Here is a 141955-nt window from a genome sequence, read left to right on the forward strand (position 1 = left end):
GGATTCCAAAGATACTCAGGAGGTGGAGGCAGAATGAGCATGAATTTGAGAACAGTTTTGCAATATAGTAGTTTCAGACTATGAGATACAGTCTTAAGAAAAATAAGTTACTGTCATGATTAAAACATTAAAAATTCTAATGGAAAGAATTACATGCAACAACCCATAGGTGATCTAAGCAAAGAGCTGGAAACTAAAGGAAAGAACATTGTACTTCCCTTTTTATTCTTTTCAGGTGTTCAAGATACCAAAGTGAAGGACATGGTAGGTCCTCTGGTTGAAATCCTCTATTTCCCTGGGTCTTCCAGAATCAAAATCTATATATCATCTCTGTGAAGGAATCAAGGAATGGCTGAACAGAATTCCTGCTACTGGTGTGGATGACATGGTAATAGTCACAGTCAAGAAAGGCAACTGAATTCTCACCCAAAAAAGGCGGGCTGTTGCTGTATTTTGAAGATAATGAAGGGCCATAGAGAAATTAAGATGAGATAAAGCTTCCACCATCACAGAATCAGTTGCAAATGAGTGTGTAGACTTATGGCCCAGGATTACATCCAATGTAGCCTTACTACATGGCCTCTCAGTGTATTTGTAAAGTATAAGACCCATTAAAAAGTCCTTGTTTCAAAGAAACTTTCTATAAATCATAATCAGTAGGTAGATTTGAAGAGTTGACAGTAGAAACTTTCCTAACTCAAATACAAAGGGAAGAATGAAAAAATAAGAACATCTAAAAAATGTGGGTCAATTTTCAAAGAGGGAAGTGCTGTGGATATCACTCTGTACAAATAAAATGCTGTTTGGCCAGTGGCCAGGCAGGAAGTATAGGCGGGACAAGAGAGAAGAGAATTCTGGGAAGTAGAAGGCTGGGAAGAGACACCGCCAGCCGCCGCCATGAGAAGCAACATGTAAAGACACTGGTAAGCCACACGCCATGTGGCAAAGTATAGATTAACAGAAATGGGTTAATTTAAGATAAAAGAAGTAGATAACAAGCAGCCTGCCACGGCCATACAGTTTATAAGCAATATAAGTCTCTGTGTGCTTTCTTGGTTGGGTCTGAGCAACTGTGGGACTGGCGGGTAAGAGAGATTTGTCCTGACTGTGGGCCAGGCAGGAAAACTCAAGCTACAGGGAACATATACCTAATAAGAATAAAAGAGAAGAAACAAAAGAAATAATTGATGTAATAATGCCAAGAATGTTCCAAAATTAATGTTAGACACCAAACCGAAGATCCAGAAAGCTCAGAGAACATTGGTAAGATAAATCTACACTTAATCCTATCATACTCAAGAGAAGAAGAGTCATAGCTGATTATTAAAAATTATACAAAGGAAGAAAGTGGGATCAAATACTCACATATTAGCACTGTGGTAAATGATGAAAGGAAATGACATTATCTATAGCTAAGGAGTTAGAAAGCAGGGAGAGATGAAGAACCAAATTTAGAAAGTAAAAAAAAAAAAAAAAAAAAAAATCCTTCTACTTCCCAAAGTATAGTTTTTGTAGAAGCTGTGATTTCAAATTATTTTCTAAGCACACTGGTAAAATTTTAAGTATATATTTAGTGTGCATGATAGTTGCTTTTTATAGTGAAATGCAATCCTGTGGATGGATAGTCTCTTAACCTCTTTTATGAATATGGGTATTTGGCCTGCACATATGTCTTGTCCACCATGTGTGTTCAGAACCTGTGGAGTACAGAAGGTGGCATCAGATCTCCTGAGACTGAAGCTACTGCAGGTTCTAAGTCATCGTGTGGATCATGGGAATTGAACCCAAGTCCTCTGGAAGAGCAACCAGTATTCTTAATTGCTAAGCCATCTCTCTAGTCTCTTAATTTTTTTTTTTTTACTCAACAGTATCACTGTGGTCTTTAATGGCTATGAAAGTAGGTGAATGTAGCCTTCTCTCACTCTTTTCAATCACTTCATAGCATCATTCTACTGATGAAAATACAGAGTATTCATAATACTATAAATGTGCTGTCTGGATAGTTTTTTTTAAGATTTATTTATTTATTATGTACATAGAAGAGGGTGCCAGATCTCATTACAGATGGTTGTGAGCCACCATGTGGTTGCTGGGAATTGAACTCAGGACCTCTGGAAGAGCAGTTCGGTGCTCTTAACCTCTGAGCCATCTCTCCAGCCCTGGATAGTTTTTATGTGTAAGTATGTCCAATGATATTTGCCAGATGCTTTCCTGGATGTAGATTTGATAGATAAAAGATGTCCATATAAAACTTCCAGGCAAAAATGCTATATTATTTCACAGACTTGTCAACAACCTGCCTTTGTGGTCTTATATTCTCTAGCTCTATGTATAATGTAGATTTTCCTGGGAGCAAAGAATGTCTTTTAATGGATATTTTATTTGCAAGTCCTTCATACTATGGATGAATAAACACTTTTTTGAGGTGGTGATTTATCCAATATCCTTGGTAAATTATTCTCTGCTGGCTTGTTTGAAGGCACTGTCACTATAAGTGGCAATATCATTTTTTTTTATGCAAGTAGTACAAATTTTCCCTCATCGTAAGTATTTTCTGTGAGTGTCACAGCTTGCTCAACTACTCCTATTCTTGGCATTGTTTTTCAAAATCTCAAAATGTGGAAGGCTGCAGTCACTTCTTAGCAGCTTTCTCCCGAGCTGCCAAATCTGCCTCTTTCTAAGTAGCCAGAAACACCTCTTGTTCCTTCTGGTAAGCTGCCAGCTCTTCTGCATTGAGATTTTTATTTTATTTTATTTTTTTCACTACTCAAATACCCAGGTAATGGGAAAAGGCAGTGATAGAACAGATAACATACTGCAGGGCAAAAGTATCATCTTTAGTTTTTGACATAAGAAATCTCAGATATGTGCTTCAATGTTACCAGGCCTACAATCTCTTTCCTTATTTGCCAGGCCCCCTTCTAAATTCCAGCAGCTATCTTTTTTTAAATATATTTATTTATTAATTTTTTTTTCATTTAACATACCAACCCCAGTTCCCCCTCCCTCCCCTTCTCCTGCCTCCTCACCTCCTTCCCACTCTACCCCCATCCACTCCTCAGTGTGGGTAAGGCCTCCCATGGTAGTCAACAAAGTCTGGTATACCAAGTTGAAGGAGAGCCTAGCCCCTCCCCATTGTATCAAGGGTGAGCAAGGTATCCCACCACAGGGAATGGGCTCCAAAAAGTCAGTTCATGCACCTGGGAAAGGTCCTGGTCCTTCTGCCAGGGACCCCACAAACAGATCAAGCCACACAACTGTCACCCACATTCAGTGGGCCTAGTTAGCTTAAACATGATGCAGGGACTAACAGTCTTACTTTACCTCCCTAGCATATGTCTTTTAGACTTGCTTGTAATATATTTTGCTGCACTGGAATTTTGAACTCCTACGGAATTTAACCTGTAATGTTTTCCAAAACCAAATTCACACTCTTCATTCTACACATGTACAAACCAAGTCAGGCCATGTCACTTGCCAAGTTTACATTCCTACCTAGTGTTCTATCAAAATACAGTTGTTTCCACTTGATTATCTTGAACAACAAAATAGCAAAAATGATAAATGCAATTGATAATTTTAATATCATAGAAACCCAAATGTTGTATCAATTTTCATGTTATTAAAAAAATTCAGCTGGGTGGTTGTGGCACAGGCCTGTATTCACAGCACTTGGGAGGCAGAAGCAGGCAGATCTCTCTGAGTTTAAGTACAGCCTGGTCTACAGAGCAAGTTCCAAAATGGCCAGAACTACATGCACAGCAAAACCGTCTTGAAAAACAAAATAAACCCAAAACTCTAAAATGGAGTATGACATCTAAGGAAAGATCAAAGGGCTAGCCTGTCTGGAGATACAGGCTTGAAAAACAAATAAAATAAACCCAAAACTCTAAAATGGAGTATGACATCTAAGGAAAGATCAAAGGGCTAGCCTGTCTGAAGATACAGGCTAGCCCTTTGGTCTTTCTTTCATACAATGAGCATAAGGTAGAAGGGAAACAATAACAAAACCCAAGGGTGTTGCAAAGATAGTAGCAGCAATGGTAACAGTAAAGTCTAAGAAAATAATACTGGATGAAATATATTGTGAGAGCCCACAGAGGTTTCCTAGTGAGACCTGAGCTTGCTTTACACAACAGGGCTGCATTAGGGGGTGACTTAACCATGTGTATGGTTACCACGTGTTTGGAATGGTCTGCACTTGGCTGTGCTGTAGGGGAGGTCTTTTGCTCCACCTGTTGGCATTCCTTTAAAAGCCCTTTAGAAGAGACAGAAGGGGGTGGTGGGTTTTGACCCAGGCTCTCCCGAGGCTATTCTGTGTTTCTTTCTCTCTCCTCTATATTTCTATCTACATATGCCTCATTTCTTCCTGCTAAAGAGTACCCTGGGGGAAAAAGTGGGATCAAGCCCCCCCTAAAATCGATCAGATTGTAAAATAGAGGTGTGGCAATAGTGTTTAATTTTTCTAGCCTCTCATCACCTTACTTTTGTGAGCTGTTCTCTACCTCTCCCATCTCAAACACATAAATGTCTTTAATCCGATAGTTTTGAGCCCCCCCCCAGGTTAGTACATGCACCAAGCACAATATTTCAGTCCTTTATATGATTAGACTGCCAGACATCCTATAGAGGGTTGCTGTCCTTGTTTCTTGCCAAATAGAAGGTAGCGATCTGAGAAGGAAGAAATGACACTATTGTGTAGAGAGACAAGAAAGAGTAAGTGTCCTAGTGAGATGTGAATTACTAATTCCATTGTCCCCAAAGCTCAGTTATATGTTTAACCTTTTCTTGTCTATGAGACTATTCCCAGTAGCATCCAAAGAATCCAACTTTTCACATAAACTTGAAGTTAGTTTCCTGAAACAAAAACAAGTTGTGAGTACCACAGAGGTTTAAATGTAGCACGAATTTCTGCGTGAGGCTGAATTTGTTTCTATGTAAAACTTAAAGAAGAGTAAAAGAGACTCCTGTTCAGTGATTTTTGGAATTTTAGATCCATACATTTCATCTTGAGTATCTTCAAATCTGTCCTTCTCCATCCCAATGCTTGCTACTTTAATTTAGGGAGGGAGGGAGAGAGGGAGGGAGGAAGGGAGATAGAGAATGAACTAAATGTTATTGAAGCCTTGTTTTAGCTGGTAACTGTGTCCCTAAAGCATCCTTAGAGTCTATGTGTCACTCAATAAGTCAGATGGAGACCTACCAAAAAAAATCCAACTTTCACAGTTACATTTGGTCATTTGATTATGAGATCTCTTCAGCAAACTAACCCTTGCTGGCTATTTCATTAATTTCCTTTCTGCAAACTTCTTTTGCTTTACCTCAACTTTACATCCTTTAAGAACAGACAATGCTTACTCTAAATTTAAATGAGGGGAATATGTCTCCATTGGAAAACTGGACCAGCTTCATGCTATTTAAACAGAGACAATGACAGATAAAATTCTACCTCAAGGTATACTTGTAGTAAATTAGTTGCAACTCTGGGTTTGGACCCAGATTTTGGCACCAAAATATGAGTTTTGCAACTCTGGGGAAAGGTATCCTGACTACTTGGGGAGTCAGGCAACACCTTGTGCTGCTTAGGACAGCTCTGATGGCTGGAGCTGCAAAGGGACAGATGGATACCTGAACGATGAGGTATCCCGGACACTTTGAGCTGCTTGGGGGCAGCTCTGCCCTGGAGGTGTCCTGGACACCTGGAGCTGCTTAGGATAGCTCTGACAGCTGGAGCTGCAAAGGGACATCTCAGCCCTGGAAGGAAAGTTCTGACTGCTCGGGAGTGTCAGGCCTGGAACTGTTCAGCAGGAAAGGGTATCCTGTTTGGGAAAGTCAGGCCTGGAGCTGCCAGGAGCTCTGCAGGGAAGGGTATCCTGACTGTTTAGGAGAGTCAGGCTATACCTGGTGTGGTGGGAATGGTCTCCCTGCAGGATATAACAATCCTGCTCCTCTCCTGGAGAGCCACTACAGCTGAGCTTTGCTCAGCCTCCACTTAATGGAGCTTCCTAGCAGAGCTCTGCTTCTCCAGCCTAAGAAATTGCAGAAATGTAGCAATCTCCTCCAGCTCTGGAGAAAATTGTTACCTTTTCAGTATTTTCAGCTCTCCCTTGCTTTGTTCACTGAGGGACATCTGAGCAAGGATTTTCTGTTCAGCTCCTCCTTACTCTGTCCACTGAGGGACATCTGAGCCAGGATCTTCTCTATGCCAGTGAATGAAGATCTTCACACCCAAAACTCTTTTGAGAAAGAGATTATTTGGGAAGGAGTCCAGGAGAGTAGCTGCCTCTACCAGGGTGGAGAGAACAGCCCACAACTGACCAGGCAAGGTGGTTTATATAGGATGTCTTGGGGGCAGAGTCAACCAGTGGTTGGTTAGTTTTTTTCTGCCCAGGGATTAGCCAGTTTTGTGGGCTAGGGACAGAGATGACCCTGATTTCAGAGCCAAAGTGTGCTGCTTTCACTGTCCTTATCTGAACCATCTTTCCCTGGTTCTGAACTCCAGGGTCAGGGTGGGTTTCTTTAGCCAGCCTCCTTTTCCCTACAATACTAAAACTCTAGACTGACAGAATGTTATATGGTTTGGAAAGTGCTCAGGTTTTCAGAGTCCAGAGGAAGAAATATGTAGACTTTTAGCTTCTATGTGGCAAACAGCAAAAAAATAGGGGGGTGTCATGCCAATGCCACTGTAGCACCCTCACCATGATATGGGCTCAGCATTGTGAAGAAGCTGAGGGTAGAGAGTAACCAGCTATAGGGGCCACTCCCCATGGATCTGACTGATTAAAGAATGAATAGTCAAGCCAACCAGGAATTATGCTGTTGGTATACTGGTTAATTGGCTCTTCAAAAAATAAGCAAGCAAACAAAAATGTCCCAACTTGTAGATTTTCAATGTTCTGTAATAGGAATACTTCCATTAAATTGATTTCAAGATATAAGAAGACACCCCTAGTTTGACACAGAAGAGATACTAGCTTTGTTTCTGTCACACAAGTCATTGTGAGCCAGTCTGACATGTAGGAGCCAGTGTGAGTTTGAAGCAAAGATCTCAAAAGGCTTACAGGAGCAAGTAAGCAAAATGCTTGATGTAAAGAACTAAAGAGAAGCAGGATTTATTCTGCTCATGGTTTCAGAGACTCCAATTGCTTACAGCGGGAAAGGTGTATCAGAGAAGCACATATCATGAAAAGAAAACAGACAAAGAGGAAGGTTCTTGCTTGGTTAGCTTTCTCTTTCTTCTCCATTCATTCTATCCAAGCTCCTAACATATGGAATTCTGTGGCCTTCATTCAAGTGCAATCATCCCTTTAAATTAATCCTCCCTAGAAATAAAGACACACCCTGAAGTGTGACTCACCAATCCCCTTGTAATGTGTCTTTTTCTGTCCTGCCAGCCAGCTCCCAAATAATGACACAAAGACTTCTTACTAATTATGAAAGCTTAGGCTTGTTCCTAACTAGTTCTTATAACTTAAATTAACCCATTTATATTAATCTACATTCTATCATGTGGCATTACCTCTCTTCCATCTTGTACCTCCAATTTCCACTCCCTGTCTACTGGCATCTCCCCTTCTTCTTCCCAGAGTCTGCTCTGTCCTCATAAATCCCTCCTAATCACTTCCTACCTAGATATTGGCCATCCAGCTTTTTATCAAACCAATACGAAGGTACCTTAGCAAAGACACATCTTCACAGTGTAAACAAATATTCTGCAACATCCCCTAAATTATTTTAAATCTGGACAAATTGGCAATGAACATTAACTATGGCAAGTCCATCACTTGCCAACCTGACACACAAATGCATTACTTTAAATCATGATTTCTCACCACTGTCTCCCCAAAAGGCTAATTTGTATTTCTGTACAAACTTCACTAGCCCAGCCTAAAAGTCCCCATAGTTCCATCCAATGTTATTCAAAAGCCCAAGTTCAAAGTATATACTCAAGGTCAAGGCATTCTCTTACCTGTGAATACTTCCAAAATAAAAATGTTCTATATTTCTAGTATACAGTGGCTCAAAATAAATGTTCCTATCTTCGTAAATAATTTTTTTAACTTCATGTGTATGAGTGTTTTGGCTGCATGTCTGTACACTCATGTATGCAGTTTCCATAAAGGCCAGAAGAGGGCATCAGATTCCCCAGAACTGGAGTTACAGACTGTTGTGAACTACCATGTGGGTTCTGGGAATCAAACTCAGATTCTCTGAAAAAGCAATCAGTTCTCTTAACTGCTGAGTCATCTCTCTAGCCCTAATATTCCTATTCTTAAGAGAAGAATGGGGACACAGGAAGGAGGGATGGGACCAAAGAAAGATCTAATCTAGTAGGGAAAACATTAAATCCCATAACTTTCTTTCATACATCTGGAACACATGGTGACCTGATGTGAACTCTACCAAGTGAGGGCAGTCCCATCCCTATGGCTTTAATTTAGGCCTATATGGCTTCTCTTATGCTGGGTTCCCTTGCTGTTAATAGCTTTTCTTGGCAGACTTCCACATTCCTACTATGTCCAACATCCTAGAGTCTCCATTACAGCTTACAACCTCAGGGCTTCACACCCTGACCTCTCCTGGGCTCTTTACAAGGGAAACTGACACACTATCTGATTTCTAGACCTTCCTTAAAAACATAGATGCCTCCATGACTCTGTAATTTGTATCCTGCATGCCTGCAAGAGCATTATCACATGGATGATGCAATAGCTAGGCCCCATGGACTATGGTTGCAGTGGCCTTTGAGTGTATGGGTAGTTAAACCTAAGGAAAATTTTCCACTCTGTTGTTGTCTGATTGATATGATGGGATAAAAGGGTAGATTATTGAGTCTACTTTTAAAGAGCAACAACTTCTTTAAAATGTCTTATATTGCTCTGTATTTTAGTTTATTGATTAAAAAAATTTAATTTTGTTATACTGTTTATATATTTCCACTCTTGGTTAAGGTATTATGTTTATGCAACTCATTTTAAATTGTAATGTATAATTAAGAAATACAGATTAATAGTAATCTATGAAAATCAAACTTATAGTCATATTAATTAGGTTTTCTAGATATGCAGAGGTATATTTTAGATATACATGTTATCTTCAAACACTTCAAAGACCTACAGAATACAGCATTTAAAATGTTTTAAGAACTTAAGAGTTTTCTGGACAGTGAGACACGTCTGCTCTTGACAGCAACAATTACTTCAAAGAAGATGATGGGCATCAAAGAAACTCCATAGGAGCTTGCTGTGGATATCGCTCTGTGTAAATAAAGTTCTGATTGGCCAGTGGCCAGGCAGGAAGTATAGGCGGGACAAGAGAGAAGAGAATTCTGGGAAGTAGAAGGCTGGAGGGAGACACCGCCAGCCGCCGCCAGAAGAAGCAACATGTAAAGACACTGGTAAGCCACACGCCATGTGGCAAAGTATAGACTAACAGAAATGGGTTAATTTAAGATAGAAAAGGTAGATAACAAGCAGCCTGCCACGGCCATACAGTTTATAAGCAATATAAGTTTCTGTGTGCTTTCTTGGTTGGGTCTGAGCGACTGTGGGACTGGCGGGTAAGAGAGATTTGTCCTGACTGTGAGCCAGGCAGGAAAACTCTAACTACAGGAGTTTGCTTTCATTATGGCAAAAGTTAGCCATTTGGGCAAGAAACTGTTCTTGCCTGGACTGCTTGATAATACGTTGTATAGACTGGACATACAGGACAGGACCCATGGAAAAGTGATCACTAAATTTTGCCAAAACAAGGTGAGATGGTCCTTCAGGTTCCTGATTTACAGAGGAGACTGCCAGACATTCTGCAGGACACAGGGAGAAGCAACTGAGAGACTCTAGGCCTATTGGCTGAAGGTGGATGCCCCACCATTGCAGAGGAACTCTGGGTGATAGTCCGACAGCCAGCGGTCTCTGTCATTCTAGATTTTTGAAAGTTGCTTACTACAATACTCTTCCTGTTTACTGTAACAGGAATCTTAACAGGTCTGATTAATAAAATCAAACCTGAGGCCAGTTATTGGGGTGAATGCTGGAAAATCAGAGACACAGAACAAGCCACACTTTCCTCACCATGCCAGTTCCTCAGCTGGTCTTGTTTCCTCAGTCTGCAAGCCTCTGAGTCCTCATCCCAATGGCTCTCAGCTGAACTGCTGCTCGAAGGCCTGAATGCTTAACCAGCCAAATGCTTCTAGTTTCTGGTCTTCACGCCTTATATATCTTTCTATTTTCTGCCATCTCTCCCTGGGATTAAAGGCTCGCTTTCTGGGATTAAAGGCCAGTGTCACCCACCATTCCTGGCTGTTTCCAATGTGGCCTTGAACTCACAGAGATCTGCCTGGCTCTGCCTCCCAAGTGCTGGGATTAAAGGCGTGCACCACCACCGCCCAGCTTCTGCTATGGTTTGTTCTGACCTGTTTTCTAGCCACCATTTTTGGCTCTGTATCTAGTGGCTGTCTATTCTCTGACCCCAGGTAAATTTATTAGGATGCACAATATTTTGGGGGAATACAATACCACAGTTTACTTAGGTAATATTATATCTTTCTGGGGTCTTTGATGTAGCTGAAGACTAGATAGTTATAATTTCCCTTGGTTATGATAAAAGATAAATTAGATATGAAATTTTTGACTCACAAATATAGGACAGATGATAGAGTATTTTCTTTAATTTTGCCAAATACAAATGACTAGATATTATAACTGTAATTCTTGCTTGATAACTGCTCTATTATATGTAATTTTACTATGTTAAAGTTAAAATCTTCCTTTTTGATTAGACAGAAAAGGGGAAGTGCTGTGGGATGTCTTTCTGTACACTGTGAATATGTGTGCTCTGACTGGTTGATAAATAAAGCTCTTTGGCCAATGGTAAGGCAGAGTAAGGTGAGGCCATACATTTGAACTGGAGAGAGAAGAGAAGAAAAGTAGAGTGGGACAGATTCTGTGGGCCGCAGCCAGGAGAAGCAAGATATGAAGGTACCAGTAAGCCACAAAGTCACGTGACCATGCATAGATTAATAGAAATGGGTTGAGTTAAGTTATAAGAACTAGCTAGCAAGAAGTCCACCATAGGCCATACAGTTTGTAAATAATATTAAGCTTCTGAGTAAGATTATTTTATAAGCAACCACAGGACTGCAGGGCCAGGCGGGACCAGAGAAATGCAGGACTGTGGGACTAGATGGGACCTGAAAAAACTTTCAGCTACATTTGGCATTTACTGTTCACATTCCTACCTACATTCTAATATTCTGAGCTCCCACAAGAATCACTCATTATACTCTGCTTATAGCATTCAGGCCTCTCTAGCTTAAACTTCCAAACTTCACATTTCTTGTATGGCTTTTTAGAACAACCTTCTAACTGGATGCTCTGCATCAAGCATTAATATTCCTGAATTCTTTGTCTATACTGATTCTAGTATGATTTCCCAAAATATAAATCTAGTCTTGTTCTTTGTGAATAAAATCCTAACTACTTAATGTTTAGCAAAGTTCTTTATAATCTGGGTCCTACCAAACTTTCCAATTCTATCTCCTATTGATTCTTAGTTTGTAGTTTATGCTCCATCCACATGAAACAATCTGTCACTCTCGGAATACTGTACATATTCTTGGGCTTGGCATGTGTCTATTTTTGTTGCTATAACAAGGTATCCAAAGATGCACACGTATTAAGAAAAGTTTATTAACTAACAGTTAAAGAGGATGAAAGTCCAAGATCAAGTGATCCCATATGTTTGACCACAGGTGAAGGTTCCCTTAGCTGTACCACAACATAGTAGGGAAACACTATATGTAATAAAAGGTCAATAGTGAAGAGTAGCCTTACTTACATAACAATGCACTCCTATAAGAAGTGATAAGTGAGGTATCAAGAAAACTGTATTAACCCCATTCAAAGGCAATGCCCTAAATGGTATATAAATGGCCTATTTATCAATAGGGTTCCCTACTTCCCTTTTTTGGTGCTAGAAATTTAAATTAGGGCCTTGTGCATACTAGACAAGCTCTCTACTACTGAACTGCATCCCCAGTCACTGTCCCTCTTAAGAGGGACTAAGTTTTCAGCATATGAAGCTTTGGTATACAAATTCAAATCATATACAAATCATAGCAGTAGGCACTGATTTAAATTACTAGATGTGATGATATATGCCTATACTCCCACTCCCAGTTCTAAGAAGGCTGAGATAGGGTTGTAAGTTCAAGGCAAGCCTTGGCTACATAGGTTCTATGTCAGCCTTTTTGAGCCTGTCTCAAAAAATATACATACCATTCATTCATTCATTCATTCATTCATTCATTTACACATACATACGTAACTTCTATAAATGCTCCTAAAATATTCTTCTGTCTGAATATCATTTCTACCTTCTATCTCCTTGACCTACAAAGTTCATAAAGTCCTCATCTATTGTTTCCTCAATGCTATTCTTTCTTGGTATATAATTTTCATTGCATTCCATTTGCTTAATAAAGTTTGATTGATTTCAGGATTATCCAATTCATTTTCTTCTAAAAATACATATAGATAGGGGGTAGATAGGTAAAGATAATAAGGAGAATAAAGAGGAGAGCAGTTATTTTATGCCTGAAGATCCATGTTTTCACAAGAAGTAGGATATCATTTCACATTTTGGCAGAGTGGCATGTGACAAGTGAAGAAGTGTCAGGAGATTACAGTAAAATGACAGCGCTGAAGGAAATAAATTTTGCTAAATGTCTAAATTTATAAATATATTAACATTATTCCTCAGCCATCACTATTTACATACTGGAAATAAGTATTTTGTTGTTCTTATAGAGAGTGAAATGACAGATAATGTTATGGAATATTATTTTAAGATGGTTACATTCATTTATGATGTGAAATAGTTGTTTAATGATGCAAAGATGTGTTGAATTCTTTTATGTTGCATTTGTTTAACTCTGTGAAGCTGTGTTACTTTGCCTGTCTAAAGCACCTAATTGGTCTAGTAAAGACCTGAACAGCCAATAGCTAGGAAGGAGAGACGACAGGCAGGGCCAGCAGGCAGAAAGAATAAATAGGAGGAGAAATCTGGGAAGAGAGGAGTAAAGATGGAGGAGAGAGAAAAGAAGGGTCCAGCCACCCACCCAGGCACAGAATAAGAAGGAAATAAAAGATATAAAAAAAATAGAGAAAGGTAAAAGTCCAGAGGCAAAAGGTAGATAGGATAATTTAAGAAATGCTGGCCAGAAACAAGCCAAGCAAAGACCAGGCATTCATAAGAAAGAATAAGACTCCATGTGGTTCATTTGGAAGCTAGGTGGTGGGCCCCCCAAAGAGCAAAAGAGTAAAAAACAACCAACTACAGAATAAAGTAAATATCTTGGGGGAGGTGGACTTCTTTTATCTGTCACATTTTTACAGTTAAGAACAGTGAGATTCAAAAGGCTTAAATAATATTTGCCACCAAATTTTACAGTTTGGTGGAGTAGGATTCAACCAAATTCCATGTAATTCTAAAACAGTTACTTTTTAATATAGTATACTGTTCTTAAAATAATGAAGATAAAAATGAAACCAGTATTCTAAGCTAAATTTTTTAGTTTGAATACTAATATACTGATACCCCTGGACATTATTTCAGGGAACTGTTTCTTCATACTTTATATATTCTTTGGTTAATTTTCTTTTCTTTAAAATGAGTGATAGTATTTTTCAAAAGCAAAAAATACTGGATATACTAAAATACTTATCTAATACTTAATTGGACTATTAAAGAGTTTAAGGCTGTAAAGATGGCTCAGTGGCTAAGGCACTTGCCATCAAGCCTGATCAATCCCCAGGACCCACATGATAGAAAGAGACTTGTTTCCAACAAGTTGTCCTCTAACACACAACATATGTTTAAGTGTGGACATAGGAGATTTGAATAAAATACTATAGAATCATTGTCTCTCAAAATAACCATGAGTGACACATAGCCACTGAGCCCTTGAAGTATGGTTACTCCAAGCCAGGAGTGCAGTAAGTATAAAACTGCACAAGTCTAGCACACAGGCAGGTAAAACCCTCCTTAATCATTTCATATCCAGTGGCTGCAGAGATCATTCAGTTGTTAAGAGCACTAGGTTCAGTCCAATCACCCACATGGTGGCCCACAATTGTCTTTAACCCCAGTTCTAGGGGATCCAACACCATTTTCTGGCCTCCATAGGGACTGCACACACACATTACACTTACATGCTTATAAAACATTCACAAACATAAAAATAAATTTTAAAAATTAACTTCATAGATAAAAATAATATTTCAGATATATTGGGTTAAGTACAACCCACCTACTCGAGCATTTTCAATTACATATTGCCTTATATTTCTATTAAACAGCACTGATATATATATACACACACACACACACACACACACACCTTTATTACTTGAATTGATTTTCAACAAGCTTCTCTTCATTACTTGTAATCTTAATAATGCTGTGTTGATATTAATAATAAATAACAATTGTAAATTTGTAATACATTATAACATGAGAAATTATACTGTTAAGTTTTCTAATGAAATGACTTTATTATTGTAGTATTTGTAAGAAAGAAACACCTTTCATCTATTAACCACTAACAGGCACTTGAAACTTTCAGGCTTTCTATTGTGCTCATACTATAAACATGTATACGTGTATATACATATCCACCTGAATCCATACATATCCATATGGATACAAATATCCAGATGAACATTAATTTTGTAAACTTTGAGTAGCCATCAAAGTCATTGGGCAATACAAAAATAGTCTCTCACAACTGACACTCAAAGCTAGCATAAATTCTAATCCATCACCCTTGTAGAATTACAAGAAAGTGATGGACAATTTTCTGAGATCTCTATTCAGAATATTTAATTCTATGCCAATGTCAATCACACTTTTAAGTTCTATGTTAAATAAGATAAACACATAAAACTCTTAACAGCACTGAGTATGTTACAAAACATTAACTTTTCACCTTCCAAGTAGGACAGGAGTCTTTATTTATAGTCTGTATAGTTAGATGTTTTTCTTCCTATTCTTTTAATATAGTTCTTTTTTGTGAGGTATTGATAATTTTTTTTTTTTACAAATCAGAGAAAAAACAAAATGCATGTTTTTGCCTCATACAATTCCTCCTGGATGTCAAAATATTCATGTGAGAGATACAACTGGCTTGAACACATACAAATGATACAATCTAAATAAAGCTAAGTGCAGTTTGTGGTTTGCTTTCCTTTTCTTTTCTTTTTTTTTTTTTTAAATAAGATTTCACTATAAAGCATAGGCTGACTTCAAACCCAACATCTTCCTTTTATCAGCCTCTTTACTGCTGGGATTAAAGGCGTGTGCCACCATGCCTACCTTTGTGATTGGATGTTCATGGTCATGAACAGTCAAACATTTTCATGACTGCTTACCCATGTTCATTTATTATCTATGAAAATAAATTCAATCACAGAGAATACATTGAATATACACAACATTCTCCATTTCTTTTTGGTACAGGTATAGAATAGATACCCTAATTTGTTCATTAAAAAACCATGCTCAAATAATCTCTTTTTGACACATTTTTTTTTCATGGTAGGACTCTTAATGACACTTGTCTCTGCTAAACCTGGTTTTATGCGAAGAGGATTTCAGAGGGCACTGGAAGCCCCGGGTTTCCCTTCCATCCTCCAGTGTCTTTAGAAAGCAATTTCTAAACCTCCATTTCCACTACCCTTTTAATCTCTGCAAATTGTTGGTAAAAGCTATGTCAAGGCAATCTGCCAACAGCAGCTTAACCATATATGCATTATCACTGATTATTCTAAAGAAATATTGTCTTTAAGAGAATCCATGGTAGCATATATGCCTATCAGATTATAAAGACAAAACTTCAGACCTTTCAGCATATATCTTCACGTCTACAGTGATAAGCATACAAAACATAAAAATGCATTCTTAAACTGCCTCATGAATTACTTTATTATCCAAAGCATAGGGCTCGTGGGGGGGGGGGGGGTGAGTATTCGCATGTGTGTGCACGAGCACACACACACACATCCATTGTAGTTCAATGTTTGTTTATATTAGCTAAAAATTAACTTTATAAAAGTATCAATTCAATTGTTAAAAATTTCATCCTTACTACATAATTTGCCTTTACCCCCTGAAGCTCACCATTTTTATTGTTGAAGTAATGATGTGTTTAAAACTGATTCTACATATAGACTTTTCATTATGGAAAAGGTAATTTGCCATTTTTGCCTTTATTTGAGATTATTATACATTCTTAACAACATACTCATACCAACGATAAACTGTTTTCATTTAAACTAGTACAGAATTTCTGAAGCAATTCCTATTTCTATGGAATTATATTTTAAACTGAATTACAATGCCCTATGTTTTGTGATACTTTTGTGTTTTGTGAAATTCCTGTATTTTCAAAAGGAAAAAAAGCAAACAAGAAAAAATGGTTTTAATCAGCTTTCTCATATTATTGCTATATAATTTCCTATAGGGCAAATTTCATATGTAGTGTTAAACATTAGATTTGTTAAAAGGTCAGATCCCATTCTTAGATCACTTCACAAGCTAGGTACTTTAGGGCAACGATTTCCAAGTCCATTTGACAAACGTGTTATGGTTTGAGACTCTAACTTTTTACTGAGGGTATAGTTTACAGAACTTGGCCTTGAGGTTGATCCTCAGCACTGTAGAACTGAGACAGAATTAAAAACTCCACTGCTATTTATTTGTTTGTTTATTTATTGACGAAGTCTCCTCTTATTGCTCAAGGTGGCTTCACACTCACTATGACACACAGGCTAGCCTTGAACCCACAATTTTCATGCCTCAAGAAATTGAAATTACAAATGTGTCACTGTATTCAACTTGATTTTATTTATTTTTGAGATCATATGAAACAACTTTATCAATCAGTTTTTCCTGATGGTACTCACAATGAATAGAGTAATTAAACTATTTTGTATCAGGCTTTTTAAATGCAAATTACTGAGCTAATAATTGAGTTGGTTGAAATTTACCCAGTTTTATGAAGTAGGCACTATTTTATTGCTTTCTTGTATGCACAATTCTCAACCTAAAATTCAGACTTATATACATAAACAGCTGCTAAATAACATCTCAACATTAGCAATAGACAGAAAAAGAAAAAGTTAGAGAAATTATTCTCTAATTGAAATATTGCTCGAGTTATTCCTTCCAAAATGTACATAAACTTTAGTAAGAATGCAATAATCTAATAATCCACTCACCAAACATTTTTTGGAATTCTCCTTCAAGTAATGGCAATAAATAACCCAACTACCCAGCACAGATGTAAAAAAAGGACATCTTCTTTGATCATTGCAAGCTAATGTGTAAAGCTAAAGTGATACCATGTTAATATAATTTGCATTAAAATCACTTGACCACTTGATTGGGGAAACTGACTGCATATGAAAAAAGTTAGGAAAGTGTATATTTTAAAAAGCTATGTGTAAGTCATTCCTATTAAGAATGTATAGAGACAGAACATTTAAAATTTGCTCCCTGAACAAAATAATAAAATATTTTTTTCTTAAAATTCTAAGTATTCTTTTTTCTATAAGTGACATTCAATGACATTCTAAAATATGTGAAAGAAACAGTTAAGTGGAGATAAGAAAGTTTTAAAGTTTCTATGGTAGCAAGATATACAAGTAAACTTGTTATTCAGAAACAAAAATTATATTTCAATATTGTCAGTTTTCCTGTAGCATACATAACTTTACTCTAAACCATTATTTTTAAAACTACAGAAAAAAATGTAGATATCTAGTTCAAGTTTATATTCCTAAGGTAAGAAAACTGTAATGTAGTAGGTATATTTTTACTTCTTGTTATATATACCATGTTATTTTCGGCTGTGAGTTAAAAACTAAGATAACAGCTTTCCTATACTATTAGGAGAAGTACATTGTCTGGTTTGGGTTGTTTTATATTTCTTGTTTGTGGAGGTGTTTTTTGTTTCGTTTTTTTCTTTGTTTTTTCTTTGAAGGAATCATATTTAAAATTTACTATTAGGATTCAGCCAAAGATAATATTTCTGATATTTACCATTTGTTCTCATGCTATACTAATAGTTGTACTATTATTAACTGTACTAATTTAAAACAAACTCATTGGTTAGACTTACCATTGGTAAGAAAGCAAAAAACAATTTTCAATCTAAAAGTATATGAATCATAGAAAATGATCAGTCAAGAGTCTTTTTGCCAAGAGTTAAATTACAAGGATTTTTTATTTTGTAAAGAAAATATGAAAGGAGTACTGTGTATCAGAGAAAGTAATAAATATAGTAGTGAAATTAGCAAAAGAAATGTAAAATAATTTAAATAATCAATTAAAACTAAAAGTATTTAGGAAGACTGAAAACAAAAATGGGAACTAGGTTCCAAAAATTGATAAAATTAGCAAAAATTTAAAATAAATTTCATTTTGTCTCCTTAGCATGCTGTTGACATGATTCTTTATTCCTTTCCAAGTAAAAAGATCATAATTGTAATATTACAGCTACTTCTTCAACATGAGAATTAAACTAATCAAATTAGTTTACAACTATTTCAAACTAACCACAGTGCAGCAAATGTCTCATTTCTAAAATAGCTCTTATGTTCTTGATTAGCCAGCAGAGAGTAATATTTTCAAGAACAGTTCAAGTTGATGTAGAAATTCAGGAGCCATTGACAATCTATGTGCCACCACAGGAAGACAAAATCTCCCTCTTGGTTCTGGCTGGAGCTCTACTTCAAAGGGCTCTGTCACAAGGTTTCTCCCTCTTCCCCAGGCCCCACTGGTTGAGCTTCCTGACCACAGTAAATCCCAACTGCAGGGAAGGCTCTTCTGATTTTATTTTAGGGTTTTGTTTGTTTGTTTATTTGTTTTGCCAAGGTTTTTGTTTCTAAGGTTAACAAACATATTAGAGATTTTCAATAAAAGTCAATTTTTTTAAAGGCCAGGAGAACTTACTGAATCTTTTTGTCTTGCAAATTTTTCTCTATCTGCTATAGGCTATCTTAGTAAGTGTTCAGTGTTGTGTGATGTGTGAAACTATAAAAATATGAACTCTGGAAAAAAGTCAAGGTACCAAAAACCAAACACATACTGTGTGTAAAACATTATTGTGCTTAAAGATGTGGAGCCAATCCCAGCAGCAGAATAAGAATGTCAAGTGTTGTGAGAAAAGGAAACAGGAAATGAGACTAGAGAGGAGAAGAGGAATTATCTCTTTTCACTACTATATTCCCTCCAGAGTATTTGTCTCCTTCCCTCCCTCCCTCTCTTCCTTCCATCTTTCCTTCCTCTCTCCCTTCCTCCCTCCCTCCCTTCCTTTCTCCTTCCTTCTTTCCTTCCTCTCTCCCTTCCTTCCTTCCTTCTTTCCTTCCTCCTTTCCTTTCTCTTTCTTTCTTTCTTTCTTTCTTTCTTTCTTTCTTTCTTTCTTTCCGCTGAGTGACAACATGAGGTCACAGAATAAAAATAAAACATTCCTGAGAAATATATTTTCTGTGACAATTTCTGTGCCAAAAATAATTAACAATTTACTAACTATAAATTTCCATTCAGAATTTGGGAAGGAAATAATTGGATGAAATGAGTTTGATGGAAATTTTCAATAGAACACCAAACTATTTTGTCTTTAAATATACACGCATACATTCTCCAGATTCTATTAACAAATTCATCTGCACACACAAAAATAGCACTTTCATTTTAAAGGTATGAAATGTCTAGAGTAAGACACAAATAACTGATACAAGAAAACGTTGAAGATTTTAAAATATGTTTTCTTTCAGAACCGCTCATGTCCAGGAAGGGAACTCTACTTGGCTTATGATGTTCCTAAGCAGGCAGAAAGTGAATGCTGGCAGAGACTCTGTTTTGTTTTTCAAGATGGGAAAGTTCCACTTGTGAGTACACTGAAAAAGTAAGCAGCAAAATATATTATAGCTACTTATAAAACTGCCGCACTGAAGTTCTACAAATAAAATGTCACAAGATAAAATGTATAATTTGAAAACATAGTAACATTCATCTGAAAAAACTATAACCACTTTTCCCAGCTTGGACAACTCATAAACACGAAGTTTTTATGATAATGTTTTCATTTTTTAAATGTGTCTAAACTTGAAAAAGATAATGGTTTGCATGAGACCTTCATATTTAGATATTATGACAACTATATTTACTTACCTCATCTACCTCATCTTTGATTCAAGTTTAAGATTACTTCCTGTTTTTAAGCTAATAAGTAGTATGCAATACAATTTAAAGTAAAACAAAGTTTAAAACCCACATTTTAAGAGAATCCCAGCATTTGAGCAATCTCTCTCTCTCTCTCTAATATATATATATATATATATATATATATCCCTGGCTTCTTTGTATATCTTTAGTTTACGAAATATAAGTAGCAGTTCCAGTTCAAGCTCAAGTGTTTCAAGCTCAGGAAGGACCTGTAAAAGTAGCATCATGTCAGACTGTAGCAATATCAACAAATAACCGATGATTATAAACAACTGGTAGAACCTGGCATTTTGTCCCACCGCATGCATTGTAAAACAGTGACCACCCCTCTGGGTGTCACTTTCTTCCCTTGGGTTATCATATGGTCTTTTTTTCCCTACCAAGGGCAGATTCTTTGCAAAAGTGTGCTGAAATGAACACAATTGTTGATTAAAATAAAAGGACAAAACCACCAAGAACATTCAAACCACAGGACTGAACCCAAGAAAAAGATAATGCTGAACTGTTCAGATCTTCAAGACATGGGCATGTGCTGCCAGGTTAAACTTTGGTAGTTATCCTTTTGTTATTAGACACAAAAAAATCTTGCTTAAGAAACATGTTTCTTTCTTCTACTCCAGCTTCCAGGAAAACTTTAAAAATGTGCCTTTGTTTTCTTCTTATCCTCGTGTTTTCAAATTTTACCCATGCTTACACACTTCTTTGTCCTTTTTCTCATTCAGCATCTGGTGTAAGTTCGTAAGTGTAAGTTCTTTGTCATTCAGGCACATTTGTAAACCAAGAGATGACAATTTTTAAAAACCAGCTTACGGGTTTGCATTTTTTCAAGAGGAACTGCCATCTTCACCTGCTTTCTGCATCCACATCCATTTTCATAATCCTTAAACAGGTTATTTTTCCATTACCACCCAAAAGATCCTTTACAAACAAGTAAAAATACTTGAAATTTCTGAGATTCTCTCTCTCCCTCTCTCCTCTCTCTCTCTCTCCCTCCCTCTCTTCTCTCTCTTTTCTTCTTCTTTTTCTTCTTCTTCTTCTTCTTCTTCTTCTTCTTCTTCTTCTTCTTCTTCTTCTTCTTCTTCTCTCTCTCTCTCTCTCTCTCTCTCTCTCTCTCTCTCTCTCTCTCATCATCATCATCAGTGTAGTGACAGAAGAAGAAATCCTAAATCAGATTCTGGGGATGGGAACAAAGGACGACAGCAGCAATGGAGGTGCAAATTAAATATGAAACATTTTTAGTAAATACACTTTCTCTTCAATTTCCGTCCTGAGAGTAGGAACAGCATACTTACAAGCCAGCATCTCTGTTAGTCAGTATCTCTCTGTGTTGTCTCTCTTCTTTGGATTTGGATACTTTGAGCTAATTTGGAAGTGTCCGTTAGGTTGCCTACAAAATGATGCTTTAAAGGATCTAACGATGCATAAATTAGGGAGCCCTACAATGGCAGAAGACGGTCATTGTACCTCCTCTCTTTATGCGCTCTTATGGTGGGACCCAAGAGCCCTTCTTTCTTTCTTTCTTTTTCTTTTTCTTTTTTTAACACTTTAGATGATGGAGCCAGTGAGGGGCTGGTAGCTAGAAAGGAGGTGAGCCCTACAAACCACCCCCCTCCCTAACCTGACAGCTGGCTGTCCCCCACCACCACCCTCGACGTTACAGGGAACTTTGCTACAAAGTCACTTTAGGCAAACTCCCGGTCTGAATGAAACAAGAGTGGGGTCTTTCACCGGCCTCAGAGTTTCTATTTCCCGAGGGCGAAGGTAACCCAGACAGAAGTGTGAAGGATGAGGATGGCAAAGGGGGGTGATCTTTTCAAGAAACATCCAACTGGCCCTTTACCTTTTTTGCCTCCGTTATGGGGAAGGGGGGTGAGAGAAAAAGATGTCAATGACCATTGTTTGCTCGTTGGGGATGTTGCTCCGCCCCCCGAGTCTGTCGTAAACCTGGCGCTGGACTAAAATAAACCCGAGATTCTGCAGCTCGGGGGGCTCGCCGCGCCGCCGACCGCTCTCCGCTGGCGCTGCCGCCGGGCCGAGGTGGCGGCGACGAGCTGCCGCCGCGTCCCGCCCGCCCGCGCTCGCCCCGGGCCCCCCTACCTGGCCGCCCGCCGAGCCATGTCGTTGAGCCCCAAGCACACGACGCCCTTCTCCGTGTCCGACATCCTGAGCCCCATCGAGGAGACCTACAAGAAGTTCGGCGGCCTCATGGACGGCGCGCCGCCCGGCCTGGGGACGCCCCTGGGGGCCGCCGCCTACCGCGCGCCGCCGCCGGGCCCCTCCTCGCAGGCGGCGGCCGTGGCGGGCATGCAGCCGCCCCACGCCATGGCCGGACACAACGCGGCGGCGGCGGCGGCGGCGGCGGCAGCGGCGGCGGCGGCGGCCGCTACCTACCACATGCCGCCCGGCGTCTCGCAGTTCCCGCACGGCGCCATGGGCAGCTACTGTAACGGCGGCCTGGGCAACATGGGTGAGCTGCCCGCCTACACGGACGGCATGCGGGGCGGCGCGGCGGCCGCGGCCACCGGCTGGTACGGCGCCAACACGGACCCGCGCTACTCGTCAAGTGAGCGGGGCCAGGAGCGCGGGACTGAGGGCGAGCGGGCGGCGCGGGCTTTTCCCGCCACGGCTGGGGCGCGAGGGGGCTGGCGTTCCGGTCAGCGGCGCCCGAGGGCCGGCGCGCGGGGGGTCCTGGGACGCGGCCTAGGGTTCGTGAAGGGTTCTGGGTCACGGCTGGAGACGCACGGGGCGGCCCGGGACGCGCGGGCGTTCTTGGGAGCCCCCGGGGGCGCGCGGGGGTGGCCGGGCCCCTGGGCGCACGGAGGGAGCGGGGCGCGGGCCGCGGCGCTCCTGGGGGCTTGCGAGCCGGTCGAGGGGCCGGGGCCGGCACGGAAAGCGAGGGGGGCGACGGCGGGGGCGGTCCTCGTGGGCCCGGGGCTCACCGGCCGTCCTTCTTGGGCCCCCTCTCCAGTCTCCAGGTTCATGGGGCCGTCGGCGGGCGTGAACGTGGCCGGCATGGGTTCGCTGACCGGCATCGCGGACGCCGCCAAGTCGTTAGCGCCACTGCACGCGGCCGCGCCGCGAAGGAAGCGCCGGGTGCTCTTCTCGCAAGCGCAGGTCTACGAGCTGGAGCGGCGCTTCAAGCAGCAGAAGTACCTGTCGGCGCCCGAGCGCGAGCACCTGGCCAGCATGATCCACCTGACGCCCACGCAGGTCAAGATCTGGTTCCAGAACCATCGCTACAAGATGAAGCGACAGGCCAAGGACAAGGCGGCGCAGCAGCTGCAACAGGAGGGCGGCCTGGGACCCCCGCCGCCGCCGCCGCCGCCCTCGCCTCGCCGCGTCGCCGTACCCGTGCTAGTGAAGGACGGCAAGCCGTGCCAGAACGGCGCGGGCACCCCGACGCCTGGCCAGGGAGGCCAGCAGCCGCAGGCCTCGACGCCCGCGCAGGAGCTGGAGGAGCTGTCGCCCAGCCCGCCCGCGCTGCACGGTCCTGGGGGCGGTTTAGCGGCCCTGGACGCTGCCACCGGGGACTACGGCGGAGGGGTGCTCGGCGCCAACCTGCTCTATGGCAGGACGTGGTGATGAGCCCCGCCGGGGTCAGCCTGCGATTCGCAGGATCTGCCAAGAAACTGCAAGAACGGATGGGGAAAATGTACAGAAGCTGAGCTTTTAGTGCATGGAGATAACGAAATGAGTCTCGGAGAGGGTCAGGCTGCTTTGAACCTCTTTGCTGGGGGTGGGAGAAGGCTATGGCCCCGGACCGAATAATGTGACACCGCACTTTTGAGGTGGTGATTTCCCTTCTTTTCAGAAGTTCCTAAGTTATGCGAAGAACTGACGGGATCCACATTCACCACGTTCCTAACCAAAGCTCTCAGAGTTTTAGAAGTTAGAAACTTTGTTGGTGTTTGTATCTCTATAAATCAACCAGCTTTCACGATGAATCCTTGAAGTGGAATTTATTTTGGGAGATTAATTTGCAAAGCCCCTCCCCTAAGTGCAATTTCGTTAATGCTTGATTGAAAGTAAATTGAATTGTAGCCCAAAGTGGATCATATACACAGCAACATGATTGCCGAGGAATTACTGCCATTTGGGTAAAACAGAGCAATGGAATAAAAAGAATCGAAATCCTAATTATATGGATCGTTACTGTCTTTGCATTTAAATGCTGATTTTAAAATATCTTGTTCATTATTAGGCAAACAAGTAATTGTATATTATCCTAGAAGAGCACAATCCCCACCCCCAAGATGAAGCTCATCATAAGGAAGGGTTGTAAAATATTTTTATGTAGAATCTGGTCTTTCCAAATTAGCTGAGAAACATACCATTTCCTTCTATAAACATGGTATTTATTCTCGTTAAAGTATTTTTGCTTGAATTTGAACTCGACAAAGTACTAAAACAAGCAAGTAAAACTGTCAATATTACTACCAATCTATTTTAAAACATGTCAAGGTGATTTATTGAATTGTAATCAAGATATACATAAAATTAAGATAATTATACTTTTCCATCATATCAGAACTTAGGAGTTGCACCAATTTTTATTGTATAAATGTATTTACTCTTTGATATGCCAATTTATATTTCCAATATTTCAAATGGATATTTAAATATAACTTAAAAAACCTTAAGTACTTTTTTCTAAGAGTTAAGAGGTCATTTCTTTTTATTAAATGTTGTAGGGATTTTTTTTCTTCCTTTTGGCAGAGTGTGGCAATACAGCTCATTTTCTCATTATTAAAATAGTCATATTGGAGGGGGGAAAGCCAAATGAATAATGTGAACTTACCAGAATTAATGGAAGGTAAAAGAAATAAAATGGGCAAACGTACTTTCAAATAATCAAAACAGATGGTCAAGAGAGACCCCCCACACACACCCTCTTCTGTATTTGAGTTTTTAGAAGAACTAATTTGGGACTGAAACATTCGGTTTCCTTTCATGGTTTGAACATTTTTCTGGAAAGTTCCAAGTAACTGTATAGGAAGGCACATAGAAGTCAAACTTGAACTCCAAAATGTACTTTATAAAGTAAATCGTCTTTAAAAAATAAATTAAATAAATAAACTTTCGTTCCTCTCACTGCAAGGAAAGGAGGGGCCGTGTAGCAAAGAGACTGTCTTTTATCAAACCACCAGTGTGGTTTTTTTTGCAGGATGAGATTTAATTTTAAAGCATTTTAATAGACAAATTAGTAAAACAAAAACAAAAAAATAATAATAATGGTATGATAAACATACCGAAAAATCTCCTAACTTGAGATTTTGCATTACTAGTAGACTGACTTCAGAAATCAGTGTTAATCTTGCTGGTAAAGCCATTACTGATGTGCTTCGGTTCAAAGTGCTTTGTTTTCATCAGTTTGGCTCTGTTACCTCTAGAAAATGTTTTTAAAATCCACACAGTTTATGATTCTTTTTTTTATTTTTACAGATCAACACTTACAAAAACAATAGCTTTATGGTCCATGAGCATCCAATGATACCCTTAAGGAAAATAAACCTGTTACAGTTTTTTTTCCTAGATAACTTATTTCCAGGACAAAGAATCCTTTAAATTAAATGAACTCTACTGAAAATAATGTCACTGGGAGCAATCTTCTTTCCATTCACCATTTTCTGAAAGTATATTTACTGTAGCCATATCTTTTTCCATTCAGCATTCTCTTAAGTAGGGGGGAAAAAAAATCCAAGCTTGAGGTAATTGCTGCAGAGGGCTTAACATTCTACACCCAGAGACTTACTGAGCACATCCTGACATTAGGAAAAGGTTTGATTCCTGAAACATTAAAAGAAATGTTTTTACTATAGAATTCCACTTTCTGATTAATGCAAAGCAAGAGCCTTTCTCTTCTTTTGCAGTTGGTGCTTCACAGATCTTTTATGAAAATACAAACGGCTAGACTAGGTGAAACTCATTAACTGAAGAGGAGGATAAGTGTCTCCACAACCAAGAGGGAGGACTGGAGCAGGGGCTGGGAGGAACAAAGCCCTCTCTAAGTTGAGCTGAGGCCATAGCAAAACCGGGTTTCAGAAATGCTAACTCTGCAGATGTAACGTTTTGTTATACATTTTGGAGTCTAACATCTTTTCCAGCAGAGGCCCGGAAAGCCAAATGCAGAAGGAAAGTTGCAGGGAGTAACAGCCGGGATGGTAGGCACTTCCGTTTGGTCTTCATTAGGATGTAAATTGAAGTATGAGAGTGTGCAGTTTTGAAGGACACAAGAAGGAGGTTTTCGTATATGCAAGGGTGAGAGTGTAACCCAGTTGTCCTATTTAAGGCTTTGCTTAGAACCACAATCTAAAGGTCAGAACAAACAGTTAATCAACACAGATGTGTTCTGCTAGTAGCTGTTTACTTTCAATTTAAAGCCAATCAGAGACTCAATCCTGTTCACAAAGTGCACACACCTTCCACTGGCTTGCTTTGTTAACTACACTGAACAGTAATGGTTCTAAAAATGAATTCATGGGCCATAATTATATAAAGATGTATAGATTTGATTTTTAGGTGTCAATTTGTGCAAATGAGAAAATAAAGCATTATATGGTAGCAATATAAATTCCAGTTCAGATACAATCAAAGCACAGATAATACTACCCTGCCATTTAATGCCACAGTATTATGGTGGACCCCTGTATGTTAATTATTTGAATTTAGGTTTTTTGAAACAATGTTATTTGCTATCCACAAGCACAATCTCAAGTGAGACAGAGAACTCAGATACATTTATAAGACATGAGTCACCTTATTGTTAGTGAGAATTGGTGAGTTTGGGGGAAATTTCAGAGATGCCAGACTGGGGAACCACATCCATGTCACCTAAGGCTCTTCCCTCCAGTGAGTATGGAGATTTGTGATCTCCAGGTTACTTTTTCTAAGTTTAATGGTGATCGAAGTTTCTGACAGAGGGTTTTGGTTGTTTAGTTTTGCTTTAGAATGTTTATCTGAAATGGAATGAAATGCTGTTTAAAAAAAAAAAAAATCTGTAACCTCAGTAATTGTTTAGGTAACTTCTAATAAAAAAAATAACCATTAATACTGTATAAGCTCAAAGTGCACAGTTTTGCAGTAGTGAATAGCTTTAGTACCATTTCAAACAAAGTAAAGCATGTTGTCTTTTTATCCCAGATATAATATAGAAAAAGAGCCACAAAGAATATCTGTTGGAATTAATACTGAGCAAGCATATTTCAAGAATTGGATGCTTGTTACTTTGTTCATTCTTTTACCTTTTTCCTGGTTAGACTGGGCCAGTCACCAGGAATACAGTTGATGGCACCTTCATTTTCTGACCCTTTCACAGTGCATATGAAGTCTTGAGAATAAAGACAGAGTAGTAAAGCCACTACGTGGCTTCTGATTGGGGACAAATTGACTCTAGAGGATGTCTAGATTTTAGATTTCTAGGCAGAGCTAATTTTCAGTTATAGTCAAAACTTTGCATTTTCACAGAAACCTGGGGCAGGGGTTGGGGGCTGTGTCTGATGTTTCTACAGGTCCATCGTGTGCACTTGCTGGAGAATTGAAAGGGTGATGGTGCCGCGTCCAGGGAATGGAGAGGGTGCTACAGTGAGTGCCCCAGGGTGGAAGGTCTGAGATTCTCCACACCCACCCTACTTGACACTGCCGGTCTGTCTGCCTGCTCCTGGGCAGGTGTTGGGGTCCTTGAGACTGTGGGGCGTCAGAAACCTAGGCCAATGGCCTCAGCTTCCAGACTCCACAGGGAGGCTAATTGGGCCAGACACTGCATAACCTTGATTATGAGGGGCAGCTAACTCTCCTTGGCCCTGCTAGACCCCTGCTCCCAGGCACTGTCACCAGCTCAGCCTCAACTATGAAGTCCTTTTGTGTCCTAACCCTTCATCCTAGTCAAACCCCTGAGCATGACTTCTATCCATAGGTGGAAGGATTCCTATGCCAACACAGCCCTGCTGTGATGCCCCAGGTCTTTGCAAGAAAATTAACCTACCGGTCATTATACCCTATTTGCCTCTGAAAAGCTAAAATGGCAATCTAATACCCATTCACAGATGGCTTTGTACTTTCACATCACCCCCTTGGCACTCTAGGGCTAAGGTAGTTGCTTGCTCCTTACTAGGTTTCTCTTAGCAGATGTTTCCAGGCACTGACAACACAATTTATTGAGACTCTGAAAAAAGGTGCCCTAAAGGTAACATAATGGAATACAAGTAACAAAACTAGCCTGTTGCTTGCAACACTAAGACTTGCAGTGAGACACTTGAAAGTTTTAAATAGCACTTTCACTGAAATAAAGGTATTTTTCTATTCTAACACGGTTACAAGTCAGTCAGAGACTGGGGAGGGGGAAGAGAATGATCCAAGTGTTCAGGAACTGGAAGATTTCTCAGGACACACCCATTTCACAAGAGAGAACCTGGTCAGCTAACTTCATTAGGCCTTCTGCTTAGACTTCTTCAGGATCCATCAGTCAAAATCAGAATTTGAAAACTAAACTAAAACCAAGGAATCGGGGAAATAAAAAGCACTAGTGCGAGTTTGGGGAATCTATGAAACTATATACAAGAAAACGCATGCTCTCTTTGGAATATACAGTACTTTATTTAGAGAGCTAGCCAGCTTTAATGTTTGGAAAATGAGAAGTTAATAGTAGGATTCATTACTATAATGTGGAGTGATGGCAACATACTAAGGTTGACAATTCCTAATAGAGACTTTATTTCAACAACAAAAGGATCCTGCTGCTTTTACAGCACAGCAATGAACTCAACAATTCAAAATGCCTATCTATTCAAAGGTAAGGTGAATTTTTCCCACGGAAGCAAAGATTAACAAGTGTGTTTAGCTGTGTATTACAGCACAAATGTCCTAAGTCAGAAGGTCAAAGAGAAATCTTACCAGATAAGCTTAGGCTAGGATGGAAAACGGAGACAGGGCCTCAGTCTTTACAGGAAGGTGTCCTGTCTAAGTTTGTTTTGGTAGTTAAATGAAAACGCTGTGTGTGAACTCCAAACACACATTTAGGTACTTAGTGTGTTCAATTGAAAGGAAGGAAGAGCCCAGATTGAATTCTACTATGAAATATCATTTGAAGTATGCTGAGTATAGATTCTTTAGCTATAAATTGAATTTTTTGAAATTGAATTTTTAGATGGTCCCTAAACTTAAGCAATTTAGAAGTCCTTAAAACCAGAAAACAAGTATGAAATGTGTGAAACTGTAAATATTCACAAAGATGTATTATTAACATGCTAATATAATAAAAGCTTCTGAAGTGCCGACCATATCCTGTTCAAATCTGCTGCCACTGACTTGCTTTTGACATCTAATTGTAGCAACTGTTCTCTGTAAAAGTTGACTTACAAAAAAAGCATCCTAAGCCAAGACTTTCAGCTGAAATAAAGAACACAAGACACCAGAGATTTTGAAGTTTAGTTATTTTTATTTTATTTTATTTTTTTACTAAATTCCACAAATTTCTGTAAGACAAGTACTTTAATGAAATGTTTCCAAAGAAATGCTGAGCAACACAGGCTCTAATCTGCTGAATGTGCAGTACAAATGTCCATACCTAATTATTTATGTGTGTCAAAATCAGCATAGAGCTGGCTTGAATTTTAACCATAATGAAAACCCAGGACTCCTAATTTCATCAAATGTGTTTACAAGCAATAATAAAATTCAGACCCACTGTATTATGCAACATACATCTCTGGAAAGCAACATAAAACAGTGAGATCAGATCAGTAAAAATATACACACAGTTAAAAGAAATACACAACGTATTGTAGTTTTATTAAAAACTACTACTTGAGAAAGAAATCTCCTTTCCACAAATAGCATAAAGTGTATAATGATGAAAGGACTTGGGAAAGCTTTACAAAAGCCTAATTCCAACTGTATCTTCCCGAGGGCGGTGGCAAAGGGTATTTCCTTCCTTCTCTGGGATATCCCTGAAAGTAAACAAAAGAAAGAGTTTATCTTCTGGATTAATATGCCTAATAAAGAAATTAACCCTACATCTTTGTGTAAAAGCACAAAGATACATCACATGGGAAGTCTTCTTAAGTATGTGCTCTAAGCCTATAGCTCTACATAGCTTGTTACAAAGAACCACACAAAGGCTGAATTACTGAGCATCAACCCAACAAACATTAATAATCACATCTAAGAAATTCCCTAAAATACAAATGAACAATGAAATGTTTCCTATAAATATGTACAGTGGGTTTTCTTTTACATTTTTATTAGTTCTTTACAAATTTCAATGTATTTTGATCATATTCATCCCTTTCCCCTATTCTTCTCAAACCACTCAACTTTGTGGGTTTTGTTTTGTTTTGTTTTTTGTTTTTAAACCTATCAAGTATAGTTTGTAATGCCCACATACTCTTGGCTATGTGGCCTTCACTGCAGAGTGGTCAATCCATCTTTACATGGCTTATTATATTACTTTTATTGTCTCTTTAAAGACTTTCTATTTTTTGAAACTATTTATTTATATAAATGTCTATCCTCCTTTTCCTCTCTCTTTAAGCCTACATACGTTTTTTATATAAAATGTAAACCATTTAGAAGTTTATTCCATCTGAATCTGTCTTTTGTGTATCTATAATCCTTTTCTTTTTTGATGTCTCTTATTCTTTAATTACAAAGAGGTAAATAAGTAAGACATGTCATTAATATCTTTCCAATGTTAAGAGATAAAAAGGATAAAAAGTACATTTGTTTCAGCAAAGCTGCATGTATTTAAATATATAAACTTACTAACTTGAATTCTATTGATCTATACATACTTGTTTTAGTCTACACCAGTACAAGAGAAACCCAATAAATAGTAATGTCTGTGGGATTTAGACCATGTAAATATCAATGCCAGTCTTTGCTCAAGGCCCTTAAAAAACTTAAAAGATCTCCACAACAAAATTCACTATGCTTATTTTTAAATTATCCTACTTTACCTGTTAGCTAATATCTCAAAAATTATGAGTTTCCCACTTTCTCACCTCAGAGGAAATCTCTTTCTACAATTTATATACCCCCCCCCTTTGATTATTGCAAACTGTAGCATGGCAAAGACTGAAGTGGCAGAGGTACCCAGGAGAGTCATGCTTACCCAGCAAATCTGGAGTCCAATGCTGCCATCAGGTAGCATGCAGTTGGCTCATAAACTGTTTTGTCTGTATGAGTAAATGCTAAATCCGCCATGCATCCTGCTGTGCAGCTTGGAGATAACTCTGTACTGATGTGGAAATTTCCCATGCTGTGCTCAAGCCTGAATACTGTGAGTATCTCTGTACCATGGCCCGAATGAGAGACACAAGTAGGAAGCTGGTTTTGGCTCTGTTACTGTGTGTTCAGACGCCCTTTTAAAACTCTTTTAGGCCTTACGGAAATTCGAGGGCCCCAAGTTGGTATGCCAATGTAGTGGTAAGTTTCTCAGGCACGCCTGGGCCCTCAGTCCTTGAGCCGCTTATAAAATAATCACTCAGAGGCTTAATATTATTTACAAACTGTATGGCTATGGCAGGCTTCTTGCTAGCTAGCTTGTTCATCTTAAATTAACCAGTCTGCTGGCATCTTGCTGCTCCTTGGGCAGTGGCTGGCATCTCTCCCTACTCTCCTTTCTTCTCTCTACATCTCTGCTGAATTTCCTGCCTGCCTCTAAGCTGCTTTGCCATAGGTCAAAACAGCTTTATTTATTAGCCAATGGGAGCAACACATATTCACAGCATACAGAAAGACATCCCACAGCATTCAAACAAACAGCAGCAACAACAAAAACCACCACAACTTTCCCTCTCTCCCAATGGCGATCAGCTGCCAATAGCTCCTAAACTAAGGGTGGGACTTTGTGTCCACCTTCCCTCTCCATGCTGGGATTTTGTCTGGTTTGAGCCTACACAGGTATTATTCATGCTGTAGAGACAGTGCTTTAAAATTTCCCCACCATTCTGAGCCCTTGGTAAGAAAGTCATCTTATTTAACCAAAAGAAGAGACATACTGAGGCCTAATGACCAATTATTTAGGAATAGATTTTTTTGTTCAATGAAAAATCAAAACATTAAGTAATAAAGTTATTACATAATTATGCTTGCAAAAACATTTCTATACATAAAAAATTCATACAGTTGGGGATATCTCAGTGGTAAGAGCATTTGCTGAGTGAGTCTGGTACTGGGTTTGAGTCTAAAAGAAAGACAACATTTCTATTTAGGACCACAGGCTTCTACTTTGTCACTTAAGTAGTTTACATTATATAGTAGGATAGACCCTTGAGGCTGCAATGTGGGCTAAGGACTTGTTTAGACATATCAATGTTACTAAAAATAAAATGAAGGCATGGGCGTGATTCTCTGTAATAATTTATTGTAATTTTAATGGTTGTCATTTAACAAAAACTAAGTGGAAATAAGAATGAAAAGAATGAGTGTATTTTCTAAAAGAGTCTTCTAACTTGTTTATATATCTTCTCAGTGAAGAATTCCACCTCTTCTAACAGCAGAATCCCTTGAAAAAGAAAATCTCCTTGGCCTCTTGCAGAGGCAAGAAGATGAACTGGGGTTCAGTATCTCCAGCTCTGCCTCCAAACTATGAGGTTACAGGCTTTCAGTTCCTTACTTACAAAATGAAGTGATTGGACATCGCATTCTCCAAGGTTTTCTCAGTTCTAAATGTCTTCATTAAAAAAAAAAAAAAGCTGTGATTTTAATTGCCTAGTGCCATTTAAACCCCAGTAGCACAGAGCAGCAATTTCCTGATGTGAATTTTCAGAGGTGTTGGGTGGAAAATTTAAAGGAAAAATTCTATGAAATGATTTTAATGATTTATAACAAAATTTTCTCAAAAGGCATTAACTATAAACAATTAAGGTGACTACTTTCTTGTTGAAACAGACAAATCTTCCTTAGATGTCAGAGATCTTGGGGGGGGGGGCACAAAGTAAAAACAACTTAGAAAATCAATATGCAAAGGACTACAAAAGACCTGGAGGCAACGCCAGGTAAACAATTTATAACCCATCACATCACTGAGAGTACCAAATGCCAGGAACACTACACACACTGAGTTTCACCATTCTAATCCTGTTCTCCACCCAGGATTAGATTCAAGTGCATATAAATTCTGTCCAGGGTATCAAATTGCTAGGAGAAATTAAGTTAAATAGACCCCAGCCTTAAATGTTGCTAAGATTGGATGGATTAAAAAACAAAACTTGTATCATCTCAACTTATCTATGAATTATAGTGCTCATTAGAATCACATGGCACTTTCTATTTAGTATAAAAATGTATGGAAAAATCTTCGAAGAAAAATTTGCTTCCACAAAGAGGGACTCAATGATGAATCAGGTAAGAATCCTGGGATGAATAAAGACAACTGGTGAAGAGGCAGGGTGGTTTTTGTTTGTTGTTCTGTTGCTGCTGTTCTTCCTTTTGGCTTCCAGTCAGTTTTTGTTTGTTAATGATAAATCTAGTTATATTAGAAAAGGATATTCTCCAGGGTAAAAAAGGTGTTTTGGTGACTGTGACTCATGCCTATTGACTGCTATGATAAAGGGTGCTTCTAGCCCGGGATTCTTGAGGACTGTCCATGTATAAACTATTTAGGTGAGGTACTTCCCTGAGATGCATTTTTAACGATGACAAAAGTTGAGCTAAGTCACTCTATTAATATTTTCTCCGTAGGAAAATATTAAGTCCCAAGAAACAAGCTTAACAGTGAGTAGTATTCTGCTTTTTCTCTGCAGCCCACATTGTATTTATTACCTGTCTTCCTCCTCGATCATCACGTCTGGGTGGATATCCTCCAGGCCCAGCCAGCATCTGGTACTGGTTTGGCTGAAAGGCTGCATTTTGGGTTTGGAGCATCCGGTTCCACGGCAGTAGAGGTTCAGCTCCGACACTTCTATAGAAAGACATATTTATATCAGAAGTGAAGCCTGCTTTACAACACAAGCCTAAAATAGTCAGGTTGTCTCCTCCAAATTTTAGGACAATCTAATTTCCCTAGATTTGTTATATTGTAGATATGCAATATGGTGGCCTTTATGTCTCTTGTAACCAGTGCATTTCATAAAGCACCACAACTTATTAAAAGGGAAGTTTAGAGGTAATGGGATGGCTAAGATGGTCCAAGTTCCTGCCTTACAAGTCTGATGATCTAAGTTCAATTCCAAGGCCCAAGTGGGAACCTTCACATGTGCACTGTGACATACATACACTGCCACATTAGTGTGTGTACACACAATAATAAATATTTTTTTAAATGAGGATGCTTAAAGTTAATTGATTAACTTTTACAAAATACTTTGTAGTTTTAAATGTGAAGTTTCGTTTTATCATTTGAAGCTCTAGACCCACAATCGGCAAGCGAGCTACATTTATGATGCTGTCCAAAAGAGTAAACACGTAGAAGTAAAAGAAAGCGGCTTTATTTTCAAAAATGTCCAGACTCCTTCTTAGATTCTATTCTTTCTAGTTAATTGCAGGTTGCAAGTGAATTCTTACTGCTGAGTATTTTGAATCCAGGGTAGGGGACTTGGCTGTTTTTTCCCATCCATTATTCTGCTCAATATGTCAGAAGGTCTGATCGTGAAGAAATCTTTTCAAGTTCTATTGATGCAGCTTTCAATTGACCATGGTGACCTAGCAACATGAGCACTAATTGGCATGGGCTGACTGGCATTTGGTGTACAGTTTACATGGGAACACAGATTCAACAGCTATTATAACCCAGTTTGTTGTCCCAGATTACTAGTTGAAAGACATGTTTTAATTGTCTTCAAGTGCCTATTTTAACTTTAGATATACAACAACAGGTACAAGGCATTAAATCATAACTTAATTAAAACCTGTCACATAAACGATGTAGCAAAGATATTTCTAAAGGCAATAATCACCATTTAAAATGGAACTTTCTCAGTATTCACTTTCAAGTTTTATTTTATAGTCAGGAGAAAAACTAAACAGAAGCAAAAACGTTCCTGTGTACTTTAACATTAGAAACATTGGGGACACAAATGATGCCAGGAAGCTTTCAGTGAAATTTTACATTGTGACTGGCCAGCATTCACTCTAATAATATCAGCATATGAATTTCACTTCTTCATGGGAGAGAAAATCTTAGGGATAAAAGCCTAAAGTTGGACTCGTTGGGTGATTCTTACAGCTGGCTATTCATATCTGACTGTCCTCTCTACTCTTTCTTCACTTACAACAAGCCTTCTTAAAAACAACAAAAATGCAAAGTGATTATTCTTGTGACCAGAGCTCTAATACAACAGGCTGCATGGGATTCAAAGTCAGAGTGAGGTGCTGGTTATTATCAGTGCAAACAAATTCTGGCCAGAATGGCCTACCTGATTCATAAGGACAGCTCTATAAACACACAAGATTGGTCTTTTCTGATCTCCGCAGAGATGAGTGATCTAATAATAGGTTATGATCAAGGACCATCAATGTTGGAATGTATGTGCAAAGCACACAAGTCAAAACTGAACTCATATACTGTATTGTGACTAATTTTTTTTAATCTTATAAAGTAAGCTGGAAAACAAAGCCATAGTGTAAAACATACAATTTTTCTTTTTGTTCAAAATAATCACTAATAGTTTTGCTCAAAGATAATTCCTATGATAAAAATAATTAATAATGAAATTTAAACAGAAAGAACAATTTAGCAGTGGCATGTATTATCACTCCTGTTTGAGGGCAGAGACACATGTATTGACCACAAAGCAATCATTTTTATGTTAATTATATTAATTTGCAAATATAAGCAAACTGAAAATTATTTGACAAAAGTTTGTAAAATGTGAGAGGAAAACCCTAAAGATGGCCCACCATAAGTTTTAATAGTTAGGACAGGTATAGTGGCACACACCTTTATTCCCAACACTCTGGGGGCAGAGGCAGGCCGATCTCTATGAATTTGAGACCAAGCATGTCTACTTAGCAAGTTCCAGATAGCCAAAGCCACACAGCGGGACCCTGTCTCAAAAAAGCAAATTAAATAAATAAAAAATAATAATTAGTGGCTCTAGCCAGGCAGTGGTAGTGCATGCCTTTGATCCCAGCACTTGGAAGGCAGAGATAGGCAGATCTCTCTAAGAACAAGGCCAGTCTGGTCTACAGAATGAGTTTCAGGGCAGCCAGGGCTACACAACACAGTGAAACTCTGTCTCAGAAAGAACAAAACCTAGTTAGTGGTTATAAACTGAGGTAATTTATAAGCCAAGGCACTTCTTAGTAGGTACCACTGTGGCAACAATATTCTTAAGTTTCCAAATTACTGCTCTGGAGAGTAGTTGGTAACTGAAGTCCACCAATTTAGGTAATTTAAGTTTGTACTATGGTTAATCAATTTTTAAAGGTTTTCTCATCACTGAGCTGAACACCCACAAGTAAAAAAACTAAAGTAAATGGTTGCCTTGTATAGGATGAAAAGAAACTAAAATGATGGCTAACTCTGCTTAGTACTGGCACCATTAACATGAAGTTACTTTGTTTTGGGGAGGGGAAAATGGCTTGTTTGTTTTTGAGACAGGGTCTAAGTAGCCCTGGTAGGCCTTGAACTCAAATCCTTCTGCCTCACCTTTCTCAGTGCTAAGATTACAGATGTATGCCATCATCTTTGTCTCTTACTGGTTTTTCTTTCTTAAAGATATGACATTTATTTATTTTCGTGTATTCACATTTGCATGTGTGCATGAGTGTGAGGTCAGAAGACAACTTTCAGGAATTAGTGTTCTCCTTCTACCATGTGAGTCCAGGGGATACAAACCAGGTTGTCAGGCTTGGTGGCTGGGGCCTTTACCCACTGAGCCCTCTCACTATATTTTTAGGTCAAAGGAATATATGGATTTAAAGTACTATCCCAAAGGAAAAAATAATTCAAGACAGCATAATGTAGTTGAGGAAACAAGATACATTCAAAAGGTTTTTTTCTAATAGGATTCTTAACAACACTAAAAGATAGTGCACTGGAAATGCTCTGAACTAGGGATTATAAAAACTTGGCTCTCCTAAGACTACCACCATTAACTATCCATAATTTCTTGGTAAAATAAAACTTGTTCCTCCTCTTGGTCTCGTAAGGACTGAATAGCTGGAATGACAAGTGCCTTGGAAATAAATAATGGATTGTACCCACTTATTAGCTACAGCTTAGGAGAGCAGAATTCAAACTTACTTTTTATTTATGAATAAAATGGTTTAGTTCACTAGTACTTGGTAGGCTGAGGCACAAGGGGTACAAGTTGCAGACCAATGTGGCAGTATAGTAAGACCCTACCTCCAAAAGTAAAGAGTTCCATTTTCTAAATAACCACGAGTTAAGGACTCGATAACTGCATAACTTTAACTTTTTCTTTCAGGGATGATTTTAAAGCACCTAAAACAATCCAAAATACATACAGAACCCATTCCTAGCTTCCTGGGTTCACAAAGTCGTCAGGGTACTAACAGTGCTTGGTAGAGTAAGAACAAGAAAATGGTCAACAGGGCAAGGAAGGAGACAAAGATGGTAGTCTTAGAAAAAGTTAATGTGTGTACAGAGAGAAAGGAAAGCCACTGAAAGTGCAGGAACCTCTGAAGTGCAAGCCAAGCCTTCATTTCCTTTGACGTGCTGTGACTCAGAGTAAATAGTCTGCTGAATTCTGTTCTACGAAAAAGTTTCTTGGTAAGGAATAGCATGGAAGAGTGACCTTGGATAAGCTACTGAACTATGTGTTTCACTTTTAGTAAAAATGAAAATTGATTGCATCTACTTTAGAAGGTTGCTGGGAGAAACATACAGTCACATTTATGAAAAGATGTTAACAGTGCTGATAATTCTTAAGCTGAAGATAATCATTAGAGATTGTTATTAACATAGCAAAGAAGTGAGTAACAATAGAAAGAAAGCAAGTACAATAATTTAGAAGAACGCATCCCTTTATTTCTACTTTAAAATGGTGTTAAGTTGGTTGTGTTGCATACTTGTAATCTTTACTCTCACACTTGGGAGATTAAGGCAGGAGGACTGGAAGTTCGAGGCTAGCCTGGGCTACTTTGATAATAAATAGTACATGCTGTATGCTTTGAGCATGTGCACAGGAAACATCAACATGTACTTACTAGTATTGAATTTAAAATATGACTTGCATGAGGTAGCTGACACCATCAATACAGTTGAATTACACAAATCTTTATAGTAATAATTCTGGAGGAGCTAAAGAACTATTGAGTGTTTGTATAAGAAGAGCACTATTTCTAGCCCCATTTGTTAATGTACTGCATGCATTATAGATGTGAACAGACCAAAATGGCTAACTTAGCAAAGAAAAAACAGATAGTAACTGGAAAAGTGAAAAAGGAAGCTTTACTGTGATGGGACTCCATTTGGTTTTGCATTTATTAATGCTAACAAACTACAATCCAGCCTGGATTTTAAAGCACCATTAAAAATATTATCCTACAGATGTTAATATAATTATTCATAACATGCCCAGCTGACTTCTCATGGATAGTTCATCTGACTTAGGAACACTGAACTTATGAATGAAGGAACACATGTCAAACATCCCTTGTTACTAAACCATGTCACATTCTTCCAAGTCCATGGTACTTATTAGACTGCAGATCCCATAATCCTCTTCTGAGTCCCTTCTGCATTTAATTCAGTTGAGTCTTAAGTAGTTAAAGAAACTGTTTTCAGTGGCAACTAATAACTACTGACCTACCGTGACACTGCCCTACAATAGGCCTGTCAGCCCTGAAAAAGTTGTACCAAAGAAGCTGATTAGGACTTGAAGAGGTCTGTAGTAAGAATCAATAGCTGGTCTGTACTAATGCTGTGCTGCTGGCAGACATGATAAAAGTAGAAGACCATTAGTTATGCCTCATTAAACTGCACAACCCTGATAAAAAGAAATTTGTTTAGCCTGACAAAAACCTAATACAATTTTACATTCTCTGTGTTGCATTTTTAGAGTACCCCAAAGCTTCAATAAAATAAAGCCCAAGAGAACTAAGAAACATAGGAAACTATATAAACACAAGCATTTTAATTTAAAGTAGTAATTTCATATTCCCTAAAAATGGGTGCAGGAAAAATGATCTGGAGTGAGGGAAAGTATTATTTCAAACTAGGTAGGTTTTGGTTTGTAAGTAGCCAACACACCCCAGATGTTGATACAGGAAGCATTTAAAGCATGCTTGTTTTAGCATTACCTGTCAAATCTTTGCTGCTGGAAAAGAGGAGGGGGACCTCGCCAGGAATCTTGGGGCCTCATATCTGGAAAATAAATGGGAGGAATTCACAAAAGGCTTATTAAAGTATTCTCTATCACCTGCCCACATAGTTTATAATTCAAAGTCTGAAAAGGAAATGAGATAGTGTGTAAACCAAGTAAGCATGCCAGAATCAGAATTAACCATGAATGTAAAAATAACCAACAGAATCAGCAAAGACTTTTGTTGATTATGGTTTTGTTGCTAACAAGGTGGTTTTGGTAACTACCTTGGCCATCCTGGCACTTTCTCTCACTTGTTACAGTGTGTGACTATGTCACACATACACACAATTTTACATGTACACTTTAACTGCTATACAAATCAGAGACCTCGGCCTTTTTCATGGCTGCACACTGAACGAGTAGTAGTAACCCTAGTAAGCTGATACTTTCCTCTCCAGTGTGCCAGCTACAACACTGTCAAGTGGAAAGCACACCTCCCCAACACAAACCACCAGAGAACCTAATGAAAGAACCACCCATTTTCTTAAATTTTCTGGTCATCAACCCCCATCTCATTATTTTAAATATGAACTGGCAACTTTATCTACTTAGAAGAAACCATATGGTTGCTGCTCTTCTACATAAACTGAGCATTACAAGCAAGGAAAGACCCATCCACTCCTAGCCAAGCACGGCATTCACATTCAAAGCACTCAGAGGGGCAGTATCAACTAACCACTGCTCCTGGCTTCAGCCTTGCTGTTACCATCTGCCTTTAACAGGGTCTGCTGTGACCTAATTAAAACAGCTGCATACAGACATTGTGTAATGAGTTCACTGTGTGAGGACAGTACCCACCTCCAGCCCCACAAGAGCAAGGGCAGCACAGTTTACCATATATATTCAGGCTTAATTTTAACAGAAACACAAACCCAAACCATGCTTTTCAAATTTACTTTCTTAAAGGAAGGAAGAAATGAAAGCTTTGGTTAAGAACCAAAAAATGGCCTTTTTCTCTTTCTGCTCTCTTCCCTCCTCGCAGTCTCTCTGTTTCTCTGGTCCTCTCTCTCCCCCATCTCTCCTCCTCTCTCTCCCCCATCTCTTCTCCTCTCTCCTCCTCTCTCCCAATAAAGCTCTAGAAAGGTTAAAAAAAAAAGAACCAAAACATGTACAATTTGGTTTTACAAAAAAAGAAAGAATTATGCTTTTAAAAATTCCATACCACACAAATGGACAAAGAAAGTACATGGCAACTGATGACTGTAGCATGACAGGGCTGCTTCCTCTGCTCTGGGCTTTCTTCCATCCCCACAGGACTGAGAAAGCCAGTCTGAGGCAATTGTCTGGGTGTGGACTACTACCCAAATATTCACACTAACCTGCATGGTTTCCAGCAACCGACTAGGGACTCGTTTTTCAGAAAGGAAAGGAAGCTTAGCTCTTCAAGCGGGAAGCCAAGTAGCCTCGCTAGCTGAAGTATAATCTGTTTTACTGCTTAAAAATGAAATTACTAGCAGTCAAACTGAGTCACAACACAGAGGTTTCTCAATGGCCACCAGACATGAAATACAGCTCAAGGCCTCAACAGAAACTCTGGAAGCTAATTACCATCAAGTTTACAGAAATGGAGAAGTAAGTTGCCTAGTGGACCCAGAGTGAATCACTACCACTGACTATAAATTGCCGGAAAAGTCTGTATTTTACCTTATTTTTTGAGACAGGGTCTCATGTATCTTAGGCTAGCCTTAAATTCTGTGTAGCTAAGGATGACCTTGAACTTTCTGGTCCTGCTGCCTCTACCAGATTTTTGAATGCTGGGATAAGAGCTAAGCACCACTACCATGGTGATAGGAGATGGAACCCACGGCTTTGTGCTAGACAAGCACTCTACCAACTGAGCTAAACCTTCACCCCAAGAAAAATCTTAAAGAGGTAAAGCCTAGAAATTATTACAAGAACAGCAATTATTTTCATTTGTGTTGCCTCCTTAGATGGAAAACTTGACATTTACTAAACATTGTTAATTTTCAATGAGTTACAATTTATGAGAAAGCAGTCTACTCAAAGTAAAAATCAGCATTTGTACTTTCTGATCACTTTTTTAAACTTGAAGACCAATGACCAATTCAGATAGCATACAAAAATTAGTAAGAATCAATTAAAATGTTTAAAAACTATCGTATTCTAGTGTCTTTATGTGTACAGAATTAGGTAACAGTCTGACAAAAGTAAACAAAACAAACCAACCGAGTGAATCTATTCCGACCCTATTAGCACTACTCTGCATGCCTCTGCACCTCACCTCGGAAACATGCCTTTCTGTATCATTAAGACTTCATTCTCTAACTCTGGTGCCATGGTGTCCCCTAATAACCACAGAATACATACTCTCTATGGTACTTAGAAAAAGCTTTCACACGAAACTTGATTTATTACAGCTCAAATGAACACAATGAAAGAGACATGTACATTAAAATACACTTTCTAGAGCACTTTATTCTGAAAATAAAAGGGAAAATTTGTTTATTTTCTCCTAGAAAGTGTACAATTGGAGAGTAATGCCATTCCCACCATCAATACACACAAATTCAATCCAAACCTGCTGCACATTAAGTTAAGAAAACATTATTTCCAGGAACTGGAATTTACTACACAAGCAACAAGGTTAGCACTTCCTAAGTCTACCTTTAAACTCTAGGAAATGCTGACAAACACTCCTTCCCATGTCACAATTTCCAGTACATCAAGTGCTTTCATATATCATTCTCACTTTTAGTACAACCTCTTTTCACATCATCTCAGTATTAGCAAATATATGGTGTTTTGCTAAAACCTGAGCAAATACAAAATTTTTAAATTTTCTGTCATATAATTATTAAACATCCTTTGTTTTTAATACCAAAAAACATGAAAAATAAAGACAAAAAAATTTTCAAAGGTACCTTGAACAGTTTTTTTTTTTCATGTAGCTCTGAGTAATACACATAGCCCTTAAGTATTCATAAAGCAGAAATATTTCCCGGATGATAAGTAATGAAGTAGACAGTAAAACAAACTTATTACCATTCATTTGTATGGCTCTAACAGAAGATCTTTTTGAGTGGAAGGGAAAAAAACCCTATGAGACAATGAATTGCACTTCAGAAGGCACAAGCACAGGGGGGAATAAAAAGACAGTTAATTTTTTCCTTTGGTCTTTAAAAACCTATCTGTTTTCTAGAGCCCTAAGGCCACATCAACCAAGCTTTACCATTAGCTTCTCAAGTGACAATTTATTTAATCATCTTGCCAGTCACAGAAAAGATTCCATGTCTACTGACTGCAATAATCACAAATCACTTTTCAAATGCAGCTAATTGACAAGTTTACTGATCAAAATGATGAGAAGTCATACATCAGGTTCTTCGGAATGCAGAAACCGAATGCTAAATTCATAGTGGGTATTCAGGGCTACACCTGACTCCAACAAGTTATCAATAAAGAAACAAATACAGCCCTAAACTGTCACATTAAAGGCAAACTAAAGACCCAACAATAAGAAACACCAATGGCCAACAGTTGATAGAAGTGGCAGTTTGGCCAAATGGTTCATCTTCAATGTATTTTACACCATATTACAGAAAATAATTATGGCACTAAAAACATTTTTTGTAAGATAAAAGTGGTTGATTTCAAATTTACTAAAATAAAAAAGTTTCTGACCAAACTTTCAAGTTTCAAATTTACAGTGAGTGATTTTCTTCTACAGGTTATCGGCTCCTGTTAAGTCAAATGCCAAAGTCAAATACCACTGACCTAGGGCAGCATTTCCCAAAGATGGATGTTGCTTTATTGCTTGAAAAGATACTATGACCACGGCAACTCTTATAAAGGAAAAACATTTAATTGCAGCTGACTTACATTTTCAGAGGTTTAGTCCATAATCATCATGGTGCTGCATGGTGGCATGCAGGCAGACATGGTACCAGAGCTGAGATATCCTACAACTTGCTAGGTAGGCAACAGGAAGTAATCTGAGACAGTGGGTGTGCCTTGAGCATATATGAGATCTCAAAGACCACCTCCACAGTGATATAATCCCTCCAACAAGGCCACACTTACTCCAACACAGCCACACCTCCTAATAGTACCACTCCTTTTGGGGGCCATTTTCTTTCAAACCACCACAGATATGTTGGACTGTGTTGTTGTTTTGGGGGGTTGGTTTTGTGAGGCAGGGTCTGCCTCTGCGGCTCAGTCTGGTCGCAAATTTGTGGAATCCTCCTCCTACTTTTGCCTCCTAAATGGTGCTGGGATTAGAGATGAGTATTATACTATATGTCCAGTGCAACTGATTTTTGGCAGTCACAATCAGGCCTTTATTTTGGTGTGTGTGTGCGTGTGTGTGTGTGTGTGTGTGTGTGTGTGTGTGTGTGTGTGTGTGTGTGTTTTAAAAGATTTATTTACTTTTATTTACCTGTTATGGATGTTTGCTTGCACATGTCTGTTTACCATGTGCATGCAGTACACTCGAAGGACAGAAGAGAATGTCAGATTCCCTGGAACTGAGATTACTGATGGCTGTGAGCCACCACCTAGGTGCTGGGACTTGAACCTGGGTCCTCTGGAAGAACAGCTACTGTTCTTCATCACTGAGCCATCTTTCCAGCTCCTGATGTATATTTTTTTTAAAAAAGATACATCCACCCATGTTATAATAGTTATATAATTTTTGAATTTAAAATAAACTGAGTAAAAAGAAGAGTTAAAGTTAAGTATCTACCAGACAATATCCAAATAGACCACAGTGTCAGTAGGCTGTTACAACTTAGGAACATAATGCTTTGGGTTAGTTATCATTTAAGTGTCCTTCAAGGATTATATGTTGAAATATGATTCTCACTGTGAGGTATTAAGGGTCACAGGCTACTACTTAAGGCACTGAGGTAGGATCACTTTAGCCCAAAAGTTCAAGGGAAACCTGTACAACATATTAAGATCTAAGGAAAGGCTATGAGAGGAGAATGATAGGGAGAGAAAGAAGTGATTGGGGTCAGGCTAAGCTCACCAGGGTAGATCCCTCATGACTAAATCCTGGTTAGTTTACTAAGCCAAGAAAATACTCCCATCTCTTGCTATGTGCTGTCCTGTACTGCTTTAGGGCTCTATCAACAAAAGGGTCAGCAATACATGAAGCCCTTCAACCCTGCTCTTTCAGAATGAAGAACCCAAATAAAATTCTTTATTGGACCAGGCAGTGGTGCCACACACTTTAATCCCAGCACCTTAGAGGAAGAGGCAGGGGGATCTCTGCAACTTCAAGGCCAGCCGGATCTACAGAGTGAGTTCCAGGGCAGTCAGGGCTACACAGAGAAACCCTGTCTCAAAAAAAAAAAAAGAAAGAAAGAAAAAGAAAAAAAATGAACAAACAAAAATCTTTTAAATTATCCTACCTTAGGCATTTCATTAACATGGGATGGAAGGAGCCGCTTAATGGTTAGCACACTCTTACTTTGCTGCTCAAACCTCTTTAGTTCTATGGAAGTACACACTTTGCAGTACCTAAGAATTCCTGATGACTATCTTCTTGAGAAATCGTAGCTAAATTAAGATTACACTGGCTGTAGCATTTCTGCATCTCAATTCTTTTTCTTATGTGGTACAATTATAGACAGAAATAAATGGTTAAGAGCCATAAGAAAAAGAGAACCGAAAAGGAATGTGTCAATAAAAAGCTGGCTTTGAAAATGACCTGGACGTGCTTTCACTGCTTTCTACCAGAATCTCAGGGTACAGAGAGTTCTTTCAAACTAATTAGACTCCTCTATTGCACATGGCAGGCATTAATAACAAAGGTAAGGAAACACTCAGAAATGTCATCTGCTAGACATTAGAAGCAAAGTAGCTATTCAGCTATTGCACTACATAGATTCCCATGAATTCACTAAACTCTGCACCTCTCTGTAACACACACACACACACACACAAAATAGAATGAAGCATTGGAGAGGTGGCAGCAGTTAAGAGTACTCATTCCCAGCACTCATGTCAGGTAACTCACATCCACCTGTTAATTCCATCTCCAGGAATTCTGATGACCTCTCTGGTCTCTGCAGCACCTGCACACATGTGGCATACATATACATGTGGCATGCACACAAACATACAGACACAAAAATAAAACAAAGTGTGGAGGTACAGTTTCCCTGACAGTGAACTATGACATTGTACTCAATTTCAGTAAAGTCATACAACACAGCAAAGCCACAGCATCGGATAGCATACTGATAACAAGTAGGCCCCAAAAGAATGAGACCTTCAGACCTCATTTCTTCTTAGGTACTATATCCAGAAAATCTGTGCTTCAAGTTAGAAAATGGTTTGTAAATCAATTGGCATTAAAACTGTGATAAGCACAGAGCTTGTAGACATGTCCTAATAACCACCAACTTTACCTGGTACTTTAATAACTACCTAGCATACCCACCTAAAGCCAATGCCTGGCTCTATGGTATATAGTACGGAGATACAATTTGGATCAAGAAAGGATGGCTTAAGTCTGGTGTGGCAGATCAAGCCTGTTGTCCCAACACTTAGAAGGCTAATGCAGAAGAATTTCTGTAATTCTGAGACCAACCAGGGCTTCATACTGCCAAACAAAGCCTTATCTCAAAAACAACAAACAATAGTAACAAAAAAGCAATTGATATGGGAGGAAAGAGAAGTGGAGGGAAGGAGGGAGCAAAGTTTAAACATTTCTGAGTTCTCTGCACTACAACTTTTTATTCCACATGGTAGCAGAGGTCAAACATAGGAGCCTGACAAGCAAGATAAGGATCTACTGTTAAGCCACATCCCTTGCTCCCATCCTTTTGAAATTTTTGTAAAATATTACAAATAATTCAAAAAATAGATTTTAAGTGTTATTGTATCTCAGAACTAACAAATGCTAGCCTCTTGCCAAAGCCAAACTGTTGTCTCCACACTGCTACCTTTGTCTGGTTGGATAGCAACCATATAACCAGGAATGGCAAAGTAAAGGCCTTATTAAGATAGTGTAGAGAACCTGGTGCCTGATTTGTATTTTCATGGTGAATAAGCAGAACCATGGAGCTCAAAAAACACAAGAAAACAAAACAAAACATTAAATGGGAATAAAATTAAATTCAGTGGGAATCATAAGCACTCAACTGTTTTCTATCATTAGTATGGCAATCAAAATACTATATTACTTCTTTTGTGGCTGACATTCTAAACTGTGTCTAACACAAGTTTTGAGAAGTGAAAGAAAGGTCAAGGTTCTCTCAGATGAGAAATAATTACCATCTAAAGCAATGCCTAGCTCATGTTTGTAGAGCTAACATACAATCTGGGCCATGATAGGGATACTTTTGCCCTTCAGCATCTAAATGATCACTATTTCAACTCTTAAAATATCTGCACTGTGAACTAAGAAATAGGTTTATAAATAAAGAAAAGGAAGAAATTCAGTTCACCTTACTTAATTAGCTACATATAAACAAGAAAGAAAGAATTTGAAACATTTTTCATAGTGTTCTCCTGCAACTCTTCTAGCAATGTTTGCTTCCATTTCCCCATAGAAGCAACCAATCTTGCTGGCAATGAGAATGAGAACCAGTCGTTGCTGGCTATTTCATTTAGAATATAAAATAACCAATCAGAAACACTTACTTGACATAAGTTTTGGAATCTGAGCCTGCCCTCTCAACAGTGGCCTGTAGAGGCTCCCCTGGTAAGTTGCAGGGGGCGGTGCAGTGTTGCTGTAAACACCAGTGCCTGAGCCTCTTGGCATAACATGGCTGTAAAAGAAACCCCCGTAAGAAAAAGTATTGAGCGAGATATACCAAGACAGATTAACACATTAAGCTAACAAATCAAACACTAGTTATAGCCTCTTTATTTTAGACCTGATTAATATAAAAATAAGGTTCATAACTAATGTTCAAAAATGTACACATGGTAATAGTGATAGCAAATGTTCATCTGCATACCAAGATGGTCATAATACTCTAAACATCTAAATACTTATGCAAAAGGCAACAAATCTTTTTCCTGTATGCATAAGCTCTTTTTCTCAATGATCTGTTCTGTTAATGTCACTACTAATTACTATTCTGTATTTTGCTATTTCAATTTACCAATCAAACACTGCCTTGTTATCTTTCTTTACTCTTAGTAATTATAGTATGCAATCTAGACTATTTCACTATGTTACTGAAACTTTTTTCTCATTTAGTGCTAGATTACAGGTTCTGATGAACAAGACATATTTAGGTGTACAGCTACGCTCCTTTAAAACTACTTTCTCAAGGTTCCAAGTAATAGGAATTTACATAAAATATTGTCTTTGAAACTAGGAACTCTACCTAGAAGCACTTCAATGTTGCCTTCTAAAAGACTAAAAATGATGCAAAAATCTTACTCATCTGTTCTAAAGTTATTTTTTAATTACCAAGAACAAAAAGTTTCCGAACAGTGACAGTATTAGCTGACATTTTCAGTGTTGAAGCTATCACCATTTCATAAGGCACGCACAATTACTGTCCACTTTATATGTTAGGAAACTTAGATGTTCAGTGGTATAATAACTTTTATAAATATAAGAAGAAACTTCAAAAAAAGAGACTAAGTTTTATGCTTAACCTCTAAGCCACTACTTTTTCTTTAGACATCTCATTAATAACAAAAATACCTATTAATGAGTTATAATTTTAATTCCTGAATTATGAGTTATTAATATTTCCTCCAACAAGTTGCTTTTTCTGAGACAGGGTCTCACTTTGTAGCCCAGGTTGGCTTCCGACTTGTGATCTTGTCTTAGCCTTGCAGGTGTTATAGGCATATGCTACCACACCCACCCCAGAGCAACATCATTTGTTTGTTTGTTTGTTTGTTTGTTTAAAGTTTTTTTTAGACAACATTTCTCTGTGTAGCTCTGGCTGTCCTGGAACTCACTCAGTAGACCAGGCTGGCCTCGAGCACAAACACAAAGAGATCCAACTGCCTCTGCCTCCCAAGTGCTGGGATTAAAGGCATGCGCCACCACCCAGCCATCATCATTCTTTTTATCCCAGCCTTAACTATCATTGTTTCAAAGTCCTCTAAATACAGTTTCTTCTATCACTAGGAAAAAAGACAATCTAACATCGAATAAGAGTGAAAGATAAAAAACCACAAATGTATAAAGGAAATATAGATGATCAAATAAAAATTTTCTTAGCTGGCATGAAAATGTCAATTCAAGCAACAGTGAGATACCAGCTTTCAAGCAAAGGAAAACAAAAATTTAAGAGCCTGGTGTCTTTATGTACTAATATATTAGTTAATACTTCATAAAGATACTCGGTTGTAATGATACATGACAAATGAAAACCTCACTGATATTAAAAACAGTATTTCGTTCCTTTGCCTCTTAGAAAACCTATTAAGAGAATAGACTCTTTGTGCAATAAAAAAAAGCAATATATTGAAAAATATAGATGTGAACATCTAAAGTGAAGAAAGGTTAATCCCAGCACTCTGAAGACAGAGGCAGGCAGATCTCTGTGAGTGAGGTCAGTTTGGTCTATATAGTGAGTTCCAGACCAGACAGTCAGAAAGATCCTGTCCCACAAACAAACAAACAAAAACAACACAAACAAAGGGATGGGGGTAGGTAGATTATCAAAATCACTAATATAGATACAAAATTGTTGTACTGTATAGTCTCTTAAGTATCTGTGGCAGAATTACTGACTTGTTTATGGAATGACTCAAGAAAGAAAAAAAAAAAAAAAAGAAAGCCCATAATATACAAACAGGTATTGTAAAACTCACCCTAAAGTTCTAAAGGCTGCCTGGTCCAGGTGAACAGGCCGACGATCCCGATTAAAGCCAAGCTGGGGTTTCCACTGCCGCCCATTGCTGGATTTTTCCCAATCACCAGGTTTCAGAACTGCTGCTGGCTTCCTGGCCATGTAAAAATACATTATTTAGGATACAGCGATGGACTCTATAACACAACACACATCTAGGTAGGTAGTTTACTGTTGTTACCTTGCTCCTGGAAGCATTACAGCTTTAAAAACATAATCTTCAGCAAACTGTGGATCTTTAAAATTAATACTGAAAGAGAACAACAAAAATTTTAAAATGATTATGTCACTGGTTTTAATTATCAAGTAAATAAAGATACTTTTTATGTTAAACAGAGAAACTAAAATTCAACACTGTCCAAATTATTATCTTAGATAATGACTGTCAAATAGTTAAATATCTTTCTTACCAACTACCTCTGATCTCTAATATATTGTTTTCAGGTAACTTTCTCTATAGAAAGAGCCAAGTTCTAGATAACTGTAAATGACCACAGAAAAAATGATATACATTATTCCAAATCTTGAGAATTTCCAGTATAATACTGAAAAAGGTGAGAAAGTCTCTAACAAAATCTAAAAATAAAATGTGTACACATATAGCTAAGCAACAGCTGGCTAGGTTTATGCCAACTTGATATAAGGTAGAGTCTTCTGTGAGAATGGAACCTCAATTAAGAAACTTTCTCCATAAGATCAGGCTGTGGGCAAGCCTATTAAGTCATTGTCTTAATTAGAGATTGATCAGGGAGGGCCCAGTCCACTGTGGGTGGTGTCACCATTGAGCTAGTGGTCCTGGGTTCTACAAGAAAGCGGGCTGAGTAAATCATAAGGAGCAAGCCAGAAAGCAGCACCCGTCTATGGTCTCTGCATCCAGGTTTCTGCCCTTTTTGAGTTCCTGTCCTGACTTCCTTTGATGATGAACAATGATGTGGAAGTGTGAGCTAAATAACCCCTGTCCTCCCCAAGTCGCTTTGATCACGGTGTTTCATCGCAGCAATGGAAACCCCAACTAAGACAGCAACTTACAAGGGAAAACAAACATTAAGAGCTTCACTAAACATCACAGCTGGAATCACACACCCTGCTTTAATAAAATCTTGGTTAACAATTAAAGATATACTGAGGAGCTCAATCAAATTCCCTTTTTGGTGGTGGTAGTATATATATCTAGCCCCTGAATTGTTAGGTGTATGCCCGAGTCTTCCTTCTGACTCAGGAAAAGCCATTCTAGGAGTTTAGTTATGCATCAGGGTTATACTCAAGAAAGCTTATGACACCCTTATTAACCATGTTGTAAGTTATAATCTGATTGTGTGAATAATATTACAACTTGTTAAAGAAACCAAGGTTCATCCAACAAATGAAATCCTCAGGAGACAGGTAAAAAACTTAAGTAACAAAAAAATGACATGTGTCAAGTATATACATAATAGACGAAACATACGTTTCAGTAATTATTTGTTATTTTCTCTGTGTAATCATTATCTCCCTGTCAATCCTATTTTTTTTAAATATTTCCCAAATTACTCTAATAATTACAATTAATTACTATAATCCGTTAAAAACTTTTGCCTTGTGGTAGTGGTGGTGGTGGTGGTGGTGGTGCACACCTTTAATACCAGCCCTTGGGAGGCAAAGGCAGGCTCATCTCTGTGAGTTCAAGGCCAGCCTGATCTATAAAGTGAGTTCCAGGACAGCCAGAGCTGTTACACAGAGAAATACTGTCTTAAAAAACAAAACAAAATTTTTTAATTGAAAAGGTTGACATTTTGAGGCAGGTAATTATTTTCTTTCTTGTTCAATATCATCCTTTTTACAACTAGGGTCCATACTGAAAAATTTTCTATAGTGACACTTAACTGTATACTTTAAGTACACACATCACAATTACAATAAGAAGTAGCATGAGCACAAGGAACTATGAACAATAATACTTCATTTAGACAACTGGTTCATCTTCCATCTCACTTTTTACTTGCAATAACTATCTTTATCCCTGGTGTTCCTTGCTGGGCAAGGTGTCAGAGAGAGGGCAAGACAGGAACAGCAGTGAAATGTTTCAGTCTTGGAAAGAACACGGAAATTATGTGTTTGGGGTTACTAAGGCTTTGGAAATACCAAGAAAGAAAACCAGCTCTCTATGCTCTCAAGTACTGCTCATAGCAGCTATCTTGTTTCATTCAGTAGGTTCCCAATCTACTAGGTTGCCCATTACACACACATCAGGGTGGCGGTCTGCACACAGACTGATTAGGCACCAACCCTGTTTCCCCTTCTAAAATCAGAAATAAAGAATGTTTCACAGTTTTCTTTTTTGAGACAAGGTTTCTCTGTCATAATTGTTTTATAAACAAGAAAGTAGACATGCAACAAGATGCCATAGAAAAGATGCCAAATTAAAGCTGTGTGCACTTGCCTTCCATAAACAAAGGTATGCCTAAATGAGGGAGAGGGACAAGGGAATTCTTTTAATTGGGAACCAAGGAAAACACCCCAGGGGCTGCAGTCTGAGGTACAGTAAAACTAGTTATGGTATGGCAGAAAAAGAAATTGCTAAAATCTATAAAACACCTGAAGAATTAAAACTGTCTTTCTCAAACTATTCCCAAAGACGAAAAGAAAAAAAAAAAAAGAAAAAGAAAAAAAAAGAAACTGCTCCAAACTCATTCTATGAGGCTAGCGTTATCCAGATACCAAACCACAAAGGACATAATAACAAACAAACAAAAAAAAAACAAAAAACAAAACAAAAAACAAAACCAAACATATAGACCAATATTTCTGATGAACACATATGTAAAGATTACCAACAAAACCCTGTCAAACCCAATCTGATAGCACATCAAAAAGATCAAACACCACGATTAAGTAAGATTTATCCCAGAGATATAAGGGCATTTTCACAAATCAGTAAAAGTAGTGTCTTTGGTATATGGTTTGAATGTGTAATGTCCCCCACATGCTCATGATTTGACTGTTGAGGTGGCCTACCTGGAGGAAGTAGGTCACTAGGAGCACATCGAGTGAATATATTATTTATGGCCTCTTCCTGCCACATTCTGTTTCCTGGTTAGTAAAACAACTCTCTTGTCCTACACATTTCCATTATCATAGTGCTCTGCCCATGTTTGTGAGACCAAACAACTATGGCCCAAACCATTTAAAGCTGTAAGCCAAAATAATTGATCCTCTCCTATGCTGTTTCAGGGACTCTGCCACAGCAATGAGAAAAGTAACTAAGCATCATTACACTAACGTGATGGAAGTGAACGGAATGTAATTAAAGGGGAAGGCAAAATCAAATGCTCCTCTTAATAAAAACACCCAATAAAACCAGCATTCTCTTTGTTTTTTTTGTTTTTTGGTTTTTTTTTTTCCCGAGACAGGGTTTCTCTGTGTAACAGCCCTGGTTGTCCTAGAACTCACTTTGTAGATCAGGCTGGCCTCAAACTGGAACTCACAAAGATCTGCCTGCCTCTGCCTCCCAAGTGCTGAGATTAAAAGCATGTACCACCACTGCAGGGCAAAATACAACATTCTTTCATGATAAAAATCCTCAATAGGTTAGGCATAGAGGGAAAATGTGTCAATATAACAAAGGCTATATTTGAAAAAGCACAACCAATTTTAAGCTTTAATAGGAAAAGGTTGAAATTGTTTCCTGATACATGGAACAATACAAGAGTCTCTTTTTTTTTTTGGGGGGGGGGGGAGTTTCAAGACAGGGTTTCTCAGTGTAGTTTTGGTGCCTGTCCCAGAACTCACTCTGTAGACCAGGCTGGCCTCGAACTCACAGAGATCTGCCTGGCTCTGTCTCCTGAGTGCTGGGATTAAAGGTGTGCACCACCACTGCCGGCCTACAAGAGTCTTATATTCACCACTCCTATCTAACATAATTTTGTCAGGGTAACTGGGTAAGACAAAGAGATAGAGGACATCAGAGTGGAGCAAAAGAGCGAAGGAGCCAACTTACTGTTGTCAAGTTATATGCTCTTCTACACAGAATCCCCTGAGGACTACCAAGACCCAATGGAATTGATAAATTTAGTAAAGTTAAAGGGCACAAAAATCAACACACACACACACAAACACACACACAGTGAGAAAAACATTTCACCCCATTACTAACAAAGTGGCTGGAAAGCAAATTTTTAAAAAGCAGTCTAACTAGTGGGTCTAAAGAACTAGCTCAGCAATTAAAGGCACTTGCTGCTCTTGCAGAGGACCTATATCCACACCAGGCAGCTCATAGCCACTTGTAAATTTAGTTCCAGGGAATCCAACTTTGGCTTCTAATATCCATAGGTGCTTGTACAAACATGGAGCACATACAAACATTCAGGCGCACACACACATAAAAAACACTTTTTTAGAGGCAGTCTCATTCCCATATTCAACATTTTAAAGGGAGAAAAGAAAAACTACGAATAAATTAAAACTGAGAAAGTAAAAGATATCTTCTATGAAAATTATATTAAACTGACAAAAAAAAATGTGCAAGGATATACTAAAAGCTGTAAAGATGGCCCAGCCTCAAGAAATGGAACCACTAGCTGGGTGGTGGTGGCACATGCCTTTAACCTCAGCACTCGGGAGGCAGAGGCAGGTGGATCTCTGAATTTGAGGGCAGCCTGATCTACCGAGTGAGTTCCAGGACAGGCAGGGCTACACAGAGAAACCCTGTCTTAAAAAAACTAAAGAGAGATTTTTAAAGGGAATAAAGACATGGTCTTCTTCCTAAGAACAAAGAAAAACTCAATTTAATTGAAGTAGCCCTCTTCATTAGGGATCTGAGAGAACTGTAAACCCTACAAAATGACCTGACCACTTATTAAATTCTCCTAAGGAAGACACAAAGCTAGTTCTATAGCTGCTTACAACAAATGACTTTGTTCTCATGCGGAGCAAGCACAGATGGTTTAGGCAAGAGCCTTCAAAGGGCATGTTCAAGTTCAGATGACAGATTGAGAAGATGATCTATCAGAAAGTCACACATAGAATGACCTGACACTAAGAAAATGAACAAGACCAGCAAAATAACAAGCTCCCAGGAAAAGGAGCTAGTCCCGGGGTGCCAAAGATTATCTCCTCTGACTATGTAAACCAGGCTGGCCTCAAACTCAGAGATCTGCCTGCCTCTGCCCCCTGACTGCTGGGATTAAAGGCTCACACTAGCATGCCTAGGTAACAATAAAAAGATTTAATAAGAGCTGAAACTAACATCTGGGAAAACAAATTCACTTATTCACCCACATATGCAATTTACTACCTGCACCATTCCTTTAACTGTCTAAAATTTCCATTTCCACGCTCATGCTCTGAAAGGGGAAAAAATGTCAAGCCAATAGGCGAAATAATTCCCAAAGCTTCCCTCAGAACTGCACCCAAAGAATAATTTTTATATGTAAGATATTATACAAATCACTTAGAGAAAGAAAGTATCTAAAAATAAATTTGGACATTCTAATTCAGGGGACAAAGATAATACTTATGTTAAGGACTAAATCATTCTTTTTCTTTGGATATCTGAAAACATAATATAGACAGTCAAAGACTTATAGAATTTTAAATCATTCCTAAAATTGTGTATAAAAGTATTTTCATGGTTTTGTTTTTTTTTGTTTTTTCTGGTTTTCTGTTTTTGAAATGTACTTTCCTATGCTGTAGTATCGGCCACAACACAAACTTACTCCCTAAAGCAAAAACCCATTAGGCAAAGATCCAAAGGGAAAAAAAGATTAAAGTTCAAAAGCCTTTAAAAATTTTTTCTCTATTTATTTATCTTTTGTGCAGTGGGACACATGTGCCATGGCATAAGCATAAAGGTCAGAGACAGCTCATAGGGTTACCTGGTGCTCTACTTCCACTGTGTGCACTTCACTTCAGACATAGAACTCAGGCTACCAGGTTTGGCAGCTGTCATCTTTACCTGCTGAGATATCTCTGGCTAAGGATAATCTCTGATACAGGTCCATACATTTCCCATCCCTTCAGCATCCTCGGGTTTATTATCTTGTAGGTGTCCAGGTGGAGCACTGAAGGGAAACATACAAATAACGATTCCCCAATCTCCGAGACCAGAAACAGAGACTAGTGTGTAAGTAGAATTTATCTGGGAGAGGAAGCAACAACACTGAAAACAGGAGAGAAGCACCCTGCACCTCTCAGAAGTCCAAGGGATAGGCAAGTCAACAACAGAATGGCCACAGCAGAGGGCTATATCTCTATAGCACTTGCCCCAAAGCCTTAAGCAAAAGATGCTAAACCAGACCAGCCTAGGAACTCAGCAGACTGCTCGGCTGAGGCCAGAGAACCATGTGCAGATTTTCCATTATTCCATACAACTCTGTGCACCTGAGAATATTTTCACCTGCTTTTTCCAAACAGATGTAACAGTGCTGACTCACTCAACATCATTTTGACTTAGCTCATTTTCAGATGTATTTTGAGGAGCTGTCAAGATGGTAAAAAGGGTAAAGGCGAGCAGCGCCGGAGATCCCGTGTCTGCGTCTTACTTCAACAGTGTTTGGACGGAGCAGACCCGGGGACTCCTTTTGTCAGCTTCCAGCCGCCTCTCTGCCTCTGGGACCCCTCCTCGCAGCCGGCTCCTAGGACCAGCCAGCACCGTCTCTCCGCAGTTAGCTCCAGCCATGAGCTCCTAGGTTCGTCAGAATTATTCCACCAAAGTGGAGGCTGCAGTGAACCGCCTGGTCAACTTGCACCTGCGGGCCTCCTACACCTACCTCTCTTTGGGCTACTATTTTGATCGGGATGACGTGGCTCTGGAGGGTGTAGGCCACTTCTTCCGCGAATTGGCCGAGGAGAAGCGCGAGGGCGCCGCGGCTGCTCAAGATGCAGAACAAACAGGGAGGCCATGCACTATTCCAGGATGTGCAGAAGCCAACTCAAGATGAGCAGGGAAAATCCCAGGAGGCCACGGAAGCTGCCTTGTCCCTGGAGAAGAGCCTGAACCAGGCCCTGTTGGATCTTTACGCCCTGGCTTCTGCTCGCACAGATCCTCACCTCTGTGACTTCCTGGAAAACCACTTCCTGGATGAGGAGGTGAAGCTCATCAAGAAGATGGGCAACCACCTGACCAACCTCCGCAGGGTGGCCGGGCCCCAGCCAGCACAGACTGGTGTGCCCCCGCCATTTCTGGGCGAGTACCTCTTCGAGAGGCTCACTCTCAAGCATGACTAGGAGGCCTCACCTTCCAAGGGGCTCCCTCCTCTGCTCTGTACCAGCAGGCCTCAGGACTTTCACCTGAACCTCTAGGCAGCTTTGTAACCGCTCTGGAGCCCCTCCCAAGTCTTGGGACCAAGTGAAAATAAAGCATTTTGAAGTAGCAAAAAAAAAAAAAAAAAAAAAAATTCTGACAAATGCTATTTCAACACTACTGTCTGAGAATGGTAGCATGTTTCTCAAAGTAAGGAGGAAATCCAAACAGCTCTACCTTTCCCTATACACTCTGTGATTAATGTTAAAACCAGCATGCCAATGCAAACTGTTCTTGCAGGGGAGTTTTTATGATCCATATACTTGACATTTTAAACCACTTAAAGAGTTTATAGAATTGTGACATTCTATCAGGAGAGGTTAACTAGTTCAGTGTCCTAGAAGCCAAATCCTCCCAAGTGTTTTCTACCATCAGATCTACTGTTGAGTGCATGTATCCCACTTCCTTCAAGCTTTTGATTCTTAGTTACCTATCAGCCAGCTGTGAGAGCCTTATAAATACTGTGGTAATCATTACATTTGAAATTCTATTTACACATAATCCAATTAAAAAACAAAAACAAAACAAAATGTCCTGAAGAGATGAATTCATTCAAAGATGATCATAGCAAGTTTGAAAGACACCTCTTTGAAGAAAAAAAGTCTTACTGAAAATGTCATACATAAAATTATACAAGTTATACACTGTTTTAACAGAAAACAAGCAAAAAGCAATGGAGGTTAGTTCACAGACAGGCAGATAAAGAAGGGAAGAACATTTCAAACACTGAAAGGAAGGCAAAAAAGGTCAAAGTGATGTTGAAAGAGCCAGCCAGAATGGCAAGGAGGTAACCTTAAGAAAGCAGAGATTGAGGCCACAGAGCTAATGACCCTTTCATAGGAGTCACATAGCTGATCCTCCACATTATGATTCACAACAGTGGCAAAATTACAGTTATGAAGTAGCAATGAAATAATTTTATGGTTGGGGGTCACCACAACATGAGGAGCTGCATTAAAGGGCTGCAGCATTAGGAAGGTTGAGAACCACCGCTCTAAATCATGACTGGCCCAGAAAGTACATGTGGAGTGTGTGTGCACGCCTCCTGCCCCTCCAGGAAGAGGCAACTGTGCTGCTGCACTGTACTTTTCTATAATTTAAATCATATATAGAATTATTTATATATTTAGAGTTTGTTGGGTGATACTCATCACACTGTGAACCCTGAGTTTGCGTTTGCATTGATTAAATAAAATTAACCTTGGGTTAGGAGGCTGAATTAGCAACTAGTTGACAGAAAGTAACCACAGAGCATCAGAGGGCAGCTGGGATAGACAGACACAGGAATTCGGAATGATGTGGCCTTTTCTGACTTGGTGGAACAGAAGCACAGGTCTTTCAGAGACACCAGCAAGGACAAAGAGGCAGCTAGTTGCTACTCAGCCTCTCTTAGCTTGCAGGTTTTCACCCCAGCCTTAGAATCTTGAGACTTATTCATAAATAGAAGGATGGACATTTAGTTAAAGCTACTGTTAGTGGCAGTGACAGGGCCGGTGCCTGTGGGAACAGAATTCCCGCCAGGCTGCTCTGCTGTTAGAGAAGCAGGCCGGTAACTGCAGAGTTGCAATTGCTAGCTGAAACAAGTAGATTAAGGCACAGCCACTGTGCCAAAGATAGAACAACAGGAGTTAGCAAGATCACTAGAAAAAAACACTACTCAAACAAATTAAAATAGTGAAACAGAAACAAGATGGGGACAATTAAATGAACATCAAAGTTAAGCTACTAACACAGCAAATGGCACAGAAAATCAGTATGAACGAAATAAAAGATCTCCCAGGCCACAGGTTCTGTTTGTTTACAGTCTTTTATGAACTTGGGAGATAAGACCAGAGGTGACAGGAACCAATCCAAAATCAATCTGAGGAAAGAATTTCTCAAGAATGGAAGGAGATGCTGGCTGAGGGAAAGTATGAAGAGTCAAAATAAATGACTGGAAGGTTCTATTTTTTTATCTTCATTTATGAAACAATTATAATTGGAATATACAACTTGTACACGTTGTGTACATGCATACACATTACACACATACACACACACACACACACACACACACACACACACACACACACTTAGAAAAAACTAGACGTTGGCCTCAACATCATCTCTCAGAGAAAATGCCGAAAATTATACTGTAAAATAAAAATTAGCTCAGGTTTTCCCCAAATCTTTAGAAAATTGTCTCCAAAAAGTCCATGTTTGAAGTTAAAAGTTTCAACATATAGCTGAATATGCACCTTGAACTTGGATTTGTTTTTTAAACTTAATGAGAACAGCAGACACATTAGGTATCAAACACTACAGGTTCAGAAACAATAAGCCAGCAATATCACCCAAAAATACTTCAGGATTTCTCCACTGATCTGTAACTCTCCTTTGGGCAAACTTCTCTATCATAATTAGAAACTTGAGTAGAATTATCTATTTCTAGAGGGGTAGGTAGTAAAGCCTTTGAAAAATGCAGAAAACTCAAGGAATACAAACAAAAATGTGACAATTCAAAAAGAGAATTAGTGTAATTAACTGGCCTGAAGCACCAGTGTGAGGCAGAGACCCCACGGGTTAATGCAACGTCCACACTTAATGTGGCAGAGCCAGATTGTTTGTGATGGGCTTACGAGCATGTCTTTAAAGTCTACACTCCACCCTTAACAAAAGACAGAGTCAGGACAAACCACATACAAAGATGAACAGCAAAACATTTTAAAAAACAACCCCCAAAAAAAGCCCTTCTAGAACAGCAATTAGCTACTAACTAGATCCATTTAAGCCAGGAAATAAACTGGTTATATTTTGCAATGAGAAATTTAAGTGAAATCTAAAGTATTTCCTTAAAGTATGAGCAATTTTAACAATGGGTAAAAGAGAAAGACTTAGAATTATCAAGTATTTACCAAATTCTTTATTATGTTTGCTTTAGTCTTGCCTGAACACTGCCAAAAATGATAACAGCATAAACTCTGGCACCCAGAGTTGCAATTGTATCACAAAGAGAAGCAGTGTATTGCTATACACTTTTATTTGCAACAGTTACATTCCTTTTTTTTTTTTTTTGTAATTCAACAGAAGATACTTAAGTGAGGGATAAATTTTCCAACTAATCTTAAGAAAATATGCTACATAATATTTTTGGTTTTTAATTCTGCAAGACCACAATTATAGCAATAATTACAATAACAGTGAAGCAGTGTGAGCCACTGGGGCATAAAGCTCTGTCTGCTTCTGTATAGCATGCTACCCACAAACCCCATTTCTACCTCCCACTTTTCTAATCCTGGAAGAATCAGAGGTTGTCAGGGGAAACCAGAAAACAGATAAGCATGCTTGTTAAATCAGTAACCTTAACAATATACATAATTTAAAGTCAAGAGGCTCTGCTCTGAGGTCTGCAACACAAGGACTCTCAATCTCCAAGAACTGGTGAATTAACACTGCTATTTCCTTGTAAATTAGAGATCTGTTAAAATTCACTTGTAAATGTGAAGCTGTGCCCTGGGCAAAGGCTCTGAATTCTAGAAAACTTACCTGACTGCAGTGTTCTGTGTCAGGTCCCGTAACATGGGCACGGGGGAACATACTGTTCTAAAGGGAAACAGAAGAATCACCAGTGTGCATAGTGAAACTCTTTGAGCAAGTAAGACACGCTGTTTGTGAGGCTTTTGAAACAATACATCATTAAAATACACTAACAAAAACAATATATAAGATGACTCTTTATTAAAGTGAAAATAATTATGGATAAAGAGTTTATATTAAAATCTGTAAAACAAAACAAGAGATACTCTCCTTTCCCCAATTAATCCTAAAGAGGCAGGAAGAGATTAACAAAAAACAAAAAAAACAAAACAAACAAAAAGAAAACAAACCCAGTTGAATGGGAGTTGGCAAAGGGGTTCAGCAGTTAAGAGTGAACATCGCTCTTCTAAAGGACCTAAGTTCAGTTGCCAGCACCCATGTTAGAAGGTTCACAACCTCCTATAGTTCCAGCTCTAGGGGGCTCTGACATCCTTTTCTGGCCTTCACAAATATGTGTACTCACATGCGCATACCCACACACATACAAGAACTCACATAATTAAAAAGAAAATAAATTATTTAGAAAAGGCCAAATAGTCATTAATCATAAGATATTTAATCTCACTAGTAACCAGAGAAACACAACTCTAAACCACAAGAGATCATTAAACAGATTAACAAAAAAGTAGTGACAATGTCTCAAGGGTCTGTGTGAGCACAGAACATCAATCTCTCTCACAAACTACCACTCACTGCGATGATACAATACTGTAGACACTTTGAAGTATCCAACACACTCTAGTGATTAGTAAGTCCCCTCTGGAATATGTGCCCCGAGTAGCTGTCCAAACACTCTGGTCTCAGAACTGTTTTTATATTCTTTAAAATTACACAGTTGGGCTAGGGAAATGATTCAGTCAATAAAGTGCTATACAAGCATGAAAACCAGAGCTCTACCCCAGCACCATGTGAAAAGCTGAGCATGGCAACCTGTCCTTGTAATACTGGGGCTGAGAAAGTAGAGACAGAAGGATTACAAGTACTTGCTGGACAGCCAGTGTAGTCAAAATGCCAGCTCCAGGATCACAGAGAGACCATGTCTCAAAAAAGAAAAGAAAAATAAAGAGGTAGAGAGAACTTTTATGTTGGCTATAACTGTCTATTAAAAAATTTAAAATACTAAATTAGCATAAATAACATTTCAATGTAAAACAACTGTATTTTACAAAGCCTAACAAGAAGAAATGAGTATTACTGTTACTTTTTTTTAATCTAAAAATCTGGCTTATTTATTTCAATTGTCTTTCTGCTTGTTATCCCACATCTTGCCTCTGAAAACTCCCATGTGTGTTCAAGAAACAGAATGGAAAAAGCAAGTGACATTGGAATAGTAGTAGCATATGACAAAAGCTGTGACACTGCAGGTACCTTAGTTCCTTCTGGGTTCTAAGAAACCCCCACAGACGGCAGCAAAGTTACTAAATGCTACAGATGGGCTTGGAATCCATGTCTGTATTTTAGTCCAGCAGAATTTTAAGTATTATTTATTTTCACATTGGACAAAAAGGAAAACCTAAGTAAGCTTCCTTCTAGTTGTCTCAATGATACACAGTGGGTACTTACTGATCTGGAAGAATGGCTTCTTCATCTAAAGAAAACTTTCCTTGAATCCCATGACACAATTCAGGTGGCACATCTATTGGCTGTGGAAAAATGCATTCCTATATTTAATGAATGAATGGTACAATAGGATGCACCGGAGACTTGTGTGCCTTCTCTTAAGAGGACATAAGTTCAGAGGACTGTTACTCAGGGCCAAAGGTGAAGGTGCAAACAAATCAAGGATCTACCAGCAGGTGAGCTGATAAACAGATTGTGCATTTGCTTCATACTGAACATCATTTAGTCATACAAAGAAAGGACATTTTGGTAAGGGCTATGACAAGGATGAACTTTTAATATGCCAAGTGAAATGAGGCAGGAAATGAGGATTTACTCTGTTGGATTCCAGTTATATGAGGTACCAAGAATAAACAGACTCAGAGATAGATAAATACAAGACTCTGGGGATCACAGAATGGGGAGATGTTTAATACTGTCTAAGGAGCATAAAATTTCTGAATGAGTAAACAGTAAAATTCTACAGATGGACAGTGATGCTAGTTGTACAAAACCACAAATACATTCAGTGTCACAAAATTTTATACTTCAAAAAGTTAAGGGTAATTAAATGCTACACACACACACACACACACACACACACACACACACACACACACACGTTCCTAATTATTAATTAAACAAATTGTATACTGTACCTCTGTGGAACCTGTCTGATACAGCTCTAAAATGAAGTCACGTAATGGGTGAAGTTTCCCCACAAACAAAACATCACCTCCAAGACTATTTCTCCTGTCTAAATAAAAAAGAGTAAGACCACAATCAAGCAATTACATCTAATAAGGCCTATTTTTATAAAGCTACAACAAAGGAAAGCACCTAAATTCTAAAAATAATCCCAGCACAATGTCTTTGAAAAATAATTTATAAGTAATAAACTTAAATGTGTGATGTGTGGCTCTTATAGTATCTGAAACGAGTTTCTGAATGAGTAGTTCTAAGAAAGAGGTTATTGCTGAGACATACTAGGATATATTGCAAGATAAAGAGCAAGACTGTCTGTTATAAAGCACCCGATTTCTTATAAATACAAACAACCACATCATGACCAAGATTTATCAGTTTCTTAGACTTGTTACATCGACACTAACTGAAATCTTCAAAATTGAATTCATCTTTATATTTCTCAATCTAAATACTTTGTATTAATTATAAAATGCTACTTTTTATGTGGAGTAACATTTCAAGTTAGCCCTCTAGTAGTAAATGCTTATTTTATCCAACTCTTTCAAGAAAAGTTACTTCCCTGATGGTAACAGGAAGAAGGCAGATGAAGAAAGTGAGTAACGCCCTCTAAGAGGCGAGAGTGTCTGTTTGCGCATGTCATTAAGAATCAAAAAGGTCCCAGGGTACTCTTTTTCTTTTTTAATTAACCTAGGAATGTTTATTTCCTTCTTAGTGTCTTCAAGGACCCGGTCATTGTTCAATGGTGTGGTGTTTAATCTCCACGGGTCTGTGAATGTTCTAGGGTTTCTCCTACTGCTGATTTACAGTCTTATTCAAGCAGGATCAGACAGAATACAAGCAGTTATTTCCATTCCCTTGTATGTGTTAGGAATTGGTTTGTGTCCTGTACATGGTCTGTTTCAGAGATAGTTCTACGGTCTGCTAAGAAATATGTGTGTTCTGCAGTTTGGATGAAATGAATATCCTATAAAGGTCTGCTCAGTACATCTGACCTAGAATGTCATTTAATTCAGGTATTTTTGTCAGGATTACCTCTCAGTTTCTAGGGTTAATTCGTGACATTATCTCTAACAGTACTTATTTTATCAAACTGGATACACTTGCATTCGTAGTTTAGAATATTAACATTCTCTTGATGATTGTTCTTTAATCAGTATGAGGTGACCATCTTCATCTGTTTTCACTAGTTTGGGCTTGAAATACATACTGTCAGACACAATACCTGCTTGTTTCCTAGGTCCACTTGCTTGAAATAACTCAAGGGGCATATATTCATGAAGTGTAGGGTTTTTTTTGAGGGTCTCAAGATGTAGCCCAAGGTGAACGTAAACTTTCAGCAATCCTCCTGCCTTACCTCCTTCAGTACTAGGATAATAGAATTGTGCCACCAAGCCCAGTTGGGAGTCATTCTTTAAATAAATTTAGTAAATACTTTTGAATTTAAAATTACAAAAATTATCTAGAGGGCCTAGTCCAGTACCATGGGGGCTCCTCAGCTATTGGTTCACAGTTCATGTGTTTCTACTAGTTTGGCTAGTTGTCTCTGGACTTTTTCCAATCATGGTCTCAATATCTCTTGCTCATATATTCCCTCCTTTCTCTCACTGATTGGACTCCTGGAGCTCCACCTAGTACTTGGCCATGGATCTCTGCATCTGCTTCCATCAGTCACTGGATGAGGGTTCTATCATGACAGATCAGCCACCCAATCACCAGAGTAGGTCAGCTCAGACACCCTCTTGACCATTGCTATAGTAGAGTCATCTTTGTGGATTACTAGGGACCTCTCTAGCACTCTGCTTCTTCCTATTCCCATGGTGTCTTCATTTATCATGGTATCTCTTTCCTTGTTTTCCCACTCTGTTCCTGATCCAGCTAGGATCTCCCACTTCCCTAAGCTCTCTTTCCCCTACCCTTGCCCTCCATTACCCCACCACCACCACCACCCACTGTTTGCTCCTGTAGGACCTCTGGATAAGTGAAACAGTTGTTTAGCTTAAACTGTTTAGGGGGCCCCCAGGCAGTGAGACCGGGACCTGTCCTTAGTGCATGAGCCAGCTTTTTGGAACCTAGTGCCTATGCTGAGACACTTTGCTCAGCCTTGGTGCAGGGAGGAGGGGCTTGGACCTGCCTCAACTGAATGTACTATGCTCTGACTCCCCAGGGGAGACCTTGCCTTGAAGGAAGTGGGAATGGGTGGGGAGAGAAGACTGGGGGGGTGGGAGGAAGGAAAACAGGGGAATCCGAGGTTGATATGTAAAATGAATAGAAAAATCTCTTAATTAAAAAAATTACAATAATTTAGTACTCAATTTACAGATAATAGATTAAGAAGCAAAGTTAATGTCTGTCGAAAGAAGTAAAACAATAACTTACTCTTTCCATATGAGAAATTGGACAAATGAAAAAAAGTGTAATTTTACACAGAAATGTAAAGTCTATGTTACACAGACTCAACATTAACCAAGTGGCAGTGGGACTCTTACTCTCTTCTGGAGTGAGGTCTGGGTACACCTCTTCTAGTGCAGCTCGCAGCCTTCGCTCATCTACAAATGGCAACAGAGCAACACCTGTGGAAACCAATGATCGCCTGCTGTTAGAACCTCCGGAGTGCAGATTTTCGTTGGTTCAAATGAGCACTCTAGTAAAATATCTCTGTTCACACAAAGGCATTTGGAACTGAACTTTATTTCATCATGAAGTCAAAACAAATATTTTTATATGAGGTAGTAATGACCAAAAATGTCCCCATAGTTTTCATACTTACAATGTTGTCATCTTACTACGGTCCTCAGGCCAAGAGCAACTCATCTTCCTAGAGCCTGAGCTTGTCCTTTTGTCCTTCCTGATTCTTTATAAAAGCGAAGTCATTTACCTATCATACTCACAAGTTCTATTTCTGGACTACATGAAAAGTCTCTTTAACTTCCAAGCTTCCATAGCACTCTGCTTATGTTTTAATCTGATTAATTTGTATGTAAACATTCTTTAGAGCCTTGCCTAACTAACTTACAAGTGGGAAATAGAACAGACTATCCCTGTGGGTGCTGAAATGTCCCCTAGAGTGTGCTGAATTAAAGGCATTGTTTTATTTGAGCCTATATTTATAATTTTTAGGGAAGCTTATCCTTAATACAGGATCTATTATAATACTAAAAAAAAAGTTACCGAAGCATATCTATGTTTTGTTAGAATACAGCAAAAATAGTATTTTGGCCAAATAAAACTTAAAAGATAAATAGCAACAAATGTTAAATAGAACTAAACAATTCTAAAACAACCACTCCAAACCACTGTATTTGAAAATTGTAAGAAATGAAAAGGTAGGAACTCCCATCTGGACCAGAGGTGAGTGCCTGGGTTATAGCCAGAGAGGCAACTGCGCCTGGGTCCCGCCGCTGGACACAGGCCACCCCGGGAGGACCTGACCAACTTGGCCCCAGTTTCCTGCCAATCAGCGGGCCCTGCGGGAAGGCTCCCCTTTTCCAAGACTGCAGGCAGGCACTGCAGTCTCCACACCCTGCCCCCACACCCATCTGCTGGAGACCCCAGCCACTTCCTGAGAATCAGAGACCAGCCCCAAGCTTCCATCCTGCCCTGGAACTCCCATCTAGACAAAATAAGAAGACTCCAGGGACTTCCCAAGACTCAGAGTCCAGCCCCCCAGCTCCTATCCGGCCAGCAAATCTCATCTGTACCAGCGCTCCCATCTAGCTCAGAGCTTCCATCTGGACCAGAGAGAGGCTCCCTAAATCTGTCAACTCTCTCTGGACTAAGTACACTGATAAGACCAAAAACGAACCCAAGAGGAGATGGGCAGACACCAAGGCAGAAGTACATACAACAAAATAAAGAGCAATACAGCATCACCAGAACCTAGCCCTTCTCCAACAGCTAGACCTGAACATCATGGAATGGAAGAAGAAGAAAACATCCTTATAAGTAACATCATGAAGAGGCTAGAGCCTTATATAGAAGAAATCAAAAATAAAGCAGAGGAACAGACAAACAAAAATTGGGAAGAACGCTATAAAAAACTAGAGGAAAGGACAATTAAAGCAGAAGAAAACAATAAATCCTTGAATGAAAATCATGAAAAAGCAAGGGAGACAATCCAAGACCTGAAGAGGGAAATAGAAAAAATGAAGAAGACACTAGCAGAAGGAATGTTGGAAATAAATCTGAGTAAACAAACAGGAACTTCAGAGGCAAGTATAACCAACAGAATGCAAGAGATGGAAGAGAGGATCTCTGGTGTTGAAGATGCGGTAGAAGAAATAGATTCATCAGTCAAAGAAAACACTAAAACCAACAAAGTCATGACCCAAAATGTCCAAGAAACTTGGGACACCATGAAAAGACCAAGCCTACGAATAATAGGGATAGAGGAAGGAGAAGAATACCAACTCAAAGGCACAGAAAATATAGAGGTCCCCAAAAATCCACAATGATACATCCTCTGTAGACTGCTGGCAATGGTTGAGAGAAAGCCTGAACTGACCTAGTCTGGTGATCAGATGGCTAAACACCCTGTCGTGCTGGAACTCTCATCCAATAACTGACGGAAGTGGATGCAGAGATCCTCAGCCAGGCCCCAGGTGGAGCTCCAGGTGTCCAACTGTCGAGAAAAAGGAGGGTCTGCAAGAGCGTGAATTGTTGAATCCAAGATTGCAAAAAGCACAGGGACAAATAGCCAAACGAATGGAAGTACATGAATTATGAACTAAAGGCTGTGGAGCCCCCAGCTGGATCAGGCCCTCTGGATAAGTGAGACAATTGAATAGCTTGATCTGCTTGGGAGGCTCCCAGGCTGTGGGACCAGGACCTGTCCTTAGTGCATGAGCTGGCTGTTTGAAACCCTGGGCTTACACAGGGACACTTAGCTCTGTCTGGAAGGAGGTGACAGGACCTGCCTGTACTGAATCCACCAGGTTTAAATGAATCCCCAGGGGTGCCTTGATGCTGGAGGACATGGGAATGGAGGGGAGGGGCTGGGGGGAAGGTGGGGGTGGGGGCGGGAAGGGGGAGGACAGGGGAACCCATGGCTGATATATAAAATTTAAAACACATAATAATAAAGAAAATAAAATAAAATAAAAAAATAAAAATTTTTAAAAAAAGAAATGAAAAGGCTTCCAAAGCAGACATCATTAACTTAGTTACTATTATTTTCTCAGTAAGGAAGCATTGGATTTTCCTACCACATAAGAATCTAAGTTAAAAACAAACTAAGTTCTGGTATAAATTTTCCAGTGCCTAAAAGAACTGATCACAAAATTATCAGCACCTATTATCTTGGAAAGCCCAATTTGATTACTGGAAAACACAGGGAAATAAAGAAGGTGTACAAAATCTGTTCAGTCATACACTTGGGAGAAATATACCAACAAATACCCAAATAATTATTGAGCTTTTATTTGCTACCCATTTGACTTAGGATTTAAGAAAAGCTCTTTAAGACTTTCATATAATAAAACTTTCCTACAATATTAATTCCAGACGCTGAATCCAATCAGCAAACACGACACTGGAAGTGATAAAATCACCAAGGAATAAACAAATCACCTTTGTTGCCTAGAACAGAAAGAAATGGCTAACAGCAGTGTGCTGGTGATAAAAGCAGGAAGAGCAGATAGCTCATCTATGGACGCTCTAGTCCACATACTGCCTCTTCTGATCCTCACATCCACCGATACAGTCTCAGCTTCTGTTCAGACAGAATCACTTCAATAGAGCTCCTCTAGAGCCAGACTCCCTAGGTGACCAGATCTTGGTTTTGCTACCATAAAATTTTGACCAAATTACCTAAGTTGTCTGTTCACATATATAAAACAATAAAAAACTATTACATAATATAACAAATTTTATAAAATCATAATATTACTGTTAAATTACATATGATGTGTTCAAAGTACACATACTCAAAAAGTTTTTTTAAAAAAGTACCCAACTACATTTCTCTTCCTATCATTTTTAAGATATAATCAACCTGGGCAAGAATTTTACCAAGTAATATATTGACATTACTTCCACTAAGTTTTAAAAGTGTGTTTAAAACTATTTTTTCCCTTTTGTTTGGTTTTTCAAGACAGGGTTTCTCTGTACAACAGCTCTAGAGATCCAACAGCCTCTCCCTCTTGAGTGCTGGGATTAAGGACATGTACCACCATCACCCAGCTTAAAATGTATTTTTTAATAGTACTAAATTTCACATCAATTTTTTTTTACTATGGATGGCATCTAAGTGAAAATATTAATGTAAGTTGATACATAAAATACAAAGAAATAATTGTTTTAAAAAAACCTGATATTTAAACCATCCTAAAACATAAAACTTTCCAAGAGACCTCCTGATGGTTAATCTTCACTTTCAATTTGACTGGATTTGGAACCACCTAGGAGACACACTTTTAAGTATATTTGTATAGGTGTTTCCACAGATGTTTAAATGAGAAGGGAAGAACTTTTCTGAATGTGGGCAGCTCAATCTTAATGGCTGGGGTTCCCAATTACAAAACGAAGCCAGCTGAGCACTCTTTCTGCTTTCTGACTTAAGTGACAGTAACCAGATACTTCATGTTTCCCACTGCCATGCGTTCCCTATGTGTTAGACTAGGTCCCTCAAGTCATGAACCAAAATAAACCCTTCCTTTCTTGGGTTGTTTTTGTCAAGTATTTTGTCACAGTAATAATAATTAATATAGACTCAAAATACCCTAGAAAAATCTGAGCAAGAATAAAATAGTTCCAGCATAAAAACAGATATAAAGACCAATGGACTAGATTAATAGCCAAATGATTTGCAACAAAGAATACCAAGACCAGCCAATATGAAAAAGTCTTTGTAACTAACAATTGATACATTAAAAAAGTCAATATCCACATATGAATGAATAAGATTAGATCCTTACCTTACACCATATACAAATATTAAGTCAAAATAAGACTCTGAAGATTGAAATAAAAGAACTAAAATTGTAAAAATTTTAAAAGAAAACAGGCAGATTCATGATATTGGACTTAGCAAATGATTTCCTGAATATGATGTCAAAGACAAGCAAAATAAATAAAGTAGACCACCAAAATTTAAATGTTTCTGACATTAATGGACATTATAACAAAAATGAAAAGATAGCCCACAGAAATGGAGAAAATATATTAAAAAAACATTACATCAAATAGTATTAATGTTTCATGCTAATGCAACAACTAAAACCCAATCCAACTTAACGGATTTGAAGACATTTCTTTAAGGATATAAATGCTCAAAAGGCATATGAAAACATGCTCACTATTACTATCATCAGAAAAATGTAAATAAAAGCTATTGTGAGTTACCACTTCATAGTTATTAGGGCAGCTCTTAAAAAAAAATCCAAGGGAAAAATATTGGCAAGGATGTGAGGAAATTCCAAACTGTTGAGCATTATTTTATCTTCACCCTGGAATGACTATGTTGAGAAGATTCTTTGTCACTGATAGAAATACTGTAACTATAATAATATAAGTTGGCAAGTAATCTATATGTTTATATATTTAAGTTTTTATTTAGTAAACCTAAGCAAGGACTGAATTATGTATTTAATAAACAAATATATTTACCTATTAATTTTATTACTCATCCATTTTCTTATGCCCCTTCTCCTTAATTAAAACATCCTCCACAAAGTTCCCTCAAAAACCTGAGAGGGCTGGAGAGATGGCTCAGGTTAAGAGCACTGACTGTTCTTCCAGAGGTCCTGAGTTCAATTCCCAGCACCACCTGGTGGCTCACAACCATCTGAATGAGATCTGGTGCCCTCTTCTGTGTACATAATAAATAAATAAATCTTTAAAAAAAACAAAACACCTCCTGAGAGTCTAATCCATTTATATGTGACAAACACATTTTACGTAGTCCCAATTAGTAGGGTGCATTTTCCATTATCCTTAAAGTAATATGAAATTATCACTACTATTTAAACCAACCCCCTCCTCCACCTCCCCGCCCACCAAATCTCTTAATATTTCCAAGGACAGCATTAGGGGAGAGGGGGAGTGTTGGGAGGCTGATGTAGATCAAAGTCACTTGTACATGCCAAGCAAATGATCTACCACTGAGCTATGTCCCAGCCCTTCGAACCGTAATTGTTTCATATGCCCCTCTGTCTCACAGTTATGAGCTTAGAAGCCTAAAAAAGTGTACAGCACAAGAAATTGTCACGATTTGCTGAAAGGAAATCTTTGGTGAAGGACTTTTTTATTGTTTTATATTCAATGATCGGCATGTGCTGAGTAGTGAATAACATCTTAAATTTAGTATGAATCTTAAAAATTGCCTTTCCTACAAACTCTATTTACACAAGGAATTTATAAACAGACAAAACAAATGATTGTCAAGTGTTGAGTTTCTAGTATATTTTTTGCAAGTTACCACAGTATAACCCCAAATGGACATGACTCTTTCTCAGCAGCTTCACAAGGTGACAATGGACTGCTGACTAAACAAAAAAGCCACAAAGGACACTATACCTGCAATTTTAACCTATTTCAACAAGTTACTATTACTATAATGTTACTATTAAAATTACTATCAATCATTGACAATCATGAATTGAGTAGATATATCCACTAAGCATGTAGTTATGAAAATAAGTATGGTTTCCAGAATTCTTCATTAATATTCTTTAATAGATAATAAGAAAATAACTTTATTAATAAAATTCTTTATAAAAACTGTAAACATGACAGGCAGTGATGGCACACACCTTTTGAGGCCAGTCTGATCTACAGAGCTAGTTCCATGACAGCCAGGGCTACAGAGAAACTCTATCTCAAAAAACAAAACAAAACAACAGAAGTAAACAAAAACAAATGAATATCTAGATTTTACCTTGCCATGCATACTTCTTCCCATTCAAATCAATAGCAAAATCTTCAGGATAGAAGTCAATTATACTAGAATCCTGTCAGGGAGAAAGTAAAAGACTCAAAAACAAAAGCCATGTGCCTCGATACAAAGAAATGTAATAGGACTCTTGTTCAATTCATCAATCTTTAATGAGGAAATTAGGTGTATTTTTCTCTAAATGCTAAAGTATGAGATTACTAATACCAGGTATAGTGAAACAAAATTAAAAACTTTATTTAAACAAAGAAAAAGAGTTTTAGAACTGATAATTATGGGTTACATGCATGCAGTGAAGGGTTTAGTTACTCAACATTTCCTACTTCCTGGCTGGGTCTCACTTTTTAACTAGCACCAAAAACCAAGCTTAGGGGTAATTTAGGTAAGTCAGATAGAAAGTTTGAGGTCATTATATAGGAATGAAACAAACAGAAATAGTTACGCAGGGCACAGTGACTCACAACTTTAATTCTGGTACTGGGAAATCAGAGTCGTATCTCTGTGAGTTCAAGGCTAGCCTGGTCTACAGAGAGAATTCCAGGGCTTCAAAGTAAGTTCCCTGTCACAAAAAGTTACTTGTTTCAACACATTTGAAAACACTGAGACTTACAGGATCACTCATGAGCTTCCGCCATGATGGAGGTAGAAAGTTACCACTTGCAGCTGGAAAGACCCCCATGAGTTGTTCCAGTGGCTTAAACTGCAAGAGAGGGAAAAGTTAAGGTTAAAGACTCCAAACTTTGGTTCAATTCAAATTCCTATTTTTTTTTTTTCATCAACTTGAAGCTTACCGGTTTTGTGCCCTTCTCAAATTCAGAAGACATGTCTGCAATACCTTCAAAGTCTGAGGCAAATGGTGCATAATGGAATGGATAATACCACTTCCAGGAAGCACAGCCCTAAAATCATTAATGACAAATAAAAGCAAAATACTCTTAATGATGAATGTGGTAAAAAATTAATTATGACTATTAGTCTATAATATCCTATTTGTAAAATACAACTTCTGATATATACTCCACTCATTAATTTTTCTGAGTTCAAAATACTATTTAATTGTCTGCTTCATATCAGTGGTTCCTTTACCTAAAAAATATGGTAAAACGTCTTAATAATCAGTAGTTAACATCAAACTTTATATTCACAAACACAAATGGGCTATGTTGTAGAGTATTTTAAGATGTGCTGTTTTTGTTTACGTTGCATTTGTTTAACTCTGTGAAGCTATACTTTGCCTGATTAAAACATCTGATGGTCTAATAATAAAGAACAAAACAGCCAATAGCAAGGCAGGAGAAAGAATAGGTGGGGCTGGCAGACAGAGAGAATATATAGAAAGAGAAATCTGGGAGAAGAAGGGTACCCAGAGAAGGAGGAGTCGTGCCATCCAGCTACACAGCAAGCCATGGAGAAATAGTAAGATTTACAGAAGTAAGAGAACGGGAAAGGCCCAGAGGTAAAAGGTAAATGGGATAATTTTTTAAAGAAAGCTGTCAAGAAACAAGCCAAACTAAGGCCAGGCATTTAAAAGTAAGAATACATCTCCCTATGATTTTAGGGGGAGCTGGGTGGCAGGCCCCCTAAAAGAGTACAAAACAACCAATAACATTTTGGTGCTCAACCTGGGGCTTGAATTTCCACAGTGCCTAAGAAAGCTTTAAAAAAAAAAAGAGGATACAGCTCCTTTAAGAGTTTCTACCTGCTGGCAAGCCTTTTGAGGAGCCAGTAAGTTAAGTAGGAACAAAAACCTAAGTAAAAATGCCTGCTATAGTGCAAGCATCAGCATTCTAGAGCGCTAGGAAAGGTTTAATGCAGTTCTTGGTCACAAACCTCTGACCGGACCAAATGTGTGTAGGCTTAAGAAAGAAAGAAAGGGGGTATGGACAGTCAAAGAAAGAAATAGTTTAAAAATAATAAAGTCTTTAAACAGAGAAGTAAAATAATAAAAAATTAAAAGCCACATAGAGATGGGAAATACATAGGGAGTCTGGATCCTGTATGTTATTGTGTTGATTTTTAAATTTTTTTTTAAAATGCTGTTGAACAAATGACAGCTGGTGGCAGACATAGGCTTGTGAACAAGACTGCAAAACTGAACCAACCTAGATACTTTAGGTTTATCTTAACTTTGAAAAACAAATAAAACAATATATTTGTCAAATGGAAATCAAAAATGCTTTGGAGTTTTGTTTCCACAGGAGATGTGAGGCTGTGGATTCCTTCAGGGATAATATGGATCAGGCGTGATCAAGGGAGACCTCCCAAACCTTGACAGATGATATCTATAAGCAAAGATTACTGCAGGTCTTCCCAGGACTTAGGTTATTATCTAAAATTTTCTCTGGGACTCTAAAGATACTTGACCTACAGAAAGCAGGATGCAGTCTGGACAGAAAGCAGGATGCAGTCTGGAGAATACTATGCCCACATTCCCAAAAGATAGGGTGAGTGGTTTTGGGTTATTTGGTAAGTTATGGATGTTTGTTATCATTTGGGGGAATATAGAATATTGATAGAAATTTAAAGTTATTTTTGTTACACTGTATATATTTCTAATCTTGTTTAAAGAATTTTTGTATATTGATAAAATTTTAAGATAATTTTTGTTACAACATATTGTATGTGTGTTTCTATTCTTGTTTAAGGTACAGTACCTAGCAGTTCATTTAAAAGTATAAGGTAAAGTTCTATTTTTTGAAAGCTATTATAAACTACATAGAATAATCACAAATATGGGTTAGCAGTTAGTCATTTATAACAATAAATTTGTAGATGTTAGGTATGCTTTCCAGATCATATAGATATATTTTAAATAGACAGTTTTCAAACCTTTCAAGGACCTATAGAATATGGCATTTAAAATGTTTTTTTTTCTTCTTTTTGGAGCTGAGTATCGAACCCAGGGCCTTGTGCTTGCTAGGCAAGTGCTCTACCACTGAGCTAAATCCCCAACTGTAAAATGTTTTCTTAAGATTTTTCATGACAATGAGACACATCTGCTCCTGGCAGCATAATGTACTTCAGAGATGATGGGCATTGAAGAAACTCCTTCTGGAGTTTGCTTTCATTGTGGCAAGGTTAGCCACTGGGCAAAGTAACTGTTCTTGCCTTTGACTGCTGACAATGTGTTGTGCAGACTGGACATGCAGGACATGGACACAGGAAAAAGACTGTTGAACTTTGCCAAAACAAAGCAGGATAGTCTTTCAAAATTCCTACTTTACAGAAGAGTCTGTCAGATATTCTGTAGGACATAGAATAAAGTGACTGGTGAACTTTGCCAAAACAAGTCAGGACAGTCCGTCAAAGTTCCTGCTTCACTTATAAGTCTGCCAGATACTATGAGCCAGGCTAAAGATGGATGCCCCAATGTTACAGAAGGAACTTGGGGTGACTGTCTAGGCAGTCTGATGTCTCTGTCATTGTTAGAGTTTTGGAAGTTGTCTGCAATGCACTTTTTGTTTACTCAAATAACATATCCTTCTGGGGTTTCTGATGGAATTGAAGACGATAGTTATAGTTGCAGTTTTCCTTAGTTATGATAGAGAGAAAATTAGGTATAAAACTTTAGATTCATTAAGGTAAGATAGATAATAGAATATTTTCTTTTAATTTGCCAGACACAAATGAACTAGAAGTCATTACTCGTGAATGTAACCTTTATTTGATAATTGTTCTTATTGTACACATTCTTATGTTAAAAGCTTTCATTTTTTTGTTTAGACAAAAAGGGGGAATGTTACAGAATATTATTTTAAGGTGTGTTACTTTTGTTTATGCTCTGGAACATTTGTTTGATGATGCAAAGATGTGTTTAATTAAATAAAATTCACTTGAAGTCAGGAGGCTGAGTCAGCAACTAACTGACAGGAAGTGGTAGGGAGGAGCCAGGTGGAGAAGGTTTTTTAAGTAAGAGGCTAGGAGAAGCACAGGGGCTTTTTGGAGGATGTGAGCAAGGAGAGGAGGTGATCTACTTGCTATTCTGAAGAGCAGAATTCCACCTTAACCTTTGAATCTTGAGTTCTTTAGAGGGACAGAGGTTTAGTCAAATTCCCTTTATAGCTTTGCAAGAGTCGGAGCCTGGGGGAACAGGCTACGGCCCTTGCGGCCTAACTGCTGCTACAACAGTGGAGTTGTAGTTGCTGATTCGGACAAATGTGGCTTAAAAGGCAGCAACAATTAAATAAAACGACAACAGGCTAAGATATTTATCCTTAAAATATATTTGATGACACTTCTTTCCAATCTCAAGCTTCTAACCTCAAATAAAACCAATTCACAAAAGGCTCAATATTCTATTTCATGTAATAGGAGAGGTGTTATAATCAAATCCTTTCAAATTTCTATTGGTATGGTTTACACTGTATCCTTTTGTAGTTGGAAAGTTTCTCCAGTGTCCACCTGGTCCTGTAGCCGCTCACACCCAAGTAAATATACAGAGGCTTATATTAATTATCAATTGTATGGCCTATAGAAGGCTTTTTGTTAGCCAGCTATTATAACTTAACCCAGTTTTATTAATCTGTAAGTCGCCACGTGGCCATGGTGTTACCAGTCTGTTGGTATCTTCCTTTCCTTTGGGCGGCAGCTGGCGTCTCTTAAGACTCCACCTTTCTCTTCCCTGTCTCTCTCCTTGGATTTCCTGCCTGCCTTGTCATAGGCCAAAGCAGCTTATTTATCAACCAATGGGAATAACATATATTTACAGCATACAGAAAGACATCTCACAACATTCTTTCTTTACTTAGTGACTGTCAAATACTCAGTTATTTTTAAACTCTATTTAAACAAACAAACCAGAACCCCAGTAAATCTTTAATCATCTTAAAGACCAACTCACACTCTGATCCTAAAATCCTTTAACATAACAAAACCAAATTTTACTGATATAGTAATTCCTAAAGAACTTCCAAGTCTTTAAAATATTATTCATGGCAATTTTTAATCAGAAGTTTTAAATAACAACTGTGGATTTTATCTAAGGATATTCAACATTATGTACAATTATAGAAATTACTAGTTTTCTAAAATGACTGCAAAAACTTAGGAGGAAAAATTCTTTTGGTACCTGGTAATAATATCGAAGAACCCAGCACAGTCCTTCAACATAGGACTGGACAACCTTACGTCGGAATTTCTCATCAGCTGCGTCTACATCAAATTTGTTCTTGTAGTATCGTTGCTTCCAACCAGCTTCCCATAACCTAAAAAACAGATGAAGTAAGTTTATGCTGAATTAATACATCTGCGGCTAGATTGTTTACTGATTCCCAACATAAATCAATTTATATTTAATGTCTAAGGGAAATTGAAGGAGCTGAACAGAAAGCTAACAGAGATTCATTTGACTTTCTAAAATGATGAACTCCACTTTCAGCATTTATCCATAATAATTAAGTATCAGAAACCCAAATATTGACTATGGTAAGGCCATTATAGAACAACATTTTTAAAAAAGAGAGGATAACTATTTATTGAGTAAATGTATTATACTTGTTTGTGCCAATCTTAATACTGCTTCCCTTATCTTCATTAATTGTGTAATAATTATAAAACTATGTTCTAAGATTAAAATATTGAAGACATTTTATATTTCAAAGTTCATCACAATACATTAAACCATATGAAGAAAGTTAAGACATTTTAAAATGGTATTTTAAAGGTTAAACAAAAAGGCATACAATAATCTAGGAAGCATGTGGGCAGAGATTATGTGCATTCCTGTTCTCTCCATCCTTGCTTGCCTCATCCCTCTTGCAACACAGAGTTCTGATGTCTTACTAGAGACAGAGATTTATTTCTGCATCCCCTCCCCTTCATATCCCTATTCTCCTCATTTATGTTCTGTTACAACCTAGAAGCAGGTCAATTAATTCACTAATTATCATAAATATTGAAAATGCACAATCACATCTTAAACTTTATGTGTGTGTTCTTACATGCATGACTGAGCACCATATGCATGTCTCATGACCACAGGTATTGGATCCTCTGGAATTGGAGTTACAGTTGTTAGCTGCCATATGAATATTGGGAATGAAACCCAGGTCCTCTGCAGGAGCAGCCCATGCTCTTAACTCCTGATCTATCTCTCCAGCCCCACAATCAAACTTTTAGCCCCCTCAAAATGTGTTGTTTTGTATTTTTATTCTTTAAAAGATTTAAAGACTTTATTAAAGGAAAAAGAATAAACTAACACTTTCAAAAAATTAAGTTAGACTAAGAACATCAAGTCGTTCCCCATTAAAGCTTTTTCGTGTTTCAGACTTTAACACAGTAACTGCAGAGAACACACTATCCTCCCAAACTATCAAAAACAAAAAGACTCACAGAACTAGAAGAAATGGCCTCTCCTGGTTTACATGAAAGTACAAATGAAACAAATGCTAAGAGCCTCAACCATTTCTTGATAGAAGCCTGAATATCCCTGGGATCCATGAAACAATAAATGACTGAACAAATCAAGTTACCTATTAAACCAGTGTTTATCATTACAGCTACATGATAAAAACAATCTAGCTGGGTAAGATGGCATATGCCTTTAGTCCTAGAAAGGCAGAAGCAGGCATATCTCTGTCAGTTCAAGATCAGCCTGGTCTACAAAGCAAGTTCCACACAAATCTAGGTTACTCAGTGCCTTGTGTTTAAAAAAAAAAAAAAAAAAGAGGCGGGGTGTTTGGAAAGAGCTCAGAGGAGAGATAGCTCAGAGGTTAAGAGCACACTGGCTGCTCTTCCAGAAGACTGGGTTCAAATTCCAGCACCCAACCACCGCCTCTCACTCCATTTTCCAGGGATTTGACGTCCTCTTCTTACCTCTACAGGTACCAGGCACACACATGGTACACAGATATATATCCAGGTGAAAACACATTTTAAAAAAATCAAATATAAAAGAAAATTTCTAGGATGGAAACCCAAAGTAACAGAGATGGCAGAGACCAGAGTTAGATTAAATAAATGTTTATCTCATGGCTATTCATTGAGCTGATATTTTTTCCCACTGATCCAATAGTAAAGGATACTAGGAAAATAAAGTCATATATGACCTACACATGAAGTTTACACATGAATTGTAAGAATCCCCACATTTTATCTCCTGTGCAAGAAGCATGACTTGCTGAACTTTGAAAGATACCATTTTCCTAAATTCTTAGTGGGCTACAGTGTTTTAAATAGTTAACCTTTTGTAAAGGGAACACAGGGTAATCTGGACTTAGGTATAGGAAAGGCTAGTAATCTTTTTTTTTTTTTTTTTTTTTTTTTTGCCAGAGCTGAGGATCGAACCCAGGGCCTTGCACTTGCTAGGCAAGCGCTCTACCACTGAGCTAAATCCCCAACCCCTGGTAATCTTTTTATATAATGATTTCAAGTCTGAACCAATTACAGAATCAAAGTTTCCCACTATAAAATTTAAGTATGCAGTTAAAAGGAAACTCCTATGCCACGAAACAAAATTGTACATATGCAATCCTGTAGTTCTTTTAAAAAATATATATTTATATCTTAAAATGACTTCTGCTTTTCAGTTGAGAATACTAAAAGCAAACTATGTTATTGTCCAAATGCATCTGAACTTTCTAGGTTAAGCAACTTGAAAATTTAATCTCCAAATAGTAACATTCAGATCACATCATTGGAGCTAAACATTCGTGCCTAGCCAATCTAGTGCTTGGTCTCAGAGGGGAAAGTGGCTTGGAAGACAGAAAGCTGCCTGCATACTAATCTAGATACTTGGGTTTAACAGCAATAGCTTACACATCTCCCTGGAATTAGTGACTATTCTAACTCTCCACATTAATTACTGCTGGATAAAAAGATCACAGGCAAGTATCTGAAGGCATTGCTGCTCTAAGCTAAATAGCATTAATTAGACCATATCTATTTCAGCAATTTGCTAACAAAGTGCTACCAAAAAAGCGGCTTTACCTGACGTTATCTTCTGGCTCAGGCTCACTGTCACTGTCTTCTGCCTTTCTCTTAATTCCTGCTAGTGGAGATGGAGAGCCATCAGATGCAAAACTTGTATTAGGAGACACTGAGGGACTCTGCAGACAATTATGACATTACAGAAGAATTTCATTATTCATTTTACACAAGAAGATATTGCTAAACATCTACCACACAGAATTTCATGCTGAAAGTTTTTAAAGCTATTAAACAGAGAGCAAAAGTATGCCTTGTCCTACACCAGCCCTGTTCCCAAGAAATCCAGAAAGGTACCAAACTTTCTATGTTCAAACGCCAAAGAATTATTAGGACAAAATGTGTTTTAAGAGAACAATAGTTTAACAGACATAAAAAAAGTATTCCACTTGAATCTTGATTTCCTTTGGTAGTTTCCTGGTATTATGAATTCAAAATCATTTTCTACTATCAAACAGTAAAATTAAAAAAAAAAAAACACCTCTGAAGGAAAAATTATAAATATGGTATATATTATCTGTACTACAACAATGACACACATACATACATCACACAAAGCTCATGAGAGTGCCTTCAAACAGTAAGTGTTCAGTCATACCCAACCACCCTGGAAAGCAGCAATTTAATGAGACTCCATTTGAAAACTGTCAAATTATTTTATATGCATTGTTTTAAAATTCAATATATAAAATAGAAAAATGGAGATTTTTTTATTAGTAGTACAAAAACTTGGATGATACTTTAAGCTATTAGTTTTCCTTTGTACCAAATTCAAAGAATTTGAATAATAAGACCCTAAATATTTTAACATTTAATTAAATTTTAAAAAATCTTTTGAAATTACAGTTATGATAAATGACCAAAATTGTCATGAAAACACTTTCATAGTTAAGCTTTCTTTCTGTTAATCATGCAGATTAGCTATTTTAAGTAAAAATGAATTACTTTAAATTGAGAGCTCACAAGGCTCTCAAGGCTTTAATGATACTAGAGCAAAAAAAAGACAGTTCACACTACACACCAAGAAAAGTTAAGCTATACTTCACACAGAACTAAAAGTGCTTTCCTTTGCAAAGATGGATGTCAGCTTTGTTCAGAGCAATGTGTACCCAAAGCTGGGATGGCTCTGTGAGTAAAGCATGTGTGGCACCAGCCCAAGAATCCGAGTTCAACCCACACACCTCTCAAATGAAAAGTCGACACATGCCTTCAATCCCAGAGTCTGTGAGTTTGAGACTAGCCTGGTCTACGCAATGATTACCAGCCAGGGCTACATAGTGAGACTCTGTCTTTAAAAATAAATGTGAAAGGTAAAAACCAACTCTAAATACTGTCCTATGACTTCCATAGTGCATGATGATTCACAGCACCGCTCCAGACACATATCATACACAGACGCATAATAATTACTAAAGAATTTCCTTTAAAAACACATACCCTCAGTGTCTAAACAAACCAGCGAAGAAAGGTATCTTTGTATTTGGAAAATGAGAGAGGCATTATCAGACAGACAGATCGGAGTCGCCATACCAAGATCAACCTCTACTGGAGGCATGCATGGCCTTGAGCAATTGAACCTCTCTCTGTAAGTTTCACCATACACTGATGATGATGTTCTCTTTAGATGATATAACAAGTATTAAATCATGTGTGTCAAAGATTACTGACTAGCATTTTGTCCCCTAGCACAAGTTGTTAATCAACCAGTAAATAATCACTATTATTTCAGCCTTATCTATTTGGGTGACATTCATATTAACTATCCAAGTATAGAGAAGTTGTATGCTTTTCAAAATGCAGTATTTCTTAGGCTATCAAAAGATACTCCTCAATGACTAGATCTTCATGGTTCAATTAAGCACGGAACAGTTTTGAAAAGATATTTTAAGGTATCCTTTACTACCCAAATTCGTAAAGGTAAGAAACAAACGGCAAAAGCTCATAACTGGTCCCAAGGAGAAGTAAAAATAAGAGAGCAAAAGTCACTGTCCTCTCTAGCCTAGGCCTTGAGACATTTGGATATCCCAGCCATATTTTTAGTACCAACCACCACTTAGTTCTTTGTGATAGAGACAAGCAGCTAGAGTCCATGTAGTATCGGAATACCATATAGCCACTTAGCTATCTCTTTATATTAACTTGTATTGACTATCCTATATACTTTTCTTTCACTTCATTTAGTGGTTTTCATCTTGATAAAGATAGATTTTATAAAGTTAAAAATATTCTGAGACACAGGATGCTGGAAAAAAAATGCCAAAAATAAAAAAACTTAGACAAAATGATAAGATCCACAGACACGATTCTAAAAGGAACCGAATATTCATCATGCAACACCACACATAGAAACAAGCCACTTACAGAGTTACCATGCATCCTCATTTCATAGGCCGCCTGTCTTGGATTACTGGCTACATGACAACCTGGTGAATTTCTTGAACCCAAGGCATGAGGTGTTAATATTCCAGTAGGAGTAAAAGCTGGTTGATCTCTCTAAGATAAAATAAAAGTAAAATTCAATTATAACACAGTTAGTGACAGGCAGCAAAGAGGATAATGGAATAGTCCTCATTTTAAGTGCTTTACTATTAAACTCACTGAACACCCCTAGATTTCCAAAAACATTACAAGGTTACTTATACCTTATAAGCAATGGTCTATAATACTTAATAACTTGCCCTAGAGTCATTTTAAGTCTCATATTAAGGCTTGTTCACAATTTTAGAAAACACACAAACTATAATTCAGGTGAGAAAAATAACAATATACATATTTTTAAAAACAGTAAAACAACTTTTATTTACTCATACTGTTACAACTAGGCTTTTTATTTCTTATTAAGTAGAACTATAATTAGGGCTTTAACAGCTATGGCTGACTGATAAAGCAGATATTAACAGAGAATAATATACATGATAGAAATCATACATGTCTCTCTCACAATCTAAGTGCTTGTGCATTTTATGTCAATTTGACCCAGCTAGAGTCATCTGAAAAGAACGAACCTCAATTGAGAAAATGCCCCCCACAAAATCCAGCTGCAGAGCATTTTCTTAATTAGTGACTGATGGGGGAGGGCCCAGCTCATTGTAGGTGATGCCACCTCTGAGCTGGTGGTCTTGGGTTCTGCAAGAAAGCAGAGCTGCATCAGCTCTGCCTAGAGGTGTAGTGGGTAGCCATCCCAGCATTGGCCTGGAAGTTCCAACCCCCATTGAGGCTTCAGTAATGATCACGCCCACAAGGCGGGGCAGAGGAGGGAGCGGAAGACCGAGGAGCAGGAGGAGGGGGCGCTCCTGGTTCCAGGACACGGGACGCAGGAAGAGACCGAGCAGAGTTCTCCAGAGAACACCGCCGGATTGCCCTATACCTTTGCCAGACCCTACAACTTACCCCTTCATTTGTAAGTTACCCCACAAAATAAACCTCCCTTTTAACTACGTGGAGTGGCCTTAATAATTTCACCAATATCTGGCGCCCAACGTGGGGCAAATTCCAAAGGCCCAGGCGGCTCCCTCCCTCAGCCTCCCGGCTAGCGGCTGGCGGGCACCTAAACCCGCCTGCAAAGTTCCATTTAACCAGGGGACGCCTACACGGTCCCATTCCCGAAAAAGGGAACAGCAAGTCCGGTCTCAGTTCCCTGGCTTAGCCCCCAAACCAGCGAAAACCGCTGTGAGTGAGGCATTCCCACTCCTCCCTGAGTGCCGGCTCCCCGCCACCTTGGCTCCTGCCTTCAGCTGCCGCCAGCCAAGGTCGCTAGCAAGCCTTGCTTTGGAGCTATACCAACGCCTCCTGCTGGCTGAAAAGTGCTACTGCACCCCCCAAAACCACGGAAAGGTAAGCTTCTTTCAAGTAAAAGTACTTGATAATTTTACACCTTAAAACTGACTAACAAATCTTGAGTAATTCTTGTAATATGGCTGACAACATTACCTCATAAGAATTTAAAAACCTTTTTGCCTGTATGATGAATGACATTTTCCTGGAAATATACGACCTCCCTAAGACATATCTGGCCTGTACCATTTTGACATTCATTGTAATAATTCACACAGTGTTCAAACACTGGTTTAATAGTAAGAACAAAGATGAGTCATTATTGGGACTGATACAGGCTTTAAAAGTTAGCAATGAAGGCTTACAGAAAAAGATTCTGTCTATGGAATCTGCTGACCAGGACTTACATAAAAAGATTCTCTCTCTGGAATCTGCTAACCAAGATTTACAAGTTTTAAAAGATAACAATGAAGGCTTACAGAAAAAGATTCTCTTTCTGGAATCTGCTAACCAGGAATTACAGGTTTTAAAAGATAGCAATTAAGACTTACAGAAAAAGATTCTCTTTCTGGAATCTGCTAACCAGGAATTACAGGTTTTAAAAGATAGCAATGAGGACTTACATAAAAAGATTCTCTCTCTGGAATCTGCTAACCAGAATTTACAAAACAAGCTTGTACCCAAAATTGCTTTTATTGATAATAAATATGAGTATTTAATGGATAGAACACTAACAGTCCTTAGGTTGTTTAGGTAGATGAGACAGAGTTATTGTCACCTATGCTTGTCACCTCTATAATTATGTTAGTTAGGTTATCCAGATTTATAAATACATAGGTCAGATGGACAGGTAATCTTCAACCACTTCATGGACCTAGAGAATATGGCATTTAAATAATTTAGAATTCTGTTGACGTGAGACACAATTGCTCCTGGCAGCACCAATTTGATCCCGAGAGAATGTTGGGCTTCTAAGACATTTCCTTTGGAAGTTTGTCTTCTTGGCACAAAATGGCCTACTGGGCAAAGAACTGCCCTTGCCTCAACTGCTGACAGTACAAATGCTGTCCTTTCTGGACAAGTGGGACACAAGGAAAGCGACCACTGTACTTTGCCAAGACAGGGTAAGATGGTCTTTCAGAATTCCTGCTTCTGAAATGGTCTGTCAGATACTCTAGGCCTGTAGCCAATTTGAATGCACCAACGATACTGAGAAACGTTAGATGACTGTCCAGGCTGCTAGCTGTCTCTGTCTACTCTTGCAAGACTCCCGAAAGTTGCTTGCGTCCTTCTCCCATTTCTCAGGTATTATTATATTCCTTCTCAGGTCTTTGATGAGGTTGGAGATTAGCAGTTATAGTTACAACTTAGTATATATACATATATAATATCTTAGATAGAATATATTATGTATTAGACTCAGGTTCTTTAGGATAGGATACCTTTTGGAATGATCTCTGTAACATGCCACCTACCCACGCTCTAGACTTCCCTGGATTTTACTATGTGTTTTTTGCTTGATATTGTTTGCACTTATTGTAATTCCAACTTATCTAAGTCATTATCCCTCATTACTCCTGGACAATATTTGATAACCATCTCTTTGTGTATAGTCTTGTATTAGGTTAGAACTTTCTTATTTAGACAAAAGGGGGAGATGTAGTGGGTAGCCATCCCAGCATTGGCCTGGAAGTTCCAACCCCCATTGAGGCTTCAGTAATGATCACGCCCACAAGGCGGGGCAGAGGAGGGAGCGGAAGACCGAGGAGCAGGAGGAGGGGACGCTCCTGGTTCCAGGACACGGGACGCAGGAAGAGACCGAGCAGAGTTCTCCAGAGAACACCGCCGGATTGCCCTATACCTTTGCCAGACCCTGCAACCTACCCCTTCATTTGTAAGTTACCCCACAAAATAAACCTCCTTTTTAACTACGTGGAGTGGCCTTAATAATTTCACCAATATACAGGTCCCTGCCTTCATTGCTTCTGATGATGAACTGTTTATGTGAAACTCTGAGTGAAATAAATGCTTTCCTAGTTGCTTTTTGGCCATGGTGTTTCATCATAGCAACCCTAAGACAGTGCTCTTGAATCCAAATGCAATGGTAAGCAACTTAACATTTCTCCCTTTAGTTTCCAGATACTGCTCAGTTCTTATAAAACATAGAACAAGTAACAAGTTTGAAAATCCATCTGGTAAAGAAAAAAAAAAAGTGAAGTGACTATAAAGTATTACACAATTGCATAAGACAAGCAGCAGCATAGTTAAAAGAAAGGACTGATCAATACTAGGAGCAAAACCAACCAGGGAGGCCATGCATATGACAGGGGGGCACAACAAAAGCAGGAATACAATTGGAAGTACAAATGAAGCAAACATTAAATAGCACAACAGGTGAACTTAGAAGATAGCAGGGGAAAGCTAGATGGTCAAAATTAGACCAAAACCAAGACAGAACTGAATTCTGAAGAGATTGAGGAGTCTGAGGAGATTTCAGAGCAAGAAAAAAAAGTTAAGAAGGTCACATTCTAAGAGGATTAGAATCTGACAAAGATGAGGGAAGAGAAAATGTGTACAGTAACTTCCAAAAAGATGCAAAGGGTCAGCTATTCTTATTCAAAAAAAAACATCTAATTGTTACAAACAATTCTAATAGCTGCCCACTTCCTGTCCATCAGGTAGAACCCCAGACTCCAAAGCTTAGGAAAGGCTTCTTTAAAAATGAACCAGTCACCGGGTGGTGGTGGCTCGTGCCTTTAATCTCAAGCACTTGGGAGGCAAAGCCAGGTGGATCTGAGTTCGAGGCCAGCCTGGTCTACAGAGTGAGATCCAGGAAAGGTGCAAAGCTACACAAAGAAACCCTGTCTTGCAAAAACAAGCAAGCAAGCAAGCAAGCAAACAAACAAAAGAAATAGTGACTGTGTATAATATCACATACAAATAGTCCTTTGCACTTGGAAGAATAAGGCAAGAGGGTTAAGAGCTCAAGACCAACTTGGGCTAGACACATAGATATATTCTCTATCTCAACACACACTCGCACACATGCACACGTGGACCCCAGTATTCTTTTGCTAGCTCTAAGACAGCAGGCTGGATATGGACATTCTTGCCTGAATAAGGAAGTTATTGCAATGAATAATGTCCCCAAAAAAAGTTAAGCTATGACCAATCTCATGAAATTAATTAAAACTCACCTTCATCCTCTTTCTTTTTTCTTTCTGTCGTCTTCTAAAACTGTCCTAAAAGTATAAAATCCACATATTCTGTCAAATAATTACACAAAAATGTCAGAGTTAAACATTAGCAGGAGTGATTTGAAAGACCATTTAAGTTTTAAAGGAAGATAGCAATAATCTGGATACCTAACTAAACTAGGCATCATACTATATATACAAAGCCCCGTTTATCAGAATTCTAGATGAGCAGAAAGACTGATTTTAGATAAAAATAAATTGTTCTTAAAGTTTTAGGATCTTAAAAATACATTTCAGGAAAAATGAAAGAACTATGACAAAGATCTAAGTTTTACACTAGATAGAATAAGCTTTTCAATATGGAGAAAATACAAATACGAAATCAACGAATATTAAATTGTTAAATATAATTACCATTTAAAACCTCCACAAGATACTTGAATAAAAACACTCAGTTACATACTAAAGGCTAACCACTCCTAACTCTAACACAAATAGCAAGCAAAAAAGAAGTGGGATTCCACAAACACTAACCCCTACTTCCAAAAAGTTATCCACAAAAAAGAGGGGATTCAGATTCACTGTTTCTTCTGGGCCAGGTTTATACACGGGGTAGGGTTCTTTCTCCCTGTTCTCAAAGGGCAGCCATGATTTCAACTCTCTCGGATGTGAGGCTGATATTGCTGCTCATTAACAACAGTCCATTCTACAGGTGTGCACACCCATGTTCAACAAAGTAAAACAACTAAAATGGCGATGGCTGCTGCTGCAGCCTAAACCAGAAGCCAGCAGGTACAGTACTGGTGGCCACCCTCAGTGCATTATTCTAAGCACAATGCAAAACTTTAAAGAGATCTGAAGTTAGTGCTTTCTGCCAGGAGAGGAGTTTTGTTGTTTTTCAAGACAGTCTCCTTGTGTAGCCCAGGCTGTCCTGGAACTCATAGATCCACCTGCCTCTACTGGAATTAAAGGTGTGCACCACCACACCACTCCAGCTCAGGAGAGGGGTTTAACAAAGCATACACCTAAGGATAAGGCTATGAAACCTCCAATGGTATGGAAACTGTTGATTTCTTCCTCTTTGATTTCTTTCTGTGGTTCTGGAAATCCAACTTAGGGCTTCTTCCATGTGAGTTAAGCACTCTACGTATTCAGCTATATCTTGGTAATGTCTTTTTTTAATTTACACCAGAGAGAGAAGTATAAGGGATTGTGTGTGCATGTGTGTGTGCGCACAGAAAAGTCAGAGAACAACTTGCCAGAGTCTGTTCTCTCTTACCATGTGGGGTTCAGAAACCAAATGACAGTCCATCAGGCTTGGCTGCAAGTACCTTTAGCCACTGAGCTATGTAGCTGGTTCCCTCACTAACTTCTCTAACCAAGCTTTCCTCCTCTCTCTCTCTTCAAAATCTAGGCTGTAGACTGTGAAATCTGTCACTCTTCAGAACTTCCTTGAGTCACACTCTTCACCTGGCTTTCCCCTAGTCTTGCTTCCAGCCTTTGCTCAATGTTACTGTTCCCTTGGGCCCAGTACTTGGGACTTCTTCACTTCTCTCTTCTCATGGGAATGAACACCTGCTCTCTTGGCTTTAAATAAGATCTATATGCTAATAACCAGCACCTCCCCTCCTTCAAAATCTCCATCTGGGTACTTTGAACTAAACATGTCCAAAATGGAATTCTTACTTCCACCTCTAAGACCTTCCTGCACCCTAACCTTTCTTAGAGGAGCTGTTCCAAACACTTTCTAGCTGCTTGGAAGTAGCCTGGGGTTATTCTTGACACCTCATTTCTCTTTTACAACCTGCATTTAGCCCAGTAGCCAGCCCTGTTGACACCACTTTCAAAACTCTGCCCTCCGTAGTTAATCAAAACAAGGCAGATAGAAAGTCATATCTTGCCAGTTTTCTATCCAGAATCATCCACTGATGCATAATAAAGCTAAGTTCTAAAAATGGCCTATAAGGGCACTAGACCTGGCCCTCCATCACTTTTTGGGACTTCACACTAATACTCTCACCTGCTTTGCCTCCTCTGCTCCTACCACACACTACTTCCTCCTTGCTGTTCAGTGTACATACAAGGCAGCTCCTGTCCAGAGCCTTGGCACTGCTGATCTATGGGTTTAAAGCGCTTCCTTTAAATATCTACATGGCATACTTCTCTACATTCTTCATGTCTTTATTCACACTCATTTGTCAGTAAAGCCTCACTGTGAGTTCTAGAACTGCAATCTTGTCATTACCACTTGTCCAGATACTGTTTCAGCTGCTTTTTGTTTTGTTTAGTTTTGTTTTGTTTTTTATCTTAATGGCATTTAAAACTCTACCACATTACATGGTTCAGCTGGTTACTGTGTTCGCTGTCCATCTTCCCCTAAAGAATGCAAGCTCTCAGAAGGCAGAAATTTTTGTCTGGTTTTATCTTGGTGTTTTGTTTTGTTCTGTTGCTGCCTTATCACTAGCAATCAAAACACTGGCTCAGGAGTGGGGATTTAGCTCAGTGGTAGAGCACTTGCCTAGCAAGCGCTAGGCCTGGGGTTCGATCCTCAGCTCAAAAAAAACAAACAAACAAACAAACAAACAAAAAAAACACTGGCTCATAGCTGGGCTCATAGTAAGGAATACCAAAGCTCATAAACTAAACAGCAACAATTTTGGCTTAATGGCTCAATTTTAATAATTACTAATGTATCCTTTTCTGAAGCCTTCCATTCTACTGTCTGATGAACATATGGCTCTAAGTAGTCACACATAAACAGAACAACATACTGCTGGTGTGAACCTTATTGATCTTTAATTTTTATGTGCTATGAACACCTTTATGAATGTATCAAAAGCTATAAACACATTTTCTAGAAGTTTCATAATGAAATTCTGGTATTTCCTGTTTCCATACACAGGGAAAAACAATATGACTTCAGGAACACCAAGGTCACTAGGTCAGTCAGAAATCATATTAAGTCTGAAACACTTAGGTAGAAATCAAATCCCTTCCCCTTCAATGCTAAGTTATCATCAATATTTAATGATATAGCATCTGCTAAAGCCACATAAAAAGACTATTCTTACATGGGTATTTTTATATCAGGCTGTAACAGAGTATTCGTTATTTTTTGTTAAGTATAAATAGCAATAAAGGGATAAAACTGTTAAGTGTTGAAGATACACAGTCAAACACACACACACACACACACACACACACACACACACACACACACACACAACACCCCAACTCCAAAACAGCTGCTCCAGTGGATACCTGAAGAAAACAACTCAGTTGGAAAGAATGCTTACTTAGTCACTTAGTCAACTAATATTATTACTTAAGAGAGGCCCAAGGTCCTAAAACTAAGAGAACAGAATTGTGGTATAAAGAGTTGAAGAAAACAGAAACAATACAATTATTACTTGCTGTTTGTTCAATACAGCCATGTGTCTTTTTACAAAATCAGCTTACAAAAGGATTGCTTTCTCTATAAGAAGCTACTATCAGCTTATTCCCCTATTCTTGTCCCCTTTGCTTCCCCTATAATCAATCTCCAATCACTCTGACTCCAGGCTGCTGCTGCTCCAGCCCATGAGCTTCCTGAGGCTTTACATCCCTGGCAAGGGCTAGGTGGCATTACTTAGTCACTCTAACCTGCAGCTTCTTTTCTACTTAGGGATCTCCTTCTACCTCTCTAGACTGGTTCCTCTTTCTTACTAATGGTCAATGTTTCCCAAGCTCTTACAGGGCACTTTCATTCCACACAAGCTCCCATAGAATTTCCCATTCCCACATTACCACTCATGGTTTAAAGTACCTCCTCCCATCAACCAAGGTCCTAAAATTGTTTTCAAAACTTTCCATGTCAGGCATCCCATAGTCCCTCATACTTTTCTCCAAAATGAATGTCAGTTGTATCTAGTCTCTCACCCCATCTCCTATACCCCACAGTATTTGCTTTGCTATCACAGTGAATGGAGTCAACATACACCAAACGCCTAGGATAGAAATCTGGACTTCTCTATACCACTTGCCAGTCTTAAATAATCAACTTCCAAGTGCTTGATTTTTTGGTTTAGTTCCTTCCTCTTCCTTCTAAGAGCTAACATCCTCCACAAAACCTACATTCTTCCATCATTCTTCCCTAGCTGAAGCCATCCGATTCATATCCTACACCTGGATTCCTAGAATACAAACTCCTAGGCCTTACCCTGTTTTTTAGAGTACAAATAGTTCCTATAAAACATGGCAGTCATATTTTAGCTAGTTTTAAATTTATATCCTAAATAAGATTAAGAAGAGAAAAACTGCAACATAACACAAATAATGTACAATACACAGTTCCACACAGCAAGGATCACAGCCTTTATAAAATAACCAAGTACCAAGCTTGGAGTTATGTAAGTGACGACACATTACAGTGGTATTACAACACAGACAGGTAAAAAGTACATCACAGCCTATGAGAGAGAGGAACAATTTTAGCTACTGCAATGTATTTACCTCATCATCTTTTCTCTTTTTAAAAATGCTATCCTCAACTTCACCAACTGCTAACATGATCATCTGTACTCTTTGCAGATTGACATAACCACTTTCTGTAAGGTAACCCTGTAAGTGATAAAATACATGTAAAATGATCTTCTTAGAAAACCAAATATTTCTTTTTTTAAATTACTCAAGAATAAACTTACCCCAGTTTTGTGTACCACGTTTTTGTATATGTTAACCAAACGATCAATTGCACCTTCCCTGCCACCAGGAGACAAACATTATTCATTAGGACCACTGGGCTCTGCAAAGTCAAGAAGGCTGACACAGTCATTGAACCATTCCACAGATACACATACCTAATCTCTAAAGACGGCAAGTGAGGAAGGAAATCATTGCCCACAAAAAAGCACATGAACACCCAGTCATCAATGCTCCTCTCCACATCAAATGGGAATGGTAAGCTGGCCATGGTAAGTTCTCTTTCCAGATACTACAACAAAAAGAGATGCTGACATCAAAACAATGAAAAGAACATGTTTGAGGAATGCCAGTTCCAATACCCACTGAAACGCACCTCTCGGAGGACATTCAGCCGAAGGAAGATAAACTCCCCTTCTGCACAAGGCAGACTATCTGCAAGTTCATCATGCTGTAAGAAAGACAGCGCACATTATGCCCACTCTAAAGCCTGCAATTTTTTCTAGCCACACAAATTTTAGTTTTTTTTTTTCTTAATGTAAGACCCCATTTAATTATTTATTTTAAGTACTAAATTCAAACAGCTTACCAAACCATTTAAAAATAATCACATCTAGACCAGAGGTAAGCAACTATTTGGTATGAAGGGCCAGCAGTGCATATTTTACTTTTGGGGAGACACATACAGATGAATATTCTTTTATATTCTAGAATATTTTTAAAACTCTTAGAAAATGTAAAAGGAGTTGGAGAGATGGCTCAGTGGTTAAGAGCATTTCATGTTCTTTCAGTGAATCCAAGTTCAGTTTCCAGTATCCACATCTGTAAGCTCACAACTTGTAACTCTAGTTCCAGAGTACCATACACATACACATGCATGCGTGTACCACTTAAAATAAAACCTTTAAAAGGAAAAAAATGTTTTAACTCATAGATGCTTATGAAAGTCGTGTTTGTCTTTCATCACCTATGTCCAACCAATGTTGGTATTTTGTTGCATATTCCTCTGGTCCCTACCCAGATACATGTAGACTACATTTATTCTATCTCCTGTCCAAAATCATATAGTATACTATATTTGTTTTTCACTTTCCCTCCAAGCACTCAATTCTTAAAATAGAAACACATGTAGAAGGTTTCCATCTAACCAAGTAAGCTCAAATAAATAGAAAATGAAAAAAAATATAACAGTGTCATGGTATTTAATATATTTGATTTGTAGTTCCCTTAAAAAAAAAAAAGAATCATTTGAAATATCTTCCATTGACAATTCACATTCAATGGGCATCATCATCTATGAGAACTTACCTTCACAGAAACAAAAGTTACATTGGAAAAATATAAAGTAGAAAAACAAGTATGTATAAGCTTGTAAATACAGGTTTATTTCACATTATTTTGAAAGCTGCACTTCTGTGAAATACGTTATGAGGCAGTCTGAATCGACTTGGTGGTTAACTGTACACTTTAAAATGGTTAAACAGTATACTTTGTGTCAGTATGCTTATTTTCCCATAATAGACGTTTCAAATGTGGTACTGTCCATGTTGAAGTTCTTACCTTTCCTTTCTTTTCTCTTGGCAAACCTTCACAATCCTTGACCTCATGTCCAAACTGATTACAAAGAGCACATGGTTTGGGTTTATTTGGTTTGAATTCTTCTCTGATTATGGTGAAATTAGGTTCATGTGTAGCAAGACCAAGCATAATGAGATCAGCTATCAAATGATAAGAGAAAAACAAATGAATGGTACTTTGGAAGGATCCTTCACCATAATCAAAGTACTACTAAAGGATGACACAAGAGAAAGCCCCACTGGATACATATTGTAGGCAGCAAAAATGAAACCATCATCCTAGTAGTGGTTCTACCTACACAGTCATTCAGAGACATGGACCCTGCCCGTTGTAAAGTCAGTGACATGATATCTAAAGTTAAAAAAAAGAAAGAAAAAAAAAAAAAACATAGAACAAAATTCCTGACAGGTGATCACTGATCACAATATAACAGCAAATCAACAGTGATTCCTTCTAAACTTAGGCAAGACATCTGAGAACTGTCAACCAACCCTGAAATACCCACCACACAGCAACCCACCAACATACTCTGGTTTAACCCAAGAATAGTAAATCCTCAAGAAGAAACGTACCATCAGCTCCACACAAACAATGATGAGTATTTGGGTCATGGTTAGGCTGGGCTAAAAAAAAAGGAGGCAAACATATTTATAGAAACATCATACATAACAGAAGTACCAAAACTTGCCAAGTATTTTCTAGTTAATGGCCTTTTTATTTGTTTTCAGGCAGTGCTGGGGATAAAATCCAAGGTACCCCACATGCAGGTAAAACTTCTACCATTAAGCAATATCCCCTGCCTGGGTTATGTTTGTTATAACATAGAATCAAATACTTTTGAATTTTACCTCTTTGTCTTCTAATGTAATCCATGATTTTGTGTTCTCCTTCACCAGGTACACTAGCATCAGACAATATAACCTATTAAAAAAGGTTTAATATGTTTAGTTTACCTTCCCAATTTCTACCAGAACAAAGAGGGAAGAACTGACTGCTTTAAGGAAAATGGAGATGATTTCATTAATGTGGTATTACTAGTTGGAAAAAATCTCTGAAGATGTGTGCTAAACACGAATACTACACCACTGATTAACTAACTTACCACATAGAATCAAAAGAATAAAAGGACTAGGGTCAGATGCCATTAGTACTACTGATCTGTTCACAGATTCTGACTACTTACTATCAAGGATAAAGTACCAAACCCAAGAGCAATCAATAAAAGATAGAGTTTACCAACTCTAATTAAAGGGAAACACACCTTAAGTTACAATTACAGAAAAGTTCACTCAATCTTTATGAGAAATATCCATTTGTAAATGAGTCACACAACTTTAATTTGCTACATTTTGATATCTATGACAAATCTTTTTCATTAAACTACATTCTTATTCATGTATTTTTAAAAATTATGATTCCCATTTTATAGCTTCTCATGAGGTGAGAGAATGAAATTGGTATTAAGAAAAAATTCAGCTATATAAAACCTGATCATGAAAGGTAACCCATTTCCGATAACTGGAAAGCTTCTCTTTTCTCTGACAGTCAACCTGCATTTTATGAGGAACAGGGATAAATAACACCAGCCATATCAGCACAGCCTCAAATGATCACTCTAATCTTTCTGAAGTACCAAAGTATGAAACTTACTGTCAAATTTTTCCACCCAGGGTCATTATTTAAACGATCAGCTATGTAATAGCGAAGGCATTTAGCAAGATTGTCCATGAATTCAGTTCCCTAAAATGATAGAAAGAAAGAAATTAACCTATCATTTAAGAGTTAGCAGCAGCTAGCAAAGCCTGAGACTACTTACTGGTGTAATACAGTTGCTGTCAAATCTTTCTTTTATTTCTTCTGGAGGAAGAAAGCCACCTAGACAAAAGAGGCAATGTTTTGTTTTCCCCATAAAAAGTGAACATTAAAGCAAAACAGTAACAAAAACATTCAAATATGAAAGGAAGACATTATCACCTAAGAAAAAGATGACCCCCTCTCCAAGAAGAAAATAGCATTTTACTTTCCCCCTTTGATTTAAACAAAGCTTTAACACAATGGTTCGAAACCTTCCTAATGCTGCAGCCTTTTAATACAGCTTTTCATGTTGTGGTGACCCCAACCATAAAATTATTTTCGTTACTACTCCATAACTGTAATGTTGCTACTGTTATGAATCAAAATGTAACTATCTGATATGTAGGAAATCTGATCTGCAACCCCTGTGAAAGGGTCGTTTGACCTCCAAAGGGACTATGACCCACAGATTGAGAACCATTTCTTTAACAACCCTGTCAAATAATATATAGCATACAAAAGATACTACAATATAGTAAAATAAAAATTATGAAGTCCTTCCTCTGTAACAGAAGAACATAAGTACTGGTTAATGGTTTCAATTTGATAATAGTTCTTAATAAATCATTAAAACATTCTATCATAAAAAAGCTTTAAGAGTCTTAATTACAATCCATGGCTAAAACAACTATATACTTACACACTTCCAAACAAATTAATATAGCATAGTAAAATTTACAAATGCAGTCCCATGACATCCTTTTCTCCAGCTGTAAAATCCAATTACAGTGTCAAACAAAACTGTGGCTTTCCTATCTACTATACTGCTATGGATAGCACACACCAACAAATAAACCTGATAAAACCAACCAGATATCACACTACATGCACTGAGTCAGGGAAGAACCAGTTCCAGCTGGCCTCAGTATCCCTCTCCCACTCCCCTCTCCTCTGAGACTTAGCTCTAACTAGATACCCACCAGAAATTTTAAAGCCTTAGGAACTTCAGGAAAGGGGGAAAGGTCCAAGTTAAAGATATACTCTCCCTACCTTTTGCAAGTATTTCTTCTCTGACTCGCTGCTTCTCAACTGCTGCTTCCATTCCTTCCTTTGATGCTCTAAACCTCCTTGAACGCTGCTGGTTCATTTTGGCACGTGGTGCCTAAAAAATGTGTATCTCATGTTTATACAATGCTATTCAAAATGTTCACAAGCAAATCTATACATTATTTTCAACCATCTCTTTTTATCCCCATAGTAAATCCAAACTGCCTCTTCTCTCGACACCTTTGAATGTGTCACTTAGTACTTTTAAGTAATTAAATTCACTCATCAGTCTATGTTACTTCAAAAGGGCAGTCAATAAGACATTAGCATTGCATAGTAAGTGACACAAAATAAGCACTAAAATAAAGTATCAGTGAATTATTGAACTATGAGACTTCTCTTTCTGAAATTAACCACAGTCAATTTATTTTCACTATTCAGCTTAATTTCATTGAGATATTCAGAAAACAGCAAGAACAAAACAAACAAACAAACAAAAAAGGTTTCTAAATTATTTTAGCACTTACCACTCCATCTATTGCCATGTAGAGAAGTCTTCTTGGTCTTACAATATTAAAAAGTCTGTCAATGTACTCAAAAATTGCAACCATCATTTCATCTTCATTTTTTGGCGCTGGCCTATAATAATGAGAGGACAATGTAATAGAATATAGTACTTCTGTGACCTCTACTATCAATGGCAAAGATGGATTACATACTTGTCTTCAGGATGAGTACAGGGATGGATGATTCCATTCATATCCAAATACAGATTATCAAACTCCACATCATTTGGATTAGGTTTACTGGCATCAACTGGAATCTTTACACCACTGCATTCTTTTGGCTATAAAGAAGTGATAAATAACAGCTTGATTGTTAAGATCTAAACATGACAGGTACTAAGTTCAATATGAACCAACTTAATTTCAGAACTGGAATTTTAAAATACTTCAAGTAAAAACAGAATCAAATTAACCCATTAAAATGTGAACGGCTTCTAATTCATGTTAATTATGTGAGATCACCAAAGTATCCAAGTAGATCCCGGGAGTCATCTTTGTGACTTCCCTCATCATTCACATCAAGTTCTGTCAATTTAAAAATGCTTTTTTGTCCCCTCCCATGCCATGAGCACATCATGCTACTATATCTAAAAAGTCACAATTACCTTCTAACAGACTGCCTCACCAGTACACAATCTCATTTCCAGTCCAGAGTTGAATCAGTAAAGCACAAATGCATCTTTGTCTAACCTTGCCTACTTTCCCAGTGCTTTCCATACCAAACAGCTAAGCAATGAGCCTACCCCACAATAATATTATGTAGGCCTATTCATTTCTCAAAAGCCCCTACAAACCAGATGTAGTACCTAACACCTGTACCCAGGACTCAGGAGGCTGAGAAAGGAGGAGTGTCCTAAGTTTGAGGCTAATAGGCTACACAGTAAGTTCCACTATACATTAAGTTCCATGACTGTAAAGTAAGATCGTCTCAAAAGAAAGCCTAAAAGCAGAACAAAACAGAAAAACAGAAGTTCCACCATCTCACTAATTCTTTCAATGCACCTCTTGGTAGAATGCCTTCTTTCTCTCTACTAACACTCACTACCTACAATCTTTAATAACTTTTCAGAACCTAGACACATATCAGAAGTCACTCGCTTCATGGTATCTGTAACATTATCACCCAAGAAATGAACTCTTTCCTTCCTGCATTTCCTTAGAATTTTGCTTATATTCTTATAGTATTGCCAGTTTTATGATTAATTTGTCACTTCCACCCAACTACACTGTTAAGCCCTTCAAAAAGTGGGTTTCTACTCTCAAAGGTTCTCAATTATACATTTATAATGACAGTACTTTTGCCTGTTTCATCCAGAACTTCAATGAAAGATTAAGACCCATTTTTTTGTTTTACTAATAGTATGATCCCTCAAACACATTCAAAGCAATAGGACAAAAAAAAAAAAAAAAAGGCCTATACATAATTTAAAAATCCATCATGTACATGCTAAATCATGGTTAAACATAAAACAATATGCTTAATGATAGCAGTCACCAAAGTCCATATCCTTTGTGATTATATGAAAAAGTCTCAAATAGACAAATCCATAGAAAGAGAAGGTAGATAATGACTGTGTCAAGCTGAGGATAGAGAAAGGGTGACAGAAAAGAAAAGTGACTATTAGTGAGTATGCACTGCTTTAAGTAGTAAGGAAATCTAAATTTATATAACAGCAATGATCACACAACTCTGCAAATACACTGAAAATACTGACAGTGCCAGGCAACATAGTGTATATCTTTGATCCCAGCATATGGGAGGCAAAACAGATAGATCTTTATATTAGTTTGATGACAGACTGGTCTACATAGTGAGTTTCAGGACAGTCAAGACTGCATAGAGACTCTGTCTCAAACACAAATAATCAAAAACAAAACAAAAAACACTAATATTTTAAGTAAATTTCACGATATAGAATTTATACCTCAAAGGTAATGAATGAGGAATGAACATGATCAAAATAATTTTATGTGTACGAAAATGTCACAGTGAAACCTATTATGTGTACCTAGTATGCAAATAAAGTTTTACACCTCAATAAAGCTGTTTAAAGAATAAAAATCAGAAGCTAACTTAGGCAGGGAAAAACCTCATGAAGACAGTGATTAATAAACTGTAGTTTACCCACGTACTGGACTGCTAGACCAAGTAAGATCTAAAAAGCAAGCTGGATGATCATAAACATACCACTGAACAAAAAATCCAGAGGCAGAAAAATACACATTATACCATTTACATAAAGTTTTGAGGCATTGTTCAGAACTGAATACACATGTAGTGAAGGCACAGAGAAAAGCAAGGGAATGACGACAAACACCATTTCAGAAAAGTGGTTACTCAGAGGAAGGGAAGGGTATGAAAGCAAGCTTCAGCATGTATTGTAATTGAGGGGGAGGGATATGGAAAGTGGGCACTTTGGGCAGTTCTGTAGACATATGCTGAATCAAGCAAGAGGGGCTCAATCAGAGTTCTAGGAAAGCCAGGGCTACAGATAGAGACACAAATAAACAAACAATAAATCCCAAGTCTTTGGAAATTGTTCTAAGGACAAACAGTAACTTTACCAAGAAAACCCATGACAATGTATGCAAAATGTACATACAATGGTAAAGAAGAAAAAAAGGGACAGAGCAGAAAAAATATTCAAAGAATACTGAAATGATTCCAAATTTTAAAAATATACCTAGAAGATCAATGAACTCTAAAAGACAGATATCACAGTAAAAATGCTGAAATAGACAAAAAGAAAAAAAATTATATGGGAATATATTAGAAGAGCCAAGGGGTTGGGGGGAAGTCCAGACACGCTAAAGAGTTGGCTCAGCAATTAAGAGTACTAGTTGCTCTTGCAGGGGACCCAGGTTTAATCTCCAGCACCCACATGGCAGTTCACCATCGTCTGTAATCCCAGTCCCTGTGAATCTGATGCCCTCTTCTGAAATCCAAAGGGCACCACACACACATGCATGCAAGTAAAACACTCACATAAATAAAACAATAAATCTAAAACATTTAAATAAACAAGTACATACTAAATGCTTAGTAACTTTCAAGAGAACCTCAGTAAGAGCAACATCTTACTTTTCAGGGAAACAGTAGGATGGCATAAAAACAGTCAGTGCTACTAAGGAAAACTTTATCTAGGAACTAGGAAAGTTATCATTAAACAATGAAGATGAAGGCCAGCAAGAAGACTCAGAGGGTGAAGGCCCTTGCTACCAAGCCTAATGACTTGAGTTCAACCCCTGGAATCCACATGGTAGAAGGATCTGACCTCCATATGCACACCATGGCATGCACCCATGGCCCCCAAATAAATAAATATAATTTTTAAGCATTTAGACCGGTGAAATGGCTCATGGGGTAAAGGCACCCTGTTGAGCAATTGTGGCCACCTAAATTCAATCCCCAGAAGCCACATAGGGTGGACAAAGAACCAACTCTGAAAAATTGTCCTCTGACCTCCATGTACATGACATGGCACACAGTCACCATATGATACTATGCACACATAATAATAAAATTTTAAAATGAAGGTGAAATAAAGACTTCTCTTTAAAGAGAAACAGAATTTGTAGATAGTAGACTTGACTTCCTAGAAATACGAATGTCCTTCAGACTGAAAGGAAGTGATTCTGTAAGATAATTCAAACTCTACAGCGATGACTTCAGAAAAAAATCATTTTTAAAAAGCAAAATAAGATAATTAATAAAAATATCACTTGAAAGTTAGAAAGCAACATTAGAAAATGTTCATTCAGTACAAAAAAAAGAACACAGGGAGAAAAAGTACATGAAACATAGGAAAGAAAAGATCAAATGGCAGATGCAAATCCAAATATACTGGCAATTACACCATAAATACACCACAGAAAGCCAGTAGACCAAACAAAATATATCTTATCTTTAAGAGTGGAGATACATACAGAGTAGAAGTTAACAGATAAGGAAAGAAATCAGGCAAACAACCAATGTAAGAAAGCTGCAGTAGCTACACTATGTATGTATGTGTGCCTGCTTGTTTATCTGTACACCACATGCGTGCAGGTACCCTTAGAAGCTAAAAGAAGGCATTGGGTCTTCCAGAATTGGAGTTACAAGCAGTTAGCTGTGAGCTGCCTAAGACAGGTACTGGGAACTGAACATAGGTCCTTTTCAAGAGCAGCAAATACTCTTTAACTACTGAGCTATCTCTCCATAGCCACCACCACCCCAACACCTGTAAGTTTTAATTACATTTTATTTGTTTTTGATGTGGAGGCAGGGAGCATGCACATGCCACTGGCCCCACGTAGAGGTCAAAGGACACCCTGCTAGAATCCTCTCCACCACGTGAGTTACAGAGCTCAAACTCAGGTTGCTGGGCTTGAAAGCATATGCCTTTACCTAATGAGCCTCACCAGCCTTCAAAATAAGACTTTAAAACAAAACAAAACAAAACAAAAATGTTAATAAAAGAACATCCTCTAACAGGGCGGTAGTGGTGTACACCTTTAATCTCAGTACTTGGGAGGCAGGCAGAGACAGGCGAATCTCTGAGTTTGTGGCCAGCCTGGTCTACAGAGTGATTTCCAGGACAGCCAAGGCTACACAGAGAAACTCTGTCTCAAAAAACCAAAAAGAAGAAGAAAAAGATGAAGAGGAGAAGATGATGATGCTCTTCTAGCCTCTGTGAGCACCAAATATGCACATGGTGCACATAAGATGCAGGCAAAAACTGATAAACATAAAATAAAAACATACCTTAAAAAAAAATCTCAAATTGAAACAGGCAAGATGGCAAACATATGTATTCCAGCACTCAGTCAGCTGAAACAGGATCCTCAGTTTGAGGTTAGCTTTGCTTACACAGCTAGATTATGCAATAATAACAACAACAACAATAATAATAAAATAGAAATATCTCAATAACCTAACCCTTTCTCCGTTTCAAGACCTCACAAAAAAGGAATACACCAAGCCTAACGTAAATAAAAAGAATGCAAAACTAGAGTAGAAAATAATTACAGAACAAGGGGAAAAGAAAAAAAAAAAATCAGTGAAACTAAAAGCTACTCCTTCAAAAAGACCAATGATACTGACAGCCTTTTATTTAACTTGAGCAAGAAAAAGACTCAAATTACTAGAAGAGACAAAAACTTAACTCTACTGCCAACTTTATAAACCAAAAATAATTATTAAAATACCACAAATAAACATAGCAACAACTTAGCTAGCACAAACATATTACTAGGAAGACATAAGTACCAAAATCATTCAGGAAGAGATGATCGAAGTTAACCAGTAAGTGAAGAAACTGAATCAGTAATTCAAAAACTAACCAGCAAGAAAACCCCAGGCGGTAAATTCTACCAAGTATGCAAAAAGAATTCATACGAACTATTCATCAACCCTTTCCAACATTTCCTGGTCCACTGTATAAAATCATTATCATCTATAAAGCCATTATCATTTTAACACCAAATCCAGACAAAGCGTAATAAGAAAAAAGCTACAGATGAGTATCTTGTGGGACTATCAATGAAACAAATCCTCAACAAAATAGCAAATAAAAGCCAGCCCCGCCCCCCCACACACACACACTACAACAGGACCAAGTGAGATTTAACCCAAGAATGCAAACTTGATTTAATATTCAAAACTTAACTTGATATATCATACTAATATCAAAACCAACCTGGGCTACATAGTGAGACCCAATCTCAAAAAATAAAACACAAATCACCCACTAAAAAATATTGCAAGAATACTACAAGTATTTTTTTTGGTAAATATACATGCAAAAAGAAAACTTTAGTGAACTGAATCCAATAACAACAACAACAACAATAATAATAATAATAACCAATACAATATGACCTCTGGGGTCTTTCCAAGGAATGCAAAATAGGTTTAACACATCAAAAAATGAAAATCAATATAATGCATCATATGAACAAAGACTAAAACTTCTTTAAGAAAACATGAGAAGAGCTCAAAGACCTTGACAAAAATGTAAATTTAATAACAATGCAGAAATTTAAAAGGAAAAACTTACTAAACTCATCACAATAATTTAAAATTTTAAGGAGTTAGAAAAAAACCACTTAGTGAGTAAAACCACTGCTGCTCTTTCAGAAGACCTGGGTTAGTTCCCAGCACCCACATGGGGTTTCAAAACTCTCTGTAATTCCAGATCCAAGGGTTCTGACTCCCACTTTTGGTGTCTCAGGCACTGCATATCTATGGTGCACAGACCTACAAACACCTAGATAAAACAATCATAAACAAAAATTTTAATTCATTTTTTAAGTAAATGGATTATCTGAAGACTAACAGAAAATATTTACCAACCTAAAGAACTCTATCTAGAATATCTATATGAAACTGAACATAATTTTAATTCACATATGGTTAAAAAAAATTGGAACAGACCTCTTGCCAAAGAAGATACATAAAGCACTTGATAAAATGCTTTATTACCTATCATTTGTCACCAGGAAAATGCAAGTTTAAAACCACAATCAGATGACATTATGCTAGAATATCTAAACTTAGAAAGACTATCAGTGATGAAGTGAAGCAACTGAGAACTACCATGTGCTGCTGGAGTAAAAAAGAAGATGGCACACCGAATTTGGAACAACTGTTAAATTACGTGCCCATCACCCATCATTTCACCCTAGATTTCTACACATAAATCAAAGTATATGTGTCCATTTGAAGATGATGCTCATGAGTTTTCTCTAACAGGCCCAAACTAGAAACAAGGCAAACGTGCCTCACTCTGAGGAATGAAAAAACAAACCTAACAGCCACAAGACAATATCCTACCGATCTTGAAAAGATGAGCTAGACTGACTCATCCTGTGCTTACTTCAGCAGCACGTACTCAAACTGTAACAAACGGAGTATTAGCATGGCCTCAGCATAAGACTGACTACTACTGTTCCCTAATCAAATTAGCCAAAAGAGAGGAGATTCAAATTCATAAAGTTAGGAAGGAAAAAGAGGACATCACAACAGACAGTAAAGAAATTCAGAGGCCTATTAGAGACTACTTTCAAAACTCTATTCCAACAAATTAGAAAATCTAAAAGTGGATAAATTCCTAGACACATATGATCTACCAAATTTAAAATTTATGTTTAAACAGATCTACAATGCACAATGAAAGTAAAGCTGTAATAGAATCTCCCAACCAAGAAAAACTCAGGCCAAGACAGATTCATTGCTAAATTCTACCAGATCTTTAAATAAGAGATGATACTAATGTTCTCCAAACTGTGCCACAAAATAGAAAAAATGCAGCTAACCTGATTCTCAGAAATTAGTACCACTCTGACACCACAAGAGAATATGGACACAACAACAAAACTACATATAGATCATTCTTCCCTGTGAACAGACACAAAATTCTAATTAAAACACGTTCAAACTGAATTCAACAATACATTAAAGAAGACCTTATAATCAAGTTTTTTTTTTCATTCCAGGGACACAGGGATTATTCAAAATACACAAATCAGTGTACATAAATCTAACACACCACATAAGTAGAGCAAAGAGGGGAAATCATATGATTTCAGATGCAGAAAAGGTCTCCAGCAAAGTTCAACACTCCTTTACGATAAAGCCTTAAAGAAATTAGGAATAAAAGGAATATACTTCAACACAACAAATGTCATGTATGAGCAACACACCCAATAGTAAAAGTGGGTTAAAAACAAATACATTTTCTTCAAAAACAGGAATAAGACAAGGATGCCCACTCTATCCATTCGTATTACCAATACAGTACTGAAATTCTTAGCTGCAGTAACAAGGCAAGAGAAAGAGAAACCTGATACAAATAGTAAAGAAGAAAGTAATTTATTCCTATTTGCAGACTGGATGTTCTATACTCAAAAGGCCCTAAGGATGGTGCTATTGCCATGGCACACATATTCTCACACACAATTTTTTTTAAGAATACCCTAAAGATTCTACCAGAAAACTCTTAAGAGTAAACATCTTCAGTGAAGTATCATGATATAAAATCAACATTAAAATAAAACCAGTAAAAGGGCCAGCAAGATAGCTCATGGGGTCAAGTTAACTACCAACAAGCCCACAGGACCCACATGGTAGAGAGAACCAAATTTGTTCTCTGACCTCCATAGACACACCAAAGCACACCCACACATACACATATGCACATACAAATAAAGAGTTGGCTGTTTTGTTTTAATCAGTAGTAGCTGAGAATAAATGACTATTAAGTGTCCATCCCTAAATGTTCATTCCTAATCTGTATCAACTTCCACGCCACCAAGGCTCAGGGAACATCACAGAAGAGGAGACAGAAAGAATCTAAGTTTTAGAAGGTGGAGAAGGGTGCTGAGAAATGCTGTCTTCTGGACATGACATGGCCATGGCACTCAAGAGAAGCTGGGATTACACGTGTACTAAGCCTATACGAGATCAAGCCAGTTGGTATTCTAGCATGGATGAGGGAGGGACTCATAAAGCCCTGCCCCTCGCTAGAGAGGGGAGTCAATTTTCTTTCAGGGTACACCCCTCAGTACATTGTTGGTGCTCCAGCCCAACACCCATATACAGGTAAACAGTACTATTTGGACTCAAGTCAGTGATGTATCATTTAAAAAGACAAAACAAGACAGCAGAAAACATATCCCAGCATTAGGAAGACAGACGACAGATATCTTGTGAGATAGAGGTCAGCCTGGTCTACAGAACAATACTCCCTGTCTCAAATAACAGCAGTTTTTCTACATACAATAATGAACATGCTGAGAAACCAGGACAAAAGTCCTATCACAACAGCTTCAAAAACAAAACCAACCAACCAACCAACCAACCAACCAACCCCATTCTACAATAAATATGACCAAGGAGGTAAAAGAACTCTATAATGGGGATATGCCTCAATAGATAAGTGTGCTTGCTCTGCAAGAATTAAGCATTTAAGTTTTAATCCCAGGATCTGTGTGTAAAAAGCAGGCTGTGTGGACCTGTAACCCTAGAGCTGGGAGGATGAGACAAGGAGATCTTGGAAGTGTGCTAGCCAGTTAGCCTCACCTAAAAAGTGAGCTTCCAGATCAGTGAGAAACCCTGTCTTCAATGATAAGGTGGGAAGTAAATAAGGAAGATATGCAACGTCCTCCTTTAGCCTCTTCACACCAGAGCACAGCACAAGCAACCACATACCCGTGTACATGCACACACATAAAACCCCAAAATAAAACACTGAAGAGTGCAGACACTAGAAGATGAAAACCTCCCATGCCTTAGAGCCCAAGAGCCTCTATAGACTCAATATAATCCATATCCAAGTTTCAATGACATTTTCCACAGAAAGAAAAAATTCACAAGGGAGCACAAAAAGCCAAAGCAATCCTGAGCAAAAAGAATACTAGAGGTGTCACTCAATCTCAAATTAGACAACAGAGCCATGGTAACAAAAACAGTATTGTTACCAACCACAAAAACAGACATGTAAAAAGGAAATAAGAGGATCCAGAAATAAAACAGCAATAGCCATCTTGCATTTGGCACAAATGCCATAAAAACATGCCAGAGAAAGTCTCCTCAACAAACAGTGCTACAGAACTGAAAAGCATTTACATGCAAAAGAACAAACTAGATCCCTATCAATTGTTCAGTACAAAATAAATTCACAACAGAAAAAAATCTTAAATACTAGACCTGAAACTCTGCAACTACTAAAAGAAAATATAAGGAAAATATTTCAAGATAAAAGCGCAAGCAAGGACTCTAATTGTCTAGGAAATTAAAGCAAAATCAGAAAAATGAGAGGGTGAGAAGATGGCTCAGTGGTTGAGGGCATTTGTTGCTCTTATAGGGGACCCAAGTTTGGTTCCAAGCACCAACATAAAGTGGCTCACAACTGCCTGTAACTTCAACTCTAGAAGAAATCCAATACACTCTTGGGGCCTCAGAGGCCACTCATACAAAGACACACATGAATAAAAATAAATTTTAAAAAATTAACAAATGAAATTAAGTCTCTGCACAGAAAAGCAAGCAACTGTTTTAGAGATCACACAGAATGAAAAACATCCCTGACTGGTATTCATCTAACAGAGTATTAAGGACTCAGAAGTTTTTACACACACACAATCTAATTAATAAATAGAAAAGTTACATAAAGCCTTTTCAAAGATAAAGTGGCCACCAGGCAGTGGTGGCACACATCTTTAATCAAACATTTGGGAGGAAAAGGCAGGCAGATTTCTATGAGTTCGAAACTAGCCTGATTTACAAAGTGAGTTCCAGGATAAAGCTGTTACACAGAGAAACCCTGTCTCCAAAGCAAAAAAGATAAAGTGGCCAATAATACAAAAAAAGAAAAAAAAATCCTTAGTAATCAAGAAATACAAATCAAAACTACAATGAGATTTCACCCCAGTGAGAATGGCTATCATAAACATCATATGCTGGCAAGGATAATAAAGCAGTGAGATACTTTCTCCAAAGAAACATTAATACTTAAAAGAGGTACAATGAAGAAAAAAAAAAAAAAAAGTCAGAATGCATGATAAAATTATTTGGGTGGGGAAAAGTATAAAGTGACCCAACCAAGGGGTGAAAGGTGGGGCGACGGGAGGGCCTGCTCTAGTAAAAGATAAGCAGCCTCAACCACAACCACAGCATCCAACAGTCAACAAGAACACTTCTCCCTAGCTTATACGGCCAAAGCTTTGACAATCTTGATTGAGAACTAAAAGCACTGCTGACCAGTTAAGACAGCTTGAAGGAAAAAGGCTAACATCAACCTTAGAAACCAGAAAAGGATATTTTGTATAAGCGATAGAAACCAGTAAAAGTATACTTTGTACAGGTGACAGAATTTTTGTTTGAGAGGGACTCACATGTAAGCCTTGGCTTGCTTTGAACTAGCTATGTAGACTAGGCTCACCTAGAACTCCATAGATCAGCCTGCCTCTGCCTCCTGAGTGCTGAGTGCTGGAATAAAGGCATGTGCCACACCTTGGAGCGATGAAAATTTAAAGCCGTACTCCACTAAATTACAAAATTTACCAATGTCGGATATATGTATTTGTAACATTAGGAAGGCAAAGTGGTAGTGAATAAAAGTCTAATTCGTCTTCCTAGAATTAGATAGACCTAAAACAGATAAATCAAATATAAACATATTTAGAGATAGAACCAAAACAGTTCAAAATGTCTGTCTTTGAAAAGACCGGACAGGAAAGGACGGATCAAGGAACTGTTGCTTTCCTTTTGGCCCAGGGGAACAAAGTTTTACAAAGGAAACTGATTGAGCTTAGCAATTTGTCTTTTGAGAACACAAGAAATACTAGGAATATCACCAAAACAAAGCTATGGTTTCTTCTAAAACAGGTGAGAAAGTAAATAACCTAAAGCAGGAGAAATAGGTTCTTGGAAACAGGCAGGTACTTGGTTCTAAAGCCAAAAGTGGGAGGGGACACATGTGTACGGAACTTTTCCAATACAGAAATTCTAATTGAGAGTACAAAGTCGAACTCGGACAGAATCACGGGAAAGATGAAAGCAAAACTCACGGATCGGAACGGCTAAAAGTCTACCTACAAACTAGCAAACTACCACCACTTGAGGATCCGGAAAGAAACAGCAAGCTGACCCTCAATCGTCCAGTGGAGTCAGCCCTGGAGACCGACGGTTCCCCCGTCCTAGTCCTTCCTAACTAGCCGCTCTGCGAGTACGGTTAACTGCAACAAATGACCAGGCTCAGGTGGAAAACATGCGATCCCGCCACCGGGAACGCCGGGTCCAATACACGTGTGGACAGGCAAGCGGTCCTTACTACACCTCCCCCTGCAGCCCGCGTCAGGGGGCTGCCCAGCCAGGGCGCCCTTCCGAGCCCTGAGCTGCGCGGGCAACCAAGGAAACAAAGCCGTGGGCGGAGCCCGGGGTGCCCCGCTAGATAGGCTGGGGAGGAGCCGCCCAGACCCCCACAGACCCCTACTCTCCCTCGCTCCGCCCAGACCACCTTCGGAACCGCGAACTCGCGGAGCGGCCCGCGAGGCTGCCTGGGGAGGGTGCTCGGCCCCTAGGGCCGCGGCCTACACGTGCCGCGCCGGGTCTCCGCAACGGCGTACTGACCGCCTCCTCACCTTCTCCTCCACGCAGTTGACAATGATGGACGGATACTTGCGGCTGAGCCAGCGGAAGAACGCCGGGACTCCCATGACCAGCGGGCGGCACTGGGCAGCGACCGGGCCAGCGGGCTAGTGTAACCAACGAGACTGGCGGGAGCAGCAGCCGCGGGCACCGGCACTTCCTCCCACGTGCGGTCAGAGACCGGAAGTGGCGTCACGCCCCACCGCGGGGGAAGCCGGGAAAGGATCTCGGCTAAGTGAGGATTCGCCTAGACAGGCCAAGTTGTGGTCGGTCTGGGCGGGCTGTGGGGCGGGGTGCTAAGACCTGGCTTGCGGCGTTCTCCCATCGGGCCATCAAGAGCTGGGCTCCGGGCTTACACCTTCGCCCGCGGTGGACCCCTGGCACAGCAGGCCCGCGGTAGCAGGTTCTTGCAGGTGTGGTCACGACTTTGGAAAGGCGTGGCCTATTTTGCTTCCTTTCTCACTAAGTCGATCTTGGGCTGAATAGAAGCGTCTGCACTCTAGTTTCCATTTCCTGGTTTCTCATTTTTATAATACTGTTCCTGGAGAAACTATGAAAAAAAAATCTAAAGTATTTTACAATTTAAAAAATGTCTGCTTTGGATAAGCAACTTTTAAAAATGTTTAAGATTTACTTAATTATGCAGTGTTTGTCCGCATGTGGGTATGTGCACGAGCGCTGGAACCTGTGGAGGCCAGAGGCGTCAGATCCTCTGGAACTGGAGTTACAGTCATAATCTGCCTGATGTGGGTGCCAGGAGTCGAACTCTGCTCCTTTGGAAGAGCAACATAAATTCTTCACTGCTGAGCCATCTCTCTGCCCAACAAGTCACTTTATATAGTTGCAGAATCTAGCCAGAATTTGATGAACCTTGCTGCTGTGCTCAGTGTGTCAACATTTGCTAATATCATAGTCTAGCATTTATTGAGCACCTACAATGTGCTAAGGCAAAGAACTAAAAAAATTGCCTTATTTAATAATTAGTTGAGCCTTCTGTGCTGACTGGCTGTGTCAGGCCGGTCTCTTCTATGGTGAAAGAATTCTCCAAACAAGAAAAACAAAAACAAAAAACAAAAAAACCCGGTTTGTTAGACGCAGTGCATGCAGCAGGCAAGAAAGTTAAAGCTGAACAGGGGCTGCTTTTGTGGGAGTGTGTTTGTATATAGGAAGTAACAGCCTGGCCTTGAGGCAGTGCTTGTTTGCCTGAGTCAGTAACAGTGTAACAACTCCACCCATCCTGTGGTCTTGTGAACCATTTTTGTAACACGTAACAGATAAAGTCGGGTTGCCAAAGGGTTAAATTGCTTGCTTGTTCATACAGCTTGTATTTCACTTCAAGTAAGGATCATTTAATTCTCAAACCTACATGGTATTTTTATCCCTTGTTTTCCGGTGGCTTCAAATATTTTCCCCCAGCATATGAAAGAAGAGGTCTGAAAGAGGAAGTCTTTGTGTCCATTTGTTCAAGCTTGGAAGTCTCTCTAACCTGAATCCCCTCTTGGCCTGACAAATCACACTCAATCCCAAAGGCTCACCTCAAGAGGCCTCTGTAAAGTGTTTATCTGCTACCCGTCAGGCAGTAAATGTTGCCCCTTCCTCAGTGGTTCAATGACTTCGTTTAAATGCTTGTGTGGAACTTAGAGAGGCAGTTAGCCCATGTTTAATTTAAGGATAGTTAAAAAAAAAAAAAAAAATAGTCCCTTCTCAAGAGTTTGGTTCCTCTGGTATGTGCTGTATTCTTATAGGAACACAAATTCATAGGCAATTGGGTAGGAGCAGACAGCTTGCTAAATTGAATCTGAGTATATCACATACAGTTTTGAATTTTGAAATGTAAGGAAAGTCAAAACTGTATAAGATAAGCATTGACATTTCTTGATCTGGCCAGGAAGCACACACCTGTAATCCTATCACTGAAGAGACTGAAGAAGCATGAGGCTAGCCTGGGTCAGTCTCTGTCTCAAAAAAAAAAAAACAAAACAAAACAAAGGAATGACGGGGCGGTGGTACGCAAGCCTGTAATTCCAGCACTCAGGAGGCAGAGGCAGGTGGATCTCTGAGTTCGAGGCCAGGCTGGTCTACAGAGCTAATCCATGACAGGCTCCAAAGCTACAGAGAAACCCTGTCTGGAAAAAAAAAAAAAAAAAAAAAAAAGGAAAAATAAGGAAACTTCTGCTAGTCTACAATAGGAGGAACAGTCCTAAATCAGGTTCAAGTGGTTTTTGAGACCCAACTAAAAACCTCTCTTCTTGTAATTTGGTTAATTAATGTAGTTTGTATGAGATGTCCCCCATAGTCTCTGGCATTTGAATGCTCGGGCCCCAGCTGGTGGCAGTTTTTGGAGAGGCTTAGGTGGTGTGGCCTTGTTGAAATGAGTGTTTAACTGAAAGTTTCAGAAGCCAGGCACCATTCTCAGTCTGCTTTCTCTGATTCTTGTTCGCGGTTGAAGATGGGAGCTCTCAGCTTTCTGTGCCAGCTGCCATACCTGCCTGCTGCCCCACTTCCCAGCCTTAATTGGTGATGGGCTCTTATCCTCTGGAACTGTAAGCACAAATAAACTCTCCTACTAAGCCACCTCAGGGTGTTGTGGATTTTGTTTGTTTGTTTGTTTGTTTTTACAGCAATAGAAAAGTCACTAGGGTTGGGGGTTTAGCTCAGTGGTAGAGCACTTGCATAGCAAGTGCAAGGTCCTGGGTTCAAGCCTCAGTTCCAAAAAGAAAAGTCACTAATACAATAAGTTTGTCTGTTGATTACATGATCCTCCACCCCATCACACCCCACACATACCCCAAAAAGTGGTTATACATTAAGCTATTTTGGGATAAGCTCTTGTCTGTTGTTAAGACTTGTCCTAACAAACCAGTTACAGAATTTAGGGAAATACAAAGCCCGTTCACTTACATTGTGAAATAACCATTTTATTTACATAGAAGAGGTAGAAAAAATTGACATTTAGGGACTGGAGTAATGGCTCAGCAGTTAAGAGTACTTCATTGCTCTTGCAGAGGACATAGGTTCAGTTCCCAACACCCACATGGTGGCTCACAACCATCCATAACTCCAGTTTCAAGGATCCAGTGTTCTCTTTTGACTTTCTCAGACACCAGGCATGTATGTAGCTGTGTGATCACTACACAAGTGTGTGGGTTCACATGGGTCCGTGGAATGAAGACACAGGCATCTTAAGAATGAATCTAGCCTATCATGGCTGCAGGGGGTTCCAGCCTCCAAGGACTGAAGCACTCTTCCCTTCACCTAGGGCATATTTATTTACTCTTTTTTACAGTTTAGATAGTTAATTTCAAGTACCTTCAAAGCAATCCAAAAGGAGCTCCCAGAGACCAAATGCCAGGTGCAAATTACTTGATTTCTCAGGTACCTCAATTTTCCTGGTTTCCTGGACCAAGTTTTGCATAGGCCTTTCTTTGATCCTTGGGTCCCTCTGATCCTTGACTCTCAGACAAGATTCACATAGGGCAATAAGAGAAACAAAAAGTGTGGTTAAACAAAGGAAGGATTAAGGGTAGGGGCTGCTCTCTGGAGCCAAGCCAGGAGCTCAGCAGCAATGCCACTACTTTATTTTTTTTTAAAAATTTTTAAATCAACTATCTTGAAGGTTATGCAGCCTTACAGTAAATATAGCCTTCTTTCTATCTATTTGTCTTATAATCTTACACAAGTATACTACAACACATTTTAAAGCCACTAGAGTCACTATAGCTAACACAAGGACAACACCTGCCAGGATAGAAGTCTATTAAAGTGATTCGTAGGATTAAATGAGGCTGTAGTACCTGCTAGATTTTCCATAATATCCATTCCTGTTGTATCAGGTAACTTTTTTGCAAAAGTTTCTTTGATTTCTTCCTGTAAATCAAAAACCATTTGAGAAGCATCAGGGTGACCCAGCAAATGCATTCTAACCTTTTCCCAATCGTATTTGCTCTCAGTAAAACTTAAGGGTGTGACACAATAACAAGAAACATTCCAATCACGTTTTAATTTTATCTTCCTTTAAAATCTCTAACTGATTACCTAACAATACAACACCTTGTCTTAGTTCAGCTAACTCATTTTCTATCTCATTATCAATTGTACTTTGTTCCGTCCAAAGTTCTTCTGAATGCTTATGCCAGTCTCTAATGAATTTAGTGGTTTGGGTTTCTTTATAAAGCGTTACTCCAGCTGTCGCTGCCGTAGCTGTCAATGCAATAATTCCCATAAAAACTGCAACCTCCAGTCCAGCCATATGACGTGCTCTTTTTAATATTCTTTCAACAAGCTTCTGTACCAGGATCATCACAGGAGAGTCTTGCCATGGCCTCGACAATTTCACCGGTATCCAGATTATTGGCCTTGCTCTCAGAATATATAAACTTTCAAAGGTCAAATTTTAAAACATACTAGAATTAACACAGTTACGAAGGGTACACTCATCACAAGTGATGCTGTAATTATTTGGGTGCCATTGTACAGGCCCCTTTAATAGCAAGTAAGGCAATGGTACACATGCCATAAAAGGATGGCTTTGATTTAGTAATTTCCACAAGTTAGTCTGAATTGAATTGCTAAATTGTAGATGAGGACTTGCCATTCCAACTCCATGCCACCAAATAGGTTCATTAGTAGAAGCATTGATTTCCATAGTTCCATTTATTTTATATCATTTCCATCTTAACTCTGAGTGAGAATATTTTCCTTGAGGCGAGCCATAAGGGTTTCTTCAATCAATGACGTCTCCATTGGAGATATTAATTAGCACTTGAAGTTTCTCACTCTTACACTGTTGCCAATGTACCCAGTCAGATTTCTTGTTGGTAACCCTCATATCACAGAACGGTAGACTTATGGAACTAGTAGCATTATCTCTTGTCCTTTAAAACCGGATACATGAAGCATATAAAGCTTATTACGATAATCTTGTGTAGTATTGACTATGGATAACCATACTTGAGAGGTAATTTTTAGGCATTGAATTCCATTTAACATGTAAATAGGAATTCCTTGTACTCTAACAGTGTAATTGTCAATCACTTTACCCTCCTTCATTGGCTGAGCAGGACCTCAGTTATCATAAGGACCAGGTAGTCAAGAAGATTCATTAACAATTACAGGAATATTTCAATCTCCCCAACTTCCTGTGATGTTAAATGGAGGATTGGGGGTATAAGCCCAATAATTATGATCCATCACTTTTACCTGCACAGCTACCATGGAAAGCATGGCAAGAAATAAGTTTGTAGCATTCAGACGCTTGTGCTTGTGAGTCATGCAAAGTATCATCTCTCCTTTGTCACATAAACCCTTAAGCTGTCTCCAGGTGGAAGAATTAGTTGTTACAAAGGTCTCCTGTGGAAACATAAGCATAGCCTTGGCCCTAACTTAACACTTTCCCTGGACTATTTAGATGTAAAATATTTATAATACATGGGCTGACTCGATTCAGCAATTCTTTCCATAACTCAATTTTGTTAGTTTTATTAGCATTTAAAAAATTTTAAAATTAGTAGGTCATTATTCAGTCTGTCTCTGGGGGGTGGGGATCTTCCTACCCCCCTTTTGTTTAACAAGCATCTCTTTATAAAGTCTAATCTATCTATATAAGCATTTTGTAATTTATGTTCTACCAAGGCTAATTGTTTTTTAGCCTCAGCTGTAAACTGTCTTGGACAGTTTAAATTTGAGTCACCCTGTAGAATTTGAAACAAATTAGTTAATTTTTTGAGTAGACAATCCCATTATAGCCTCAGCCAGTTAATATCATCTAATAATTTTTGAAAATCATTAAGAGCAGTTATAGTAATATTTTATTTGTATTGAAATGTGATTTTATTTGTATGTTAATAAAGTTGTCTTGGGGTCAGAGCAAGCCAGAGCAGAAGCTGGGTAGTTGTGGTGCATGCCTTTAATCCCAGCATTTGGAAGGCAGAGCTAGGCAGATCTCTGTGTGTTCAAGGACACAGCCAGCATGGCGACACACGCCTTTAATCTCAACACCAACCATAGAAGACCTGGAGGTCTGTACAGACAGGCAGTGACGAGGAGGTCATATGGCTGGGTTTACAACCAATGAGAAAGCAGAACAGAAAGTCTATGAAAAGAAAACACACACAGAAGTAGGTCTCTTAAGGAGAGGAAAGACAGCAGAAGCAGTGAAACGTAAGGTTTTCAGCTCTTGCTCTGACCTCGTGGCTTTTAACTCTGCAATTGGATCTGTGTTTCTTATTTAACAAGATGGTTACATCTACAAGCAGTTAGTCTGTCTCTCCCAATCTATACTTTCCATGGCTGAATTGTCAGTTTACTTAATTTATAGTCTAAATAGCTAAGAGAATCTCTTCTTTGTATTATTTTAAGAGAAATTTGTAATCCACAACAGGGTAAATTTTTTCTGTACTACATTAAACATTTTCTTAAGTTATCTGTGTCAGAAGCCGCCAATAAAATATCCATGTAATGATAAATAAGAGATTGAGGGAATTATTTACATATCATTTTTTGGTGGCTGATTTAGAAAATATTGACACAATGTTGGGCTACCGGCAGTGGCCCCTACTCTAAATTTGGATAGCCAATTTCTATTCTACCTTGTCTTTGTATAATAACCTTTATAGCCTGTGACCTATCCTTTTAATTTTTTTTTAAGATTTATTTATTTATTATGTATAGACTGTTCCTTCTGCACATATCCCCTACAGGCCAGAAGAGGGCGCCAGATCTCATTACAGATGGTTGTGAGCCACCATGTGGTTGCTGGGAATCGAACTCAGGACCTTGGGAAGAGCAAGCAGTGCTCTTAACCACTGAGCCATCTCTCCAGCCCCTTTTAATTTTTTTTTTTTTGATGCTCTCTCTCCAGGAATATATCCCAATTTAAACATCAATTTACGACCTGCTTTTGAAATTGTAAGAATATTAATTTGAGGTCTCCATTGTTGTAACGAATCTCTTTTTTAAAAATTTATGGCTATATCAGCAATGTAAGGCTTTAACATTTTATCTGTTCTTTAGGCTCTATATATTTAATCCATTCTACATTGTTTTACTTGAGATAAGGTTCAAATGTTTATAAGTCAAGTGGAAACTTATTGTAGAGGCCAGTTGGGATCTCAGGATTCTTGTGAAAGAATAGATATATCCAGCACCAGAATCCAATAATCTTTAATCCTCAATCCCATATAATTTCATTTTTAATTTAGGCTGTTTATCATTGATAACTATTTGTCAAAACACCTTTTCTCCTATACTTTCAAGGCCTCCAGTTCTATATATAGGCGCCATTTTACATTTAAAATATGAAAGCAACAAAAATTGAGCAATTCTTATCACCAGCTTCAATTTCCATGGTGTTAGTTATTTGGCACGTCCCGAAACACGACAAATCCACAAGAGTTTTTATTAAGATAGGAAAGAAAGAGACAGACGTGAACAGGCCTGTGGAAAACACACATAGTCCAGGTAAAGAGGGGGGCTGGGGGAGAACAGACGGACACATGGCGCCATCTTATAAAGGGTGGGCTGCACATGCGTACAGGAACCTATGTGGCTACTCCACACTTGCGCATAGATCACATGGCTGTGCGCCCGCTTTACACAACCACGCAAAGCCACGGGGTCCTAGTCATGTGAGACGTTTTGACCAGAAATGGCTATTTTGACTGGGTTGGGGATTTAGCTCAGTGGTAGAGTGTTTGCCTAGCAAGCGCAAGGCTCTGGGTTCGATCCTCAACTCCCAAAAAAAAAAAGAACAGGAAATAACTAGGCAGAAGTGTCTAGGTCCGCCAGTCATGCCCAACCCTGGGGGCATGTTATGAATTCATATCACATGGTCCTTTTTACATATGCCAATTATAAAAGCATTAAATACAATCTCTATAGAATTTGAAGAGGTAACTTTAGGTAATACTCTGGAGTATTTTTTTTTAAGCTGAGGATCAAACCCAGGGCCTTGTGTATGCTAAGCAAGTGCTCTACTACTGAGCTAGATCCCCAACCCAAGTATTTTTATAAAATCTTAAAAAGAGGATTTTAAAAAAAAAAAAAAATCGATTTCAAGTAACACATTAGTGCAAATAGCCAATTACTAACAATGTGGACCAAACAATTTATCTGTATTTTATTTACTGGAAAAATTATTTTGTAACCTCTGTATCAGTAAGAGATTATTTTTTGTGGGTTTTTATCTTTGCAACAACATTATTTAATAAGCTAACAATTCAATCCATTCAGGTGTTATATTTTTATAGAATTAAACCAAGAATTTCTAGAAAGCAACTTAAAGAGCAGAGCCAAATTTTCAGTAATGAACAACAGACAAGAGCGTACCCAAATATAGTTTAAAATTATGAATCTTGTTACTTTAGTTTATCTACCATGAAAACCAAACATTTATCCAAACATTTATTAGACAATCAAAACAAGAGAACATCCTCTAAACATTGAATGATTAATATCTCTGGAAATTTAAACAGCATCGACTTAGCATTCCATGTCTTGACTGTAACCCTTCTTTACCAGAAATTGGGCCTTTTAAAACTTCTCCCATGAAGGGACTATACTAACAATGAGTTATTCCCACCATAAGGGAAAAACAGAAAATATTTTTCACAAAGGGATCTTTAATATTGAGTTGTTCCCACTCTGGGGGGGGGGGGGGCATTTAAACCAAAATTAAGCAGACAACAAAATTCTAAGCTCTGGGCTTGCTGTTCAGGTAGCAACAGTGAGGACCACCTGTTGATTCTTTGTAATTCAGGTACTGACACTCTGTGCTGGCAGGCAGAAAGAGCTCAGAGTTTTAGCTATCCTGAAATGTTTATATCAGAAAGAGCCTTTTCTTTCTCTATTATTACTGGGAAAAGGCTTTTTTCTTTCCTTTATTTTTCTTTTATGGGTCCTTAGGCCAAAAATCTTTAGGCCTAGTTTCAATATTTTTCACCTTTTTACCCGGAAAGTCTTTTTTTTTTTTTTTTTTTCCCTTTTCTATTGGGAAATTCCCTTTCCTTCCCTCTTCTCTATTGGGAATATTTTCCTTTTTATTTTCTTTCTTTCCCTTTTCTCTATTGAGAAATGTCTTTTTCTTTATTTATTTTCTGTCTCAGGAGCCATTGTATTTTTATCTTTAAAAATTGCATAGTTACTGCTTTTTAACAAGCATTTTAGCAACTGTACATTTTGTTGCTCCTGAGATGGGGATTTTAATTCCCCATGACCCTGCCAGTCCTGGAGTCCTCTTACCTGAGAGTGCTCTCTCCAGTTCCTAAGATGACCAGCTCCTCTATTCTTCTGCAGATACTTTTCCTTCTTCAAGCCACACGTTGGGCGCCAAATGTAGCTGTGTGGTCACTACACAAGTGTGTGGGTTCACATGGGTCCGTGGAATGAAGACACAGGCATCTTAAGAATGAATCTAGCCTATCATGGCTGCAGGGGGTTCCAGCCTCCAAGAACTGAAGCACTCTTCCCTTCACCTAGGGCATATTTACTCTTTTTTACAGTTTAGATAGTTAATTTCAAGTACCTTCAAGGCAAACCAAAAGGAGCTCCCAGAGACCAAATGCCAGGTGCAAATTACTTGATTTCTCAGGTACCTCAATTTTCCTGGTTTCCTGGACCAAGTTTTGCATAGGCCTTTCTTTGATCCTTGGGGGACTCTCTGATCCTTGACTCTCAGACAAGATTCACATAGGGCAATAAGAGAAACAAAAGGTAAGAGAAACAAAAAGTGTGGTTAAACAAAGGAAGGATTAAGGGTAGGGGCTGCTCTCTGGAGCCAAGCCAGGAGCTCAGCAGAAATGCCACACTACACATGTACATGGTACACAGACATATATGTGGGCAAAACACACATATGCAAAACATAATAAAAATAAACAGATTTCTTTAAAATTGGATGTTTGGCACTCAGATAAAAGAAGTGAAGAAGATGAAGAGATGGAGTCCAGATGGTGGCAGGAGGGTATTCAGTGAGTGTTGTGTCCTCTGCAGTCTTTTAATACTCGAACTTGAATTTGTTTTATATAAATTGAGGAAGGGACTGCGTCTCATGTGGTGTCACTATGGTTTGGAATTCCAAGTGTGGGCGACATAACAGCCCAAGAACAGAAGAGGTGATGAGCACTTTAGTGTTGGAAATATACAAGAATATTGAACCAGACTGTAGACATCTATAGATTTAGCAGCCAAAGGTTTTGAAACATGTTCACCTAGATTTCATGGGTCAGAGGAAAGCTTTTAGCTGACATCTAAATTACATAAAAGGATAATTATATAAAACAGAATATTCAGTTTTCATTGTACCATATAAATCTAGATTTTTCAGAAACTCAAACTAAACTGCCATAAGAATAAACTTTTCATAATGTGATTCAATAAAGGCAACTAACTCTTTTATTACACTTACTATTTATTTGTGGAGAGATACATGTCATAATGAGTGTGTGGAGGTCAAAAGACAAGTTATTCTACCATATGGGTCTGTAGTTAGAGTTTTTCTGCCTGGCCCACAGTCAGGACAAATCTCTCTCACCTGCCAGGCCCATAGACGCTCAGAACCAACCAAGTAAGCACAGAAAGTTATATTGCTTACAAACTGTATGGCCGTGGCAGGTTTCTTGTTATCTACTTCTTCTATCTTAAATTAGCCCATTTCTATTAACCTATACTTTGCCACATGGCTTGTGGCTTACCGGTGTCTTTACATGTTGCTTCTCATGGCGGTGGCTGGCAGTCTCCCCTCCACCAGCCTTCCACTTCCCAGAATTCTCTTCTCTCTTGTCCCGCCTATACTTCCTTCCTGGCCACTGGCCAAACAGCATTTTATTTATACAGAGCGATATCCACAGCATGGGTCCCTGGATTCAAACTTGGGTCTTCAGGCTTTGCAACAACCACCTTTACTGGATGAGTCACCTCACTGGCTTAGTAAGGGAAACTCTTAAAAACAGTTATACGGCCAGGCAGTAGAGGCACACACATTTAATCCCAGCACTCAAGAGGCAGAGGCAGGTGGATCTCTGAGTTTAAAGCCAGCCTGGTCTGCAGAGTAAGTTCCAGGACAGCCAGGGCTACCCAGAGAAAATCTGTCTTGAAAAAAATCAAAAACAAAAACAACAAACTGTTATACTAAAGAATGAAAAGCTACCACAGTACATGTCAGAACAACATGAGCTGTGGGGGACCAGCCCCCACCTTTTTTTTTACAAGGTTCCTAAGAGGAGGAGAGAGGAATAAGGAACTTATAGATAGAACGATAGGCCTAGCTGAGAAGAAAGACAGAAACACAGGATAGCTTTGGGAGGACCTGCGTCCATACCCAATGGCTCAGAATTTTATTTAAAAGGGCTTTTTATAACAATGCCAAGAGGTGTAGCAAAAGACCTCCCCCTTACTAGATACAGCCAAGTGCAGACCCTTCCAAATACCTGGTAGCCTGGCCTGTGGTCCAGTCATCTTTTTATGCAGTCCTGTTGGGTAAAGCAAGCTCAGATCTCACTAGGAAACCACTGTGGGCTCCCACAATCACAACTTCAGCTTTTATGCGCCTATTGTCAGAGATGCTGGGCCAAAGCCAAATCTGGAAGGATAGGTCAGTGAGCTCTTTGGAGGTAGAGTGGAGAGACCTGGGGGGAGGAGGGGCAAATAGATCCCAAAAGGTTCATAAACATTTGAAAAATCATTTTGATCCCCATTAACATTGTTATTATCATAGGAGATATTTTGGTTTTGCCTATTATTGGTTTCTAGATTATTGAATATTTTCTTTCTTTCCGGATCCTTGTCAGTTTTGGCCAGTTTATATCTTCACAATACATTCTTGTTTTGTTTGTCAGTCTCATGTAGCTCAGGCTGGCCCCCAAATCTCTGTGTAGCCAAGAATAACCTTGAACTTCTGATCCTTCTCCCTTCACCTCTTAAGTCCTGGGATTTCGGGCATACATCACCATGCCCCGCTGCAATCTATTCTTATTTTTTTCGTAAGATTTTAAAAAGAATCTTTTTTGTGGATGTGGATATGGATGCCCTCAGATACCCTGCAGCTGCTCTTACAGGTTGTGAGCTCCCTGGTGTGGGTGATGTGCTCTCCTGTGCTTTCTTTTAAGCACGTCATCATCTCTCCAGCCCTGCAATGCACTCTTGAACTGAAAGCAGTCACTTTTTTTTTACCTTCACAATTTCGAAGGTCCAAGATCAAGGTACTAGCAGGTATCGCCTCTGTAGTCTCTTCCTGGCTCTTTTCTTCCTGTGACCTCGTGTCATCCTCCTTCTTGTGTGTCCAGTTCAGGGACTTTTTAAAGATACAAAGTATAGCTTTATTATAACAATTATCTAAATTATTCTATTATTAATAAGAACTCGGGAGTCAGATATGAGGTTAAAGCCTAGCTGATCAGAGAATCAGTAGAGAAGCGACCAGTGACCTCTTCTCCCTTTCCTTCCTCAATCCAAAAGGCCACGCATCTTTCTAAACCCTTCCCTGCCACTTCTCCTGTCTGTCTCTCTATGTGTCCTGGGTCCTCCAAACCTTCTACGGCTAATTTTGGTCAGCGTACCTAGCTCCACCCTCTGATTCAAGATAAACCGTATCGGCCCAGTGGAACAGCGGTGCAACCAGTTCTCCCACTACACTGTATTGCCCAGGCAGACCTCGAACTTGAAATCCTCTTATATCAGTTGCTAGGATTACATGTGTGCTCTGAGGTAGAGCTCTACCTCAGTTGGCATGAAACTCCCCCTTTTATTAAGGAGACCAAGAATAACAGCTTAAGACCTAATGGCCTCATTTCATTGGCATTGGTAAACTGTTTTTGGCTTTGTTGTTGTTGTTGTTGTTGTTGTTGTTGAGACAGGACCTTTTTATACATCCCAGATTGCCTTTGAACTTGAAATCCTGGGTGTTGGTATTAAAGGCCTGTGCCACCGTGCCAGCCTTCATTCTTCAATTTTTCAATCAACAACAGTTGATATTTCATTGTTCTTCCTTTTTCTCTTTCTTTCTTTCTTCCTTCCTTTCTTTCTTCCTTCCTTCCTTCCTTCCTTCCTTCCTTCCTTCCTTCCTTCCTTCCTTTCTTTCTTTCTTTCCTTCCTTCCTTCATTATTTGTTTGTTTGTTATTTTGGTTTTTCAAGACAGAGTTTCTCTGTGTAGTCCTGGCTATCCTAGAACTCACTCTGTAGACCAAGTTGACCTCTAACTCAAAGAGATATACCTGCCTCTGCCTCCTGAGAGTTGGGATTAAAGGTGTGTACCACTACTGCCTGGCTCATATTTCATCTTTGTGAACTATATATTAAAAAAAACAAACAATTTTACCTCCTTGGTCTTAGAGTAGGAAACAGTTCCTAATGACACTGCCTTCTTTCTGGTGGAGTTGGGGACTTATGAGCAGTGACTCAGTTCAAGTGTGAAATGAGATTTGTTAGGCAGCATCGTGACTTTGGGCATTCAGGGTCTAGCCCTGGAATCTTGGGTTTCTTTGTTTTTTGTTTTTTTGTTTTGTTTTTTTAGCCAAGACAAGGTGGCAGGAAACTTTGCACTATCACATCTGTTTTCCTTCCTCTCGCTTGCATTTCTTCCCCACCCAACCTTGTTGGGTAGACAGTGCGAGTGTCCCCACCGCTTTTTGCCAATTCAAAGATTACTCGCTTTTCCCTTTTTCCAGCAAAGATGCCCAGCCTGGCTTCCACACACTCTCATCTTCCATGTGAATTCAGCTCATCAGTATGTGGCACCATGTCTTAAATTTTTCCCATTTGATTTGTAAATATTCTTTTTCCTCTAATGCATAAGGACAAAGGTATGATTTGTTGCAAAGACAAATAATTCTGAAATTCACATTTGCCACGTGTTAGGGCCAGGGTGGGTGCTGTGGGATGTTCTGTATGTCAAATGTGTTGCTCCGATTGGTTAAAATAAATAAAGTGCTGATTGGCCAGTAGCCAGGCAGGAAGGATAGGGTAGGCGGGACAAGGAAGAGGAGGAGGCTGGGAACAGGAAGGCTGAGGAGAGAGATACTGCCAGCCGTGGCCATGACAAGATGTAAGGTACTGGTAAGCCACGAGCCATGTGGCAAAGTATAGATTTATAGAAATGGGCTAAATATAAGAGTAAGAGCTAGACAATGGTAGGCCTGAGCTAATGGCCAAGCAGTTTAAATAATATAAGTGTCCATATGATTATTTTATACGTGGGTTATGGAACCACAGGGGCTTGGTGACACCTGGAGAGAAGCTCTCCAACTACAAATGGCGCCCAATGTGTTGGCAAGAGTTTCCACCTAAAACCTGAGAAAAAAGATTCTAAAGTGGAGCTAAAAACATCTTCCTAGTTGTCTCTCTCAAGTTAGCAGCAGCCTGCCGATTTGAGCTACTATGGCAGGTTCCTGGAGTGTGCGTCTGACCTGCAGTGTGGCAGGAATGAGGAGTCTACAAATGGCACTTTACTCTGCTGCATGGTAGATTTAGCCTTTGCTAGTTAAAAAAAAAAAAAAAGTTTCTGGGCTATGTACTGCTTTGATAGAACTGCTTCTGATAGTTGATGGTACACATGGCTCCAGACCCAGAGCTGGTGGTAAACTGTACCACCGCCATGTTGGGAAGCTGAGGTGGGCGGAGCCAGCAGCCACAGAGGCGTTTCAATCTTACAAAGATGGATATTACACAAAGAATCTGGCTTGTGTTGTCTTTGGGATTTTTAACTGCAGAAAAAGATTTGATCGTAAAAACTATTGAGTTAAACAAATATGTAAATTTTAAAGACACCTTGACTTCAAAATTTGGATATAAGGATATGTTGCTTTGGAAAAGAGTTTCTGCTTTTGTTTCCACAGAAAGCCAGAGGCTGTGGATTTGTTCCAGATTAAGATGCATCAGGTTTGATCAGCCAAGACCACCTGAAAGATCTCCAACGACACAATGGCCCAGATGATCCAACATCCAAAATGGTTTCAAGGCAACTGGCTCAGAGGTTTACCCTCATGGACTACTCCATAATCCTAAAATTTTCTTTGTGTCCCCATAAGATACAGCACCCCCCTCCAGCAGGAAGTAGTGAGAGAAACTACGCCCAATTTCCCAAAATTATCAAGCTGGCTTTGGAGATGGAATTGGCTCACTCCTTCTCTAAACCCAGACATATTGCTAAAGGAAAAGGTTAAGAGATTTTTGTGTCCCAAATCAGAAGAGCTCTCTGGTGTGGGACAGAAAAATACCAATATTTTTATTTAAAATAGGTTGATTAAAAATGCGATCTCTTTCTAAAGAATTAAAGGGGATATGATATAGATATAATAGGATAAAAGGGTAGATTAAGGAACTTACTTCTAAACAGCAACAACTTGTTTAAAATGTTTTACATTGGTGTAGACTTTAGTCTTTCGATACAAACTTAAAGTTAATTTTGTTATACTGTGTGTATATTTCTACTCTTGTTTAAGGTATTATGTTTATATAGCTCATTTTAAATTGTAATGGATAATTAAAAATAGATTAATAATTAGTCATCTATGATAATCATACTCGTAGCCATGTTAGTTAAGTCTTCTAGGTATACATAGAGGTATTTCAGATAGATAGGTAATCTTCAAATACTTCAAAGACCTACAGAATATGGCATTTAAAATATTTTTAAAATTTAGACTTTCTGGACAGTGAGACATGTCTGCTCCTGGCAGCACCAATTTACTTCAGAGAGGAGGATGGGCATTGAAGATACTTCATATCTTATCTTTACCTTGGCAATCATAGCCATTTGGGCAAGAAACTGTTCTTGCCTGGACTGCTTGATCGACTGGACTGCAGGACCCATAGAAAGGTGGCCACTAAACTTTGCTTGACAAAATGGTCCTTCAGGTTCCTCCTTCACAGAGGAAACTGCCAGAAATTCTATAGGACACTGAAAAAAGTGACCAAGAGACTCTAGCCCTGTGGGCTGAAGACAAATGCCCCAACTTTACAAAGGAACATTAGGTGACTGTCCAGGCTACCAGCTGTCTCTGTCTACTCTTGCAAGACTCCCAAAAAATGCTTGCATCCTTCTCCCAGTTCTCAGGTAATAATATATCCTTCTGAGGTCTTTGCTGTGGTTGAAGACTAGATAGTTATAATTTTCTCAGTTCTGATAAAAGATAAGTTAGATATAAAACCTTAGACTCACAAATATAAGATAGATAGGCTATCCTTTTTAATATTGTAACTGTAATTCTTGCTTGATAATTGTTTTATTATCTGAAATCTTACTGTATAAAAGTTAAAACCTTGCTTTTTTTAAAAAAAAAAAGAAAAGGGGAAGTGCTGTGGGATGTTCTGTTTGTCAAATGTGTTGCTCCGATTGGTTAAAATAAATAAAGTGCTGATTGGCCAGTAGCCAGACAGGAAGGATAGGGTAGGCGGGACAAGGAAGAGGAGGAGGCTGGGAACAGGAAGGCTGAGGAGAGAGATACTGCCAGCCGTGGCCATGACAAGATGTAAGGTACTGGTAAGTCACAAGCCATGTGGCAAAGTATAGATTTATAGAAATCGGTTAATTTAAGATAGAAGTAGATAACAAGAAGCCTGCCACAGCCATACAGTTTGTAAAGAATATAAGTCTCTGAGTGCTTTCTTGGTTGGGTCTGAGCGACTGTGGGACTGGCAGGTAAGAGAGATTTGTCCTGACTGTGGGCCAGGCAGGAAAACTCTAACTACAGGTGGGTCTTAAGATGATGTAAATCCCAAACAGGCAAGAATAAGACCACTACCATAATTTTTGACCCAATTTTGAAGCATACTTTATTAAATTATGGCAGGGATGATGGGCACTGACCAAATCCATACCCAGGATTCCCTAGTATGGCACCAAATTACACTAGTCAGAGGCTTATAAAGGCAAAACCCACAAGGTTGCATACTTCCAGCTTTCATCCAATCAGAGGCAAGCATACATCTTAACATACTTCCTGCTTGTGTATTTCCCACCTACATGTGATCAAGCACATCCTGTGCAGTTGGTGCAACCAGGCTTGTTTACAGAATTGAAAACACATGGCTTATATGTGACAACAAGCCCCAGCATTCCTGGAAGTTATTTGTCCTTGGACAAGTGGGGATTATGGGTTAGAGGCATTTTTGTTCCATAAATCTTAAGCACGGTAATTTAAACTTAAAACAGTGTTGACCCTCACCGTGATACTTGGGGATCTTGTTGCTTTCATCCTTGATTCTTGTGGTGGTTGGAATGAGAATGGCCTCCATAGGCTCATATGCTTGAATACTTGTTTCCCAGTTGGTAGGACTGTTTGGGAAAGATTAGAAGGTATGTCCTTATTGAAGGAGGTGTGTCACTGGGAACAAGCTTTGAGGTTTCAAATGATTCATGCTATTCCCAGTGTGTTCCCTGCCTCCTGCCTGTAGATCAAGATGTTGTGGTACAATAATCCTTTTCTACACTATGAATATGTATTACTTTCATTTGCTAATAATTAGATGATTGACTGATAGCTGGGCAGGAAGAGATTGAGCTCAAGAGCCAAACTAGAATTCTGGGCAGAGGAAAGGAAGAGTCAGAGAGTTGCTGGCAAATGCAGAGAAACAAGATGACAATGTTGTACTGAGAAAAAGTACCAAGCCATGTGGCCAAACATAGATAAAAATTATGGGTTAATTTGAGTGTAAGAATTAGTAATAAGCCTGAGCTATTGGTGGAGCATTTATAATTCATATTCAGCCTCTGAGCTGATTATTTGGGACCAGGCTGTCAGGACAGGGAAACGTCCATTTACAAGATGTAAACTCTCAGCTACTCCTACCACTATACTCTGCCATCATGAACTCTCATCTTGTGAAACCATAAGCCCAATTAAACTCTTTTATAAGGTGTTTTGCTCATGGTGTTTTATTGCAGTAATAGAAAAGTAACTGAGCCAATTCTACAAAGGCAAAGTTGAGGATGAAGGGGCTGAGCTGGATGTTTTTAAGGGCCATGCTTAGTGGTAGCTTTTAGTTCTTATACTTACATCCACTAGGCCCTAACCTGTTAGCCCCAGTCCAAATGCAGAGGAAGACCAGGCAGAGTTGTCATCTTGAGTACTTAGAAATAGGCAAAGGAACTAAGGTTGGCTGAACCTGTGGCATTGTCTCTGTCAAGTTCAGTTGCAAATCAAGTTACTAAGTATCTAAAATCCACAGTTTTGGGGCTGTGGAGACAGCCCAGCATTAAGAGAGCTTATTGCTCTTCCAGAAGAGCTGGCCTAGCACCCACAAGGTAGCTAAAAATAATTTGTAACTCCAATTCCAAGGAATCTATGCCTGATGTTTATTTATTTATTTTTTTCACTTTTTGAGCCAGAGTCTTACTATATAGTCCTAACTGATCCAGGGATCACTATGTGGACCATACTATCCTCAAACTCATAGAGATCTGCCTGCTTCTACCTCCTGAGTGCTAGGCATGAGCCACCATGCCTGACAAAAAGTAACTTCTTAATAGGACATAATTTCCTGGAGACAAGGATGTATTCTCAGGTGTGGTTTATCATGACACTAAAATAGATCTAAACAAAAATGCTTCTAAAATGTAATACTTTTTTCAGAGTATAAAGGGGTCCTAAAGGCCAAAGACATTGAGAAGTTGTATTTTAGGACATAGAAAAGGGAGCTACCAGTTTCTGTTCCTGGAACCCATCCGAAGCTCATCTTTCAGATTTCTGGGATTTTGACAGAAGCAGCCTCCACGTTAACTGTTCTTTACCACCTACAAGAGTCTGTAGTCATTATGCTGTGTGAGTTACTTTGCCCATTGCTGATATTCTCCTCAGTTGTGCTAATCTCTTTAGGAATTACAGAACTTTGCACCCCCTTCTTGTCTGTTACTTTAATCTTGCTCACTCTCCTTTACTCTCCAAACTGCACACGTTTTTCATATCTTTCTACCCTCTCAGTGTAAACGTAGAAAGCACAGTAAGTGGTAACTGTACCACAGCCTGAATGCTGTGTACTGCAGCCTGAATGCTGTGTACTGCAGCCTGAATGCTGTGTACTGCAGCCTGAATGCTGTGTACCGCAGCCTGAATGCTGTGTACTGCAGCCTGAATGCTGTGTACCGCAGCCTGAATGCTGTGTACTGCAGCCTGAATGCTGTGTACCGCAGCCTGAATGCTGTGTACTGCAGCCTGAATGCTGTGTACCGCAGCCTGAATGCTGCTGTGTACTGCAGCCTGAATGCTGTGTACCGCAGCCTGAATGCTGTGTACCGCAGCCTGAATGCTGTGTACCGCAGCCTGAATGCTGTGTACCGCAGCCTGAATGCTGTGTACCGCAGCCTGAATGCTGTGTACCGCAGCCTGAATGCTGTGTACCGCAGCCTGAATGCTGTGTACCGCAGCCTGAATGCTGTGTACCGCAGCCTGAATGCTGTGTACCGCAGCCTGAATGCTGTGTACCGCAGCCTGAATGCTGTGTACCGCAGCCTGAATGCTGTGTACCGCAGCCTGAATGCTGTGTACTGCAGCCTGAATGCTGCTGTGTACTGCAGCCTGAATGCTGTGTACTGCAGCCTGAATGCTGTGTACCGCAGCCTGAATGCTGTGTACCGCAGCCTGAATGCTGTGTACTGCAGCCTGAATGCTGTGTACCGCAGCCTGAATGCTGTGTACTGCAGCCTGAATGCTGTGTACCGCAGCCTGAATGCTGTGTACCGCAGCCTGAATGCTGTATACTGCAGCCTGAATGCTGTGTACCGCAGCCTGAATGCTGTGTACTGCAGCCTGAATGCTGTGTACCGCAGCCTGAATGCTGCTGTGTACTGCAGCCTGAATGCTGTGTACTGCAGCCTGAATGCTGTGTACTGCAGCCTGAATGCTGTGTACTGCAGCCTGAATGCTGTGTACTGCAGCCTGAATGCTGTGTACTGCAGCCTGAATGCTGCTGTGTACTGCAGCCTGAATGCTGCTGTGTACTGCAGCCTGAATGCTGTGTACTGCAGCCTGAATGCTGTGTACTGCAGCCTGAATGCTGTGTACTGCAGCCTGAATGCTGTGTACCGCAGCCTGAATGCTGTGTACTGCAGCCTGAATGCTGTGTACTGCAGCCTGAATGCTGTGTACCGCAGCCTGAATGCTGCTGTGTACTGCAGCCTGAATGCTGTGTACTGCAGCCTGAATGCTGTGTACCGCAGCCTGAATGCTGTGTACTGCAGCCTGAATGCTGTGTACCGCAGCCTGAATGCTGTGTACCGCAGCCTGAATGCTGTGTACCGCAGCCTGAATGCTGTGTACTGCAGCCTGAATGCTGTGTACTGCAGCCTGAATGCTGTGTACTGCAGCCTGAATGCTGTGTACTGCAGCCTGAATGCTGTGTACTGCAGCCTGAATGCTGTGTACTGCAGCCTGAATGCTGCTGTGTACTGCAGCCTGAATGCTGTGTACCGCAGCCTGAATGCTGTGTACCGCAGCCTGAATGCTGTGTACCGCAGCCTGAATGCTGTGTACCGCAGCCTGAATGCTGTGTACCGCAGCCTGAATGCTGTGTACCGCAGCCTGAATGCTGTGTACCGCAGCCTGAATGCTGTGTACTGCAGCCTGAATGCTGTGTACTGCAGCCTGAATGCTGTGTACCGCAGCCTGAATGCTGCTGTGTACTGCAGCCTGAATGCTGTGTACCGCAGCCTGAATGCTGTGTACTGCAGCCTGAATGCTGTGTACTGCAGCCTGAATGCTGTGTACTGCAGCCTGAATGCTGTGCTGCCTTGGATTTCCTCCACCCAATAACTTGATCCATCACTTTTGAATTCATGTTTTCTCAAGTTTCTAGGATACGCACCAAATGAAGTAAGTTCTTCTCCAAAATGTAATAGAAATGACCTCTAGCCCAGTTTCAATATTGAATGCTTATTCTGCTCCAAGACATTGTGAGCAGTTTTTACTATCTGCCTTTTTGCCCACATTCTAGTTTTCCACAGTCCACTAGTGTAGATGTAACCATCCTTCACTGTTGCTCTGTCTTTCCTCTCCGTAAGAAAGCTACTTCTGTGTGTTTTCTTTTTTATAGACTTTCTGTTCTGCTTTCTCATTGGTTGTAAGACCAGCCACATGACCTCCTCATTACTGCCTGTCTGTACAGACCTCCAGGTCTTCTATGGTTGGTATTGAGATTAAAGGCATGTGTCGCCATGCTGGCTGTATCCTTGAACACACAGAGATCTACCTAGCTCTGCCTCCCAAGTGCTGGGATTAAAGGCGTGCACCACCACCGCCCAGCTTCTGCTATGGTTTGCTCTGACCCCAAGGCAACTTTATTAACATACAAATAAAATCATATTTCAATACAAATAAAATATCACTATACACTAGAATGGCCCATTAAGCTCCGCTAGAGTATTCTGGAGTTTATCTAGCCCACAGATCCAAGCTCTTCCACATCCCTTCCACAAACCAGTTCCACAGGCCTATGAACCACTTGGTCAGGTTTATCATTTGAGGGTGCCACTTCTCAGTACATCTCACTGTGTCCAGCCTCTTTCTTGTCGCTGCAACAAAATCCTTATAACAGCTTAAAGGAGAAAGGATCTCTTTTATTTCTGGCTGTAGATATTACAGTCCATCACAGCAGGGAAGGCTTTATGTTGGGGCATTTCCTCACATCTGGGCAGAGCAAGAAGTGGAGAGAGATGCATGCTCTCGTTCACTGGGTTTTCACCTCCCCTCTTCTTTATTCAGGCTGGGCCCTCAGTCTTTGGCATGGTGCTATCCACATGTGAGGAGAGTCTTCCCTCCTTAGTTAAACCACTCAGGAATCAGCCTCACAGACAATCCTGGAGGTTTATCTTCCAGATGATTCTAAATCTCATCAAGGTGACAGAAAATTAACCATCATAACCTCCAAGTGTACTTCAAAGACAAAAATAAAAATGTCCTTGGTGAGCAAGTATTCAGAACATGTTTGCTTATATACAATTCTATTCTCATTGACCTGTACAGTGTAACTCAGAAATACAAGGACAGAAATGTAGATAATTAAAAGATGCATTTTAAATCTTCAGTAAGTATACATTGATAGTATAATCAGAAAGATTATTCAACTCTAAGGTCCCACTGTTCATGCTCACTTTATTTATTTATTTATTTATTTATTTATTTATTTATTTATTTATTTTTTGGTTTTTCAAGACAGGGTCTCTCGGTGTAGCCCTGGCTGTCCTGGAACTTGATTTGTAGACCAGGCCAACCTTGAACTCACAAAGATCTACCTGTCTCTGCCTTCTGAGTGCTGGGATTAGAGATGTGTGCCACCATTGCACAGCTTATGCTCACATCTTCAGTCAACTAAAACCATATATCATCCCCAGCAACAAAAACATAACAGTGACTAATGTAGTCTAAAGTTTGTGAGAAAGATTCTTTTGTGGAATAACCTGGAACTGGGAACCAAGCAGACTGTATTTCTGTGGTCACCTTAAAGCCTTTCCACTAACCAACCTCTAAGTTTTTCTAACAGTGAGATTATTTCTGCAAAACGCTTGCATTCCATAGTGGCTTTGAGAAATGGTGCTGTAAATATAGAAACAGGTCCCTGCTACTCCTGACACACTGAGTAAGTTTGGCTCTGGGTACTAGGTTTTAAAGAGAAAGATATGATAAAAACCCAGACCTAAATCCATACTTGGTATTACATAGATTTGGATGACAAATCCTATGTTTGAGTCTAAACTATAACCTAAGTGATCAAAGCCTGCTACAACGTGATTTGCTTGTAAAGCAGGTACAAGATGTCCTACATCCAGTACAATGAAAGGAACCTACTCCATTTCTTTCTGTAATATGACATTTGAGAAAATTCTGGCAGATTTCTATTTAAGGCTGCAGGCTGTATTGTCTCTTAAAGGAAGACAGGAAGTTGACAGAAGTCACATATTCCTAAGAGTGAACAGTGTAATTCCCTCTGTGGTACAAATGGAAGAGGCTCAATGGAAAAGACCCCAGTTAACGGATAATAAAGTGTAAAGCACTCTGAGAAGTGTCGAAGGTAAGACCTCAACCCTACAAGCTGATAAGCCAGCCCTGACTTTTATTTAGTGACATGAATGACATTTATCTGCCTTTCACTAGAGCATCTAATCCACTTGTCAAGGTGTGACTTTAAACGGAGACCTGATTTCTGGTCAGAGTTGGCAGGCTTCGAATACAAATGTGACTGCCCTGGCTGAAATTTCTTATTGGAAAAAAGAGATCATGGAGACATGAAATCCTCCTGGAACTTACTACAGCAACACCAGTTTGCCTCTAAAAGACAGTCCCTGAAGAGATTCTTGGTCCTGGGATTGGAATTATGTTTTTCCAGTTAAACAATGAACTATTAAAGGGCTTACAAATCTCACTGCTCCCTCTTTGGTCCCTAAGTAGAATCACGATTGTAGATATCTTCTCCTTATTTCCAAATTGTTTTCCCAGACCAGTTTTGGAAACTGAAAATCAAGATGACATAAGAACATCTAGATTTTCCTAGCTCTACATGAAGGAACTATGGGAGATCCAGGGTCCAATGTCACCATAAGGAGCTTATGTTCCAAGTGAGTAAGCATAAATACATTTAAAATTAATAACATTAAGCCGTTTGTGAAGGGGGAGACTGCAAATATTTACAGATAAACAGAACTTAGTATATGAGTTCAAGAGAGAGAAAGAAAAAGGCCTAATGTGCATGCTGATGAAGTGAAGCAAGAATTGATAGAGGAAGTGGGACATGAAACAGATCTTGGAGCAGTGGATAAATGAGACTTCCATTAAAATGATGTATCGTTAACTACAAGAAATGATGTTCTTTCTCTCCCATCTTCCTCTGCCTGCTCTTCCCTTTTCTCTTCTTCTCCTCAGCTTCTTGTCCATGTTTTGTTGGTCACTAATTCATTCTGTCCTACAATGTAGGACCCCATGTCATGAGTTTGCCTAGCCTCATCCTAAGTCATAAAGACCTCAAGAAAATCTCTTTTGTTTATTTTATTTTGAAACAGGATTTCACTCTGTAGCCCAGGCTGACTTAAAACTCACAGCCATCTTTCTAACTCAGCCTTCCAAGTGCTAGGATTACAGACATGAGTAACTGTGTCAACTTGGAAAGTCTCCTCTGTTTCCACTTCTGTTGTTTTGTTTAAATGTTTTATTTTAATTGTGTGTATGTGCATGGGGGGGGTGGGGTGGCACACATACACAAATATTTGTGCCCAAGGTGGTCAGAGGCATGGGATCTTACTGGAGCTTAGTTCATGACTACCTATGTGGGTACTGGGAACTAAACTTGGGTCCTCTGGAAGACCAGGACATGTCTTAAGTGCTGAGCTATCTCTCCAGCCTGTTTTGTTTCATTGTTATGAGAGGGTCTCACTATGTATCTCTAGCTGGCCTGGAACTTGCTATGTGCACTAAGCTAGCTTCAAATTCACAGAGTTCTGCCTGCCTCTGCCTTTTGAGTGCTACAATTAAAGGTGTGCACTTGCATGCCTGAGCCCTGTTTCTTCTTTGCCTTGTGTCCAGCTATGTCCAGTTATGGTTCTTTTTATATTATAACATTTATCTATCTATCTATCTATCTATCTATCTATCTATCTATCTATCTATCTATCTATTTATTTTCAGGCAATGTTTTTCTGTATAACTTCCCTGGCTGTCCTAGAACTTGCTCTGTAGACCAGGATGACCACCTCGAATTCAGAGATCCATCTGCTTCCGAGTGCTGGGATTAAAGGCATGTGCTATCATCACCCAGCCATGTTTGTTTTTGTTTTTGTTTTAATTAACTTTAGGGGATAGAGAGATGGTTCAGCAGTTAAGGGTACTGGCTGTTCTCCAGAGGACATGGGACTTGATTTCCAGCACCCACATGGGGCCTAACAGCTCTATCTCCAGCTTCATGGAATCCAGTGCCCTCTTCTGGCCTCTATGGGCATTGCATGTATGTAAAGCATAGACAAACATGTAGGCAAAACACCCGTACACATAAATTAAAAATAAACAAATCTAAAATAATAATAATAAACCAGCTTATTGAGGTACTTGCATTACTTAGGTACAGCTACACACATGTTAAAATGTGTTTCAACCACTAGGCCTGGCGGACTCTGGAGGACAAGCATAAGCACAAGGACAAGAATTTCACCCATGAGCCCACGTGGGCAGTCGGACACCATTATGGTGAGTGAGGACAGGGTGGCGAAATGGGAGGTGGGGGGGGGGGAGAGGCCCAACGATTCATGTGCTGGAAGAGAGGCAGATCTGAAGAGGCAAGGGTGGTGAGGAACAGGCTGAGGTAGATATCCTGCTTGCCACCCAGGAGCATGGTGATGTCTAGGCCTGGGCTGCCGCCAAGGACCATGACTTGGTCCGTGGGGGATTTGTATTGATGTCCGTGACTCCTATTACTATTGAAGGCTGAGTGGATACCTGGTGTCTGGGCTGCCATCTGGGGAAATGCTGGTGTTTGGGGGCCATGCCACCACTTGGGCCATGCTTATCTGGGCAGTCTGCAATGCCAACTAGGGCCACGACGACATCTGGGCCCAGGCTGTTGCCAGGGACCATGTCTGAGTCCATGGTCCTACTGCAGCCTGACTCTGTGCTCATGTCTGTGGCCCATGTGGCCACCAAAGACCATACGGATGCCTGGATGTGGGCCTCCATCTGTGGACTTCTTGGTACCCAAAGGCTGTACTACTTCCAGACCCATATAAATCTGAGTAACATGGAACGGGGCCAGGATGTCATATCGGCTTGAGCTGAAGCCTGCGCCATGTCTAGATCTGTGGCCCTGCTGTAGACAGTACCTGCACTGATGTCCAAGGCTCCTGTCACCATCAAAAGCAGTGTGGATGCCGGGGTTTTGGGTCCACACCTGGGGCCATGACGGGGTTCAAGAGAGAAAAGGGAATGGGAGTCAGGATTCAATTTGCACTGAATAAGCTGGGGTGCTGAAAGGTTTAGGGCTCCCATTCTTGTAGACTTTCAAGCCTTGGAGGGAAATCAAGAGGACCCAGTAGTTGTAGTTGACTTGGCACAGGACCGTCTGCATGGGAGACTGCAGTAGGAGGAGATTAAGTTAAACTGTTAAGTGCACATGGTCCAAAGATTAATTGACTCACTATTAAAATCATAACAGACATAACCCATTTCCACATAGGAGCCCAGAAATCCGTTTCCAAAGCTGTTTGCTAATAGAATGGTAGCATTTGGTGTGGCCTTGGCCAGGTTTTGTAGATCTTGTAAAACAAAGGGGATATTATCAGGAACGTTACAAGTATCATTTTGTTTACAGTTAGGAAGGGCAAGAGAGTCATTAATCTGATGACATCTGGGGAGGATGGTCACTCTACCTGGCTTGTCAGTAGCCCATACTCAGGGTTTAATGGGGAAGCCTTTAAGACATAGATCATTGATTTTGTGTAGTTGGACTTTTCTTGGACTGCCAACCTGCAAATGACAGGGAGACTTATTATTAATTATGAAAGCTTGGCCTTAGGTTAGACTTGTTCTCAACTAGCTCTTATAACTTAAACTAACCCATTTATATTAATCTATGTTCTGCCATGTGACATTAGTTGCCTCATCTCTCTGTATGCCCATCCTGCTTCCTCCACATCTGACTGGCAACTCCCATGTGTCTGGATTCATTTCTTTCTGATTTCCTCTCTCTGCCCGAAAGCCCCACCTGTTTTCTCCTGCCTAGTTATTGGCCATTCAGCTTCTTATTACACCAATCACAGCAACACATATTTACACAATATACAAATATCCCACAACAGTTATGTTTTTAAAAGTCTAGTTTAGATTTTGTCTGTGTGTTTTATAATCTTACCAACAATTTTCATCTTTGGTTATTTGGGTATTTAAAACCATGTGGATGGCCAAAACTAATGTTTTGTTTTGTTTGGTTTGGTTTTGTTAAGGACATTTAGAGTCTGGTCCTTAGTTGTAGGTGGAGTTTTTCCGTGTCCCAGCAGTTGCTCCCAAATAACCACAAGAGACTTAATATAAATTATAAATGTTCAGCCTATATCTCATGCTTGTTACTAACTAGCTCTTACAATTTAAATTAACCCGTTTCTATTAATCTACATTCTGCCACATGGCTTTTACCTCTGTCCCATTTTGTGTGTCTGGTTGGCAACTCCTCTTACTCTGCCTTTCTTCATCCCAGCATCCTTAGTTTGGTTGTCCTGCTTATACTTCCTGTCTGGCTACTGGCCAGTCAGCTTTTTATTAAACCACTTGAGTGACAAATCTTTACAGTGTACAAAAGGATTATTCCACAGCATCTCAGGGGTTGCTTGGGTTTGGTAAGTGCCTCTGGCTGCTTCAATCTTTCTTTTGCTAATTGTGCCATCTGTTGGGATGGGTCAGGGCTTTGCTGTGGGAGACATTCCCCTCTGGGTTGTCTCTATCCTTTGCAGAATGTACATTGGTTACAGTCTCCTATCTGGATCTCCATGTCATGGCCTCCCAGTTCGGGAGAACAGGTGACTAGTTAGAGCTGTGTTACAAGACTTTTCAAGACATGCACCATGGTTCCCTGGAACCTGCTTGACCTTGGAGGGCAAGGATCAAAATACTGGCAGTGCTGTTTGTCCTCTGTTCATATTGGTTTAGGCTTTTGTTTGTTTGTTTGTTTGTTTGATTTTTTGTTGTTGTTTTTTTGAGACAGGGTTTCTCTGTGTAGTGGTTTAGGCTTTTAAGTATGGTTATTAAATACCCAGATGGTTAGTTACAATGGCATTAAAGAACAAATCATGCCTTAAAAATTAGCTGTTGTAGAACACTTAGATAAAACCTGATGGAAACAGACTGTTAAGTAAACTTGACTTAAAACTCAGTTCTTAATAAGAAGCCTGACACATTTGGTAGAAACTATAAGCAATTATGTTGATAAAATGTAAAACCTTTAAAAAGTGTTATTTAAAGAAAGCTGAAAGCACAGGGCAAAGACTTTTTTTTTTTTTTTTTTTTTTTTTAAGATTCCAAGAACAGCAGAGCCTAAAAGTTTATCCCATAGATGAGGACAATTGTCCATGAAGGTGAAGTTTACACCTTGAAGCAAAAACCATCATGTTCTGAGATCCAGTCTGCTTTTCCAAGTAATAGGAACACATCTGTCGGCCACTGTGAATATCAGTGTGTGAGTCTTTGTGACTGTGTTACCATGTCTTCCGGTCAAACACGCGGGACTAATGGTTGCATGGTAGGAATATGTTGAACTTCATAAGAACTACCGACTGGTTTTGAAAGGACTTGTCTCACTTTTTCTACATGTGATGGGTCGTATTTCTAGGGACATCATTAGAGCCATGTTCAGGGGCTGTGGAAGCCTCTGGTTTCTCTAGGGTTGAATTCACACTGCTATGCTCAGCTCTTGGCTGTCCTCCATCTGCCCTATTTCCCTTTTCAGATTTTATCCTCTACTGTGCTTACTCCATTCACTCATACATCATTGGCCACTTGCTGGTCGACAGCTGAGCCATACCTCAGCACAGTGCTTCCACCAGCTGTACATGTGGTCATGACACAATTACCAGCCACAGGGGGCAGTAGAGTTCAACAGGGCCAGTGCTGGACACCACAGTGGAGGTATGACTCATCCGGTTCTTATGCTAAATTTCACAGATATGATCACCATACCAAACCTCTTTCTTGGATTTTAGGATCTCATTTTTAAGGGAGAAGAGTACAGAGAGTATTCATCAGTCTTTAGAGATTTAGTTGCTCAACACTCAGGGAGCATCTACTATATGCAAAGCTTTGGGAAGGGGTAGCAGAGTTTACAAATATGCAGCACCTCTGTGTGATGGGACTCACTGCAGTGCTTGGGAGATCCTAGCAGATTACTGTTAGAGAGCCTGAGGTGACCAAGTAGGTTGGTGCAATTTTAGCCGAAACATGAACTGGAAAATTGGAATGTATGGCTCATAACAACTACAGAGTGAAAGGCAGCTGCAACAACAATCCTGTCATGGGATCATGTCGCTGCTTAAGCGATAAATCATCCTTTAGGTGATGCTGCGTATGCATGGAGTCTGTGCCTTCATCACAGGTGACATTCGGACCCAAATCTCTTGGGCTCAGTTAGTGGTGTCTTTAAGGTAATACTGAGGATGAAGTGGAAAACAAGGGTGGGTGAGAAAAAAAAAATGTGTATTTTAAAAATCACCAGTAGCCTATTTTGCTTAGTAATATGATGATATCAACTTGAAGGATAAAACTCATTAATGATTTAAGGCCATTTGTCATTTTTGCTGTTTCTCAAAACTGATGTGTGCCAGCCTGCAAATCTCTATACTTTTCTGAAATGAATCTTCCACGTGAACTAGTGTGGTTCTTTGTCCCAATATGGGTTTCTTAAATAGAGTCATTCAAGAAACTTGAATAAGAACTAAAACACGGGATTGAACACTTGTGTTATGCAAAAGCACGCCATTATCAGGCTTGTGCTGCACAATGTAGGAGCACCTCACACTCCAGAGTTTAGAGGAACACAATAGGAGGATGCCTGAAATTAATTAGTGTTTCCAGCATGCAACAAAGATAAGATCCAGAAGCTTTTCTTACAGTGAGTGGCAGGAACATGTTCATATCTTCCTATCATGGGATCAGTTGTTGAGGGAGAGCTGGCTTAGAAACCTTTACCTTTTACAGAGCGCACATCGGTTAGAAGGGGGTAGGAGGATGTGATGCCACTGAGTGACCAAAAATACTTTTTCCATGGCTGATCTCACTACCAAAGGCAAATTAAATCACCCAAAACTAAAAATAATAAAATACACATATATAAATAAATCATGTTCTTTCCATATAGTGTAAAGTGTGAGCTTTACATTGATGGTGCGATTCAATCTCACTTATTTCCTATGCAGCAGCAGCGGCAGACTAGAAGTCAACGTCCTGAGGAGGCTGCATGGGGAGTGGTGCTGAGCCCTGTCTCAGGACCCAGTGCACATGGTCTGACTTTCAAACCTGCTGCTGTGTGCCCTATAACAAGCTCCTCATCTGTTAGATTCTCACAGTTCTCCAAAATGGAGGAGCCAGGCTGGGTAGTGGTGCACGCCTTTAATCCCAGCACTCGGGAGGCAGAGCCAGGTGGATCTCTGTGAGTTCAAGGCCAGCCTGGTCTACAGAGCAAGTTCCAGGATAGGCTCCAAAGCTACACAAAGAAACCCTGTCTCAAAAAACCAAGATCAAAAAGAACAAACAAACAAACAAACAAAAAAAATAGAGGAACCAGACCAATTTGCCTCCAAGGACCCTTCTAGACCGGGAGATCCAAGGGAGATGCTCTCTCCCTTGTTCCACCTGAATGTGACATCTGAGACCTGCATTCAGTACTATTAGGGAGGAGGCTAGTTCCAGGACATACAGAAAAACAGATTCCCCCCAAATAAGACGTAAAGAACAATGAGTGGACCAACTCAACGGCCTGAAAAGGGTTGCAAAGATAACTGTGGTGGTCAACTCCAGCTGGGCCAGCTCAGAGCCTCAAAAACAAGATATAAAGGGCAATGGCTGATAGTGGCCTGTGCTAGCTATAGCTAGGCCAGCTTAAAGCAGCTTCAAGACGATGATGGGGGGAATGTCTTTCTGTACACTGTGAATATGTGTTGCTCTGATTGGTTGATAAATAAAGCCGTTTGGTCTATGGCAAGGCAGCTAGCTTAGAGGCAGGCAGGATATTCAAAGACAGACAGGAAGAAGGCGGGGAGAGATGCCAGCAAGACGCCCAAGGAGCAACATGTAATGGGACCCAGGAAAAGTCACGGAACATGTGGCGATACATAGATTAATAGTTATGAGCTAATTTAAGATATTAAGAACTAGCTAGCAAAAGGCCATGGTCATGCTGTTATAATTAATATAAGCCTCTGTGTGTTTACTTGGGGGATGTGAGTAGGAGAGATTTGTCCCAATCTCCAGCAGGCTGAGACACAGGAATTCTTCTGTCTACACAACAACTCCAGGGAAGCATGTAGCAAAGTGCTGTTGCCCTTCTCCTACTAAAGTTTTCAACTTTAGGGGTACTTTAAGCTGTACATGTGTCCTTGCATCATATATATATATATATATATATATATATATATATATATATATATATATATATATTTCATAATTTATAACAGACTGAATTCTGGGCAAAATGGGCTTCTGGGAAAAAGCATGTCCCTTTGCCCAAAGTGAAGACCCTGAGGGAGACAGGGGAAGGGACAACAGGAAGAGTACAAGCCCATAGACTGTCAGCATCCACCAGATGCTGCTCTGCTCAGCCCACTCTTTCTGCAGTATATTCTTAGTGGCAGGTGCTATGGGGTAGATTTTTCTGTCCCACCTGCCAGCTCGCAAATAATCACATGGAGACTTATTATTAATTACGAAAGCTTGGCCTATAGCTTAGGCTTGTTTCTAACTATCTCTTTAACTTAAATTAACCCATTTTTATTAATTTATGTGCTGCCACATGGCTCATGATTTGCTACCTCATCTCCTACATGTTATGTTTCCTCTGTGTCTCACTGGCAGCTTCTTCCTAGCATTCTCTCTGCCCTGAAAATCATGCCTAGCTCTTGGCCATTTAGCTTTTTATTAAACCAATCACAGTGACATATCTTCACACAGTGTAAAGGAATATTCCACAACAGAGTGTTCCCTGTGTGCCCTACTCCTAGCTGAGAGCTAGTGGCAATTGGTGACTGCCATTAAAAAAAAAAAAAAAAAAAAAGAGGATCTGAATTTTGAAGGGAGATGTTTTTGTGGAGGAGAAGAGTGGGAGGGGAAGTGTATGTATGTGGAGGGGATGTGGCCAAGATGCATTCAGGAGACCAAGAACCAAGAATATTGGGGTCAAGAGTGAAGGAAGCTAGAGACCTGCCCATAATGAGTGATACATGGATATAAACAGACTTACTATTGCTTGTTTTGTTTTTAGAGTTGTGTGTGCACATGTGCACACATATGAATGTGTGTGTCATGTGGGTGCAAGAGGAAGTCAGAGGACCAATTCAGGTGTAAATCTTCAGACATTGTTCACCTTTTAAAGATTTTGCTTTTATTTATGTATATCTATATGAATGCATGACTTCCATACATTCATACGTAAATGTGTATGACCACAGAGGCCAGAAGCTCCTGTGGAGCTGGACTTTCAGATGGCTGGGAAATACCTGACGTGGATGCTGGGAACTGAACTCACATCCTCCTCCTGGAGAGCAGGAGTGCTCTTAACCACTGAGCAATCTCCCCAGCCTCTAACTGCAATATACTTTTGAAGTTAACACAATCTTTTTTTTTTTTTTTTTTTTACATTTTTTTCCTTTACATTTTATAGGATCTCTCACCTGCCTGGAACTCTACAATTAGACTTGGCAGGCTGACCAGAGAGGCCCAGAGATCTGCTGAGCCTGGCTTTTTAAACATGGGTTCTAGTGATTGAGCTTAGATCCTATTGTAAGCACTTTGTTGACTGAGCTAGCTCAGGAACCCAGGTAGTCAGATGTTTTGTTTTGAGACTGTATCTCACTGTGTAACTCATTGGTTATTTTCACCTCGCTGCTTGAGTAAGCAGCAGTAAAGGCCCATTAAAGGACGGAGTGTCTGGCCTAGGTTATCCAAGACATAAAAGAATTAATCCAGACAGGCTGGCCAATCACCTGGCCCAGGGACACCCCTCAGGAAGGCGGAGCCACCCCAGGAAAGTGGGCTCACCTTAAGTCATGCTACAGATAGAGGCAGAATAATCCCTTTCAAGGGACAATGCATTTTCCTTCCCAGAGTTCTTGCCCCTAGTCCAGCCAGACAAGCTGCCATAAGGTTCTGGTTCTGCCTACCTTTCTGAGTCAGAAAGAGGCAACTTTTCCTTTCTCCCTTTTTATGTTTTTGCTTTGGAGGGTGGCCTGAAAGTTTGCTTTTTCTGGTCCTTTCGGCTTTCCTTACTGATTCTCTAAAGCTCCTTTGCCCACGCAGTGGTTGCTTGTCCACCATGGAGCACCTCCTTACCAGCATAACTCATGTGGCATGGCTTTTTAGTCCCCTTTCTTTGTTCTCCAGAGAGCTGCAGCTTACCATGGGGTTTTTCCTTTTAAACTTAATAAAAATAGCTCTTTTTAAACAAACTTTGGCTGTGCTTGACTTTCAAACATTTCCTGCTTAATACTTCCTCACTTTCTCTTGTGTTACTTTTTATTCTGTCTGAAACTCCAGCTCATGGGACGGTGTCATCCACATGCAAAGTGGTTTCTCCTTTCTCCATTAACACTTTCTAGAAACATTCTTGCAGACATGCCCAGAGGTTTATCTCCTCAGTGATGCTAAATCCAGTGAAGTTGACAAGGCAGATGAACCATCCTGGGAGTCCAGGCTAAACTTGACCTGGAGATCCTCCTACTTTGCCTCCTCGGTCCTGGCGGTACAGGTGTACACCTCCATGCCTACCTGACTCCTGTTTTCAATTATGTAAATCTCCACTTTCTTTCCTGGAGCCATCCTGTGCATTCCATAAATGCTGCCTGAGGAGATGCCATGTTCAGGACCCAGGTGAGTATGTAGCATAAAGTGCTCACTGCCCTAGATTTTTATGATCATGTTGGGGTGGTGAGCGGGAGGCAGACAGCAAACACACAATGACATCAGAACGCAATGCTGTGATGGGTTGGGACAAGTGCTATGAAGTAAAATGAGGCAAAGGGACTGTGGTGTGTATGTGGGGTCTCATTTTAGGGTTTGGGGTGATCATGTTTATTTCTACTTTAAAAAAAAATAGAGGTATATTCTAGGCTGACTGGGGCTACATAGTGAGATAATATCTCAAAAAAAGTATAATTGGCATACTGCAAGATACACACAGGTTAAGTGTTCAGTCAGGGAGCTCTGAGAAT

General features: G+C 39.2%; 2 protein-coding genes and 1 pseudogene across 3 annotated transcripts; 2 read left to right on the forward strand and 1 right to left on the reverse strand.

Annotated features, from left to right (window-relative positions):
* Positions 1-22389: 22389 nt before the first annotated feature.
* On the forward strand, positions 22390-23868 carry Nkx2-4 (NK2 homeobox 4). Its single transcript, XM_036183367.1, has 2 exons — positions 22390-22849; positions 23255-23868. Exons 1-2 carry the CDS (start codon positions 22402-22404, stop codon positions 23866-23868), a joined length of 1062 nt encoding a protein of 353 aa, XP_036039260.1. The 5' UTR covers positions 22390-22401.
* Positions 23869-29705: 5837 nt separating this feature from the next.
* Xrn2 (5'-3' exoribonuclease 2) lies at positions 29706-108277 on the reverse strand. 2 transcript variants are annotated; one of them, XM_036184562.1, is made up of 30 exons: positions 108083-108277; positions 96113-96240; positions 95921-96032; positions 95397-95508; positions 94369-94427; positions 94203-94292; positions 93401-93473; positions 93125-93175; positions 92535-92692; positions 91351-91425; positions 91133-91266; positions 90977-91034; positions 90786-90893; positions 86295-86339; positions 81685-81816; positions 79327-79445; positions 76469-76604; positions 72192-72299; positions 72011-72100; positions 71386-71458; positions 65000-65083; positions 62465-62562; positions 61770-61849; positions 60156-60212; positions 49533-49601; positions 49314-49445; positions 47169-47296; positions 39493-39556; positions 34048-34186; positions 29706-30230 (listed from the first exon to the last, which is right to left on the reverse strand). In XM_036184562.1, the coding sequence occupies exons 1-30, from the start codon at positions 108155-108157 to the stop codon at positions 30165-30167; spliced, it is 2853 nt and encodes a 950-aa protein (XP_036040455.1). In that variant the 5' UTR covers positions 108158-108277; the 3' UTR covers positions 29706-30164. The 2 variants fall into 2 exon arrangements, with proteins under 2 accessions (XP_036040455.1, XP_036040456.1); XM_036184563.1 differs by lacking the exons at positions 94203-94292; positions 94369-94427; positions 95397-95508; ... (1 more) ...; positions 96113-96240; positions 108083-108277 and having other exon boundaries at positions 92535-92588; positions 93401-93460.
* On the forward strand, positions 56005-56690 carry LOC118582069 (annotated as a pseudogene).
* Positions 108278-141955: the final 33678 nt, after the last annotated feature.

This window comes from Onychomys torridus, chromosome 4 (assembly GCF_903995425.1).
Source record: "Onychomys torridus chromosome 4, mOncTor1.1, whole genome shotgun sequence".
Taxonomy (NCBI): domain Eukaryota; kingdom Metazoa; phylum Chordata; class Mammalia; order Rodentia; family Cricetidae; genus Onychomys; species Onychomys torridus.

Coding starts and splice junctions, on each gene's coding strand:
- Xrn2 (XM_036184562.1), bottom strand. CDS start 108,157: ATGGGAGTCCCGGCGTTCTTCCGCTGGCTCAGCCGCAAGTATCCGTCC. Junction 91,267..91,350: donor GGCTGAATGTCCTCCGAGAG/GTGCGTTTCAGT, acceptor TTTTTGTTGTAG/TATCTGGAAAGAGAACTTAC. Junction 47,297..49,313: donor GCAGCCTTTAGAACTTTAGG/GTGAGTTTTACA, acceptor TTTCTTTTACAG/CCATGTTATGCCAAGAGGCT.
- Nkx2-4 (XM_036183367.1), top strand. CDS start 22,402: ATGTCGTTGAGCCCCAAGCACACGACGCCCTTCTCCGTGTCCGACATC. Junction 22,850..23,254: donor GGACCCGCGCTACTCGTCAA/GTGAGCGGGGCC, acceptor CCCCCTCTCCAG/TCTCCAGGTTCATGGGGCCG.